This window comes from Electrophorus electricus, chromosome 23 (genome assembly GCF_041902795.1).
Source record: "Electrophorus electricus isolate QZ-2024a chromosome 23, ASM4190279v1, whole genome shotgun sequence".
NCBI lineage: Eukaryota > Metazoa > Chordata > Actinopteri > Gymnotiformes > Gymnotidae > Electrophorus > Electrophorus electricus.
In genome coordinates, this window is record NC_137519.1 from 1,718,412 (window position 1) to 1,839,336 (window position 120,925).

Here is a 120,925-nt window from a genome sequence, read left to right on the forward strand (position 1 = left end):
GCCTTAACATCAAAGGTATGATCATTTCAGCCCTTTGCAATGTTTTTGGCTATGGTGTGGTCCCACCAGAGCTAATTTTCCAACTTCACCACACATGGTACTAAAATATGTGTCTCAAATATTTACTAAAGCTCAAGCCATTTCTGGTCCCTTAGATTTTCCACCTTAGAAAGTTTAGTCACAAGGCTAAACTAATTTGATTGTTACAGTTAAGACAGCATATTTAAATAGCCTGTGAAAAAACACTCCTAAGTCTAGCGCACTAAAACTTTGACTCAGCAAAATGCACTTTTTAAAAATCACTCTCGAAGCCTGCATGCCAACCCTTTAACCTATCTCCAGCAAACTCACTGGCTATGAAATAAGCCTTAGTCTCATAGAGCCCACTGAGTTGCTTAGCCTGTGAAAACCACACTGGCAATGACATGGCAAAACACACTTTAAAAAACAAAACTCGCAATGCATGTGCATCGATGAGTTGACCTAGCCGTACAAAAATCAAGGACTTTAATCCAGGCATTGGACAGATGGATGACATTAAGTTTGAAAGCCCTAGCTTTAAAGTTGCTGGTTGGGTGACACTGTGCATTTCTCTATAAAAATAGATGTCTGATAGAGCCCACTGCTCGTTGTGACCTTCCACGTGTTAAGCTCACTTAGGCATTCTTGGGAGGCCTTAACATCAAAGGTATGATCATTTCAGCCCTTTGCAATGTTTTTGGCTATGGTGTGGTCCCGCCAGAGCTAATTTTCCAACTTCACCACACATGGTTCTAAAATATGTGTCTCTAATATTTACCAAAGCTCAAGCCAGGTCCGGTCCCTTAGATCTTCCACCATACAAAGGTTAGTCGCAAGGCTAATCTAATTTGATTGTTACAGTTAAGACAGCATATTTAAATAGCCTGTGAAAAAACACTCCTAAGTCTAGCGCACTAATACTTTGACTCAGCAAAATTCACTTTTTAAAAATCACTCTCGAAGCCTCAATGCCAACCCTTTAACCTATCTCCAGCAAACTCACTGGCTATGAAATAAGCCTTAGTCTCATAGAGCCCACTGAGTTGCTTAGCCTGTGAAAACCACACTGGCAATGACATGGCAAAACACACTTAAAAAAAACAACCCACATTGCATGTGCATCAATGACTTGACCTAGCCGTACAAAAATCAAGGACTTTAATCCAGGCATTGGACAGATGGATGACATTAAGTTTGAAAGCCCTAGCTTTAAAGTTGCTGGTTGGGTGACACTGTGCATTTCTCTATAAAAATAGATGTCTGATAGAGCCCACTGCTCGTTGTGACCTTCCACGTGTTAAGCTCACTTAGGCATTCTTGGGAGGCCTTAACATCAAAGGTATGATCATTTCAGCCCTTTGCAATGTTTTTGGGTATGGTGTGTTCCCGCCAGAGCTAATTTTCCAACTTCACCACACATGGTTCTAAAATATGTGTCTCTAATATTTACCAAAGCTCAAGCCAGGTCCGGTCCCTTAGATCTTCCACCATACAAAGGTTAGTCGCAAGGCTAATCTAATTTGATTGTTACAGTTAAGACAGCATATTTAAATAGCCTGTGAAAAAACACTCCTAAGTCTAGCGCACTAATACTTTGAATAAGCAAAATGCACATTTTAAAAATCACTCTCGAAGCCTCCGTGCCAACCCTTTAACCTATCTCCAGCAAACTCACTAGCTATAAACTAGGCCTTAGTCTCAAAGAGCCCAGTGAGTTGCTTAGCCTGTGAAAACCACACTGGCAATGACATGGCAAAACACACTTTAAAAAACAAAACTCGCAATGCATGTGCATCGATGAGTTGACCTAGCCGTACAAAAATCAAGGACTTTAATCCAGGCATTGGACAGATGGATGACATTAAGTTTGAAAGCCCTAGCTTTAAAGTTGCTGGTTGGGTGACACTGTGCATTTCTCTATAAAAATAGATGTCTGATAGAGCCCACTGCTCGTTGTCACCTTCCATGTGTTAAGCTCACTTAGGCATTCTTGGGAGGCCTTAACATCAAAGGTATGATCATTTCAGCCCTTTGCAATGTTTTTGGCTATGGTGTGGTCCCGCCAGAGCTAATTTTCCAACTTCACCACACATGGTTCTAAAATATGTGTCTCTAATATTTACCAAAGCTCAAGCCAGGTCCGGTCCCTTAGATCTTCCACCATACAAAGGTTAGTCGCAAGGCTAATCTAATTTGATTGTTACAGTTAAGACAGCATATTTAAATAGCCTGTGAAAAAACACTCCTAAGTCTAGCGCACTAATACTTTGACTCAGCAAAATTCACTTTTTAAAAATCACTCTCGAAGCCTCAATGCCAACCCTTTAACCTATCTCCAGCAAACTCACTGGCTATGAAATAAGCCTTAGTCTCATAGAGCCCACTGAGTTGCTTAGCCTGTGAAAACCACACTGGCAATGACATGGCAAAACACACTTAAAAAAAACAACCCACATTGCATGTGCATCAATGACTTGACCTAGCCGTACAAAAATCAAGGACTTTAATCCAGGCATTGGACAGATGGATGACATTAAGTTTGAAAGCCCTAGCTTTAAAGTTGCTGGTTGGGTGACACTGTGCATTTCTCTATAAAAATAGATGTCTGATAGAGCCCACTGCTCGTTGTGACCTTCCACGTGTTAAGCTCACTTAGGCATTCTTGGGAGGCCTTAACATCAAAGGTATGATCATTTCAGCCCTTTGCAATGTTTTTGGCTATGGTGTGGTCCCGCCAGAGCTAATTTTCCAACTTCACCACACATGGTTCTAAAATATGTGTCTCTAATATTTACCAAAGCTCAAGCCAGGTCCGGTCCCTTAGATCTTCCACCATACAAAGGTTAGTCGCAAGGCTAATCTAATTTGATTGTTACAGTTAAGACAGCATATTTAAATAGCCTGTGAAAAAACACTCCTAAGTCTAGCGCACTAATACTTTGACTCAGCAAAATTCACTTTTTAAAAATCACTCTCGAAGCCTCAATGCCAACCCTTTAACCTATCTCCAGCAAACTCACTGGCTGTAAACTAGGCCTTAGTCTCATAGATCCCACTGAGTTGCTTAGCCTGTGAAAACCACACTGGCAATGACATGGCAAAACACACTTTAAAAAAAAAACCCCACAATGCATGTGCATCAATGACTTGACCTAGCCGTACAAAACTCAAGGGCTTTAATCCAGGCATTGGACAGCTGGATGACATTCACTTTAAAAGCCCTAGCTTTAAAGTTGCCGGTTGGGTTACATTGTGCATTTCAATGTAAAAATAGACGTCTGATAGAGCCCACTGCTCGTTGTGACCTTCCACATGTTAAGCTCTCTTAGGCATTCTTGGGAGGCCTTAATATCAAAGGTATGATCATTTCAGCCCTTTGCAATGTTTTTGGCTATGCTGTGGTTCCGACAGAGCTGATTTTCCAACTTCACCACACATGGTACTAAAATATGTGTCTCTAATATTTACCGACGCTCAAGCCATTATCCGGTCCCTTAGATTTTCCACCATACAAAGTTTAGTCGCAAGCCTAATCTAATTTGATTGTTACAGTTAAGACAGCATATTTAAATAGCCTGTGAAAAAACACTCCTAAGTTTAGCGCACTAATACTTTGACTTAGAAAAATTCACTTTTCAAAAATCACTCTCGAAGCCTCCGTGCCAACCCTTTAACCTATCTCCAGCAAACTCATTGGCTACATACTAGTCCTTAGTCTCATAGAGCCCAGTGAGTTGCTTAGCCTGTGAAAACCACACTGGCAATGACATGGCAAAACACACTTTAAAAAAAAAAACTCGCAATGCATGTGCATCGATGAGTTGACCTAGCCGTACAAAAATCAAGGACTTTAATCCAGGCATTGGACAGATGGATGACATTAAGTTTGAAAGCCCTAGCTTTAAAGTTGCTGGTTGGGTGACACTGTGCATTTCTCTATAAAAATAGATGTCTGATAGAGCCCACTGCTCGTTGTGACCTTCCACGTGTTAAGCTCACTTAGGCATTCTTGGGAGGCCTTAACATCAAAGGTATGATCATTTCAGCCCTTTGCAATGTTTTTGGCTATGGTGTGGTCCCGCCAGAGCTAATTTTCCAACTTCACCACACATGGTTCTAAAATATGTGTCTCTAATATTTACCAAAGCTCAAGCCAGGTCCGGTCCCTTAGATCTTCCACCATACAAAGGTTAGTCGCAAGGCTAATCTAATTTGATTGTTACAGTTAAGACAGCATATTTAAATAGCCTGTGAAAAAACACTCCTAAGTCTAGCGCACTAATACTTTGAATCAGCAAAATTCACTTTTTAAAAATCGCTCTCGAAGCCTCCATGCCAACCCTTTAACCTATCTCCAGCAAACTCACTGGCTGTAAACTAGGCCTTAGTCTAATAGATCCCACTGAGTTGCTTAGCCTGTGAAAACCACAATGGCAATGACATTTCAAAACACACTTAAAAAAAAACAACCCACATTGCATGTGCATCAATGACTTGACCTAGCCGTACAAAACTCAAGGGCTTTAATCCAGGCATTGGACAGATGGATGACATGCAGTTTAAAAGCCCTAGCTTTAAAGTTGCTGGTTGGGTGACACTGTGCATTTCACTGTAAATATAGACGTCTGATAGAGCCCACTGCTTGTTGTGACCTTCCACATGCTAAGCTCTCTAAGGCATTCTTGGGAGGCCTTAACATCAAAGGTATGATCATTTCAGCCATTTGCAATGTTTTTGGCTATGCTGTGGTTCCGACAGAGCTGATTTTCCAACTTCACCACACATGGTGCTAAAATATGTGTCTCAAATATTTACCAAAGCTCAAGCCATTTCCGGTCCCTTAGATTTTCCACCTTACAAAGTTTAGTCACAAAGCTAATCTAATTTGATTGTTACAGTTAAGACAGCATATTTAAATAGCCTGTGAAAAAACACTCCTAAGTCTACTGCACTAATACTTTGAATAAGCAAAATGCACATTTTAAAAATCACTCTCGAAGCCTCCGTGCCAACCCTTTAACCTATCTCCAGCAAATTCACTAGCTATAAACTAGGCCTTAGTCTCATAGAGCCCAGTGAGTTGCTTAACCTGTGAAAACCACACTGGCAATGACATGGCAAAACACACTTTAAAAAAAAAACCCACAATGCATGTGCTTCAATGAGTTGACCTAGTCATAGAAAAATCAAGGACTTTAATCCAGGCATTGGACACATGGATGACATTCACTTTAAAAGCCCTAGCTTTAAAGTTGCCGGTTGGGTTACACTGTGCATTTCACTTCAAAAATAGACGTCTGATAGAGCCCACTGCTCGTTGTGACCTTCCACATTCTAAGCTCTCTTAGGCATTCTTGGGAGGCCTTAACATCAAAGGTATGATCATTTCAGCCCTTTGCAATGTTTTTGGCTATGCTGTGGTTCCGCCAGAGCTGATTTTCATACTTCAACACACATGGTACTAAAATATGTGTCTCTAATATTTACCGAAGCTCAAGCCATTTCCGGTCTAGTGCACTAATACTTTGACTCAGCAAAATTCACTTTTCAAAAATCACTCTCGAAGCCTACGTGCCAACCCTTTAACCTATCTCCAGCAAACTCACTGGCTGTAAACTAGGCCTTAGTCTCATAGATCCCACTGAGTTGCTTAGCCTGTGAAAACCACACTGGCAATGACATGGCAAAACACACTTTAAAAAAAAAAACCCACAATGCATGTGCATCAATGACTTGCCCTAGCCATACAAATCTCAATGGCTTTAATCCAGGCATTGGACAGATGGATGACATTCACTTTAAAAGCCCTAGCTTTAAAGTTGCCGGTTGGGTTACATTGTGCATTTCACTGTAAAAATAGACGTCTGATAGAGCCCACTGCTCGTTGTGACCTTCCACATGCTAAGCTCTCTTAGGCATTCTTGGGAGGCCTTAACATCAAAGGTATGATCATTTCAGCCCTTTGCAATGTTTTTGGCTATGCTGTGGTTCCGCCAGAGCTGATTTTCCAACTTCACCACACAGGGTACTAAAATTTGTGTCTCTAATATTTACCGACGTTCAAGCCATTTCCGGTCCCTTAGATTTTCCACCCTACAAAGTTTAGTCGCAAGCCTAATTTAATTTGATTGTTACAGTTAAGACAGCATATTTAAATAGCCTGTGAAAAAACACTCCTAAGTTTAGCGCACTAATACTTTGACTTAGCAAAATTCACTTTTCAAAAATCACTCTCGAAGCCTCCGTGCCAACCCTTTAACCTATCTCCAGCAAACTCACTGGCTACATACTAGTCCTTAGTCTCATAGAGCCCAGTGAGTTGCTTAGCCTGTGAAAACCACACTGGCAATGACATGGCAAAACACACTTTAAAAAAAAAACCCCGCAATGCATGTGCATCGATGAGTTGACCTAGCCATACAAAAATCAAGGACTTTAATCCAGGCATTGGACAGATGGATGACATTAAGTTTGAAAGCCCTAGCTTTAAAGTTGCCGGTTGGGTTACACTGTGCATTTCACTTCAAAAATAGACGTCTGATAGAGCCCACTGCTCGTTGTGACCTTCCACATTCTAAGCTCTCTTAGGCATTCTTGGGAGGCCTTAACATCAAAGGTATGATCATTTCAGCCCTTTGCAATGTTTTTGGCTATGCTGTGGTTCCGCCAGAGCTGATTTTCATACTTCAACACACATGGTACTAAAATATGTGTCTCTAATATTTACCGAAGCTCAAGCCATTTCCGGTCTAGTGCACTAATACTTTGACTCAGCAAAATTCACTTTTCAAAAATCACTCTCGAAGCCTACGTGCCAACCCTTTAACCTATCTCCAGCAAACTCACTGGCTGTAAACTAGGCCTTAGTCTCATAGATCCCACTGAGTTGCTTAGCCTGTGAAAACCACACTGGCAATGACATGGCAAAACACACTTTAAAAAAAAAAACCCACAATGCATGTGCATCAATGACTTGCCCTAGCCATACAAATCTCAATGGCTTTAATCCAGGCATTGGACAGATGGATGACATTCACTTTAAAAGCCCTAGCTTTAAAGTTGCCGGTTGGGTTACATTGTGCATTTCACTGTAAAAATAGACGTCTGATAGAGCCCACTGCTCGTTGTGACCTTCCACATGCGAAGCTCTCTTAGGCATTCTTGGGAGGCCTTAACATCAAAGGTATGATCATTTCAGCCCTTTGCAATGTTTTTGGCTATGCTGTGGTTCCGCCAGAGCTGATTTTCCAACTTCACCACACAGGGTACTAAAATTTGTGTCTCTAATATTTACCGACGTTCAAGCCATTTCCGGTCCCTTAGATTTTCCACCCTACAAAGTTTAGTCGCAAGCCTAATTTAATTTGATTGTTACAGTTAAGACAGCATATTTAAATAGCCTGTGAAAAAACACTCCTAAGTTTAGCGCACTAATACTTTGACTTAGCAAAATTCACTTTTCAAAAATCACTCTCGAAGCCTCCGTGCCAACCCTTTAACCTATCTCCAGCAAACTCACTGGCTACATACTAGTCCTTAGTCTCATAGAGCCCAGTGAGTTGCTTAGCCTGTGAAAACCACACTGGCAATGACATGGCAAAACACACTTTAAAAAAAAAACCCCGCAATGCATGTGCATCGATGAGTTGACCTAGCCATACAAAAATCAAGGACTTTAATCCAGGCATTGGACAGATGGATGACATTAAGTTTGAAAGCCCTAGCTTTAAAGTTGCTGGTTGGGTGACACTGTGCATTTCTCTATAAAAATAGATGTCTGATAGAGCCCACTGCTCGTTGTGACCTTCCACGTGTTAAGCTCACTTAGGCATTCTTGGGAGGCCTTAACATCAAAGGTATGATCATTTCAGCCCTTTGCAATGTTTTTGGCTATGGTGTGGTCCCACCAGAGCTAATTTTCCAACTTCACCACACATGGTACTAAAATATGTGTCTCAAATATTTACTAAAGCTCAAGCCATTTCTGGTCCCTTAGATTTTCCACCTTAGAAAGTTTAGTCACAAGGCTAAACTAATTTGATTGTTACAGTTAAGACAGCATATTTAAATAGCCTGTGAAAAAACACTCCTAAGTCTAGCGCACTAAAACTTTGACTCAGCAAAATGCACTTTTTAAAAATCACTCTCGAAGCCTGCATGCCAACCCTTTAACCTATCTCCAGCAAACTCACTGGCTATGAAATAAGCCTTAGTCTCATAGAGCCCACTGAGTTGCTTAGCCTGTGAAAACCACACTGGCAATGACATGGCAAAACACACTTTAAAAAACAAAACTCGCAATGCATGTGCATCGATGAGTTGACCTAGCCGTACAAAAATCAAGGACTTTAATCCAGGCATTGGACAGATGGATGACATTAAGTTTGAAAGCCCTAGCTTTAAAGTTGCTGGTTGGGTGACACTGTGCATTTCTCTATAAAAATAGATGTCTGATAGAGCCCACTGCTCGTTGTGACCTTCCACGTGTTAAGCTCACTTAGGCATTCTTGGGAGGCCTTAACATCAAAGGTATGATCATTTCAGCCCTTTGCAATGTTTTTGGCTATGGTGTGGTCCCGCCAGAGCTAATTTTCCAACTTCACCACACATGGTTCTAAAATATGTGTCTCTAATATTTACCAAAGCTCAAGCCAGGTCCGGTCCCTTAGATCTTCCACCATACAAAGGTTAGTCGCAAGGCTAATCTAATTTGATTGTTACAGTTAAGACAGCATATTTAAATAGCCTGTGAAAAAACACTCCTAAGTCTAGCGCACTAATACTTTGACTCAGCAAAATTCACTTTTTAAAAATCACTCTCGAAGCCTCAATGCCAACCCTTTAACCTATCTCCAGCAAACTCACTGGCTATGAAATAAGCCTTAGTCTCATAGAGCCCACTGAGTTGCTTAGCCTGTGAAAACCACACTGGCAATGACATGGCAAAACACACTTAAAAAAAACAACCCACATTGCATGTGCATCAATGACTTGACCTAGCCGTACAAAAATCAAGGACTTTAATCCAGGCATTGGACAGATGGATGACATTAAGTTTGAAAGCCCTAGCTTTAAAGTTGCTGGTTGGGTGACACTGTGCATTTCTCTATAAAAATAGATGTCTGATAGAGCCCACTGCTCGTTGTGACCTTCCACGTGTTAAGCTCACTTAGGCATTCTTGGGAGGCCTTAACATCAAAGGTATGATCATTTCAGCCCTTTGCAATGTTTTTGGGTATGGTGTGTTCCCGCCAGAGCTAATTTTCCAACTTCACCACACATGGTTCTAAAATATGTGTCTCTAATATTTACCAAAGCTCAAGCCAGGTCCGGTCCCTTAGATCTTCCACCATACAAAGGTTAGTCGCAAGGCTAATCTAATTTGATTGTTACAGTTAAGACAGCATATTTAAATAGCCTGTGAAAAAACACTCCTAAGTCTAGCGCACTAATACTTTGAATAAGCAAAATGCACATTTTAAAAATCACTCTCGAAGCCTCCGTGCCAACCCTTTAACCTATCTCCAGCAAACTCACTAGCTATAAACTAGGCCTTAGTCTCAAAGAGCCCAGTGAGTTGCTTAGCCTGTGAAAACCACACTGGCAATGACATGGCAAAACACACTTTAAAAAACAAAACTCGCAATGCATGTGCATCGATGAGTTGACCTAGCCGTACAAAAATCAAGGACTTTAATCCAGGCATTGGACAGATGGATGACATTAAGTTTGAAAGCCCTAGCTTTAAAGTTGCTGGTTGGGTGACACTGTGCATTTCTCTATAAAAATAGATGTCTGATAGAGCCCACTGCTCGTTGTCACCTTCCATGTGTTAAGCTCACTTAGGCATTCTTGGGAGGCCTTAACATCAAAGGTATGATCATTTCAGCCCTTTGCAATGTTTTTGGCTATGGTGTGGTCCCGCCAGAGCTAATTTTCCAACTTCACCACACATGGTTCTAAAATATGTGTCTCTAATATTTACCAAAGCTCAAGCCAGGTCCGGTCCCTTAGATCTTCCACCATACAAAGGTTAGTCGCAAGGCTAATCTAATTTGATTGTTACAGTTAAGACAGCATATTTAAATAGCCTGTGAAAAAACACTCCTAAGTCTAGCGCACTAATACTTTGACTCAGCAAAATTCACTTTTTAAAAATCACTCTCGAAGCCTCAATGCCAACCCTTTAACCTATCTCCAGCAAACTCACTGGCTATGAAATAAGCCTTAGTCTCATAGAGCCCACTGAGTTGCTTAGCCTGTGAAAACCACACTGGCAATGACATGGCAAAACACACTTAAAAAAAACAACCCACATTGCATGTGCATCAATGACTTGACCTAGCCGTACAAAAATCAAGGACTTTAATCCAGGCATTGGACAGATGGATGACATTAAGTTTGAAAGCCCTAGCTTTAAAGTTGCTGGTTGGGTGACACTGTGCATTTCTCTATAAAAATAGATGTCTGATAGAGCCCACTGCTCGTTGTGACCTTCCACGTGTTAAGCTCACTTAGGCATTCTTGGGAGGCCTTAACATCAAAGGTATGATCATTTCAGCCCTTTGCAATGTTTTTGGCTATGGTGTGGTCCCGCCAGAGCTAATTTTCCAACTTCACCACACATGGTTCTAAAATATGTGTCTCTAATATTTACCAAAGCTCAAGCCAGGTCCGGTCCCTTAGATCTTCCACCATACAAAGGTTAGTCGCAAGGCTAATCTAATTTGATTGTTACAGTTAAGACAGCATATTTAAATAGCCTGTGAAAAAACACTCCTAAGTCTAGCGCACTAATACTTTGACTCAGCAAAATTCACTTTTTAAAAATCACTCTCGAAGCCTCAATGCCAACCCTTTAACCTATCTCCAGCAAACTCACTGGCTGTAAACTAGGCCTTAGTCTCATAGATCCCACTGAGTTGCTTAGCCTGTGAAAACCACACTGGCAATGACATGGCAAAACACACTTTAAAAAAAAAACCCCACAATGCATGTGCATCAATGACTTGACCTAGCCGTACAAAACTCAAGGGCTTTAATCCAGGCATTGGACAGCTGGATGACATTCACTTTAAAAGCCCTAGCTTTAAAGTTGCCGGTTGGGTTACATTGTGCATTTCAATGTAAAAATAGACGTCTGATAGAGCCCACTGCTCGTTGTGACCTTCCACATGTTAAGCTCTCTTAGGCATTCTTGGGAGGCCTTAATATCAAAGGTATGATCATTTCAGCCCTTTGCAATGTTTTTGGCTATGCTGTGGTTCCGACAGAGCTGATTTTCCAACTTCACCACACATGGTACTAAAATATGTGTCTCTAATATTTACCGACGCTCAAGCCATTATCCGGTCCCTTAGATTTTCCACCATACAAAGTTTAGTCGCAAGCCTAATCTAATTTGATTGTTACAGTTAAGACAGCATATTTAAATAGCCTGTGAAAAAACACTCCTAAGTTTAGCGCACTAATACTTTGACTTAGAAAAATTCACTTTTCAAAAATCACTCTCGAAGCCTCCGTGCCAACCCTTTAACCTATCTCCAGCAAACTCATTGGCTACATACTAGTCCTTAGTCTCATAGAGCCCAGTGAGTTGCTTAGCCTGTGAAAACCACACTGGCAATGACATGGCAAAACACACTTTAAAAAAAAAAACTCGCAATGCATGTGCATCGATGAGTTGACCTAGCCGTACAAAAATCAAGGACTTTAATCCAGGCATTGGACAGATGGATGACATTAAGTTTGAAAGCCCTAGCTTTAAAGTTGCTGGTTGGGTGACACTGTGCATTTCTCTATAAAAATAGATGTCTGATAGAGCCCACTGCTCGTTGTGACCTTCCACGTGTTAAGCTCACTTAGGCATTCTTGGGAGGCCTTAACATCAAAGGTATGATCATTTCAGCCCTTTGCAATGTTTTTGGCTATGGTGTGGTCCCGCCAGAGCTAATTTTCCAACTTCACCACACATGGTTCTAAAATATGTGTCTCTAATATTTACCAAAGCTCAAGCCAGGTCCGGTCCCTTAGATCTTCCACCATACAAAGGTTAGTCGCAAGGCTAATCTAATTTGATTGTTACAGTTAAGACAGCATATTTAAATAGCCTGTGAAAAAACACTCCTAAGTCTAGCGCACTAATACTTTGAATCAGCAAAATTCACTTTTTAAAAATCGCTCTCGAAGCCTCCATGCCAACCCTTTAACCTATCTCCAGCAAACTCACTGGCTGTAAACTAGGCCTTAGTCTAATAGATCCCACTGAGTTGCTTAGCCTGTGAAAACCACAATGGCAATGACATTTCAAAACACACTTAAAAAAAAACAACCCACATTGCATGTGCATCAATGACTTGACCTAGCCGTACAAAACTCAAGGGCTTTAATCCAGGCATTGGACAGATGGATGACATGCAGTTTAAAAGCCCTAGCTTTAAAGTTGCTGGTTGGGTGACACTGTGCATTTCACTGTAAATATAGACGTCTGATAGAGCCCACTGCTTGTTGTGACCTTCCACATGCTAAGCTCTCTAAGGCATTCTTGGGAGGCCTTAACATCAAAGGTATGATCATTTCAGCCATTTGCAATGTTTTTGGCTATGCTGTGGTTCCGACAGAGCTGATTTTCCAACTTCACCACACATGGTGCTAAAATATGTGTCTCAAATATTTACCAAAGCTCAAGCCATTTCCGGTCCCTTAGATTTTCCACCTTACAAAGTTTAGTCACAAAGCTAATCTAATTTGATTGTTACAGTTAAGACAGCATATTTAAATAGCCTGTGAAAAAACACTCCTAAGTCTACTGCACTAATACTTTGAATAAGCAAAATGCACATTTTAAAAATCACTCTCGAAGCCTCCGTGCCAACCCTTTAACCTATCTCCAGCAAACTCACTAGCTATAAACTAGGCCTTAGTCTCATAGAGCCCAGTGAGTTGCTTAGCCTGTGAAAACCACACTGGCAATGACATGGCAAAACACACTTTAAAAAACAAAACTCGCAATGCATGTGCATCGATGAGTTGACCTAGCCGTACAAAAATCAAGGACTTTAATCCAGGCATTGGACAGATGGATGACATTAAGTTTGAAAGCCCTAGCTTTAAAGTTGCTGGTTGGGTGACACTGTGCATTTCTCTATAAAAATAGATGTCTGATAGAGCCCACTGCTCGTTGTGACCTTCCACGTGTTAAGCTCACTTAGGCATTCTTGGGAGGCCTTAACATCAAAGGTATGATCATTTCAGCCCTTTGCAATGTTTTTGGCTATGGTGTGGTCCCGCCAGAGCTAATTTTCCAACTTCACCACACATGGTTCTAAAATATGTGTCTCTAATATTTACCAAAGCTCAAGCCAGGTCCGGTCCCTTAGATCTTCCACCATACAAAGGTTAGTCGCAAGGCTAATCTAATTTGATTGTTACAGTTAAGACAGCATATTTAAATAGCCTGTGAAAAAACACTCCTAAGTCTAGCGCACTAATACTTTGACTCAGCAAAATTCACTTTTTAAAAATCACTCTCGAAGCCTCAATGCCAACCCTTTAACCTATCTCCAGCAAACTCACTGGCTGTAAACTAGGCCTTAGTCTCATAGATCCCACTGAGTTGCTTAGCCTGTGAAAACCACACTGGCAATGACATGGCAAAACACACTTTAAAAAAAAAACCCCACAATGCATGTGCATCAATGACTTGACCTAGCCGTACAAAACTCAAGGGCTTTAATCCAGGCATTGGACAGCTGGATGACATTCACTTTAAAAGCCCTAGCTTTAAAGTTGCCGGTTGGGTTACATTGTGCATTTCAATGTAAAAATAGACGTCTGATAGAGCCCACTGCTCGTTGTGACCTTCCACATGTTAAGCTCTCTTAGGCGTTCTTGGGAGGCCTTAATATCAAAGGTATGATCATTTCAGCCCTTTGCAATGTTTTTGGCTATGCTGTGGTTCCGACAGAGCTGATTTTCCAACTTCACCACACATGGTACTAAAATATGTGTCTCTAATATTTACCGACGCTCAAGCCATTATCCGGTCCCTTAGATTTTCCACCATACAAAGTTTAGTCGCAAGCCTAATCTAATTTGATTGTTACAGTTAAGACAGCATATTTAAATAGCCTGTGAAAAAACACTCCTAAGTTTAGCGCACTAATACTTTGACTTAGAAAAATTCACTTTTCAAAAATCACTCTCGAAGCCTCCGTGCCAACCCTTTAACCTATCTCCAGCAAACTCACTGGCTACATACTAGTCCTTAGTCTCATAGAGCCCAGTGAGTTGCTTAGCCTGTGAAAACCACACTGGCAATGACATGGCAAAAAACACTTTAAAAAAAAAAACTCGCAATGCATGTGCATCGATGAGTTGACCTAGCCGTACAAAAATCAAGGACTTTAATCCAGGCATTGGACAGATGGATGACATTAAGTTTGAAAGCCCTAGCTTTAAAGTTGCTGGTTGGGTGACACTGTGCATTTCTCTATAAAAATAGATGTCTGATAGAGCCCACTGCTCGTTGTGACCTTCCACGTGTTAAGCTCACTTAGGCATTCTTGGGAGGCCTTAACATCAAAGGTATGATCATTTCAGCCCTTTGCAATGTTTTTGGGTATGGTGTGTTCCCGCCAGAGCTAATTTTCCAACTTCACCACACATGGTTCTAAAATATGTGTCTCTAATATTTACCAAAGCTCAAGCCAGGTCCGGTCCCTTAGACCTTCCACCATACAAAGGTTAGTCGCAAGGCTAATCTAATTTGATTGTTACAGTTAAGACAGCATATTTAAATAGCCTGTGAAAAAACACTCCTAAGTCTAGCGCACTAATACTTTGAATAAGCAAAATGCACATTTTAAAAATCACTCTCGAAGCCTCCGTGCCAACCCTTTAACCTATCTCCAGCAAACTCACTAGCTATAAACTAGGCCTTAGTCTCAAAGAGCCCAGTGAGTTGCTTAGCCTGTGAAAACCACACTGGCAATGACATGGCAAAACACACTTTAAAAAACAAAACTCGCAATGCATGTGCATCGATGAGTTGACCTAGCCGTACAAAAATCAAGGACTTTAATCCAGGCATTGGACAGATGGATGACATTAAGTTTGAAAGCCCTAGCTTTAAAGTTGCTGGTTGGGTGACACTGTGCATTTCTCTATAAAAATAGATGTCTGATAGAGCCCACTGCTCGTTGTCACCTTCCATGTGTTAAGCTCACTTAGGCATTCTTGGGAGGCCTTAACATCAAAGGTATGATCATTTCAGCCCTTTGCAATGTTTTTGGCTATGGTGTGGTCCCGCCAGAGCTAATTTTCCAACTTCACCACACATGGTTCTAAAATATGTGTCTCTAATATTTACCAAAGCTCAAGCCAGGTCCGGTCCCTTAGATCTTCCACCATACAAAGGTTAGTCGCAAGGCTAATCTAATTTGATTGTTACAGTTAAGACAGCATATTTAAATAGCCTGTGAAAAAACACTCCTAAGTCTAGCGCACTAATACTTTGACTCAGCAAAATTCACTTTTTAAAAATCACTCTCGAAGCCTCAATGCCAACCCTTTAACCTATCTCCAGCAAACTCACTGGCTATGAAATAAGCCTTAGTCTCATAGAGCCCACTGAGTTGCTTAGCCTGTGAAAACCACACTGGCAATGACATGGCAAAACACACTTAAAAAAAACAACCCACATTGCATGTGCATCAATGACTTGACCTAGCCGTACAAAAATCAAGGACTTTAATCCAGGCATTGGACAGATGGATGACATTAAGTTTGAAAGCCCTAGCTTTAAAGTTGCTGGTTGGGTGACACTGTGCATTTCTCTATAAAAATAGATGTCTGATAGAGCCCACTGCTCGTTGTGACCTTCCACGTGTTAAGCTCACTTAGGCATTCTTGGGAGGCCTTAACATCAAAGGTATGATCATTTCAGCCCTTTGCAATGTTTTTGGCTATGGTGTGGTCCCGCCAGAGCTAATTTTCCAACTTCACCACACATGGTTCTAAAATATGTGTCTCTAATATTTACCAAAGCTCAAGCCAGGTCCGGTCCCTTAGATCTTCCACCATACAAAGGTTAGTCGCAAGGCTAATCTAATTTGATTGTTACAGTTAAGACAGCATATTTAAATAGCCTGTGAAAAAACACTCCTAAGTCTAGCGCACTAATACTTTGACTCAGCAAAATTCACTTTTTAAAAATCACTCTCGAAGCCTCAATGCCAACCCTTTAACCTATCTCCAGCAAACTCACTGGCTGTAAACTAGGCCTTAGTCTCATAGATCCCACTGAGTTGCTTAGCCTGTGAAAACCACACTGGCAATGACATGGCAAAACACACTTTAAAAAAAAAACCCCACAATGCATGTGCATCAATGACTTGACCTAGCCGTACAAAACTCAAGGGCTTTAATCCAGGCATTGGACAGCTGGATGACATTCACTTTAAAAGCCCTAGCTTTAAAGTTGCCGGTTGGGTTACATTGTGCATTTCAATGTAAAAATAGACGTCTGATAGAGCCCACTGCTCGTTGTGACCTTCCACATGTTAAGCTCTCTTAGGCGTTCTTGGGAGGCCTTAATATCAAAGGTATGATCATTTCAGCCCTTTGCAATGTTTTTGGCTATGCTGTGGTTCCGACAGAGCTGATTTTCCAACTTCACCACACATGGTACTAAAATATGTGTCTCTAATATTTACCGACGCTCAAGCCATTATCCGGTCCCTTAGATTTTCCACCATACAAAGTTTAGTCGCAAGCCTAATCTAATTTGATTGTTACAGTTAAGACAGCATATTTAAATAGCCTGTGAAAAAACACTCCTAAGTTTAGCGCACTAATACTTTGACTTAGAAAAATTCACTTTTCAAAAATCACTCTCGAAGCCTCCGTGCCAACCCTTTAACCTATCTCCAGCAAACTCACTGGCTACATACTAGTCCTTAGTCTCATAGAGCCCAGTGAGTTGCTTAGCCTGTGAAAACCACACTGGCAATGACATGGCAAAAAACACTTTAAAAAAAAAAACTCGCAATGCATGTGCATCGATGAGTTGACCTAGCCGTACAAAAATCAAGGACTTTAATCCAGGCATTGGACAGATGGATGACATTAAGTTTGAAAGCCCTAGCTTTAAAGTTGCTGGTTGGGTGACACTGTGCATTTCTCTATAAAAATAGATGTCTGATAGAGCCCACTGCTCGTTGTGACCTTCCACGTGTTAAGCTCACTTAGGCATTCTTGGGAGGCCTTAACATCAAAGGTATGATCATTTCAGCCCTTTGCAATGTTTTTGGGTATGGTGTGTTCCCGCCAGAGCTAATTTTCCAACTTCACCACACATGGTTCTAAAATATGTGTCTCTAATATTTACCAAAGCTCAAGCCAGGTCCGGTCCCTTAGATCTTCCACCATACAAAGGTTAGTCGCAAGGCTAATCTAATTTGATTGTTACAGTTAAGACAGCATATTTAAATAGCCTGTGAAAAAACACTCCTAAGTCTAGCGCACTAATACTTTGACTCAGCAAAATTCACTTTTTAAAAATCACTCTCGAAGCCTCAATGCCAACCCTTTAACCTATCTCCAGCAAACTCACTGGCTATGAAATAAGCCTTAGTCTCATAGAGCCCACTGAGTTGCTTAGCCTGTGAAAACCACACTGGCAATGACATGGCAAAACACACTTAAAAAAAACAACCCACATTGCATGTGCATCAATGACTTGACCTAGCCGTACAAAAATCAAGGACTTTAATCCAGGCATTGGACAGATGGATGACATTAAGTTTGAAAGCCCTAGCTTTAAAGTTGCTGGTTGGGTGACACTGTGCATTTCTCTATAAAAATAGATGTCTGATAGAGCCCACTGCTCGTTGTGACCTTCCACGTGTTAAGCTCACTTAGGCATTCTTGGGAGGCCTTAACATCAAAGGTATGATCATTTCAGCCCTTTGCAATGTTTTTGGCTATGGTGTGGTCCCGCCAGAGCTAATTTTCCAACTTCACCACACATGGTTCTAAAATATGTGTCTCTAATATTTACCAAAGCTCAAGCCAGGTCCGGTCCCTTAGATCTTCCACCATACAAAGGTTAGTCGCAAGGCTAATCTAATTTGATTGTTACAGTTAAGACAGCATATTTAAATAGCCTATGAAAAAACACTCCTAAGTCTAGCGCACTAATACTTTGACTCAGCAAAATTCACTTTTTAAAAATCACTCTCGAAGCCTCAATGCCAACCCTTTAACCTATCTCCAGCAAACTCACTGGCTGTAAACTAGGCCTTAGTCTCATAGATCCCACTGAGTTGCTTAGCCTGTGAAAACCACACTGGCAATGACATGGCAAAACACACTTTAAAAAAAAAACCCCACAATGCATGTGCATCAATGACTTGACCTAGCCGTACAAAACTCAAGGGCTTTAATCCAGGCATTGGACAGCTGGATGACATTCACTTTAAAAGCCCTAGCTTTAAAGTTGCCGGTTGGGTTACATTGTGCATTTCAATGTAAAAATAGACGTCTGATAGAGCCCACTGCTCGTTGTGACCTTCCACATGTTAAGCTCTCTTAGGCGTTCTTGGGAGGCCTTAATATCAAAGGTATGATCATTTCAGCCCTTTGCAATGTTTTTGGCTATGCTGTGGTTCCGACAGAGCTGATTTTCCAACTTCACCACACATGGTACTAAAATATGTGTCTCTAATATTTACCGACGCTCAAGCCATTGTCCGGTCCCTTAGATTTTCCACCATACAAAGTTTAGTCGCAAGCCTAATCTAATTTGATTGTTACAGTTAAGACAGCATATTTAAATAGCCTGTGAAAAAACACTCCTAAGTTTAGCGCACTAATACTTTGACTTAGAAAAATTCACTTTTCAAAAATCACTCTCGAAGCCTCCGTGCCAACCCTTTAACCTATCTCCAGCAAACTCATTGGCTACATACTAGTCCTTAGTCTCATAGAGCCCAGTGAGTTGCTTAGCCTGTGAAAACCACACTGGCAATGACATGGCAAAACACACTTTAAAAAAAAAAACTCGCAATGCATGTGCATCGATGAGTTGACCTAGCCGTACAAAAATCAAGGACTTTAATCCAGGCATTGGACAGATGGATGACATTAAGTTTGAAAGCCCTAGCTTTAAAGTTGCTGGTTGGGTGACACTGTGCATTTCTCTATAAAAATAGATGTCTGATAGAGCCCACTGCTCGTTGTGACCTTCCACGTGTTAAGCTCACTTAGGCATTCTTGGGAGGCCTTAACATCAAAGGTATGATCATTTCAGCCCTTTGCAATGTTTTTGGCTATGGTGTGGTCCCGCCAGAGCTAATTTTCCAACTTCACCACACATGGTTCTAAAATATGTGTCTCTAATATTTACCAAAGCTCAAGCCAGGTCCGGTCCCTTAGATCTTCCACCATACAAAGGTTAGTCGCAAGGCTAATCTAATTTGATTGTTACAGTTAAGACAGCATATTTAAATAGCCTGTGAAAAAACACTCCTAAGTCTAGCGCACTAATACTTTGAATCAGCAAAATTCACTTTTTAAAAATCGCTCTCGAAGCCTCCATGCCAACCCTTTAACCTATCTCCAGCAAACTCACTGGCTGTAAACTAGGCCTTAGTCTAATAGATCCCACTGAGTTGCTTAGCCTGTGAAAACCACAATGGCAATGACATTTCAAAACACACTTAAAAAAAAACAACCCACATTGCATGTGCATCAATGACTTGACCTAGCCGTACAAAACTCAAGGGCTTTAATCCAGGCATTGGACAGATGGATGACATGCAGTTTAAAAGCCCTAGCTTTAAAGTTGCTGGTTGGGTGACACTGTGCATTTCACTGTAAATATAGACGTCTGATAGAGCCCACTGCTTGTTGTGACCTTCCACATGCTAAGCTCTCTAAGGCATTCTTGGGAGGCCTTAACATCAAAGGTATGATCATTTCAGCCATTTGCAATGTTTTTGGCTATGCTGTGGTTCCGACAGAGCTGATTTTCCAACTTCACCACACATGGTGCTAAAATATGTGTCTCAAATATTTACCAAAGCTCAAGCCATTTCCGGTCCCTTAGATTTTCCACCTTACAAAGTTTAGTCACAAAGCTAATCTAATTTGATTGTTACAGTTAAGACAGCATATTTAAATAGCCTGTGAAAAAACACTCCTAAGTCTACTGCACTAATACTTTGAATAAGCAAAATGCACATTTTAAAAATCACTCTCGAAGCCTCCGTGCCAACCCTTTAACCTATCTCCAGCAAACTCACTAGCTATAAACTAGGCCTTAGTCTCATAGAGCCCAGTGAGTTGCTTAGCCTGTGAAAACCACACTGGCAATGACATGGCAAAACACACTTTAAAAAACAAAACTCGCAATGCATGTGCATCGATGAGTTGACCTAGCCGTACAAAAATCAAGGACTTTAATCCAGGCATTGGACAGATGGATGACATTAAGTTTGAAAGCCCTAGCTTTAAAGTTGCTGGTTGGGTGACACTGTGCATTTCTCTATAAAAATAGATGTCTGATAGAGCCCACTGCTCGTTGTGACCTTCCACGTGTTAAGCTCACTTAGGCATTCTTGGGAGGCCTTAACATCAAAGGTATGATCATTTCAGCCCTTTGCAATGTTTTTGGCTATGGTGTGGTCCCGCCAGAGCTAATTTTCCAACTTCACCACACATGGTTCTAAAATATGTGTCTCTAATATTTACCAAAGCTCAAGCCAGGTCCGGTCCCTTAGATCTTCCACCATACAAAGGTTAGTCGCAAGGCTAATCTAATTTGATTGTTACAGTTAAGACAGCATATTTAAATAGCCTGTGAAAAAACACTCCTAAGTCTAGCGCACTAATACTTTGACTCAGCAAAATTCACTTTTTAAAAATCACTCTCGAAGCCTCAATGCCAACCCTTTAACCTATCTCCAGCAAACTCACTGGCTGTAAACTAGGCCTTAGTCTCATAGATCCCACTGAGTTGCTTAGCCTGTGAAAACCACACTGGCAATGACATGGCAAAACACACTTTAAAAAAAAAACCCCACAATGCATGTGCATCAATGACTTGACCTAGCCGTACAAAACTCAAGGGCTTTAATCCAGGCATTGGACAGCTGGATGACATTCACTTTAAAAGCCCTAGCTTTAAAGTTGCCGGTTGGGTTACATTGTGCATTTCAATGTAAAAATAGACGTCTGATAGAGCCCACTGCTCGTTGTGACCTTCCACATGTTAAGCTCTCTTAGGCGTTCTTGGGAGGCCTTAATATCAAAGGTATGATCATTTCAGCCCTTTGCAATGTTTTTGGCTATGCTGTGGTTCCGACAGAGCTGATTTTCCAACTTCACCACACATGGTACTAAAATATGTGTCTCTAATATTTACCGACGCTCAAGCCATTATCCGGTCCCTTAGATTTTCCACCATACAAAGTTTAGTCGCAAGCCTAATCTAATTTGATTGTTACAGTTAAGACAGCATATTTAAATAGCCTGTGAAAAAACACTCCTAAGTTTAGCGCACTAATACTTTGACTTAGAAAAATTCACTTTTCAAAAATCACTCTCGAAGCCTCCGTGCCAACCCTTTAACCTATCTCCAGCAAACTCACTGGCTACATACTAGTCCTTAGTCTCATAGAGCCCAGTGAGTTGCTTAGCCTGTGAAAACCACACTGGCAATGACATGGCAAAAAACACTTTAAAAAAAAAAACTCGCAATGCATGTGCATCGATGAGTTGACCTAGCCGTACAAAAATCAAGGACTTTAATCCAGGCATTGGACAGATGGATGACATTAAGTTTGAAAGCCCTAGCTTTAAAGTTGCTGGTTGGGTGACACTGTGCATTTCTCTATAAAAATAGATGTCTGATAGAGCCCACTGCTCGTTGTGACCTTCCACGTGTTAAGCTCACTTAGGCATTCTTGGGAGGCCTTAACATCAAAGGTATGATCATTTCAGCCCTTTGCAATGATTTTCGCTATGGTGTGGTCCCGCCAGAGCTAATTTTCCAACTTCACCACACATGGTTCTAAAATATGTGTCTCTAATATTTACCAAAGCTCAAGCCAGGTCCGGTCCCTTAGATCTTCCACCATACAAAGGTTAGTCGCAAGGCTAATCTAATTTGATTGTTACAGTTAAGACAGCATATTTAAATAGCCTGTGAAAAAACACTCCTAAGTCTAGCGCACTAATACTTTGAATCAGCAAAATTCACTTTTTAAAAATCACTCTCGAAGCCTCCATGCCAACCCTTTAACCTATCTCCAGCAAACTCACTGGCTGTAAACTAGGCCTTAGTCTAATAGATCCCACTGAGTTGCTTAGCCTGTAAAAACCACAATGGCAATGACATTTCAAAACACACTTAAAAAAAAACAACCCACATTGCATGTGCATCAATGACTTGACCTAGCCGTACAAAACTCAAGGGCTTTAATCCAGGCATTGGACAGATGGATGACATGCAGTTTAAAAGCCCTAGCTTTAAAGTTGCTGGTTGGGTGACACTGTGCATTTCTCTTTAAAAATAGATGTCTGATAGAGCCCACTGCTCGTTGTGACCTTCTCCGTGTTAAGCTCACTTAGGCATTCTTGAGAGCCCTTAACATCAAAGGTATAAACATTTCAGCCCTTTGCAATGTTTTTGGCTATGCTGTGGTTCTGCCAGAGCTGATTTTCCAACTTCACCACACATGGCACTAAAATATGTGTCTCTACTATTTACCAAAGCTCAAGCCATTTCTGGTCCCTTAGATTTTCCACCATACAAAGTTTAGTCACAAGGCTAAACTAATTTGATTGTTACAGTTAAGACAGCATATTTAAATAGCCTGTGAAAAAACACTCCTAAGTCTACTGCACTAATACTTTGAATAAGCAAAATGCACATTTTAAAAATCACTGTCGAAGCCTCCGTGCCAACCCTTTAACCTATCTCCAGCAAACTCACTAGCTATAAACTAGGCCTTAGTCTCATAGAGCCCAGTGAGTTGCTTAGCCTGTGAAAACCACACTGGCAATGACCTGGCAAAACACACTTTAAAAAAAAACCCCACAATGCATGTGCATCGATGAGATGACCTAGCCGTACAAAAATGAAGGACTTTAATCCAGGCATTGGACAGATGGATGACATTAAGTTTGAAAGCCCTAGCTTTAAAGTTGCTGGTTGGGTGACACTGTGCATTTCTCTTTAAAAATAGATTTCTGATAGAGCCCACTGCTCGTTGTGACCTTCTACGTGTTAAGCTCACTTAGGCATTCTTGAGAGGCCTTAACATCAAAGGTATAAACATTTCAGCCCTTTGCAATGTTTTTGGCTATGCTGTGGTTCCGCCAGAGCTGATTTTCCAACTTCACCACACATGGCACTAAAATATGAGTCTCTGCTATTTACCGAAGCTCAAGCCAGTTCCGGTCCCTTAGATCTTCCACCCTACAAAGTTTAGTCGCAAGGCTAATCTAATTTGATTGTTACAGTTAAGAGAGCATATTTAACTAGCCTGTGAAAAAACACTCTTAAGTCTAGCGCACTAATCCTTTGACACAGCAAAATTCACTTTTTAAAAATCACTCTTGAAGCCTGCATGCTATCCCTTTAACCTCTCTCCAGCAAACTCACTGACTATAAACTAGGCCTTAGTCTCATAGATCCCACTGAGTTGCTTAGCCTGTGAAAACCACACTGGCAATGACATGGCAAAACACACTTTAAAAAAAAACCCCCACAATGCATGTGCATCAATGACTTGACCTAGCCGTACAAAACTCAAGGGCTTTAATCCAGGCATTGGACAGCTGGATGACATTCACTTTAAAAGCCCTAGCTTTAAAGTTGCCGGTTGGGTTACATTGTGCATTTCAATGTAAAAATAGACGTCTGATAGAGCCCACTGCTCGTTGTGACCTTCCACATGTTAAGCTCTCTTAGGCGTTCTTGGGAGGCCTTAATATCAAAGGTATGATCATTTCAGCCCTTTGCAATGTTTTTGGCTATGCTGTGGTTCCGACAGAGCTGATTTTCCAACTTCACCACACATGGTACTAAAATATGTGTCTCTAATATTTACCGACGCTCAAGCCATTATCCGGTCCCTTAGATTTTCCACCATACAAAGTTTAGTCGCAAGCCTAATCTAATTTGATTGTTACAGTTAAGACAGCATATTTAAATAGCCTGTGAAAAAACACTCCTAAGTTTAGCGCACTAATACTTTGACTTAGAAAAATTCACTTTTCAAAAATCACTCTCGAAGCCTCCGTGCCAACCCTTTAACCTATCTCCAGCAAACTCACTGGCTACATACTAGTCCTTAGTCTCATAGAGCCCAGTGAGTTGCTTAGCCTGTGAAAACCACACTGGCAATGACATGGCAAAAAACACTTTAAAAAAAAAAACTCGCAATGCATGTGCATCGATGAGTTGACCTAGCCGTACAAAAATCAAGGACTTTAATCCAGGCATTGGACAGATGGATGACATTAAGTTTGAAAGCCCTAGCTTTAAAGTTGCTGGTTGGGTGACACTGTGCATTTCTCTATAAAAATAGATGTCTGATAGAGCCCACTGCTCGTTGTGACCTTCCACGTGTTAAGCTCACTTAGGCATTCTTGGGAGGCCTTAACATCAAAGGTATGATCATTTCAGCCCTTTGCAATGTTTTTGGCTATGGTGTGGTCCCGCCAGAGCTAATTTTCCAACTTCACCACACATGGTTCTAAAATATGTGTCTCTAATATTTACCAAAGCTCAAGCCAGGTCCGGTCCCTTAGATCTTCCACCATACAAAGGTTAGTCGCAAGGCTAATCTAATTTGATTGTTACAGTTAAGACAGCATATTTAAATAGCCTGTGAAAAAACACTCCTAAGTCTAGCGCACTAATACTTTGAATCAGCAAAATTCACTTTTTAAAAATCACTCTCGAAGCCTCCATGCCAACCCTTTAACCTATCTCCAGCAAACTCACTGGCTGTAAACTAGGCCTTAGTCTAATAGATCCCACTGAGTTGCTTAGCCTGTAAAAACCACAATGGCAATGACATTTCAAAACACACTTAAAAAAAAACAACCCACATTGCATGTGCATCAATGACTTGACCTAGCCGTACAAAACTCAAGGGCTTTAATCCAGGCATTGGACAGATGGATGACATGCAGTTTAAAAGCCCTAGCTTTAAAGTTGCTGGTTGGGTGACACTGTGCATTTCTCTTTAAAAATAGATGTCTGATAGAGCCCACTGCTCGTTGTGACCTTCTCCGTGTTAAGCTCACTTAGGCATTCTTGAGAGCCCTTAACATCAAAGGTATAAACATTTCAGCCCTTTGCAATGTTTTTGGCTATGCTGTGGTTCTGCCAGAGCTGATTTTCCAACTTCACCACACATGGCACTAAAATATGTGTCTCTACTATTTACCAAAGCTCAAGCCATTTCTGGTCCCTTAGATTTTCCACCTTACAAAGTTTAGTCACAAGGCTAAACTAATTTGATTGTTACAGTTAAGACAGCATATTTAAATAGCCTGTGAAAAAACACTCCTAAGTCTACTGCACTAATACTTTGAATAAGCAAAATGCACATTTTAAAAATCACTGTCGAAGCCTCCGTGCCAACCCTTTAACCTATCTCCAGCAAACTCACTAGCTATAAACTAGGCCTTAGTCTCATAGAGCCCAGTGAGTTGCTTAGCCTGTGAAAACCACACTGGCAATGACCTGGCAAAACACACTTTAAAAAAAAACCCCACAATGCATGTGCATCGATGAGATGACCTAGCCGTACAAAAATGAAGGACTTTAATCCAGGCATTGGACAGATGGATGACATTAAGTTTGAAAGCCCTAGCTTTAAAGTTGCTGGTTGGGTGACACTGTGCATTTCTCTTTAAAAATAGATTTCTGATAGAGCCCACTGCTCGTTGTGACCTTCTACGTGTTAAGCTCACTTAGGCATTCTTGAGAGGCCTTAACATCAAAGGTATAAACATTTCAGCCCTTTGCAATGTTTTTGGCTATGCTGTGGTTCCGCCAGAGCTGATTTTCCAACTTCACCACACATGGCACTAAAATATGAGTCTCTGCTATTTACCGAAGCTCAAGCCAGTTCCGGTCCCTTAGATCTTCCACCCTACAAAGTTTAGTCGCAAGGCTAATCTAATTTGATTGTTACAGTTAAGAGAGCATATTTAACTAGCCTGTGAAAAAACACTCTTAAGTCTAGCGCACTAATCCTTTGACACAGCAAAATTCACTTTTTAAAAATCACTCTTGAAGCCTGCATGCTATCCCTTTAACCTCTCTCCAGCAAACTCACTGACTATAAACTAGGCCTTAGTCTCATAGAGCCCAGTGAGTTGCTTAGCCTGTGAAAAACACAATGGCAATGACATGGCAAAACACACTTCAAAAAAAAAAAAACACAATGCATGTGCATCAATGAGTTGACCTAGCCATACAAAAATCAAGGACTTTAATCCAGGCATTGGACAGATGGATGACATTAAGTTTGATAGCCCTACCTTTAAAGTTGCTGGTTGGGTGACACTATGCATTTCACTGTAAAAATAGACATCTGATAGAGCCGACTGTTCGTTGTGACCTTCCACATGCTCAGCTCTCTTAGGCATTCTTGGGAGGCCTTAATATCAAAGGTATGATCATTTCAGCCCTTTGCAATGTTTTTGGCTATGCTGTGGTTCCGACAGAGCTGATTTTCCAACTTCACCACACATGGTACTAAAATATGTGTCTCTAATATTTACCGACGCTCAAGCCATTATCCGGTCCCTTAGATTTTCCACCATACAAAGTTTAGTCGCAAGCCTAATCTAATTTGATTGTTACAGTTAAGACAGCATATTTAAATAGCCTGTTAAAAAACACTCCTAAGTCTAGCGCACTAATACTTTGACTCAGCAAAATTCACTTTTTAAAAATCACTCTCGAAGCCTGCATGCCAACCCTTTAACCTATCTCCAGCAAACTCACTGGCTATGAAATAAGCCTTAGTCTCATAGAGCCCACTGAGTTGCTTAGCCTGTGAAAACCACACTGGCAATGACATGGCAAAACACACTTAAAAAAAACAACCCACATTGCATGTGCATCAATGACTTGACCTAGCCGTACAAAAATCAAGGACTTTAATCCAGGCATTGGACAGATGGATGACATCAAGTTTGAAAGCCCTAGCTTTAAAGTTGCTGATTGGGTAACACTGTGCATTTCTCTTTAAAAATAGATGTCTGATAGAGCCCACTGCTCGTTGTGACCTTCTACGTGTTAAGCTCACTTAGGCATTCTTGAGAGGCCTTAACATCAAAGGTATAAACATTTCAGCCCTTTGCAATGTTTTTGGCTATGTTGTGGTCCCGCCAGAGCTGATTTTCCAACTTCACCACACATGGTACTAAAATATGTGTCTCTAATATTTAGCAAAGCTCAAGCCAGTTCCGGTACCTTAGAGCTTCCACAATACAAAGGTTAGTCGCAAGGCTAATCTAATATGATTGTTACAGTTAAGACAGCATATTTAAATAGCCTGTGAAAAAACACTCCTAAGTCTAGCGCACTAATCCTTTGACACAGCAAAATTCACTTTTTAAAAATCACTCTTGAAGCCTGCATGCTATCCCTTTAACCTCTCTCCAGCAAACTCACTGGCTATAAACTAGGCCTTAGTCTCATAGAGCCCAGTGAGTTGCTTAGCCTGTGAAAAACACAATGGCAATGACATGGCAAAACACACTTCAAAAAAAAAAAAACACAATGCATGTGCATCAATGAGTTGACCTAGCCATACAAAAATCAAGGACTTTAATCCAGGCATTGGACAGATGGATGACATTAAGTTTGAAAGCCCTACCTTTAAAGTTGCTGGTTGGGTGACACTGTGCATTTCACTGTAAAAATAGACATCTGATAGAGCCCACTGTTCGTTGTGACCTTCCACATGCTCAGCTCTCTTAGGCATTCTTGGGAGGCCTTAATATCAAAGGTATGATCATTTCAGCCCTTTGCAATGTTTTTGGCTATGCTGTGGTTCCGACAGAGCTGATTTTCCAACTTCACCACACATGGTACTAAAATATGTGTCTCTAATATTTACCGACTCTCAAGCCATTATCCGGTCCCTTAGATTTTCCACCATACAAAGTTTAGTCGCAAGCCTAATCTAATTTGATTGTTACAGTTAAGACAGCATATTTAAATAGCCTGTTAAAAAACACTCCTAAGTCTAGCGCACTAATACTTTGACTCAGCAAAATTCACTTTTTAAAAATCACTCTCGAAGCCTCCGTGCCAACCCTTTAACCTATCTCCAGCAAACTCACTGGCTGTAAACTAGGCCTTAGTCTCATAGATCCCACTGAGTTGCTTAGCCTGTGAAAACCACATTGGCAATGACATGGCAAAACACACTTAAAAAAAAAAACCCCACAAAGCATGTGCATCATTGACTTGACCTAGCCGTACAAAACTCAAGGGCTTTAATCCAGGCATTGGCCAGATGGATGACATGCAGTTTAAAAGCCCTAGCTTTAAAGTTGCTGGTTGGGTGACACTGTGCATTTCTCTATAAAAATAGATGTCTGATAGAGCCCACTGCTCGTTGTGACCTTCCACGTGTTAAGCTCACTTAGGCATTCTTGGGAGGCCTTAACATCAAAGGTATGATCATTTCAGCCCTTTGCAATGTTTTTGGCTATGCGGTGGTTCCGCCAAAGCTGAATCAAGGCCATGGCCAGATGGAGCATGCCGGGTTTTGTGATGCTGCATCAAATGGCTTAGATTTTATTCACCTTTGAAAAGAAGCATTTTCAATGATTCAGCAAAATGCACTTTTTAAAAATCTCTCTCGAAGCCTCCGTGCCAACCCTTTAACCTATCTCCAGCAAACTCACTGGCAATAAACTAGGTCTTAGTCTCATAGAGCCCTGTGAGTTGCTTAGCATGTGAAAACAACACTGGCAATGACATTTCAAAACACACTTTAAAAAAAAAAACCACAATGCATGTGCGTCAAAGAGTTGACCTCGCTGTACAAAAATCAAGGACTTTAATCCAGGCATTGGACAGATGGATGACATTAAGTTTGAAAGCCCTAGCTTTAAAGTTGCTGGTTGGGTGACACTGTGCATTTCTCTATAAAAATAGATGTCTGATAGAGCCCACTGCTCGTTGTGACCTTCCACGTGTTAAGCTCACTTAGGCATTCTTGGGAGGCCTTAACATCAAAGGTATGATCATTTCAGCCCTTTGCAATGTTTTTGGCTATGCTGTGGTTCCGCCAGAGCTGATTTTCCAACTTCACCACACATGGTACTAAAATATGTGTCTCTAATATTTACCGAAGCTCAAGAATTATCCGGTCCCTTAGATTTTCCACACTACAAAGTTTAGTCACAAGGCTAATCTAATTTGATAGTTATAGTTTAGACAGCATATTTTAATAGCCTGTGAAAAAACACTCCTAAGTCTAGCAGACTAATACTTTGACTCAGCAAAATTCACTTTTTAAATATCACTCTCGAAGCCTCCGTGCCAACCCTTTAACCTATCTCCAGCAACCTGACTGGTTATAAACTAGGCCTTAGTCTCATAGAGCCCGCTGAGTTGCTTAGCCTGTGAAAACCACACTGGCAATGACATGGGAAAGCACACTTAAAAAAAAACCCAGGAATGCATGTGCATCAATGAGTTGAGCTAGCCGTAGAAAACTCAAGGACTTTAATCCAGGTATTGGACAGATGGTTGACATTAAGTTTGAAAGCCCTAGCTTTAAAGTTGCTTGTTGGCTGACACTGTGCATTTCTCTGTAAAAACAGACGTCTGATAGAGCCCACTGCTCATTGTGACCTTCCACATGCTAAGCTCTCTTAGGCATTCTTGAGAGGCCTTAACATCAAAGGTATGATAATTTCAGCGCTTTGCAATGTTTTTGGCTAAGCTGTGGTTCCGCCAGAGCTGATTTTCCAACTTCACCACACATGGTACTAAAATATGTGTCTCTAATATTTACCAAAGCTCTTGCCAGTTCTGGTCCCTTAAATCTTCCACCCTACAAAGTTTAGTCGCAAGGCTAATCTAATTTGATTGTTACAGTTAAGAAAGCATATTTAAATAGCCTTTGAAAAAACACTCCTAAGTCTAGCGCACTAATACTTTCACTCAGCAAAATGCACTTTTTAAAAATTACTCTCGAAGCCTCCGTGCCAACCCTTTAACCTATCTCCAGCAAACTCACTGGCTATAAACTAGGCCTTAGTCTCATAGAGCCGAGTGAGTTGCTTAGCCTGTGAAAACCACACTGGCAATGACATGGCAAAACACACTTTAAAAAAAAAAAACCCACAATGCAGTGCATCAATGAGTTGACCTAGTCATACAAAAATCAAGGATTTTAATCCAGGCCTTGGACAGATTGATGACATTCAGTTTGAAAGCCCTAGCTTTAAAGTTGCTGGTTGGGTGAAACTGTGCATTTCTCTGTAAAAACAGACGTCAGGTGTAGGTGAGTGTTACCTAAGTAAATTCCTTAAAACCTAACAAGCAAATTCTGGCTTAGATCACCAGGACAGGAAGTGGGCACTCTAGTATTTTCTGAAGTTGGACACTACTTAGCAAAATTTTAAAGGAGTTAACTCGCTCTAACATCAGTCAGAGATTTGAGACGAAAGGGGGCTTGTCCGGGACCTTTCACACCCAAAGCGAGAACCATACCTCTAGACCAACAAGCCTTTTCACACCTCCCTATAGTCCCCTTTTTACTGGACAGTTGAAAGAAACAGAAGTCTGGGGCCCAGAACTCTTCAGAAAGGGCCAGTCATGAATGGTGCCAGACGCCTGTGGATCTAAAGTAAGGAAATGGGGCTCGTCGGGGATTTGAACCCGGGACCTCTCGCACCCTAAGCGAGAATCATACTCCTAGACCAACGAGCCCATTTCGGCGGTTTCCATTGATCGACTTTTCGATTTCTGGCTGAAGTCCACATTTGGACACCTTCTGCAGGCCGGCACGCCATTGAAGGCAGAAAGAATGCAAGCCATCTGCTCGTTGTGACCTTCCACATGCTGATATCCCTTAGGCATTCTTGAGAGGCCTTAACATCAAAGGTTTGATCATTTCAGCCCTTTGCAATGTTTTTGGCTGTGCTGTGGTTCCGCCAAAGATGAATCAAGGCCATGGCCAGATGGAGCATGCCGACTTTTGTGATGCTGCCTCAAATGGCTTAGATTTTATTCACCTTTGAAAAGAAGCATTGGCAATGACTCAGCAAAATGCACTTTTTAAAAATCACTGTCGAAAGTTGCTGGTTGGGTGACACTGTGCATTCTCTTTAGAAAGAGACGTCTCATAGAGCCCACTGCTCGTTGTGACCTTCCACATGCTAAGCTCTTTTAGGCATTCTTGAGAGGCCTTACCATCAAAGGTATGATCATTTCAGCCCTTTGCAATATTTTTGGCTATGCTGTGGTTCCGCCAGAGCTGATTTTCCAACTTCACCATACATGGTACTACAATATGTGTCTCTAATATTTACCGAAGCTCAAGCCAGTTCTGGTCCCTTAGATCTTCCACCCTACAAAGTTTAGTCGCAAGGCTAATCTAATTTGATTGTTACAGTTAAAACAGCATATTTAAATAGCCTGAGAAAAAACCCTCCTAAGTCTAGCGCGCTAATACTTTGACTCAGCAAAATGCACTTTTTAAAAATCACTGTCGAAGCTGGAGCGCGCCAGCCCTTTAACCTATCTCCAGCAAATTCACTGGCTATAAACTAGGCCTTGGTTGATAGAGCCCACTGAGTTGCTTAGCCTGTGAAAACCACACTGGCAATGACATGCCAAAACAAACTTTAAAAAAAAACCATAATGCATGTGCATCAATGAGTTGACCTAGCCGTACAAAACTCAAGGACTTTATTCCAGGCATTGGACAGATGGATGACATTAAGTTTGAAAGCCCTAGCTTTAAAGTTGCTGGTTGGGCGAAACTGTGCATTTCTCTGTAAAAACAGACGTCAGGTTTAGGTGAGTGTTACCTAAGTAAATTCCTTAAAACCTAACAAGCAAATTCTGGCTTAGATCACCAGGACAGGAAGTGGGCACTCTAGTATTTTCTGAAGTTGGACACTACTTAGCAAAATTTTAAAGGAGTTAACTCGCTCTAACATCAGTCAGAGATTTGAGACGAAAGGGGGCTTGTCCGGGACCTTTCACACCCGAAGCGAGAACCATACCTCTAAACCAACAAGCCTTTTCACACCTCCCTATAGTCCCCTTTTTACTGGACAGTTGAAAGAAACAGAAGTCTGGGGCCCAGCACTCTTCAGAAAGGGCCACTCATGAATGGTGCCAGACGCCTGTGGATCTAAAGTAAGGAAACGGGGCTCGTCCGGGATTTGAACCCGGGACCTCTCGCACCCTAAGCGAGAATCATACTCCTAGACCAACGAGCCCGTTTCGGCGGTTTCCGTTGATCGACTTTTCGATTTCTGGCTGAAGTCCACATTTGGACACCTTCTGCAGGCCGGCACGCCATTGAAGGCAGAAAGAATGCAAGCCATCTGCTCGTTGTGACCTTCCACATGCTGATATCCCTTAGGCATTCTTGAGAGACCTTAACATCAAAGTTTTGATCATTTCAGACCTTTGCAATATTTTTGGCTAGGCTGTGGTTCCGCCAAAGCTGAATCAAGGCCATGGCCAGATGGAGCATGCCGAGTTTTGTGATGCTGCCTCAAATGGCTTAGATTTTATTCACCTTTGAAAAGAAGCATTGGCAATGACTCAGCAAAATGCACTTTTTAAAAATCACTGTCGAAGCCGGGCGCGCCAGCCCTTTAACCTATCTCCAGCAAATTCACTGGCTATCAACTAGGCCTTGGTCTGATAGAGCCCACTGATTTGCTTAACCTGTGAAAACCACACTGGCAATGACATTGCAAAACACACTTAAAAAAACTCCAACATGCATGTGCATCAAAGAGTTGACCTAGCCGTACAAAACTCAAGGACTTTAATCCAGGCATTGGACAGATGGATGACATTAAGTTTGAAAGCCCTAGCTTTAATGTTGCTGGGTGGATGACACTGTGCATTTCTCTGTAAAAAGAGACGTCTGATAGAGCCCACTGCTCGTTGTGACCTTCCACATGCTAAGCTCTCTTAGACATTCTTGAGAGGCCTTACCATCAAAGGTATGATCATTTCAGCCCTTTGCAATATTTTTGGCTATGCTGTGGTTCCGCCAGAGCTGATTTTCCAACTTCACCATACATGGTACTACAATATGTGTCTCTAATATTTACCGAAGCTCAAGCCAGTTCTGGTCCCTTAGATCTTCCACCCTACAAAGTTTAGTCGCAAGGCTAATCTAATTTGATTGTTACAGTTAAGACAGCATATTTAAATAGCCTGAGAAAAAACCCTCCTAAGTCTAGCGCGCTAATACTTTGACTCAGCAAAATGCACTTTTTAAAAATCACTGTCGAAGCTGGAGCGCGCCAGCCCTTTAATCTATCTCCAGCAAATTCACTGGCTATAAACTAGGCCTTGGTTGATAGAGCCCACTGAGTTGCTTAGCCTGTGAAAACCACACTGGCAATGACATGGCAAAACAAACTTTAAAAAAAACCCACAATGCATGTGCATCAATGAGTTGACCTAGCCGTACAAAACTCAAGGACTTTATTCCAGGCATTGGACAGATGGATGACATTAAGTTTGAAAGCCCTAGCTTTAAAGTTGCTGGTTGGGCGAAACTGTGCATTTCTCTGTAAAAACAGACGTCAGGTTTAGGTGAGTGTTACCTAAGTAAATTCCTTAAAACCTAACAAGCAAATTCTGGCTTAGATCACCAGGACAGGAAGTGGGCACTCTAGTATTTTCTGAAGTTGGACACTACTTAGCAAAATTTTAAAGGAGTTAACTCGCTCTAACATCAGTCAGAGATTTGAGACAAAAGGGGGCTTGTCCGGGACCTTTCACACCCGAAGCGAGAACCATACCTCTAAACCAACAAGCCTTTTCACACCTCCCTATAGTCCCCTTTTTACTGGACAGTTGAAAGAAACAGAAGTCTGGGGCCCAGCACTCTTCAGAAAGGGCCACTCATAAATGGTGCCAGACGCCTGTGGATCTAAAGTAAGGAAACGGGGCTCGTCCGGGATTTGAACCCGGGACCTCTCGCACCCTAAGCGAGAATCATACTCCTAGACCAACGAGCCCGTTTCGGCGGTTTCCGTTGATCGACTTTTCGATTTCTGGCTGAAGTCCACATTTGGACACCTTCTGCAGGCCGGCACGCCATTGAAGGCAGAAAGAATGCAAGCCATCTGCTCGTTGTGACCTTCCACATGCTGATATCCCTTAGGCATTCTTGAGAGACCTTAACATCAAAGTTTTGATCATTTCAGACCTTTGCAATATTTTTGGCTAGGCTGTGGTTCCGCCAAAGCTGAATCAAGGCCATGGCCAGATGGAGCATGCCGACTTTTGTGATGCTGCCTCAAATGGCTTAGATTTTATTCACCTTTGAAAAAGAAGCATTGGCAATGACTCAGCAAAATGCACTTTTTAAAAATCACTGTCGAAGCCGGGCGCACCACCCCTTTAACCTATCTCCAGCAAATTCACTGGCTATCAACTAGGCCTTGGTCTGATAGAGCCCACTGATTTGCTTAACCTGTGAAAACCACACTGGCAATGACATTGCAAAACACACTTAAAAAAACTCCAACATGCATGTGCATCAAAGAGTTGACCTAGCCGTACAAAACTCAAGGACTTTAATCCAGGCATTGGACAGATGGATGACATTAAGTTTGAAAGCCCTAGCTTTAAAGTTGCTGGGTGGCTGACACTGTGCATTTCTCTGTAAAAAGAGACGTCTGATAGAGCCCACTGCTTGTTGTGACCTTCCACATGCTAAGCTCTTTTAGGCATTCTTGAGAGGCCTTAACATCAAAGGTATGATCAATTCAGAAATTTGCGATGTTTTTGGATATGCTGTGGTTCCGCCAGAGCTGATTTTCCAACTTCACCACACATGGTAATAAAATATGTGTCTCTAATATTTACCGAAGTTCAAGCCAATTCTGGTCCCTTAGATCTTCCACCCTACAAAGTTTAGTCGCAAGGCTAATCTAATTTGATTGTTACAGTTAAGACAGCATATTTAAATAGCCTGAGAAAAAACCCTCCTAAGTCTAGCGCGCTAATACTTTGACTCAGCAAAATGCACTTTTTAAAAATCACTGTCGAAGCTGGAGCACGCCAGCCCTTTAACCTATCTCCAGCAAATTCACTGGCTATAAACTAGGCCTTGGTTGATAGAGCCCACTGAGTTGCTTAGCCTGTGAAAACCACACTGGCAATGACATGGCAAAACAAACTTTAAAAAAAAACCACAATGCATGTGCATCAATGAGTTGACCTAGCCGTACAAAACTCAAGGACTTTATTCCAGGCATTGGACAGATGGATGACATTAAGTTTGAAAGCCCTAGCTTTAAAGTTGCTGGTTGGGTGAAACTGTGCATTTCTCTGTAAAAACAGACGTCAGGTTTAGGTGAGTGTTACCTAAGTAAATTCCTTAAAACCTAACAAGCAAATTCTGGCTTAGATCACCAGGACAGGAAGTGGGCACTCTAGTATTTTCTGAAGTTGGACACTACTTAGCAAAATTTTAAAGGAGTTAACTCGCTCTAACATCAGTCAGAGATTTGAGACGAAAGGGGGCTTGTCCGGGACCTTTCACACCCGAAGCGAGAACCATACCTCTAGACCAACAAGCCTTTTCACACCTCCCTATAGTCCCCTTTTTACTGGACAGTTGAAAGAAACAGAAGTCTGGGGCCCAGCACTCTTCAGAAAGGACCACTCATAAAATGGTGCCAGACGCCTGTGGATCTAAAGTAAGGAAATGGGGCTCGTCCGGGATTTGAACCCGGGACCTCTCGCACCCTAAGCAAGAATCATACTCCTAGACCAACGAGCCCGTTTCGGCGGTTTCCATTGATCGACTTTTCGATTTCTGGCTGAAGTCCACATTTGGACACCTTCTGCAGGCCGGCACGCCATTGAAGGCAGAAAGAATGCAAGCCATCTGCTCGTTGTGACCTTCCACATGCTGATATCCCTTAGGCATTCTTGAGAGACCTTAACATCAAAGTTTTGATCACTTCAGACCTTTGCAATGTTTTTGGCTAGGCTGTGGTTCCGCCAAAGCTGAATCAAGGCCATGGCCAGATGGAGCATGCCGACTTTTGTGATGCTGCCTCAAATGGCTTAGATTTTATTCACCTTTGAAAAGAAGCATTGGCAATGACTCAGCAAAATGCACTTTTTAAAAATCACTGTCGAAGCCGGGCGCGCCACCCCTTTAACCTATCTCCAGCAAATTCACTGGCTATAAACTAGGCCTTGGTTGATAGAGCCCACTGAGTTGCTTAGCCTGTGAAAACCACACTGGCAATGACATGGCAAAACAAACTTTAAAAAAAACCCACAATGCATGTGCATCAATGAGTTGACCTAGCCGTACAAAACTCAAGGACTTTATTCCAGGCATTGGACAGATGGATGACATTAAGTTTGTAAGCCCTAGCTTTAAAGTTGCTGGTTGGGTGACACTGTGCATTTCTCTTTAGAAAGAGACGTCTGATAGAGCCCACTGCTCGTTGTGACCTTCCACATGCTAAGCTCTCTTAGACATTCTTGAGAGGCCTTACCATCAAAGGTATGATCATTTCAGCCCTTTGCAATATTTTTGGCTATGCTGTGGTTCCGCCAGAGCTGATTTTCCAACTTCACCATACATGGTACTACAATATGTGTCTCTAATATTTACCGAAGCTCAAGCCAGTTCTCGTCCCTTAGATCTTCCACCCTACAAAGTTTAGTCGCAAGGCTAATCTAATTTGATTGTTACAGTTAAGACAGCATATTTAAATAGCCTGAGAAAAAACCCTCCTAAGTCTAGCGCGCTAATACTTTGACTCAGCAAAATGCACTTTTTAAAAATCACTGTCGAAGCTGGAGCGCGCCAGCCCTTTAACCTATCTCCAGCAAATTCACTGGCTATAAACTAGGCCTTGGTTGATAGAGCCCACTGAGTTGCTTAGCCTGTGAAAACCACACTGGCAATGACATGGCAAAACAAACTTTAAAAAACCCCCACAATGCATGTGCATCAATGAGTTGACCTAGCCGTACAAAACTCAAGGACTTTATTCCAGGCATTGGACAGATGGATGACATTAAGTTTGAAAGCCCTAGCTTTAAAGTTGCTGGTTGGGCGAAACTGTGCATTTCTCTGTAAAAACAGACGTCAGGTTTAGGTGAGTGTTACCTAAGTAAATTCCTTAAAACCTAACAAGCAAATTCTGGCTTAGATCACCAGGACAGGAAGTGGGCACTCTAGTATTTTCTGAAGTTGGACACTACTTAGCAAAATTTTAAAGGAGTTAACTCGCTCTAACATCAGTCAGAGATTTGAGACGAAAGGGGGCTTGTCCGGGACCTTTCACACCCGAAGCGAGAACCATACCTCTAGACCAACAAGCCTTTTCACACCTCCCTATAGTCCCCTTTTTACTGGACAGTTGAAAGAAACAGAAGTCTGGGGCCCAGCACTCTTCAGAAAGGGCCACTCATAAAATGGTGCCAGACGCCTGTGGATCTAAAGTAAGGAAATGGGGCTCGTCCGGGATTTGAACCCGGGACCTCTCGCACCCTAAGCGAGAATCATACTCCTAGACCAACGAGCCCGTTTCGGCGGTTTCCATTGATCGACTTTTCGATTTCTGGCTGAAGTCCACATTTGGACACCTTCTGCAGGCCGGCACGCCATTGAAGGCAGGAAGAATGCAAGCCATCTGCTCGTTGTGACCTTCCACATGCTGATATCCCTTAGGCATTCTTGAGAGACCTTAACATCAAAGTTTTGATCATTTCAGACCTTTGCAATGTTTTTGGCTAGGCTGTGGTTCCGCCAAAGCTGAATCAAGGCCATGGCCAGATGGAGCATGCCGAGTTTTGTGATGCTGCCTCAAATGGCTTAGATTTTATTCACCTTTGAAAAGAAGCATTGGCAATGACTCAGCAAAATGCACTTTTTAAAAATCACTGTCGAAGCCGGGCGCGCCACCCCTTTAACCTATCTCCAGCAAATTCACTGGCTATCAACTAGGCCTTGGTCTGATAGAGCCCACTGATTTGCTTAACCTGTGAAAACCACACTGGCAATGACATTGCAAAACACACTTAAAAAAACTCCAACATGCATGTGCATCAAAGAGTTGACCTAGCCGTACAAAACTCAAGGACTCTAATCCAGGCATTGGACAGATGGATGACATTAAGTTTGTAAGCCCTAGCTTTAAAGTTGCTGGTTGGGTGACACTGTGCATTTCTCTTTAGAAAGAGACGTCTGATAGAGCCCACTGCTCGTTGTGACCTTCCACATGCTAAGCTCTCTTAGACATTCTTGAGAGGCCTTACCATCAAAGGTATGATCATTTCAGCCCTTTGCAATATTTTTGGCTATGCTGTGGTTCCGCCAGAGCTGATTTTCCAACTTCACCATACATGGTACTACAATATGTGTTTCTAATATTTACCGAAGCTCAAGCCAGTTCTGGTCCCTTAGATCTTCCACCCTACAAAGTTTAGTCGCAAGGCTAATCTAATTTGATTGTTACAGTTAAGACAGCATATTTAAATAGCCTGAGAAAAAACCCTCCTAAGTCTAGCGCGCTAATACTTTGACTCAGCAAAATGCACTTTTTAAAAATCACTGTCGAAGCTGGAGCGCGCCAGCCCTTTAACCTATCTCCAGCAAATTCACTGGCTATAAACTAGGCCTTGGTTGATAGAGCCCACTGAGTTGCTTAGCCTGTGAAAACCACACTGGCAATGACATGGCAAAACAAACTTTAAAAAAAACCCACAATGCATGTGCATCAATGAGTTGACCTAGCCGTACAAAACTCAAGGACTTTATTCCAGGCATTGGACAGATGGATGACATTAAGTTTGAAAGCCCTAGCTTTAAAGTTGCTGGTTGGGCGAAACTGTGCATTTCTCTGTAAAAACAGACGTCAGGTTTAGGTGAGTGTTACCTAAGTAAATTCCTTAAAACCTAACAAGCAAATTCTGGCTTAGATCACCAGGACAGGAAGTGGGCACTCTAGTATTTTCTGAAGTTGGACACTACTTAGCAAAATTTTAAAGGAGTTAACTCGCTCTAACATCAGTCAGAGATTTGAGACGAAAGGGGGCTTGTCCGGGACCTTTCACACCCGAAGCGAGAACCATACCTCTAGACCAACAAGCCTTTTCACATCTCCCTATAGTCCCCTTTTTACTGGACAGTTGAAAGAAACAGAAGTCTGGGGCCCAGCACTATTCAGAAAGGGCCACTCATAAAATGGTGCCAGACGCCTGTGGATCTAAAGTAAGGAAATGGGGCTCGTCCGGGATTTGAACCCGGGACCTCTCGCACCCTAAGCGAGAATCATACTCCTAGACCAACGAGCCCGTTTCGGCGGTTTCCATTGATCGACTTTTCGATTTCTGGCTGAAGTCCACATTTGGACACCTTCTGCAGGCCGGCACGCCATTGAAGGCAGAAAGAATGCAAGCCATCTGCTCGTTGTGACCTTCCACATGCTGATATCCCTTAGGCATTCTTGAGAGACCTTAACATCAAAGTTTTGATCATTTCAGACCTTTGCAATGTTTTTGGCTAGGCTGTGGTTCCGCCAAAGCTGAATCAAGGCCATGGCCAGATGGAGCATGCCGAGTTTTGTGATGCTGCCTCAAATGGCTTAGATTTTATTCACCTTTGAAAAGAAGCATTGGCAATGACTCAGCAAAATGCACTTTTTAAAAATCACTGTCGAAGCCGGGCGCGCCACCCCTTTAACCTATCTCCAGCAAATTCACTGGCTATCAACTAGGCCTTGGTCTGATAGAGCCCACTGATTTGCTTAACCTGTGAAAACCACACTGGCAATGACATTGCAAAACACACTTAAAAAAACTCCAACATGCATGTGCATCAAAGAGTTGACCTAGCCGTACAAAACTCAAGGACTCTAATCCAGGCATTGGACAGATGGATGACATTAAGTTTGTAAGCCCTAGCTTTAAAGTTGCTGGTTGGGTGACACTGTGCATTTCTCTTTAGAAAGAGACGTCTGATAGAGCCCACTGCTCGTTGTGACCTTCCACATGCTAAGCTCTCTTAGACATTCTTGAGAGGCCTTACCATCAAAGGTATGATCATTTCAGCCCTTTGCAATATTTTTGGCTATGCTGTGGTTCCGCCAGAGCTGATTTTCCAACTTCACCATACATGGTACTACAATATGTGTCTCTAATATTTACCGAAGCTCAAGCCAGTTCTGGTCCCTTAGATCTTCCACCCTACAAAGTTTAGTCGCAAGGCTAATCTAATTTGATTGTTACAGTTAAGACAGCATATTTAAATAGCCTGAGAAAAAACCCTCCTAAGTCTAGCGCGCTAATACTTTGACTCAGCAAAATGCACTTTTTAAAAATCACTGTCGAAGCTGGAGCGCGCCAGCCCTTTAACCTATCTCCAGCAAATTCACTGGCTATCAACTAGGCCTTGGTTGATAGAGCCCACTGAGTTGCTTAGCCTGTGAAAACCACACTGGCAATGACATGGCAAAACAAACTTTAAAAAAAACCCACAATGCATGTGCATCAATGAGTTGACCTAGCCGTACAAAACTCAAGGACTTTATTCCAGGCATTGGACAGATGGATGACATTAAGTTTGAAAGCCCTAGCTTTAAAGTTGCTGGTTGGGCGAAACTGTGCATTTCTCTGTAAAAACAGACGTCAGGTTTAGGTGAGTGTTACCTAAGTAAATTCCTTAAAACCTAACAAGCAAATTCTGGCTTAGATCACCAGGACAGGAAGTGGGCACTCTAGTATTTTCTGAAGTTGGACACTACTTAGCAAAATTTTAAAGGAGTTAACTCGCTCTAACATCAGTCAGAGATTTGAGACGAAAGGGGGCTTGTCCGGGACCTTTCACACCCGAAGCGAGAACCATACCTCTAGACCAACAAGCCTTTTCACACCTCCCTATAGTCCCCTTTTTACTGGACAGTTGAAAGAAACAGAAGTCTGGGTCCCAGCACTCTTCAGAAAGGGCCACTCATAAAATGGTGCCAGACGCCTGTGGATCTAAAGTAAGGAAATGGGGCTCGTCCGGGATTTGAACCCGGGACCTCTCGCACCCTAAGCGAGAATCATACTCCTAGACCAACGAGCCCGTTTCGGCGGTTTCCATTGATCGACTTTTCGATTTCTGGCTGAAGTCCACATTTGGACACCTTCTGCAGGCCGGCACGCCATTGAAGGCAGAAAGAATGCAAGCCATCTGCTCGTTGTGACCTTCCACATGCTGATATCCCTTAGGCATTCTTGAGAGACCTTAACATCAAAGTTTTTGATCATTTCAGACCTTTGCAATGTTTTTGGCTAGGCTGTGGTTCCGCCAAAGCTGAATCAAGGCCATGGCCAGATGGAGCATGCCGAGTTTTGTGATGCTGCCTCAAATGGCTTAGATTTTATTCACCTTTGAAAAGGAGCATTGGCAATGACTCAGCAAAATGCACTTTTTAAAAATCACTGTCGAAGCCGGGCGCGCCACCCCTTTAACCTATCTCCAGCAAATTCACTGGCTATCAACTAGGCCTTGGTCTGATAGAGCCCACTGATTTGCTTAACCTGTGAAAACCACACTGGCAATGACATTGCAAAACACACTTAAAAAAACTCCAACATGCATGTGCATCAAAGAGTTGACCTAGCCGTACAAAACTCAAGGACTCTAATCCAGGCATTGGACAGATGGATGACATTAAGTTTGTAAGCCCTAGCTTTAAAGTTGCTGGTTGGGTGACACTGTGCATTTCTCTTTAGAAAGAGACGTCTGATAGAGCCCACTGCTCGTTGTGACCTTCCACATGCTAAGCTCTCTTAGACATTCTTGAGAGGCCTTACCATCAAAGGTATGATCATTTCAGCCCTTTGCAATATTTTTGGCTATGCTGTGGTTCCGCCAGAGCTGATTTTCCAACTTCACCATACATGGTACTACAATATGTGTCTCTAATATTTACCGAAGCTCAAGCCAGTTCTGGTCCCTTAGATCTTACACCCTACAAAGTTTAGTCGCAAGGCTAATCTAATTTGATTGTTACAGTTAAGAGAGCATATTTAAATAGCCTGAGAAAAAACCCTCCTAAGTCTAGCGCGCTAATACTTTGACTCAGCAAAATGCACTTTTTAAAAATCACTGTCGAAGCTGGAGCGCACCAGCCCTTTAACCTATCTCCAGCAAATTCACTGGCTATAAACTAGGCCTTGGTTGATAGAGCCCACTGAGTTGCTTAGCCTGTGAAAACCACACTGGCAATGACATGGCAAAACAAACTTTAAAAAAAACCCACAATGCATGTGCATCAATGAGTTGACCTAGCCGTACAAAACTCAAGGACTTTATTCCAGGCATTGGACAGATGGATGACATTAAGTTTGAAAGCCCTAGCTTTAAAGTTGCTGGTTGGGCGAAACTGTGCATTTCTCTGTAAAAACAGACGTCAGGTTTAGGTGAGTGTTACCTAAGTAAATTCCTTAAAACCTAACAAGCAAATTCTGGCTTAGATCACCAGGACAGGAAGTGGGCACTCTAGTATTTTCTGAAGTTGGACACTACTTAGCAAAATTTTAAAGGAGTTAACTCGCTCTAACATCAGTCAGAGATTTGAGACGAAAGGGGGCTTGTCCGGGACCTTTCACACCCGAAGCGAGAACCATACCTCTAGACCAACAAGCCTTTTCACACCTCCCTATAGTCCCCTTTTTACTGGACAGTTGAAAGAAACAGAAGTCTGGGTCCCAGCACTCTTCAGAAAGGGCCACTCATAAAATGGTGCCAGACGCCTGTGGATCTAAAGTAAGGAAATGGGGCTCGTCCGGGATTTGAACCCGGGACCTCTCGCACCCTAAGCGAGAATCATACTCCTAGACCAACGAGCCCATTTCGGCGGTTTCCATTGATCGACTTTTCGATTTCTGGCTGAAGTCCACATTTGGACACCTTCTGCAGGCCGGCACGCCATTGAAGGCAGAAAGAATGCAAGCCATCTGCTCGTTGTGACCTTCCACATGCTGATATCCCTTAGGCATTCTTGAGAGACCTTAACATCAAAGTTTTTGATCATTTCAGACCTTTGCAATGTTTTTGGCTAGGCTGTGGTTCCGCCAAAGCTGAATCAAGGCCATGGCCAGATGGAGCATGCCGAGTTTTGTGATGCTGCCTCAAATGGCTTAGATTTTATTCACCTTTGAAAAGGAGCATTGGCAATGACTCAGCAAAATGCACTTTTTAAAAATCACTGTCGAAGCCGGGCGCGCCACCCCTTTAACCTATCTCCAGCAAATTCACTGGCTATCAACTAGGCCTTGGTCTGATAGAGCCCACTGATTTGCTTAACCTGTGAAAACCACACTGGCAATGACATTGCAAAACACACTTAAAAAAACTCCAACATGCATGTGCATCAAAGAGTTGACCTAGCCGTACAAAACTCAAGGACTCTAATCCAGGCATTGGACAGATGGATGACATTAAGTTTGTAAGCCCTAGCTTTAAAGTTGCTGGTTGGGTGACACTGTGCATTTCTCTTTAGAAAGAGACGTCTGATAGAGCCCACTGCTCGTTGTGGCCTTCCACATGCTAAGCTCTCTTAGACATTCTTGAGAGGCCTTACCATCAAAGGTATGATCATTTCAGCCCTTTGCAATATTTTTGGCTATGCTGTGGTTCCGCCAGAGCTGATTTTCCAACTTCACCATACATGGTACTACAATATGTGTCTCTAATATTTACCGAAGCTCAAGCCAGTTCTGGTCCCTTAGATCTTCCACCCTACAAAGTTTAGTCGCAAGGCTAATCTAATTTGATTGTTACAGTTAAGACAGCATATTTAAATAGCCTGAGAAAAAACGCTCCTAAGTCTAGCGCGCTAATACTTTGACTCAGCAAAATGCACTTTTTAAAAATCACTGTCGAAGCTGGAGCGCGCCAGCCCTTTAACCTATCTCCAGCAAATTCACTGGCTATAAACTAGGCCTTGGTTGATAGAGCCCACTGAGTTGCTTAGCCTGTGAAAACCACACTGGCAATGACATGGCAAAACAAACTTTAAAAAAAACCCACAATGCATGTGCATCAATGAGTTGACCTAGCCGTACAAAACTCAAGGACTTTATTCCAGGCATTGGACAGATGGATGACATTAAGTTTGAAAGCCCTAGCTTTAAAGTTGCTGGTTGGGCGAAACTGTGCATTTCTCTGTAAAAACAGACGTCAGGTTTAGGTGAGTGTTACCTAAGTAAATTCCTTAAAACCTAACAAGCAAATTCTGGCTTAGATCACCAGGACAGGAAGTGGGCACTCTAGTATTTTCTGAAGTTGGACACTACTTAGCAAAATTTTAAAGGAGTTAACTCGCTCTAACATCAGTCAGAGATTTGAGACGAAAGGGGGCTTGTCCGGGACCTTTCACACCCGAAGCGAGAACCATACCTCTAGACCAACAAGCCTTTTCACACCTCCCTATAGTCCCCTTTTTACTGGACAGTTGAAAGAAACAGAAGTCTGGGGCCCAGCACTCTTCAGAAAGGGCCACTCATAAAATGGTGCCAGACGCCTGTGGATCTAAAGTAAGGAAATGGGGCTCGTCCGGGATTTGAACCCGGGACCTCTCGCACCCTAAGCGAGAATCATACTCCTAGACCAACGAGCCCGTTTCGGCGGTTTCCATTGATCGACTTTTCGATTTCTGGCTGAAGTCCACATTTGGACACCTTCTGCAGGCCGGCACGCCATTGAAGGCAGAAAGAATGCAAGCCATCTGCTCGTTGTGACCTTCCACATGCTGATATCCCTTAGGCATTCTTGAGAGACCTTAACATCAAAGTTTTTGATCATTTCAGACCTTTGCAATGTTTTTGGCTAGGCTGTGGTTCCGCCAAAGCTGAATCAAGGCCATGGCCAGATGGAGCATGCCGAGTTTTGTGATGCTGCCTCAAATGGCTTAGATTTTATTCACCTTTGAAAAGGAGCATTGGCAATGACTCAGCAAAATGCACTTTTTAAAAATCACTGTCGAAGCCGGGCGCGCCACCCCTTTAACCTATCTCCAGCAAATTCACTGGCTATCAACTAGGCCTTGGTCTGATAGAGCCCACTGATTTGCTTAACCTGTGAAAACCACACTGGCAATGACATTGCAAAACACACTTAAAAAAACTCCAACATGCATGTGCATCAAAGAGTTGACCTAGCCGTACAAAACTCAAGGACTCTAATCCAGGCATTGGACAGATGGATGACATTAAGTTTGTAAGCCCTAGCTTTAAAGTTGCTGGTTGGGTGACACTGTGCATTTCTCTTTAGAAAGAGACGTCTGATAGAGCCCACTGCTCGTTGTGGCCTTCCACATGCTAAGCTCTCTTAGACATTCTTGAGAGGCCTTACCATCAAAGGTATGATCATTTCAGCCCTTTGCAATATTTTTGGCTATGCTGTGGTTCCGCCAGAGCTGATTTTCCAACTTCACCATACATGGTACTACAATATGTGTCTCTAATATTTACCGAAGCTCAAGCCAGTTCTGGTCCCTTAGATCTTCCACCCGACAAAGTTTAGTCGCAAGGCTAATCTAATTTGATTGTTACAGTTAAGACAGCATATTTAAATAGCCTGAGAAAAAACCCTCCTAAGTCTAGCGCGCTAATACTTTGACTCAGCAAAATGCACTTTTTAAAAATCACTGTCGAAGCTGGAGCGCGCCAGCCCTTTAACCTATCTCCAGCAAATTCACTGGCTATAAACTAGGCCTTGGTTGATAGAGCCCACTGAGTTGCTTAGCCTGTGAAAACCACACTGGCAATGACATGGCAAAACAAACTTTAAAAAAAACCCACAATGCATGTGCATCAATGAGTTGACCTAGCCGTACAAAACTCAAGGACTTTATTCCAGGCATTGGACAGATGGATGACATTAAGTTTGAAAGCCCTAGCTTTAAAGTTGCTGGTTGGGCGAAACTGTGCATTTCTCTGTAAAAACAGACGTCAGGTTTAGGTGAGTGTTACCTAAGTAAATTCCTTAAAACCTAACAAGCAAATTCTGGCTTAGATCACCAGGACAGGAAGTGGGCACTCTAGTATTTTCTGAAGTTGGACACTACTTAGCAAAATTTTAAAGGAGTTAACTCGCTCTAACATCAGTCAGAGATTTGAGACGAAAGGGGGCTTGTCCGGGACCTTTCACACCCGAAGCGAGAACCATACCTCTAGACCAACAAGCCTTTTCACACCTCCCTATAGTCCCCTTTTTACTGGACAGTTGAAAGAAACAGAAGTCTGGGTCCCAGCACTCTTCAGAAAGGGCCACTCATAAAATGGTGCCAGACGCCTGTGGATCTAAAGTAAGGAAACGGGGCTCGTCCGGGATTTGAACCCGGGACCTCTCGCACCCTAAGCGAGAATCATACTCCTAGACCAACGAGCCCGTTTCGGCGGTTTCCATTGATCGACTTTTCGATTTCTGGCTGAAGTCCACATTTGGACACCTTCTGCAGGCCGGCACGCCATTGAAGGCAGAAAGAATGCAAGCCATCTGCTCGTTGTGACCTTCCACATGCTGATATCCCTTAGGCATTCTTGAGAGACCTTAACATCAAAGTTTTTGATCATTTCAGACCTTTGCAATGTTTTTGGCTAGGCTGTGGTTCCGCCAAAGCTGAATCAAGGCCATGGCCAGATGGAGCATGCCGAGTTTTGTGATGCTGCCTCAAATGGCTTAGATTTTATTCACCTTTGAAAAGGAGCATTGGCAATGACTCAGCAAAATGCACTTTTTAAAAATCACTGTCGAAGCCGGGCGCGCCACCCCTTTAACCTATCTCCAGCAAATTCACTGGCTATCAACTAGGCCTTGGTCTGATAGAGCCCACTGATTTGCTTAACCTGTGAAAACCACACTGGCAATGACATTGCAAAACACACTTAAAAAAACTCCAACATGCATGTGCATCAAAGAGTTGACCTAGCCGTACAAAACTCAAGGACTCTAATCCAGGCATTGGACAGATGGATGACATTAAGTTTGTAAGCCCTAGCTTTAAAGTTGCTGGTTGGGTGACACTGTGCATTTCTCTTTAGAAAGAGACGTCTGATAGAGCCCACTGCTCGTTGTGGCCTTCCACATGCTAAGCTCTCTTAGACATTCTTGAGAGGCCTTACCATCAAAGGTATGATCATTTCAGCCCTTTGCAATATTTTTGGCTATGCTGTGGTTCCGCCAGAGCTGATTTTCCAACTTCACCATACATGGTACTACAATATGTGTCTCTAATATTTACCGAAGCTCAAGCCAGTTCTGGTCCCTTAGATCTTCCACCCTACAAAGTTTAGTCGCAAGGCTAATCTAATTTGATTGTTACAGTTAAGACAGCATATTTAAATAGCCTGAGAAAAAACCCTCCTAAGTCTAGCGCGCTAATACTTTGACTCAGCAAAATGCACTTTTTAAAAATCACTGTCGAAGCTGGAGCGCGCCAGCCCTTTAACCTATCTCCAGCAAATTCACTGGCTATAAACTAGGCCTTGGTTGATAGAGCCCACTGAGTTGCTTAGCCTGTGAAAACCACACTGGCAATGACATGGCAAAACAAACTTTAAAAAAAACCCACAATGCATGTGCATCAATGAGTTGACCTAGCCGTACAAAACTCAAGGACTTTATTCCAGGCATTGGACAGATGGATGACATTAAGTTTGAAAGCCCTAGCTTTAAAGTTGCTGGTTGGGCGAAACTGTGCATTTCTCTGTAAAAACAGACGTCAGGTTTAGGTGAGTGTTACCTAAGTAAATTCCTTAAAACCTAACAAGCAAATTCTGGCTTAGATCACCAGGACAGGAAGTGGGCACTCTAGTATTTTCTGAAGTTGGACACTACTTAGCAAAATTTTAAAGGAGTTAACTCGCTCTAACATCAGTCAGAGATTTGAGACGAAAGGGGGCTTGTCCGGGACCTTTCACACCCGAAGCGAGAACCATACCTCTAGACCAACAAGCCTTTTCACACCTCCCTATAGTCCCCTTTTTACTGGACAGTTGAAAGAAACAGAAGTCTGGGGCCCAGCACTCTTCAGAAAGGGCCACTCATAAAATGGTGCCAGACGCCTGTGGATCTAAAGTAAGGAAATGGGGCTCGTCCGGGATTTGAACCCGGGACCTCTCGCACCCTAAGCGAGAATCATACTCCTAGACCAACGAGCCCGTTTCGGCGGTTTCCATTGATCGACTTTTCGATTTCTGGCTGAAGTCCACATTTGGACACCTTCTGCAGGCCGGCACGCCATTGAAGGCAGAAAGAATGCAAGCCATCTGCTCGTTGTGACCTTCCACATGCTGATATCCCTTAGGCATTCTTGAGAGACCTTAACATCAAAGTTTTTGATCATTTCAGACCTTTGCAATGTTTTTGGCTAGGCTGTGGTTCCGCCAAAGCTGAATCAAGGCCATGGCCAGATGGAGCATGCCGAGTTTTGTGATGCTGCCTCAAATGGCTTAGATTTTATTCACCTTTGAAAAGGAGCATTGGCAATGACTCAGCAAAATGCACTTTTTAAAAATCACTGTCGAAGCCGGGCGCGCCACCCCTTTAACCTATCTCCAGCAAATTCACTGGCTATCAACTAGGCCTTGGTCTGATAGAGCCCACTGATTTGCTTAACCTGTGAAAACCACACTGGCAATGACATTGCAAAACACACTTAAAAAAACTCCAACATGCATGTGCATCAAAGAGTTGACCTAGCCGTACAAAACTCAAGGACTCTAATCCAGGCATTGGACAGATGGATGACATTAAGTTTGTAAGCCCTAGCTTTAAAGTTGCTGGTTGGGTGACACTGTGCATTTCTCTTTAGAAAGAGACGTCTGATAGAGCCCACTGCTCGTTGTGGCCTTCCACATGCTAAGCTCTCTTAGACATTCTTGAGAGGCCTTACCATCAAAGGTATGATCATTTCAGCCCTTTGCAATATTTTTGGCTATGCTGTGGTTCCGCCAGAGCTGATTTTCCAACTTCACCATACATGGTACTACAATATGTGTCTCTAATATTTACCGAAGCTCAAGCCAGTTCTGGTCCCTTAGATCTTCCACCCGACAAAGTTTAGTCGCAAGGCTAATCTAATTTGATTGTTACAGTTAAGACAGCATATTTAAATAGCCTGAGAAAAAACCCTCCTAAGTCTAGCGCGCTAATACTTTGACTCAGCAAAATGCACTTTTTAAAAATCACTGTCGAAGCTGGAGCGCGCCAGCCCTTTAACCTATCTCCAGCAAATTCACTGGCTATAAACTAGGCCTTGGTTGATAGAGCCCACTGAGTTGCTTAGCCTGTGAAAACCACACTGGCAATGACATGGCAAAACAAACTTTAAAAAAAACCCACAATGCATGTGCATCAATGAGTTGACCTAGCCGTACAAAACTCAAGGACTTTATTCCAGGCATTGGACAGATGGATGACATTAAGTTTGAAAGCCCTAGCTTTAAAGTTGCTGGTTGGGCGAAACTGTGCATTTCTCTGTAAAAACAGACGTCAGGTTTAGGTGAGTGTTACCTAAGTAAATTCCTTAAAACCTAACAAGCAAATTCTGGCTTAGATCACCAGGACAGGAAGTGGGCACTCTAGTATTTTCTGAAGTTGGACACTACTTAGCAAAATTTTAAAGGAGTTAACTCGCTCTAACATCAGTCAGAGATTTGAGACGAAAGGGGGCTTGTCCGGGACCTTTCACACCCGAAGCGAGAACCATACCTCTAGACCAACAAGCCTTTTCACACCTCCCTATAGTCCCCTTTTTACTGGACAGTTGAAAGAAACAGAAGTCTGGGTCCCAGCACTCTTCAGAAAGGGCCACTCATAAAATGGTGCCAGACGCCTGTGGATCTAAAGTAAGGAAACGGGGCTCGTCCGGGATTTGAACCCGGGACCTCTCGCACCCTAAGCGAGAATCATACTCCTAGACCAACGAGCCCGTTTCGGCGGTTTCCATTGATCGACTTTTCGATTTCTGGCTGAAGTCCACATTTGGACACCTTCTGCAGGCCGGCACGCCATTGAAGGCAGAAAGAATGCAAGCCATCTGCTCGTTGTGACCTTCCACATGCTGATATCCCTTAGGCATTCTTGAGAGACCTTAACATCAAAGTTTTTGATCATTTCAGACCTTTGCAATGTTTTTGGCTAGGCTGTGGTTCCGCCAAAGCTGAATCAAGGCCATGGCCAGATGGAGCATGCCGAGTTTTGTGATGCTGCCTCAAATGGCTTAGATTTTATTCACCTTTGAAAAGGAGCATTGGCAATGACTCAGCAAAATGCACTTTTTAAAAATCACTGTCGAAGCCGGGCGCGCCACCCCTTTAACCTATCTCCAGCAAATTCACTGGCTATCAACTAGGCCTTGGTCTGATAGAGCCCACTGATTTGCTTAACCTGTGAAAACCACACTGGCAATGACATTGCAAAACACACTTAAAAAAACTCCAACATGCATGTGCATCAAAGAGTTGACCTAGCCGTACAAAACTCAAGGACTCTAATCCAGGCATTGGACAGATGGATGACATTAAGTTTGTAAGCCCTAGCTTTAAAGTTGCTGGTTGGGTGACACTGTGCATTTCTCTTTAGAAAGAGACGTCTGATAGAGCCCACTGCTCGTTGTGGCCTTCCACATGCTAAGCTCTCTTAGACATTCTTGAGAGGCCTTACCATCAAAGGTATGATCATTTCAGCCCTTTGCAATATTTTTGGCTATGCTGTGGTTCCGCCAGAGCTGATTTTCCAACTTCACCATACATGGTACTACAATATGTGTCTCTAATATTTACCGAAGCTCAAGCCAGTTCTGGTCCCTTAGATCTTCCACCCTACAAAGTTTAGTCGCAAGGCTAATCTAATTTGATTGTTACAGTTAAGACAGCATATTTAAATAGCCTGAGAAAAAACCCTCCTAAGTCTAGCGCGCTAATACTTTGACTCAGCAAAATGCACTTTTTAAAAATCACTGTCGAAGCTGGAGCGCGCCAGCCCTTTAACCTATCTCCAGCAAATTCACTGGCTATAAACTAGGCCTTGGTTGATAGAGCCCACTGAGTTGCTTAGCCTGTGAAAACCACACTGGCAATGACATGGCAAAACAAACTTTAAAAAAAACCCACAATGCATGTGCATCAATGAGTTGACCTAGCCGTACAAAACTCAAGGACTTTATTCCAGGCATTGGACAGATGGATGACATTAAGTTTGAAAGCCCTAGCTTTAAAGTTGCTGGTTGGGCGAAACTGTGCATTTCTCTGTAAAAACAGACGTCAGGTTTAGGTGAGTGTTACCTAAGTAAATTCCTTAAAACCTAACAAGCAAATTCTGGCTTAGATCACCAGGACAGGAAGTGGGCACTCTAGTATTTTCTGAAGTTGGACACTACTTAGCAAAATTTTAAAGGAGTTAACTCGCTCTAACATCAGTCAGAGATTTGAGACGAAAGGGGGCTTGTCCGGGACCTTTCACACCCGAAGCGAGAACCATACCTCTAGACCAACAAGCCTTTTCACACCTCCCTATAGTCCCCTTTTTACTGAACAGTTGAAAGAAACAGAAGTCTGGGGCCCAGCACTCTTCAGAAAGGGCCACTCATAAAATGGTGCCAGACGCCTGTGGATCTAAAGTAAGGAAACGGGGCTCGTCCGGGATTTGAACCCGGGACCTCTCGCACCCTAAGCGAGAATCATACTCCTAGACCAACGAGCCCGTTTCGGCGGTTTCCATTGATCGACTTTTCGATTTCTGGCTGAAGTCCACATTTGGACACCTTCTGCAGGCCGGCACGCCATTGAAGGCAGAAAGAATGCAAGCCATCTGCTCGTTGTGACCTTCCACATGCTGATATCCCTTAGGCATTCTTGAGAGACCTTAACATCAAAGTTTTTGATCATTTCAGACCTTTGCAATGTTTTTGGCTAGGCTGTGGTTCCGCCAAAGCTGAATCAAGGCCATGGCCAGATGGAGCATGCCGAGTTTTGTGATGCTGCCTCAAATGGCTTAGATTTTATTCACCTTTGAAAAGGAGCATTGGCAATGACTCAGCAAAATGCACTTTTTAAAAATCACTGTCGAAGCCGGGCGCGCCACCCCTTTAACCTATCTCCAGCAAATTCACTGGCTATCAACTAGGCCTTGGTCTGATAGAGCCCACTGATTTGCTTAACCTGTGAAAACCACACTGGCAATGACATTGCAAAACACACTTAAAAAAACTCCAACATGCATGTGCATCAAAGAGTTGACCTAGCCGTACAAAACTCAAGGACTCTAATCCAGGCATTGGACAGATGGATGACATTAAGTTTGTAAGCCCTAGCTTTAAAGTTGCTGGTTGGGTGACACTGTGCATTTCTCTTTAGAAAGAGACGTCTGATAGAGCCCACTGCTCGTTGTGGCCTTCCACATGCTAAGCTCTCTTAGACATTCTTGAGAGGCCTTACCATCAAAGGTATGATCATTTCAGCCCTTTGCAATATTTTTGGCTATGCTGTGGTTCCGCCAGAGCTGATTTTCCAACTTCACCATACATGGTACTACAATATGTGTCTCTAATATTTACCGAAGCTCAAGCCAGTTCTGGTCCCTTAGATCTTCCACCCTACAAAGTTTAGTCGCAAGGCTAATCTAATTTGATTGTTACAGTTAAGACAGCATATTTAAATAGCCTGAGAAAAAACCCTCCTAAGTCTAGCGCGCTAATACTTTGACTCAGCAAAATGCACTTTTTAAAAATCACTGTCGAAGCTGGAGCGCGCCAGCCCTTTAACCTATCTCCAGCAAATTCACTGGCTATAAACTAGGCCTTGGTTGATAGAGCCCACTGAGTTGCTTAGCCTGTGAAAACCACACTGGCAATGACATGGCAAAACAAACTTTAAAAAAAACCCACAATGCATGTGCATCAATGAGTTGACCTAGCCGTACAAAACTCAAGGACTTTATTCCAGGCATTGGACAGATGGATGACATTAAGTTTGAAAGCCCTAGCTTTAAAGTTGCTGGTTGGGCGAAACTGTGCATTTCTCTGTAAAAACAGACGTCAGGTTTAGGTGAGTGTTACCTAAGTAAATTCCTTAAAACCTAACAAGCAAATTCTGGCTTAGATCACCAGGACAGGAAGTGGGCACTCTAGTATTTTCTGAAGTTGGACACTACTTAGCAAAATTTTAAAGGAGTTAACTCGCTCTAACATCAGTCAGAGATTTGAGACGAAAGGGGGCTTGTCCGGGACCTTTCACACCCGAAGCGAGAACCATACCTCTAGACCAACAAGCCTTTTCACACCTCCCTATAGTCCCCTTTTTACTGGACAGTTGAAAGAAACAGAAGTCTGGGGCCCAGCACTCTTCAGAAAGGGCCACTCATAAAATGGTGCCAGACGCCTGTGGATCTAAAGTAAGGAAACGGGGCTCGTCCGGGATTTGAACCCGGGACCTCTCGCACCCTAAGCGAGAATCATACTCCTAGACCAACGAGCCCGTTTCGGCGGTTTCCATTGATCGACTTTTCGATTTCTGGCTGAAGTCCACATTTGGACACCTTCTGCAGGCCGGCACGCCATTGAAGGCAGAAAGAATGCAAGCCATCTGCTCGTTGTGACCTTCCACATGCTGATATCCCTTAGGCATTCTTGAGAGACCTTAACATCAAAGTTTTTGATCATTTCAGACCTTTGCAATGTTTTTGGCTAGGCTGTGGTTCCGCCAAAGCTGAATCAAGGCCATGGCCAGATGGAGCATGCCGAGTTTTGTGATGCTGCCTCAAGTGGCTTAGATTTTATTCACCTTTGAAAAGGAGCATTGGCAATGACTCAGCAAAATGCACTTTTTAAAAATCACTGTCGAAGCCGGGCGCGCCACCCCTTTAACCTATCTCCAGCAAATTCACTGGCTATCAACTAGGCCTTGGTCTGATAGAGCCCACTGATTTGCTTAACCTGTGAAAACCACACTGGCAATGACATTGCAAAACACACTTAAAAAAACTCCAACATGCATGTGCATCAAAGAGTTGACCTAGCCGTACAAAACTCAAGGACTCTAATCCAGGCATTGGACAGATGGATGACATTAAGTTTGTAAACCCTAGCTTTAAAGTTGCTGGTTGGGTGACACTGTGCATTTCTCTTTAGAAAGAGACGTCTGATAGAGCCCACTGCTCGTTGTGGCCTTCCACATGCTAAGCTCTCTTAGACATTCTTGAGAGGCCTTACCATCAAAGGTATGATCATTTCAGCCCTTTGCAATATTTTTGGCTATGCTGTGGTTCCGCCAGAGCTGATTTTCCAACTTCACCATACATGGTACTACAATATGTGTCTCTAATATTTACCGAAGCTCAAGCCAGTTCTGGTCCCTTAGATCTTCCACCCTACAAAGTTTAGTCGCAAGGCTAATCTAATTTGATTGTTACAGTTAAGACAGCATATTTAAATAGCCTGAGAAAAAACCCTCCTAAGTCTAGCGCGCTAATACTTTGACTCAGCAAAATGCACTTTTTAAAAATCACTGTCGAAGCTGGAGCGCGCCAGCCCTTTAACCTATCTCCAGCAAATTCACTGGCTATAAACTAGGCCTTGGTTGATAGAGCCCACTGAGTTGCTTAGCCTTTGAAAACCACACTGGCAATGACATGGCAAAACAAACTTTAAAAAAACCCCACAATGCATGTGCATCAATGAGTTGACCTAGCCGTACAAAACTCAAGGACTTTATTCCAGGCATTGGACAGATGGATGACATTAAGTTTGAAAGCCCTAGCTTTAAAGTTGCTGGTTGGGCGAAACTGTGCATTTCTCTGTAAAAACAGACGTCAGGTTTAGGTGAGTGTTACCTAAGTAAATTCCTTAAAACCTAACAAGCAAATTCTGGCTTAGATCACCAGGACAGGAAGTGGGCACTCTAGTATTTTCTGAAGTTGGACACTACTTAGCAAAATTTTAAAGGAGTTAACTCGCTCTAACATCAGTCAGAGATTTGAGACGAAAGGGGGCTTGTCCGGGACCTTTCACACCCGAAGCGAGAACCATACCTCTAGACCAACAAGCCTTTTCACACCTCCCTATAGTCCCCTTTTTACTGGACAGTTGAAAGAAACAGAAGTCTGGGTCCCAGCACTCTTCAGAAAGGGCCACTCATAAAATGGTGCCAGACGCCTGTGGATCTAAAGTAAGGAAACGGGGCTCGTCCGGGATTTGAACCCGGGACCTCTCGCACCCTAAGCGAGAATCATACTCCTAGACCAACGAGCCCGTTTCGGCGGTTTCCATTGATCGACTTTTCGATTTCTGGCTGAAGTCCACATTTGGACACCTTCTGCAGGCCGGCACGCCATTGAAGGCAGAAAGAATGCAAGCCATCTGCTCGTTGTGACCTTCCACATGCTGATATCCCTTAGGCATTCTTGAGAGACCTTAACATCAAAGTTTTTGATCATTTCAGACCTTTGCAATGTTTTTGGCTAGGCTGTGGTTCCGCCAAAGCTGAATCAAGGCCATGGCCAGATGGAGCATGCCGAGTTTTGTGATGCTGCCTCAAATGGCTTAGATTTTATTCACCTTTGAAAAGGAGCATTGGCAATGACTCAGCAAAATGCACTTTTTAAAAATCACTGTCGAAGCCGGGCGCGCCACCCCTTTAACCTATCTCCAGCAAATTCACTGGCTATCAACTAGGCCTTGGTCTGATAGAGCCCACTGATTTGCTTAACCTGTGAAAACCACACTGGCAATGACATTGCAAAACACACTTAAAAAAACTCCAACATGCATGTGCATCAAAGAGTTGACCTAGCCGTACAAAACTCAAGGACTCTAATCCAGGCATTGGACAGATGGATGACATTAAGTTTGTAAGCCCTAGCTTTAAAGTTGCTGGTTGGGTGACACTGTGCATTTCTCTTTAGAAAGAGACGTCTGATAGAGCCCACTGCTCGTTGTGGCCTTCCACATGCTAAGCTCTCTTAGACATTCTTGAGAGGCCTTACCATCAAAGGTATGATCATTTCAGCCCTTTGCAATATTTTTGGCTATGCTGTGGTTCCGCCAGAGCTGATTTTCCAACTTCACCATACATGGTACTACAATATGTGTCTCTAATATTTACCGAAGCTCAAGCCAGTTCTGGTCCCTTAGATCTTCCACCCTACAAAGTTTAGTCGCAAGGCTAATCTAATTTGATTGTTACAGTTAAGACAGCATATTTAAATAGCCTGAGAAAAAACCCTCCTAAGTCTAGCGCGCTAATACTTTGACTCAGCAAAATGCACTTTTTAAAAATCACTGTCGAAGCTGGAGCGCGCCAGCCCTTTAACCTATCTCCAGCAAATTCACTGGCTATAAACTAGGCCTTGGTTGATAGAGCCCACTGAGTTGCTTAGCCTGTGAAAACCACACTGGCAATGACATGGCAAAACAAACTTTAAAAAAAACCCACAATGCATGTGCATCAATGAGTTGACCTAGCCGTACAAAACTCAAGGACTTTATTCCAGGCATTGGACAGATGGATGACATTAAGTTTGAAAGCCCTAGCTTTAAAGTTGTTGGTTGGGCGAAACTGTGCATTTCTCTGTAAAAACAGACGTCAGGTTTAGGTGAGTGTTACCTAAGTAAATTCCTTAAAACCTAACAAGCAAATTCTGGCTTAGATCACCAGGACAGGAAGTGGGCACTCTAGTATTTTCTGAAGTTGGACACTACTTAGCAAAATTTTAAAGGAGTTAACTCGCTCTAACATCAGTCAGAGATTTGAGACGAAAGGGGGCTTGTCCGGGACCTTTCACACCCGAAGCGAGAACCATACCTCTAGACCAACAAGCCTTTTCACACCTCCCTATAGTCCCCTTTTTACTGGACAGTTGAAAGAAACAGAAGTCTGGGTCCCAGCACTCTTCAGAAAGGGCCACTCATAAAATGGTGCCAGACGCCTGTGGATCTAAAGTAAGGAAACGGGGCTCGTCCGGGATTTGAACCCGGGACCTCTCGCACCCTAAGCGAGAATCATACTCCTAGACCAACGAGCCCGTTTCGGCGGTTTCCATTGATCGACTTTTCGATTTCTGGCTGAAGTCCACATTTGGACACCTTCTGCAGGCCGGCACGCCATTGAAGGCAGAAAGAATGCAAGCCATCTGCTCGTTGTGACCTTCCACATGCTGATATCCCTTAGGCATTCTTGAGAGACCTTAACATCAAAGTTTTTGATCATTTCAGACCTTTGCAATGTTTTTGGCTAGGCTGTGGTTCCGCCAAAGCTGAATCAAGGCCATGGCCAGATGGAGCATGCCGAGTTTTGTGATGCTGCCTCAAATGGCTTAGATTTTATTCACCTTTGAAAAGGAGCATTGGCAATGACTCAGCAAAATGCACTTTTTAAAAATCACTGTCGAAGCCGGGCGCGCCACCCCTTTAACCTATCTCCAGCAAATTCACTGGCTATCAACTAGGCCTTGGTCTGATAGAGCCCACTGATTTGCTTAACCTGTGAAAACCACACTGGCAATGACATTGCAAAACACACTTAAAAAAACTCCAACATGCATGTGCATCAAAGAGTTGACCTAGCCGTACAAAACTCAAGGACTCTAATCCAGGCATTGGACAGATGGATGACATTAAGTTTGTAAGCCCTAGCTTTAAAGTTGCTGGTTGGGTGACACTGTGCATTTCTCTTTAGAAAGAGACGTCTGATAGAGCCCACTGCTCGTTGTGGCCTTCCACATGCTAAGCTCTCTTAGACATTCTTGAGAGGCCTTACCATCAAAGGTATGATCATTTCAGCCCTTTGCAATATTTTTGGCTATGCTGTGGTTCCGCCAGAGCTGATTTTCCAACTTCACCATACATGGTACTACAATATGTGTCTCTAATATTTACCGAAGCTCAAGCCAGTTCTGGTCCCTTAGATCTTCCACCCTACAAAGTTTAGTCGCAAGGCTAATCTAATTTGATTGTTACAGTTAAGACAGCATATTTAAATAGCCTGAGAAAAAACCCTCCTAAGTCTAGCTCGCTAATACTTTGACTCAGCAAAATGCACTTTTTAAAAATCACTGTCGAAGCTGGAGCGCGCCAGCCCTTTAACCTATCTCCAGCAAATTCACTGGCTATAAACTAGGCCTTGGTTGATAGAGCCCACTGAGTTGCTTAGCCTGTGAAAACCACACTGGCAATGACATGGCAAAACAAACTTTAAAAAAAACCCACAATGCATGTGCATCAATGAGTTGACCTAGCCGTACAAAACTCAAGGACTTTATTCCAGGCATTGGACAGATGGATGACATTAAGTTTGAAAGCCCTAGCTTTAAAGTTGCTGGTTGGGCGAAACTGTGCATTTCTCTGTAAAAACAGACGTCAGGTTTAGGTGAGTGTTACCTAAGTAAATTCCTTAAAACCTAACAAGCAAATTCTGGCTTAGATCACCAGGACAGGAAGTGGGCACTCTAGTATTTTCTGAAGTTGGACACTACTTAGCAAAATTTTAAAGGAGTTAACTCGCTCTAACATCAGTCAGAGATTTGAGACGAAAGGGGGCTTGTCCGGGACCTTTCACACCCGAAGCGAGAACCATACCTCTAGACCAACAAGCCTTTTCACACCTCCCTATAGTCCCCTTTTTACTGGACAGTTGAAAGAAACAGAAGTCTGGGTCCCAGCACTCTTCAGAAAGGGCCACTCATAAAATGGTGCCAGACGCCTGTGGATCTAAAGTAAGGAAACGGGGCTCGTCCGGGATTTGAACCCGGGACCTCTCGCACCCTAAGCGAGAATCATACTCCTAGACCAACGAGCCCGTTTCGGCGGTTTCCATTGATCGACTTTTCGATTTCTGGCTGAAGTCCACATTTGGACACCTTCTGCAGGCCGGCACGCCATTGAAGGCAGAAAGAATGCAAGCCATCTGCTCGTTGTGACCTTCCACATGCTGATATCCCTTAGGCATTCTTGAGAGACCTTAACATCAAAGTTTTTGATCATTTCAGACCTTTGCAATGTTTTTGGCTAGGCTGTGGTTCCGCCAAAGCTGAATCAAGGCCATGGCCAGATGGAGCATGCCGAGTTTTGTGATGCTGCCTCAAATGGCTTAGATTTTATTCACCTTTGAAAAGGAGCATTGGCAATGACTCAGCAAAATGCACTTTTTAAAAATCACTGTCGAAGCCGGGCGCGCCACCCCTTTAACCTATCTCCAGCAAATTCACTGGCTATCAACTAGGCCTTGGTCTGATAGAGCCCACTGATTTGCTTAACCTGTGAAAACCACACTGGCAATGACATTGCAAAACACACTTAAAAAAACTCCAACATGCATGTGCATCAAAGAGTTGACCTAGCCGTACAAAACTCAAGGACTCTAATCCAGGCATTGGACAGATGGATGACATTAAGTTTGTAAGCCCTAGCTTTAAAGTTGCTGGTTGGGTGACACTGTGCATTTCTCTTTAGAAAGTGACGTCTGATAGAGCCCACTGCTCGTTGTGACCTTCCACATGCTAAGCTCTCTTAGACATTCTTGAGAGGCCTTACCATCAAAGGTATGATCATTTCAGCCCTTTGCAATATTTTTGGCTATGCTGTGGTTCCGCCAGAGCTGATTTTCCAACTTCACCATACATGGTACTACAATATGTGTCTCTAATATTTACCGAAGCTCAAGCCAGTTCTGGTCCCTTAGATCTTCCACCCTACAAAGTTTAGTCGCAAGGCTAATCTAATTTGATTGTTACAGTTAAGACAGCATATTTAAATAGCCTGAGAAAAAACCCTCCTAAGTCTAGCGCGCTAATACTTTGACTCAGCAAAATGCACTTTTTAAAAATCACTGTCGAAGCTGGAGCGCGCCAGCCCTTTAACCTATCTCCAGCAAATTCACTGGCTATAAACTAGGCCTTGGTTGATAGAGCCCACTGAGTTGCTTAGCCTGTGAAAACCACACTGGCAATGACATGGCAAAACAAACTTTAAAAAAAACCCACAATGCATGTGCATCAATGAGTTGACCTAGCCGTACAAAACTCAAGGACTTTATTCCAGGCATTGGACAGATGGATGACATTAAGTTTGAAAGCCCTAGCTTTAAAGTTGCTGGTTGGGCGAAACTGTGCATTTCTCTGTAAAAACAGACGTCAGGTTTAGGTGAGTGTTACCTAAGTAAATTCCTTAAAACCTAACAAGCAAATTCTGGCTTAGATCACCAGGACAGGAAGTGGGCACTCTAGTATTTTCTGAAGTTGGACACTACTTAGCAAAATTTTAAAGGAGTTAACTCGCTCTAACATCAGTCAGAGATTTGAGACGAAAGGGGGCTTGTCCGGGACCTTTCACACCCGAAGCGAGAACCATACCTCTAGACCAACAAGCCTTTTCACACCTCCCTATAGTCCCCTTTTTACTGGACAGTTGAAAGAAACAGAAGTCTGGGTCCCAGCACTCTTCAGAAAGGGCCACTCATAAAATGGTGCCAGACGCCTGTGGATCTAAAGTAAGGAAACGGGGCTCGTCCGGGATTTGAACCCGGGACCTCTCGCACCCTAAGCGAGAATCATACTCCTAGACCAACGAGCCCGTTTCGGCGGTTTCCATTGATCGACTTTTCGATTTCTGGCTGAAGTCCACATTTGGACACCTTCTGCAGGCCGGCACGCCATTGAAGGCAGAAAGAATGCAAGCCATCTGCTCGTTGTGACCTTCCACATGCTGATATCCCTTAGGCATTCTTGAGAGACCTTAACATCAAAGTTTTTGATCATTTCAGACCTTTGCAATGTTTTTGGCTAGGCTGTGGTTCCGCCAAAGCTGAATCAAGGCCATGGCCAGATGGAGCATGCCGAGTTTTGTGATGCTGCCTCAAATGGCTTAGATTTTATTCACCTTTGAAAAGGAGCATTGGCAATGACTCAGCAAAATGCACTTTTTAAAAATCACTGTCGAAGCCGGGCGCGCCACCCCTTTAACCTATCTCCAGCAAATTCACTGGCTATCAACTAGGCCTTGGTCTGATAGAGCCCACTGATTTGCTTAACCTGTGAAAACCACACTGGCAATGACATTGCAAAACACACTTAAAAAAACTCCAACATGCATGTGCATCAAAGAGTTGACCTAGCCGTACAAAACTCAAGGACTCTAATCCAGGCATTGGACAGATGGATGACATTAAGTTTGTAAGCCCTAGCTTTAAAGTTGCTGGTTGGGTGACACTGTGCATTTCTCTTTAGAAAGAGACGTCTGATAGAGCCCACTGCTCGTTGTGACCTTCCACATGCTAAGCTCTCTTAGACATTCTTGAGAGGCCTTACCATCAAAGGTATGATCATTTCAGCCCTTTGCAATATTTTTGGCTATGCTGTGGTTCCGCCAGAGCTGATTTTCCAACTTCACCATACATGGTACTACAATATGTGTCTCTAATATTTACCGAAGCTCAAGCCAGTTCTGGTCCCTTAGATCTTCCACCCTACAAAGTTTAGTCGCAAGGCTAATCTAATTTGATTGTTACAGTTAAGACAGCATATTTAAATAGCCTGAGAAAAAACCCTCCTAAGTCTAGCGCGCTAATACTTTGACTCAGCAAAATGCACTTTTTAAAAATCACTGTCGAAGCTGGAGCGCGCCAGCCCTTTAACCTATCTCCAGCAAATTCACTGGCTATAAACTAGGCCTTGGTTGATAGAGCCCACTGAGTTGCTTAGCCTGTGAAAACCACACTGGCAATGACATGGCAAAACAAACTTTAAAAAAAACCCACAATGCATGTGCATCAATGAGTTGACCTAGCCGTACAAAACTCAAGGACTTTATTCCAGGCATTGGACAGATGGATGACATTAAGTTTGAAAGCCCTAGCTTTAAAGTTGCTGGTTGGGCGAAACTGTGCATTTCTCTGTAAAAACAGACGTCAGGTTTAGGTGAGTGTTACCTAAGTAAATTCCTTAAAACCTAACAAGCAAATTCTGGCTTAGATCACCAGGACAGGAAGTGGGCACTCTAGTATTTTCTGAAGTTGGACACTACTTAGCAAAATTTTAAAGGAGTTAACTCGCTCTAACATCAGTCAGAGATTTGAGACGAAAGGGGGCTTGTCCGGGACCTTTCACACCCGAAGCGAGAACCATACCTCTAGACCAACAAGCCTTTTCACACCTCCCTATAGTCCCCTTTTTACTGGACAGTTGAAAGAAACAGAAGTCTGGGTCCCAGCACTCTTCAGAAAGGGCCACTCATAAAATGGTGCCAGACGCCTGTGGATCTAAAGTAAGGAAACGGGGCTCGTCCGGGATTTGAACCCGGGACCTCTCGCACCCTAAGCGAGAATCATACTCCTAGACCAACGAGCCCGTTTCGGCGGTTTCCATTGATCGACTTTTCGATTTCTGGCTGAAGTCCACATTTGGACACCTTCTGCAGGCCGGCACGCCATTGAAGGCAGAAAGAATGCAAGCCATCTGCTCGTTGTGACCTTCCACATGCTGATATCCCTTAGGCATTCTTGAGAGACCTTAACATCAAAGTTTTTGATCATTTCAGACCTTTGCAATGTTTTTGGCTAGGCTGTGGTTCCGCCAAAGCTGAATCAAGGCCATGGCCAGATGGAGCATGCCGAGTTTTGTGATGCTGCCTCAAATGGCTTAGATTTTATTCACCTTTGAAAAGGAGCATTGGCAATGACTCAGCAAAATGCACTTTTTAAAAATCACTGTCGAAGCCGGGCGCGCCACCCCTTTAACCTATCTCCAGCAAATTCACTGGCTATCAACTAGGCCTTGGTCTGATAGAGCCCACTGATTTGCTTAACCTGTGAAAACCACACTGGCAATGACATTGCAAAACACACTTAAAAAAACTCCAACATGCATGTGCATCAAAGAGTTGACCTAGCCGTACAAAACTCAAGGACTCTAATCCAGGCATTGGACAGATGGATGACATTAAGTTTGTAAGCCCTAGCTTTAAAGTTGCTGGTTGGGTGACACTGTGCATTTCTCTTTAGAAAGAGACGTCTGATAGAGCCCACTGCTCGTTGTGACCTTCCACATGCTAAGCTCTCTTAGACATTCTTGAGAGGCCTTACCATCAAAGGTATGATCATTTCAGCCCTTTGCAATATTTTTGGCTATGCTGTGGTTCCGCCAGAGCTGATTTTCCAACTTCACCATACATGGTACTACAATATGTGTCTCTAATATTTACCGAAGCTCAAGCCAGTTCTGGTCCCTTAGATCTTCCACCCTACAAAGTTTAGTCGCAAGGCTAATCTAATTTGATTGTTACAGTTAAGACAGCATATTTAAATAGCCTGAGAAAAAACCCTCCTAAGTCTAGCGCGCTAATACTTTGACTCAGCAAAATGCACTTTTTAAAAATCACTGTCGAAGCTGGAGCGCGCCAGCCCTTTAACCTATCTCCAGCAAATTCACTGGCTATAAACTAGGCCTTGGTTGATAGAGCCCACTGAGTTGCTTAGCCTGTGAAAACCACACTGGCAATGACATGGCAAAACAAACTTTAAAAAAAACCCACAATGCATGTGCATCAATGAGTTGACCTAGCCGTACAAAACTCAAGGACTTTATTCCAGGAATTGGACAGATGGATGACATTAAGTTTGAAAGCCCTAGCTTTAAAGTTGCTGGTTGGGCGAAACTGTGCATTTCTCTGTAAAAACAGACGTCAGGTTTAGGTGAGTGTTACCTAAGTAAATTCCTTAAAACCTAACAAGCAAATTCTGGCTTAGATCACCAGGACAGGAAGTGGGCACTCTAGTATTTTCTGAAGTTGGACACTACTTAGCAAAATTTTAAAGGAGTTAACTCGCTCTAACATCAGTCAGAGATTTGAGACGAAAGGGGGCTTGTCCGGGACCTTTCACACCCGAAGCGAGAACCATACCTCTAGACCAACAAGCCTTTTCACACCTCCCTATAGTCCCCTTTTTACTGGACAGTTGAAAGAAACAGAAGTCTGGGTCCCAGCACTCTTCAGAAAGGGCCACTCATAAAATGGTGCCAGACGCCTGTGGATCTAAAGTAAGGAAACGGGGCTCGTCCGGGATTTGAACCCGGGACCTCTCGCACCCTAAGCTAGAATCATACTCCTAGACCAACGAGCCCGTTTCGGCGGTTTCCATTGATCGACTTTTCGATTTCTGGCTGAAGTCCACATTTGGACACCTTCTGCAGGCCGGCACGCCATTGAAGGCAGAAAGAATGCAAGCCATCTGCTCGTTGTGACCTTCCACATGCTGATATCCCTTAGGCATTCTTGAGAGACCTTAACATCAAAGTTTTTGATCATTTCAGACCTTTGCAATGTTTTTGGCTAGGCTGTGGTTAGGCCAAAGCTGAATCAAGGCCATGGCCAGATGGAGCATGCCGAGTTTTGTGATGCTGCCTCAAATGGCTTAGATTTTATTCACCTTTGAAAAGGAGCATTGGCAATGACTCAGCAAAATGCACTTTTTAAAAATCACTGTCGAAGCCGGGCGCGCCACCCCTTTAACCTATCTCCAGCAAATTCACTGGCTATCAACTAGGCCTTGGTCTGATAGAGCCCACTGATTTGCTTAACCTGTGAAAACCACACTGGCAATGACATTGCAAAACACACTTAAAAAAACTCCAACATGCATGTGCATCAAAGAGTTGACCTAGCCGTACAAAACTCAAGGACTCTAATCCAGGCATTGGACAGATGGATGACATTAAGTTTGTAAGCCCTAGCTTTAAAGTTGCTGGTTGGGTGACACTGTGCATTTCTCTTTAGAAAGAGACGTCTGATAGAGCCCACTGCTCGTTGTGACCTTCCACATGCTAAGCTCTCTTAGACATTCTTGAGAGGCCTTACCATCAAAGGTATGATCATTTCAGCCCTTTGCAATATTTTTGGCTATGCTGTGGTTCCGCCAGAGCTGATTTTCCAACTTCACCATACATGGTACTACAATATGTGTCTCTAATATTTACCGAAGCTCAAGCCAGTTCTGGTCCCTTAGATCTTCCACCCTACAAAGTTTAGTCGCAAGGCTAATCTAATTTGATTGTTACAGTTAAGACAGCATATTTAAATAGCCTGAGAAAAAACCCTCCTAAGTCTAGCGCGCTAATACTTTGACTCAGCAAAATGCACTTTTTAAAAATCACTGTCGAAGCTGGAGCGCGCCAGCCCTTTAACCTATCTCCAGCAAATTCACTGGCTATAAACTAGGCCTTGGTTGATAGAGCCCACTGAGTTGCTTAGCCTGTGAAAACCACACTGGCAATGACATGGCAAAACAAACTTTAAAAAAAACCCACAATGCATGTGCATCAATGAGTTGACCTAGCCGTACAAAACTCAAGGACTTTATTCCAGGCATTGGACAGATGGATGACATTAAGTTTGAAAGCCCTAGCTTTAAAGTTGCTGGTTGGGCGAAACTGTGCATTTCTCTGTAAAAACAGACGTCAGGTTTAGGTGAGTGTTACCTAAGTAAATTCCTTAAAACCTAACAAGCAAATTCTGGCTTAGATCACCAGGACAGGAAGTGGGCACTCTAGTATTTTCTGAAGTTGGACACTACTTAGCAAAATTTTAAAGGAGTTAACTCGCTCTAACATCAGTCAGAGATTTGAGACGAAAGGGGGCTTGTCCGGGACCTTTCACACCCGAAGCGAGAACCATACCTCTAGACCAACAAGCCTTTTCACACCTCCCTATAGTCCCCTTTTTACTGGACAGTTGAAAGAAACAGAAGTCTGGGTCCCAGCACTCTTCAGAAAGGGCCACTCATAAAATGGTGCCAGACGCCTGTGGATCTAAAGTAAGGAAACGGGGCTCGTCCGGGATTTGAACCCGGGACCTCTCGCACCCTAAGCGAGAATCATACTCCTAGACCAACGAGCCCGTTTCGGCGGTTTCCATTGATCGACTTTTCGATTTCTGGCTGAAGTCCACATTTGGACACCTTCTGCAGGCCGGCACGCCATTGAAGGCAGAAAGAATGCAAGCCATCTGCTCGTTGTGACCTTCCACATGCTGATATCCCTTAGGCATTCTTGAGAGACCTTAACATCAAAGTTTTTGATCATTTCAGACCTTTGCAATGTTTTTGGCTAGGCTGTGGTTCCGCCAAAGCTGAATCAAGGCCATGGCCAGATGGAGCATGCCGAGTTTTGTGATGCTGCCTCAAATGGCTTAGATTTTATTCACCTTTGAAAAGAAGCATTGGCAATGACTCAGCAAAATGCACTTTTTAAAAATCACTGTCGAAGCCGGGCGCGCCACCCCTTTAACCTATCTCCAGCAAATTCACTGGCTATCAACTAGGCCTTGGTCTGATAGAGCCCACTGATTTGCTTAACCTGTGAAAACCACACTGGCAATGACATTGCAAAACACACTTAAAAAAACTCCAACATGCATGTGCATCAAAGAGTTGACCTAGCCGTACAAAACTCAAGGACTCTAATCCAGGCATTGGACAGATGGATGACATTAAGTTTGTAAGCCCTAGCTTTAAAGTTGCTGGTTGGGTGACACTGTGCATTTCTCTTTAGAAAGAGACGTCTGATAGAGCCCACTGCTCGTTGTGACCTTCCACATGCTAAGCTCTCTTAGACATTCTTGAGAGGCCTTACCATCAAAGGTATGATCATTTCAGCCCTTTGCAATATTTTTGGCTATGCTGTGGTTCCGCCAGAGCTGATTTTCCAACTTCACCATACATGGTACTACAATATGTGTCTCTAATATTTACCGAAGCTCAAGCCAGTTCTGGTCCCTTAGATCTTCCACCCTACAAAGTTTAGTCGCAAGGCTAATCTAATTTGATTGTTACAGTTAAGACAGCATATTTAAATAGCCTGAGAAAAAACCCTCCTAAGTCTAGCGCGCTAATACTTTGACTCAGCAAAATGCACTTTTTAAAAATCACTGTCGAAGCTGGAGCGCGCCAGCCCTTTAACCTATCTCCAGCAAATTCACTGGCTATAAACTAGGCCTTGGTTGATAGAGCCCACTGAGTTGCTTAGCCTGTGAAAACCACACTGGCAATGACATGGCAAAACAAACTTTAAAAAAAACCCACAATGCATGTGCATCAATGAGTTGACCTAGCCGTACAAAACTCAAGGACTTTATTCCAGGCATTGGACAGATGGATGACATTAAGTTTGAAAGCCCTAGCTTTAAAGTTGCTGGTTGGGCGAAACTGTGCATTTCTCTGTAAAAACAGACGTCAGGTTTAGGTGAGTGTTACCTAAGTAAATTCCTTAAAACCTAACAAGCAAATTCTGGCTTAGATCACCAGGACAGGAAGTGGGCACTCTAGTATTTTCTGAAGTTGGACACTACTTAGCAAAATTTTAAAGGAGTTAACTCGCTCTAACATCAGTCAGAGATTTGAGACGAAAGGGGGCTTGTCCGGGACCTTTCACACCTGAAGCGAGAACCATACCTCTAGACCAACAAGCCTTTTCACACCTCCCTATAGTCCCCTTTTTACTGGACAGTTGAAAGAAACAGAAGTCTGGGTCCCAGCACTCTTCAGAAAGGGCCACTCATAAAATGGTGCCAGACGCCTGTGGATCTAAAGTAAGGAAACGGGGCTCGTCCGGGATTTGAACCCGGGACCTCTCGCACCCTAAGCGAGAATCATACTCCTAGACCAACGAGCCCGTTTCGGCGGTTTCCATTGATCGACTTTTCGATTTCTGGCTGAAGTCCACATTTGGACACCTTCTGCAGGCCGGCACGCCATTGAAGGCAGAAAGAATGCAAGCCATCTGCTCGTTGTGACCTTCCACATGCTGATATCCCTTAGGCATTCTTGAGAGACCTTAACATCAAAGTTTTTGATCATTTCAGACCTTTGCAATGTTTTTGGCTAGGCTGTGGTTCCGCCAAAGCTGAATCAAGGCCATGGCCAGATGGAGCATGCCGAGTTTTGTGATGCTGCCTCAAATGGCTTAGATTTTATTCACCTTTGAAAAGGAGCATTGGCAATGACTCAGCAAAATGCACTTTTTAAAAATCACTGTCGAAGCCGGGCGCGCCACCCCTTTAACCTATCTCCAGCAAATTCACTGGCTATCAACTAGGCCTTGGTCTGATAGAGCCCACTGATTTGCTTAACCTGTGAAAACCACACTGGCAATGACATTGCAAAACACACTTAAAAAAACTCCAACATGCATGTGCATCAAAGAGTTGACCTAGCCGTACAAAACTCAAGGACTCTAATCCAGGCATTGGACAGATGGATGACATTAAGTTTGTAAGCCCTAGCTTTAAAGTTGCTGGTTGGGTGACACTGTGCATTTCTCTTTAGAAAGAGACGTCTGATAGAGCCCACTGCTCGTTGTGACCTTCCACATGCTAAGCTCTCTTAGACATTCTTGAGAGGCCTTACCATCAAAGGTATGATCATTTCAGCCCTTTGCAATATTTTTGGCTATGCTGTGGTTCCGCCAGAGCTGATTTTCCAACTTCACCATACATGGTACTACAATATGTGTCTCTAATATTTACCGAAGCTCAAGCCAGTTCTGGTCCCTTAGATCTTCCACCCTACAAAGTTTAGTCGCAAGGCTAATCTAATTTGATTGTTACAGTTAAGACAGCATATTTAAATAGCCTGAGAAAAAACCCTCCTAAGTCTAGCGCGCTAATACTTTGACTCAGCAAAATGCACTTTTTAAAAATCACTGTCGAAGCTGGAGCGCGCCAGCCCTTTAACCTATCTCCAGCAAATTCACTGGCTATAAACTAGGCCTTGGTTGATAGAGCCCACTGAGTTGCTTAGCCTGTGAAAACCACACTGGCAATGACATGGCAAAACAAACTTTAAAAAAAACCCACAATGCATGTGCATCAATGAGTTGACCTAGCCGTACAAAACTCAAGGACTTTATTCCAGGCATTGGACAGATGGATGACATTAAGTTTGAAAGCCCTAGCTTTAAAGTTGCTGGTTGGGCGAAACTGTGCATTTCTCTGTAAAAACAGACGTCAGGTTTAGGTGAGTGTTACCTAAGTAAATTCCTTAAAACCTAACAAGCAAATTCTGGCTTAGATCACCAGGACAGGAAGTGGGCACTCTAGTATTTTCTGAAGTTGGACACTACTTAGCAAAATTTTAAAGGAGTTAACTCGCTCTAACATCAGTCAGAGATTTGAGACGAAAGGGGGCTTGTCCGGGACCTTTCACACCCGAAGCGAGAACCATACCTCTAGACCAACAAGCCTTTTCACACCTCCCTATAGTCCCCTTTTTACTGGACAGTTGAAAGAAACAGAAGTCTGGGTCCCAGCACTCTTCAGAAAGGGCCACTCATAAAATGGTGCCAGACGCCTGTGGATCTAAAGTAAGGAAACGGGGCTCGTCCGGGATTTGAACCCGGGACCTCTCGCACCCTAAGCGAGAATCATACTCCTAGACCAACGAGCCCGTTTCGGCGGTTTCCATTGATCGACTTTTCGATTTCTGGCTGAAGTCCACATTTGGACACCTTCTGCAGGCCGGCACGCCATTGAAGGCAGAAAGAATGCAAGCCATCTGCTCGTTGTGACCTACCACATGCTGATATCCCTTAGGCATTCTTGAGAGACCTTAACATCAAAGTTTTTGATCATTTCAGACCTTTGCAATGTTTTTGGCTAGGCTGTGGTTCCGCCAAAGCTGAATCAAGGCCATGGCCAGATGGAGCATGCCGAGTTTTGTGATGCTGCCTCAAATGGCTTAGATTTTATTCACCTTTGAAAAGGAGCATTGGCAATGACTCAGCAAAATGCACTTTTTAAAAATCACTGTCGAAGCCAGGCGCGCCACCCCTTTAACCTATCTCCAGCAAATTCACTGGCTATCAACTAGGCCTTGGTCTGATAGAGCCCACTGATTTGCTTAACCTGTGAAAACCACACTGGCAATGACATTGCAAAACACACTTAAAAAAACTCCAACATGCATGTGCATCAAAGAGTTGACCTAGCCGTACAAAACTCAAGGACTCTAATCCAGGCATTGGACAGATGGATGACATTAAGTTTGTAAGCCCTAGCTTTAAAGTTGCTGGTTGGGTGACACTGTGCATTTCTCTTTAGAAAGAGACGTCTGATAGAGCCCACTGCTCGTTGTGACCTTCCACATGCTAAGCTCTCTTAGACATTCTTGAGAGGCCTTACCATCAAAGGTATGATCATTTCAGCCCTTTGCAATATTTTTGGCTATGCTGTGGTTCCGCCAGAGCTGATTTTCCAACTTCACCATACATGGTACTACAATATGTGTCTCTAATATTTACCGAAGCTCAAGCCAGTTCTGGTCCCTTAGATCTTCCACCCTACAAAGTTTAGTCGCAAGGCTAATCTAATTTGATTGTTACAGTTAAGACAGCATATTTAAATAGCCTGAGAAAAAACCCTCCTAAGTCTAGCGCGCTAATACTTTGACTCAGCAAAATGCACTTTTTAAAAATCACTGTCGAAGCTGGAGCGCGCCAGCCCTTTAACCTATCTCCAGCAAATTCACTGGCTATAAACTAGGCCTTGGTTGATAGAGCCCACTGAGTTGCTTAGCCTGTGAAAACCACACTGGCAATGACATGGCAAAACAAACTTTAAAAAAAACCCACAATGCATGTGCATCAATGAGTTGACCTAGCCGTACAAAACTCAAGGACTTTATTCCAGGCATTGGACAGATGGATGACATTAAGTTTGAAAGCCCTAGCTTTAAAGTTGCTGGTTGGGCGAAACTGTGCATTTCTCTGTAAAAACAGACGTCAGGTTTAGGTGAGTGTTACCTAAGTAAATTCCTTAAAACCTAACAAGCAAATTCTGGCTTAGATCACCAGGACAGGAAGTGGGCACTCTAGTATTTTCTGAAGTTGGACACTACTTAGCAAAATTTTAAAGGAGTTAACTCGCTCTAACATCAGTCAGAGATTTGAGACGAAAGGGGGCTTGTCCGGGACCTTTCACACCCGAAGCGAGAACCATACCTCTAGACCAACAAGCCTTTTCACACCTCCCTATAGTCCCCTTTTTACTGGACAGTTGAAAGAAACAGAAGTCTGGGTCCCAGCACTCTTCAGAAAGGGCCACTCATAAAATGGTGCCAGACGCCTGTGGATCTAAAGTAAGGAAACGGGGCTCGTCCGGGATTTGAACCCGGGACCTCTCGCACCCTAAGCGAGAATCATACTCCTAGACCAACGAGCCCGTTTCGGCGGTTTCCATTGATCGACTTTTCGATTTCTGGCTGAAGTCCACATTTGGACACCTTCTGCAGGCCGGCACGCCATTGAAGGCAGAAAGAATGCAAGCCATCTGCTCGTTGTGACCTTCCACATGCTGATATCCCTTAGGCATTCTTGAGAGACCTTAACATCAAAGTTTTTGATCATTTCAGACCTTTGCAATGTTTTTGGCTAGGCTGTGGTTCCGCCAAAGCTGAATCAAGGCCATGGCCAGATGGAGCATGCCGAGTTTTGTGATGCTGCCTCAAATGGCTTAGATTTTATTCACCTTTGAAAAGAAGCATTGGCAATGACTCAGCAAAATGCACTTTTTAAAAATCACTGTCGAAGCCGGGCGCGCCACCCCTTTAACCTATCTCCAGCAAATTCACTGGCTATCAACTAGGCCTTGGTCTGATAGAGCCCACTGATTTGCTTAACCTGTGAAAACCACACTGGCAATGACATTGCAAAACACACTTAAAAAAACTCCAACATGCATGTGCATCAAAGAGTTGACCTAGCCGTGCAAAACTCAAGGACTCTAATCCAGGCATTGGACAGATGGATGACATTAAGTTTGTAAGCCCTAGCTTTAAAGTTGCTGGTTGGGTGACACTGTGCATTTCTCTTTAGAAAGAGACGTCTGATAGAGCCCACTGCTCGTTGTGACCTTCCACATGCTAAGCTCTCAGACATTCTTGAGAGGCCTTACCATCAAAGGTATGATCATTTCAGCCCTTTGCAATATTTTTGGCTATGCTGTGGTTCCACCAGAGCTGATTTTCCAACTTCACCATACATGGTACTACAATATGTGTCTCTAATATTTACCGAAGCTCAAGCCAGTTCTGGTCCCTTAGATCTTCCACCCTACAAAGTTTAGTCGCAAGGCTAATCTAATTTGATTGTTACAGTTAAGACAGCATATTTAAATAGCCTGAGAAAAAACCCTCCTAAGTCTAGCGCGCTAATACTTTGACTCAGCAAAATGCACTTTTTAAAAATCACTGTCGAAGCTGGAGCGCGCCAGCCCTTTAACCTATCTCCAGCAAATTCACTGGCTATAAACTAGGCCTTGGTTGATAGAGCCCACTGAGTTGCTTAGCCTGTGAAAACCACACTGGCAATGACATGGCAAAACAAACTTTAAAAAAAACCCACAATGCATGTGCATCAATGAGTTGACCTAGCCGTACAAAACTCAAGGACTTTATTCCAGGCATTGGACAGATGGATGACATTAAGTTTGAAAGCCCTAGCTTTAAAGTTGCTGGTTGGGCGAAACTGTGCATTTCTCTGTAAAAACAGACGTCAGGTTTAGGTGAGTGTTACCTAAGTAAATTCCTTAAAACCTAACAAGCAAATTCTGGCTTAGATCACCAGGACAGGAAGTGGGCACTCTAGTATTTTCTGAAGTTGGACACTACTTAGCAAAATTTTAAAGGAGTTAACTCGCTCTAACATCAGTCAGAGATTTGAGACGAAAGGGGGCTTGTCCGGGACCTTTCACACCCGAAGCGAGAACCATACCTCTAGACCAACAAGCCTTTTCACACCTCCCTATAGTCCCCTTTTTACTGGACAGTTGAAAGAAACAGAAGTCTGGGTCCCAGCACTCTTCAGAAAGGGCCACTCATAAAATGGTGCCAGACGCCTGTGGATCTAAAGTAAGGAAACGGGGCTCGTCCGGGATTTGAACCCGGGACCTCTCGCACCCTAAGCGAGAATCATACTCCTAGACCAACGAGCCCGTTTCGGCGGTTTCCATTGATCGACTTTTCGATTTCTGGCTGAAGTCCACATTTGGACACCTTCTGCAGGCCGGCACGCCATTGAAGGCAGAAAGAATGCAAGCCATCTGCTCGTTGTGACCTTCCACATGCTGATATCCCTTAGGCATTCTTGAGAGACCTTAACATCAAAGTTTTTGATCATTTCAGACCTTTGCAATGTTTTTGGCTAGGCTGTGGTTCCGCCAAAGCTGAATCAAGGCCATGGCCAGATGGAGCATGCCGAGTTTTGTGATGCTGCCTCAAATGGCTTAGATTTTATTCACCTTTGAAAAGGAGCATTGGCAATGACTCAGCAAAATGCACTTTTTAAAAATCACTGTCGAAGCCGGGCGCGCCACCCCTTTAACCTATCTCCAGCAAATTCACTGGCTATCAACTAGGCCTTGGTCTGATAGAGCCCACTGATTTGCTTAACCTGTGAAAACCACACTGGCAATGACATTGCAAAACACACTTAAAAAAACTCCAACATGCATGTGCATCAAAGAGTTGACCTAGCCGTACAAAACTCAAGGACTCTAATCCAGGCATTGGACAGATGGATGACATTAAGTTTGTAAGCCCTAGCTTTAAAGTTGCTGGTTGGGTGACACTGTGCATTTCTCTTTAGAAAGAGACGTCTGATAGAGCCCACTGCTCGTTGTGACCTTCCACATGCTAAGCTCTCTTAGACATTCTTGAGAGGCCTTACCATCAAAGGTATGATCATTTCAGCCCTTTGCAATATTTTTGGCTATGCTGTGGTTCCGCCAGAGCTGATTTTCCAACTTCACCATACATGGTACTACAATATGTGTCTCTAATATTTACCGAAGCTCAAGCCAGTTCTGGTCCCTTAGATCTTCCACCCTACAAAGTTTAGTCGCAAGGCTAATCTAATTTGATTGTTACAGTTAAGACAGCATATTTAAATAGCCTGAGAAAAAACCCTCCTAAGTCTAGCGCGCTAATACTTTGACTCAGCAAAATGCACTTTTTAAAAATCACTGTCGAAGCTGGAGCGCGCCAGCCCTTTAACCTATCTCCAGCAAATTCACTGGCTATAAACTAGGCCTTGGTTGATAGAGCCCACTGAGTTGCTTAGCCTGTGAAAACCACACTGGCAATGACATGGCAAAACAAACTTTAAAAAAAACCCACAATGCATGTGCATCAATGAGTTGACCTAGCCGTACAAAACTCAAGGACTTTATTCCAGGCATTGGACAGATGGATGACATTAAGTTTGAAAGCCCTAGCTTTAAAGTTGCTGGTTGGGCGAAACTGTGCATTTCTCTGTAAAAACAGACGTCAGGTTTAGGTGAGTGTTACCTAAGTAAATTCCTTAAAACCTAACAAGCAAATTCTGGCTTAGATCACCAGGACAGGAAGTGGGCACTCTAGTATTTTCTGAAGTTGGACACTACTTAGCAAAATTTTAAAGGAGTTAACTCGCTCTAACATCAGTCAGAGATTTGAGACGAAAGGGGGCTTGTCCGGGACCTTTCACACCCGAAGCGAGAACCATACCTCTAGACCAACAAGCCTTTTCACACCTCCCTATAGTCCCCTTTTTACTGGACAGTTGAAAGAAACAGAAGTCTGGGTCCCAGCACTCTTCAGAAAGGGCCACTCATAAAATGGTGCCAGACGCCTGTGGATCTAAAGTAAGGAAACGGGGCTCGTCCGGGATTTGAACCCGGGACCTCTCGCACCCTAAGCGAGAATCATACTCCTAGACCAACGAGCCCGTTTCGGCGGTTTCCATTGATCGACTTTTCGATTTCTGGCTGAAGTCCACATTTGGACACCTTCTGCAGGCCGGCACGCCATTGAAGGCAGAAAGAATGCAAGCCATCTGCTCGTTGTGACCTTCCACATGCTGATATCCCTTAGGCATTCTTGAGAGACCTTAACATCAAAGTTTTTGATCATTTCAGACCTTTGCAATGTTTTTGGCTAGGCTGTGGTTCCGCCAAAGCTGAATCAAGGCCATGGCCAGATGGAGCATGCCGAGTTTTGTGATGCTGCCTCAAATGGCTTAGATTTTATTCACCTTTGAAAAGAAGCATTGGCAATGACTCAGCAAAATGCACTTTTTAAAAATCACTGTCGAAGCCGGGCGCGCCACCCCTTTAACCTATCTCCAGCAAATTCACTGGCTATCAACTAGGCCTTGGTCTGATAGAGCCCACTGATTTGCTTAACCTGTGAAAACCACACTGGCAATGACATTGCAAAACACACTTAAAAAAACTCCAACATGCATGTGCATCAAAGAGTTGACCTAGCCGTGCAAAACTCAAGGACTCTAATCCAGGCATTGGACAGATGGATGACATTAAGTTTGTAAGCCCTAGCTTTAAAGTTGCTGGTTGGGTGACACTGTGCATTTCTCTTTAGAAAGAGACGTCTGATAGAGCCCACTGCTCGTTGTGACCTTCCACATGCTAAGCTCTCTTAGACATTCTTGAGAGGCCTTACCATCAAAGGTATGATCATTTCAGCCCTTTGCAATATTTTTGGCTATGCTGTGGTTCCACCAGAGCTGATTTTCCAACTTCACCATACATGGTACTACAATATTTGTCTCTAATATTTACCGAAGCTCAAGCCAGTTCTGGTCCCTTAGATCTTCCACCCTACAAAGTTTAGTCGCAAGGCTAATCTAATTTGATTGTTACAGTTAAGACAGCATATTTAAATAGCCTGAGAAAAAACCCTCCTAAGTCTAGCGCGCTAATACTTTGACTCAGCAAAATGCACTTTTTAAAAATCACTGTCGAAGCTGGAGCGCGCCAGCCCTTTAACCTATCTCCAGCAAATTCACTGGCTATAAACTAGGCCTTGGTTGATAGAGCCCACTGAGTTGCTTAGCCTGTGAAAACCACACTGGCAATGACATGGCAAAACAAACTTTAAAAAAAACCCACAATGCATGTGCATCAATGAGTTGACCTAGCCGTACAAAACTCAAGGACTTTATTCCAGGCATTGGACAGATGGATGACATTAAGTTTGAAAGCCCTAGCTTTAAAGTTGCTGGTTGGGCGAAACTGTGCATTTCTCTGTAAAAACAGACGTCAGGTTTAGGTGAGTGTTACCTAAGTAAATTCCTTAAAACCTAACAAGCAAATTCTGGCTTAGATCACCAGGACAGGAAGTGGGCACTCTAGTATTTTCTGAAGTTGGACACTACTTAGCAAAATTTTAAAGGAGTTAACTCGCTCTAACATCAGTCAGAGATTTGAGACGAAAGGGGGCTTGTCCGGGACCTTTCACACCCGAAGCGAGAACCATACCTCTAGACCAACAAGCCTTTTCACACCTCCCTATAGTCCCCTTTTTACTGGACAGTTGAAAGAAACAGAAGTCTGGGTCCCAGCACTCTTCAGAAAGGGCCACTCATAAAATGGTGCCAGACGCCTGTGGATCTAAAGTAAGGAAACGGGGCTCGTCCGGGATTTGAACCCGGGACCTCTCGCACCCTAAGCGAGAATCATACTCCTAGACCAACGAGCCCGTTTCGGCGGTTTCCATTGATCGACTTTTCGATTTCTGGCTGAAGTCCACATTTGGACACCTTCTGCAGGCCGGCACGCCATTGAAGGCAGAAAGAATGCAAGCCATCTGCTCGTTGTGACCTTCCACATGCTGATATCCCTTAGGCATTCTTGAGAGACCTTAACATCAAAGTTTTTGATCATTTCAGACCTTTGCAATGTTTTTGGCTAGGCTGTGGTTCCGCCAAAGCTGAATCAAGGCCATGGCCAGATGGAGCATGCCGAGTTTTGTGATGCTGCCTCAAATGGCTCAGATTTTATTCACCTTTGAAAAGGAGCATTGGCAATGACTCAGCAAAATGCACTTTTTAAAAATCACTGTCGAAGCCGGGCGCGCCACCCCTTTAACCTATCTCCAGCAAATTCACTGGCTATTAACTAGGCCTTGGTCTGATAGAGCCCACTGATTTGCTTAACCTGTGAAAACCACACTGGCAATGACATTGCAAAACACACTTAAAAAAACTCCAACATGCATGTGCATCAAAGAGTTGACCTAGCCGTACAAAACTCAAGGACTCTAATCCAGGCATTGGACAGATGGATGACATTAAGTTTGTAAGCCCTAGCTTTAAAGTTGCTGGTTGGGTGACACTGTGCATTTCTCTTTAGAAAGAGACGTCTGATAGAGCCCACTGCTCGTTGTGACCTTCCACATGCTAAGCTCTCTTAGACATTCTTGAGAGGCCTTACCATCAAAGGTATGATCATTTCAGCCCTTTGCAATATTTTTGGCTATGCTGTGGTTCCGCCAGAGCTGATTTTCCAACTTCACCATACATGGTACTACAATATGTGTCTCTAATATTTACCGAAGCTCAAGCCAGTTCTGGTCCCTTAGATCTTCCACCCTACAAAGTTTAGTCGCAAGGCTAATCTAATTTGATTGTTACAGTTAAGACAGCATATTTAAATAGCCTGAGAAAAAACCCTCCTAAGTCTAGCGCGCTAATACTTTGACTCAGCAAAATGCACTTTTTAAAAATCACTGTCGAAGCTGGAGCGCGCCAGCCCTTTAACCTATCTCCAGCAAATTCACTGGCTATAAACTAGGCCTTGGTTGATAGAGCCCACTGAGTTGCTTAGCCTGTGAAAACCACACTGGCAATGACATGGCAAAACAAACTTTAAAAAAAACCCACAATGCATGTGCATCAATGAGTTGACCTAGCCGTACAAAACTCAAGGACTTTATTCCAGGCATTGGACAGATGGATGACATTAAGTTTGAAAGCCCTAGCTTTAAAGTTGTTGGTTGGGCGAAACTGTGCATTTCTCTGTAAAAACAGACGTCAGGTTTAGGTGAGTGTTACCTAAGTAAATTCCTTAAAACCTAACAAGCAAATTCTGGCTTAGATCACCAGGACAGGAAGTGGGCACTCTAGTATTTTCTGAAGTTGGACACTACTTAGCAAAATTTTAAAGGAGTTAACTCGCTCTAACATCAGTCAGAGATTTGAGACGAAAGGGGGCTTGTCCGGGACCTTTCACACCCGAAGCGAGAACCATACCTCTAGACCAACAAGCCTTTTCACACCTCCCTATAGTCCCCTTTTTACTGGACAGTTGAAAGAAACAGAAGTCTGGGTCCCAGCACTCTTCAGAAAGGGCCACTCATAAAATGGTGCCAGACGCCTGTGGATCTAAAGTAAGGAAACGGGGCTCGTCCGGGATTTGAACCCGGGACCTCTCGCACCCTAAGCGAGAATCATACTCCTAGACCAACGAGCCCGTTTCGGCGGTTTCCATTGATCGACTTTTCGATTTCTGGCTGAAGTCCACATTTGGACACCTTCTGCAGGCCGGCACGCCATTGAAGGCAGAAAGAATGCAAGCCATCTGCTCGTTGTGACCTTCCACATGCTGATATCCCTTAGGCATTCTTGAGAGACCTTAACATCAAAGTTTTTGATCATTTCAGACCTTTGCAATGTTTTTGGCTAGGCTGTGGTTCCGCCAAAGCTGAATCAAGGCCATGGCCAGATGGAGCATGCCGAGTTTTGTGATGCTGCCTCAAATGGCTTAGATTTTATTCACCTTTGAAAAGGAGCATTGGCAATGACTCAGCAAAATGCACTTTTTAAAAATCACTGTCGAAGCCGGGCGCGCCACCCCTTTAACCTATCTCCAGCAAATTCACTGGCTATTAACTAGGCCTTGGTCTGATAGAGCCCACTGATTTGCTTAACCTGTGAAAACCACACTGGCAATGACATTGCAAAACACACTTAAAAAAACTCCAACATGCATGTGCATCAAAGAGTTGACCTAGCCGTACAAAACTCAAGGACTCTAATCCAGGCATTGGACAGATGGATGACATTAAGTTTGTAAGCCCTAGCTTTAAAGTTGCTGGTTGGGTGACACTGTGCATTTCTCTTTAGAAAGAGACGTCTGATAGAGCCCACTGCTCGTTGTGACCTTCCACATGCTAAGCTCTCTTAGACATTCTTGAGAGGCCTTACCATCAAAGGTATGATCATTTCAGCCCTTTGCAATATTTTTGGCTATGCTGTGGTTCCGCCAGAGCTGATTTTCCAACTTCACCATACATGGTACTACAATATGTGTCTCTAATATTTACCGAAGCTCAAGCCAGTTCTGGTCCCTTAGATCTTCCACCCTACAAAGTTTAGTCGCAAGGCTAATCTAATTTGATTGTTACAGTTAAGACAGCATATTTAAATAGCCTGAGAAAAAACCCTCCTAAGTCTAGCGCGCTAATACTTTGACTCAGCAAAATGCACTTTTTAAAAATCACTGTCGAAGCTGGAGCGCGCCAGCCCTTTAACCTATCTCCAGCAAATTCACTGGCTATAAACTAGGCCTTGGTTGATAGAGCCCACTGAGTTGCTTAGCCTGTGAAAACCACACTGGCAATGACATGGCAAAACAAACTTTAAAAAAAACCCACAATGCATGTGCATCAATGAGTTGACCTAGCCGTACAAAACTCAAGGACTTTATTCCAGGCATTGGACAGATGGATGACATTAAGTTTGAAAGCCCTAGCTTTAAAGTTGCTGGTTGGGCGAAACTGTGCATTTCTCTGTAAAAACAGACGTCAGGTTTAGGTGAGTGTTACCTAAGTAAATTCCTTAAAACCTAACAAGCAAATTCTGGCTTAGATCACCAGGACAGGAAGTGGGCACTCTAGTATTTTCTGAAGTTGGACACTACTTAGCAAAATTTTAAAGGAGTTAACTCGCTCTAACATCAGTCAGAGATTTGAGACGAAAGGGGGCTTGTCCGGGACCTTTCACACCCGAAGCGAGAACCATACCTCTAGACCAACAAGCCTTTTCACACCTCCCTATAGTCCCCTTTTTACTGGACAGTTGAAAGAAACAGAAGTCTGGGTCCCAGCACTCTTCAGAAAGGGCCACTCATAAAATGGTGCCAGACGCCTGTGGATCTAAAGTAAGGAAACAGGGCTCGTCCGGGATTTGAACCCGGGACCTCTCGCACCCTAAGCGAGAATCATACTCCTAGACCAACGAGCCCGTTTCGGCGGTTTCCATTGATCGACTTTTCGATTTCTGGCTGAAGTCCACATTTGGACACCTTCTGCAGGCCGGCACGCCATTGAAGGCAGAAAGAATGCAAGCCATCTGCTCGTTGTGACCTTCCACATGCTGATATCCCTTAGGCATTCTTGAGAGACCTTAACATCAAAGTTTTTGATCATTTCAGACCTTTGCAATGTTTTTGGCTAGGCTGTGGTTCCGCCAAAGCTGAATCAAGGCCATGGCCAGATGGAGCATGCCGAGTTTTGTGATGCTGCCTCAAATGGCTTAGATTTTATTCACCTTTGAAAAGGAGCATTGGCAATGACTCAGCAAAATGCACTTTTTAAAAATCACTGTCGAAGCCGGGCGCGCCACCCCTTTAACCTATCTCCAGCAAATTCACTGGCTATTAACTAGGCCTTGGTCTGATAGAGCCCACTGATTTGCTTAACCTGTGAAAACCACACTGGCAATGACATTGCAAAACACACTTAAAAAAACTCCAACATGCATGTGCATCAAAGAGTTGACCTAGCCGTACAAAACTCAAGGACTCTAATCCAGGCATTGGACAGATGGATGACATTAAGTTTGTAAGCCCTAGCTTTAAAGTTGCTGGTTGGGTGACACTGTGCATTTCTCTTTAGAAAGAGACGTCTGATAGAGCCCACTGCTCGTTGTGACCTTCCACATGCTAAGCTCTCTTAGACATTCTTGAGAGGCCTTACCATCAAAGGTATGATCATTTCAGCCCTTTGCAATATTTTTGGCTATGCTGTGGTTCCGCCAGAGCTGATTTTCCAACTTCACCATACATGGTACTACAATATGTGTCTCTAATATTTACCGAAGCTCAAGCCAGTTCTGGTCCCTTAGATCTTCCACCCTACAAAGTTTAGTCGCAAGGCTAATCTAATTTGATTGTTACAGTTAAGACAGCATATTTAAATAGCCTGAGAAAAAACCCTCCTAAGTCTAGCGCGCTAATACTTTGACTCAGCAAAATGCACTTTTTAAAAATCACTGTCGAAGCTGGAGCGCGCCAGCCCTTTAACCTATCTCCAGCAAATTCACTGGCTATAAACTAGGCCTTGGTTGATAGAGCCCACTGAGTTGCTTAGCCTGTGAAAACCACACTGGCAATGACATGGCAAAACAAACTTTAAAAAAAACCCACAATGCATGTGCATCAATGAGTTGACCTAGCCGTACAAAACTCAAGGACTTTATTCCAGGCATTGGACAGATGGATGACATTAAGTTTGAAAGCCCTAGCTTTAAAGTTGCTGGTTGGGCGAAACTGTGCATTTCTCTGTAAAAACAGACGTCAGGTTTAGGTGAGTGTTACCTAAGTAAATTCCTTAAAACCTAACAAGCAAATTCTGGCTTAGATCACCAGGACAGGAAGTGGGCACTCTAGTATTTTCTGAAGTTGGACACTACTTAGCAAAATTTTAAAGGAGTTAACTCGCTCTAACATCAGTCAGAGATTTGAGACGAAAGGGGGCTTGTCCGGGACCTTTCACACCCGAAGCGAGAACCATACCTCTAGACCAACAAGCCTTTTCACACCTCCCTATAGTCCCCTTTTTACTGGACAGTTGAAAGAAACAGAAGTCTGGGTCCCAGCACTCTTCAGAAAGGGCCACTCATAAAATGGTGCCAGACGCCTGTGGATCTAAAGTAAGGAAACGGGGCTCGTCCGGGATTTGAACCCGGGACCTCTCGCACCCTAAGCGAGAATCATACTCCTAGACCAACGAGCCCGTTTCGGCGGTTTCCATTGATCGACTTTTCGATTTCTGGCTGAAGTCCACATTTGGACACCTTCTGCAGGCCGGCACGCCATTGAAGGCAGAAAGAATGCAAGCCATCTGCTCGTTGTGACCTTCCACATGCTGATATCCCTTAGGCATTCTTGAGAGACCTTAACATCAAAGTTTTTGATCATTTCAGACCTTTGCAATGTTTTTGGCTAGGCTGTGGTTCCGCCAAAGCTGAATCAAGGCCATGGCCAGATGGAGCATGCCGAGTTTTGTGATGCTGCCTCAAATGGCTTAGATTTTATTCACCTTTGAAAAGGAGCATTGGCAATGACTCAGCAAAATGCACTTTTTAAAAATCACTGTCGAAGCCGGGCGCGCCACCCCTTTAACCTATCTCCAGCAAATTCACTGGCTATCAACTAGGCCTTGGTCTGATAGAGCCCACTGATTTGCTTAACCTGTGAAAACCACACTGGCAATGACATTGCAAAACACACTTAAAAAAACTCCAACATGCATGTGCATCAAAGAGTTGACCTAGCCGTACAAAACTCAAGGACTCTAATCCAGGCATTGGACAGATGGATGACATTAAGTTTGTAAGCCCTAGCTTTAAAGTTGCTGGTTGGGTGACACTGTGCATTTCTCTTTAGAAAGAGACGTCTGATAGAGCCCACTGCTCGTTGTGACCTTCCACATGCTAAGCTCTCTTAGACATTCTTGAGAGGCCTTACCATCAAAGGTATGATCATTTCAGCCCTTTGCAATATTTTTGGCTATGCTGTGGTTCCGCCAGAGCTGATTTTCCAACTTCACCATACATGGTACTACAATATGTGTCTCTAATATTTACCGAAGCTCAAGCCAGTTCTGGTCCCTTAGATCTTCCACCCTACAAAGTTTAGTCGCAAGGCTAATCTAATTTGATTGTTACAGTTAAGACAGCATATTTAAATAGCCTGAGAAAAAACCCTCCTAAGTCTAGCGCGCTAATACTTTGACTCAGCAAAATGCACTTTTTAAAAATCACTGTCGAAGCTGGAGCGCGCCAGCCCTTTAACCTATCTCCAGCAAATTCACTGGCTATAAACTAGGCCTTGGTTGATAGAGCCCACTGAGTTGCTTAGCCTGTGAAAACCACACTGGCAATGACATGGCAAAACAAACTTTAAAAAAAACCCACAATGCATGTGCATCAATGAGTTGACCTAGCCGTACAAAACTCAAGGACTTTATTCCAGGCATTGGACAGATGGATGACATTAAGTTTGAAAGCCCTAGCTTTAAAGTTGCTGGTTGGGCGAAACTGTGCATTTCTCTGTAAAAACAGACGTCAGGTTTAGGTGAGTGTTACCTAAGTAAATTCCTTAAAACCTAACAAGCAAATTCTGGCTTAGATCACCAGGACAGGAAGTGGGCACTCTAGTATTTTCTGAAGTTGGACACTACTTAGCAAAATTTTAAAGGAGTTAACTCGCTCTAACATCAGTCAGAGATTTGAGACGAAAGGGGGCTTGTCCGGGACCTTTCACACCCGAAGCGAGAACCATACCTCTAGACCAACAAGCCTTTTCACACCTCCCTATAGTCCCCTTTTTACTGGACAGTTGAAAGAAACAGAAGTCTGGGTCCCAGCACTCTTCAGAAAGGGCCACTCATAAAATGGTGCCAGACGCCTGTGGATCTAAAGTAAGGAAACGGGGCTCGTCCGGGATTTGAACCCGGGACCTCTCGCACCCTAAGCGAGAATCATACTCCTAGACCAACGAGCCCGTTTCGGCGGTTTCCATTGATCGACTTTTCGATTTCTGGCTGAAGTCCACATTTGGACACCTTCTGCAGGCCGGCACGCCATTGAAGGCAGAAAGAATGCAAGCCATCTGCTCGTTGTGACCTTCCACATGCTGATATCCCTTAGGCATTCTTGAGAGACCTTAACATCAAAGTTTTTGATCATTTCAGACCTTTGCAATGTTTTTGGCTAGGCTGTGGTTCCGCCAAAGCTGAATCAAGGCCATGGCCAGATGGAGCATGCCGAGTTTTGTGATGCTGCCTCAAATGGCTTAGATTTTATTCACCTTTGAAAAGGAGCATTGGCAATGACTCAGCAAAATGCACTTTTTAAAAATCACTGTCGAAGCCGGGCGCGCCACCCCTTTAACCTATCTCCAGCAAATTCACTGGCTATCAACTAGGCCTTGGTCTGATAGAGCCCACTGATTTGCTTAACCTGTGAAAACCACACTGGCAATGACATTGCAAAACACACTTAAAAAAACTCCAACATGCATGTGCATCAAAGAGTTGACCTAGCCGTACAAAACTCAAGGACTCTAATCCAGGCATTGGACAGATGGATGACATTAAGTTTGTAAGCCCTAGCTTTAAAGTTGCTGGTTGGGTGACACTGTGCATTTCTCTTTAGAAAGAGACGTCTGATAGAGCCCACTGCTCGTTGTGACCTTCCACATGCTAAGCTCTCTTAGACATTCTTGAGAGGCCTTACCATCAAAGGTATGATCATTTCAGCCCTTTGCAATATTTTTGGCTATGCTGTGGTTCCGCCAGAGCTGATTTTCCAACTTCACCATACATGGTACTACAATATGTGTCTCTAATATTTACCGAAGCTCAAGCCAGTTCTGGTCCCTTAGATCTTCCACCCTACAAAGTTTAGTCGCAAGGCTAATCTAATTTGATTGTTACAGTTAAGACAGCATATTTAAATAGCCTGAGAAAAAACCCTCCTAAGTCTAGCGCGCTAATACTTTGACTCAGCAAAATGCACTTTTTAAAAATCACTGTCGAAGCTGGAGCGCGCCAGCCCTTTAACCTATCTCCAGCAAATTCACTGGCTATAAACTAGGCCTTGGTTGATAGAGCCCACTGAGTTGCTTAGCCTGTGAAAACCACACTGGCAATGACATGGCAAAACAAACTTTAAAAAAAACCCACAATGCATGTGCATCAATGAGTTGACCTAGCCGTACAAAACTCAAGGACTTTATTCCAGGCATTGGACAGATGGATGACATTAAGTTTGAAAGCCCTAGCTTTAAAGTTGCTGGTTGGGCGAAACTGTGCATTTCTCTGTAAAAACAGACGTCAGGTTTAGGTGAGTGTTACCTAAGTAAATTCCTTAAAACCTAACAAGCAAATTCTGGCTTAGATCACCAGGACAGGAAGTGGGCACTCTAGTATTTTCTGAAGTTGGACACTACTTAGCAAAATTTTAAAGGAGTTAACTCGCTCTAACATCAGTCAGAGATTTGAGACGAAAGGGGGCTTGTCCGGGACCTTTCACACCCGAAGCGAGAACCATACCTCTAGACCAACAAGCCTTTTCACACCTCCCTATAGTCCCCTTTTTACTGGACAGTTGAAAGAAACAGAAGTCTGGGTCCCAGCACTCTTCAGAAAGGGCCACTCATAAAATGGTGCCAGACGCCTGTGGATCTAAAGTAAGGAAACGGGGCTCGTCCGGGATTTGAACCCGGGACCTCTCGCACCCTAAGCGAGAATCATACTCCTAGACCAACGAGCCCGTTTCGGCGGTTTCCATTGATCGACTTTTCGATTTCTGGCTGAAGTCCACATTTGGACACCTTCTGCAGGCCGGCACGCCATTGAAGGCAGAAAGAATGCAAGCCATCTGCTCGTTGTGACCTTCCACATGCTGATATCCCTTAGGCATTCTTGAGAGACCTTAACATCAAAGTTTTTGATCATTTCAGACCTTTGCAATGTTTTTGGCTAGGCTGTGGTTCCGCCAAAGCTGAATCAAGGCCATGGCCAGATGGAGCATGCCGAGTTTTGTGATGCTGCCTCAAATGGCTTAGATTTTATTCACCTTTGAAAAGGAGCATTGGCAATGACTCAGCAAAATGCACTTTTTAAAAATCACTGTCGAAGCCGGGCGCGCCACCCCTTTAACCTATCTCCAGCAAATTCACTGGCTATCAACTAGGCCTTGGTCTGATAGAGCCCACTGATTTGCTTAACCTGTGAAAACCACACTGGCAATGACATTGCAAAACACACTTAAAAAAACTCCAACATGCATGTGCATCAAAGAGTTGACCTAGCCGTACAAAACTCAAGGACTCTAATCCAGGCATTGGACAGATGGATGACATTAAGTTTGTAAGCCCTAGCTTTAAAGTTGCTGGTTGGGTGACACTGTGCATTTCTCTTTAGAAAGAGACGTCTGATAGAGCCCACTGCTCGTTGTGACCTTCCACATGCTAAGCTCTCTTAGACATTCTTGAGAGGCCTTACCATCAAAGGTATGATCATTTCAGCCCTTTGCAATATTTTTGGCTATGCTGTGGTTCCGCCAGAGCTGATTTTCCAACTTCACCATACATGGTACTACAATATGTGTCTCTAATATTTACCGAAGCTCAAGCCAGTTCTGGTCCCTTAGATCTTCCACCCTACAAAGTTTAGTCGCAAGGCTAATCTAATTTGATTGTTACAGTTAAGACAGCATATTTAAATAGCCTGAGAAAAAACCCTCCTAAGTCTAGCGCGCTAATACTTTGACTCAGCAAAATGCACTTTTTAAAAATCACTGTCGAAGCTGGAGCGCGCCAGCCCTTTAACCTATCTCCAGCAAATTCACTGGCTATAAACTAGGCCTTGGTTGATAGAGCCCACTGAGTTGCTTAGCCTGTGAAAACCACACTGGCAATGACATGGCAAAACAAACTTTAAAAAAAACCCACAATGCATGTGCATCAATGAGTTGACCTAGCCGTACAAAACTCAAGGACTTTATTCCAGGCATTGGACAGATGGATGACATTAAGTTTGAAAGCCCTAGCTTTAAAGTTGCTGGTTGGGCGAAACTGTGCATTTCTCTGTAAAAACAGACGTCAGGTTTAGGTGAGTGTTACCTAAGTAAATTCCTTAAAACCTAACAAGCAAATTCTGGCTTAGATCACCAGGACAGGAAGTGGGCACTCTAGTATTTTCTGAAGTTGGACACTACTTAGCAAAATTTTAAAGGAGTTAACTCGCTCTAACATCAGTCAGAGATTTGAGACGAAAGGGGGCTTGTCCGGGACCTTTCACACCCGAAGCGAGAACCATACCTCTAGACCAACAAGCCTTTTCACACCTCCCTATAGTCCCCTTTTTACTGGACAGTTGAAAGAAACAGAAGTCTGGGTCCCAGCACTCTTCAGAAAGGGCCACTCATAAAATGGTGCCAGACGCCTGTGGATCTAAAGTAAGGAAACGGGGCTCGTCCGGGATTTGAACCCGGGACCTCTCGCACCCTAAGCGAGAATCATACTCCTAGACCAACGAGCCCGTTTCGGCGGTTTCCATTGATCGACTTTTCGATTTCTGGCTGAAGTCCACATTTGGACACCTTCTGCAGGCCGGCACGCCATTGAAGGCAGAAAGAATGCAAGCCATCTGCTCGTTGTGACCTTCCACATGCTGATATCCCTTAGGCATTCTTGAGAGACCTTAACATCAAAGTTTTTGATCATTTCAGACCTTTGCAATGTTTTTGGCTAGGCTGTGGTTCCGCCAAAGCTGAATCAAGGCCATGGCCAGATGGAGCATGCCGAGTTTTGTGATGCTGCCTCAAATGGCTTAGATTTTATTCACCTTTGAAAAGGAGCATTGGCAATGACTCAGCAAAATGCACTTTTTAAAAATCACTGTCGAAGCCGGGCGCGCCACCCCTTTAACCTATCTCCAGCAAATTCACTGGCTATCAACTAGGCCTTGGTCTGATAGAGCCCACTGATTTGCTTAACCTGTGAAAACCACACTGGCAATGACATTGCAAAACACACTTAAAAAAACTCCAACATGCATGTGCATCAAAGAGTTGACCTAGCCGTACAAAACTCAAGGACTCTAATCCAGGCATTGGACAGATGGATGACATTAAGTTTGTAAGCCCTAGCTTTAAAGTTGCTGGTTGGGTGACACTGTGCATTTCTCTTTAGAAAGAGACGTCTGATAGAGCCCACTGCTCGTTGTGACCTTCCACATGCTAAGCTCTCTTAGACATTCTTGAGAGGCCTTACCATCAAAGGTATGATCATTTCAGCCCTTTGCAATATTTTTGGCTATGCTGTGGTTCCGCCAGAGCTGATTTTCCAACTTCACCATACATGGTACTACAATATGTGTCTCTAATATTTACCGAAGCTCAAGCCAGTTCTGGTCCCTTAGATCTTCCACCCTACAAAGTTTAGTCGCAAGGCTAATCTAATTTGATTGTTACAGTTAAGACAGCATATTTAAATAGCCTGAGAAAAAACCCTCCTAAGTCTAGCGCGCTAATACTTTGACTCAGCAAAATGCACTTTTTAAAAATCACTGTCGAAGCTGGAGCGCGCCAGCCCTTTAACCTATCTCCAGCAAATTCACTGGCTATAAACTAGGCCTTGGTTGATAGAGCCCACTGAGTTGCTTAGCCTGTGAAAACCACACTGGCAATGACATGGCAAAACAAACTTTAAAAAAAACCCACAATGCATGTGCATCAATGAGTTGACCTAGCCGTACAAAACTCAAGGACTTTATTCCAGGCATTGGACAGATGGATGACATTAAGTTTGAAAGCCCTAGCTTTAAAGTTGCTGGTTGGGCGAAACTGTGCATTTCTCTGTAAAAACAGACGTCAGGTTTAGGTGAGTGTTACCTAAGTAAATTCCTTAAAACCTAACAAGCAAATTCTGGCTTAGATCACCAGGACAGGAAGTGGGCACTCTAGTATTTTCTGAAGTTGGACACTACTTAGCAAAATTTTAAAGGAGTTAACTCGCTCTAACATCAGTCAGAGATTTGAGACGAAAGGGGGCTTGTCCGGGACCTTTCACACCCGAAGCGAGAACCATACCTCTAGACCAACAAGCCTTTTCACACCTCCCTATAGTCCCCTTTTTACTGGACAGTTGAAAGAAACAGAAGTCTGGGTCCCAGCACTCTTCAGAAAGGGCCACTCATAAAATGGTGCCAGACGCCTGTGGATCTAAAGTAAGGAAACGGGGCTCGTCCGGGATTTGAACCCGGGACCTCTCGCACCCTAAGCGAGAATCATACTCTTAGACCAACGAGCCCGTTTCGGCGGTTTCCATTGATCGACTTTTCGATTTCTGGCTGAAGTCCACATTTGGACACCTTCTGCAGGCCGGCACGCCATTGAAGGCAGAAAGAATGCAAGCCATCTGCTCGTTGTGACCTTCCACATGCTGATATCCCTTAGGCATTCTTGAGAGACCTTAACATCAAAGTTTTTGATCATTTCAGACCTTTGCAATGTTTTTGGCTAGGCTGTGGTTCCGCCAAAGCTGAATCAAGGCCATGGCCAGATGGAGCATGCCGAGTTTTGTGATGCTGCCTCAAATGGCTTAGATTTTATTCACCTTTGAAAAGAAGCATTGGCAATGACTCAGCAAAATGCACTTTTTAAAAATCACTGTCGAAGCCGGGCGCGCCACCCCTTTAACCTATCTCCAGCAAATTCACTGGCTATCAACTAGGCCTTGGTCTGATAGAGCCCACTGATTTGCTTAACCTGTGAAAACCACACTGGCAATGACATTGCAAAACACACTTAAAAAAACTCCAACATGCATGTGCATCAAAGAGTTGACCTAGCCGTACAAAACTCAAGGACTCTAATCCAGGCATTGGACAGATGGATGACATTAAGTTTGTAAGCCCTAGCTTTAAAGTTGCTGGTTGGGTGACACTGTGCATTTCTCTTTAGAAAGAGACGTCTGATAGAGCCCACTGCTCGTTGTGACCTTCCACATGCTAAGCTCTCTTAGACATTCTTGAGAGGCCTTACCATCAAAGGTATGATCATTTCAGCCCTTTGCAATATTTTTGGCTATGCTGTGGTTCCGCCAGAGCTGATTTTCCAACTTCACCATACATGGTACTACAATATGTGTCTCTAATATTTACCGAAGCTCAAGCCAGTTCTGGTCCCTTAGATCTTCCACCCTACAAAGTTTAGTCGCAAGGCTAATCTAATTTGATTGTTACAGTTAAGACAGCATATTTAAATAGCCTGAGAAAAAACCCTCCTAAGTCTAGCGCGCTAATACTTTGACTCAGCAAAATGCACTTTTTAAAAATCACTGTCGAAGCTGGAGCGCGCCAGCCCTTTAACCTATCTCCAGCAAATTCACTGGCTATAAACTAGGCCTTGGTTGATAGAGCCCACTGAGTTGCTTAGCCTGTGAAAACCACACTGGCAATGACATGGCAAAACAAACTTTAAAAAAAACCCACAATGCATGTGCATCAATGAGTTGACCTAGCCGTACAAAACTCAAGGACTTTATTCCAGGCATTGGACAGATGGATGACATTAAGTTTGAAAGCCCTAGCTTTAAAGTTGCTGGTTGGGCGAAACTGTGCATTTCTCTGTAAAAACAGACGTCAGGTTTAGGTGAGTGTTACCTAAGTAAATTCCTTAAAACCTAACAAGCAAATTCTGGCTTAGATCACCAGGACAGGAAGTGGGCACTCTAGTATTTTCTGAAGTTGGACACTACTTAGCAAAATTTTAAAGGAGTTAACTCGCTCTAACATCAGTCAGAGATTTGAGACGAAAGGGGGCTTGTCCGGGACCTTTCACACCCGAAGCGAGAACCATACCTCTAGACCAACAAGCCTTTTCACACCTCCCTATAGTCCCCTTTTTACTGGACAGTTGAAAGAAACAGAAGTCTGGGTCCCAGCACTTTTCAGAAAGGGCCACTCATAAAATGGTGCCAGACGCCTGTGGATCTAAAGTAAGGAAACGGGGCTCGTCCGGGATTTGAACCCGGGACCTCTCGCACCCTAAGCGAGAATCATACTCCTAGACCAACGAGCCCGTTTCGGCGGTTTCCATTGATCGACTTTTCGATTTCTGGCTGAAGTCCACATTTGGACACCTTCTGCAGGCCGGCACGCCATTGAAGGCAGAAAGAATGCAAGCCATCTGCTCGTTGTGACCTTCCACATGCTGATATCCCTTAGGCATTCTTGAGAGACCTTAACATCAAAGTTTTTGATCATTTCAGACCTTTGCAATGTTTTTGGCTAGGCTGTGGTTCCGCCAAAGCTGAATCAAGGCCATGGCCAGATGGAGCATGCCGAGTTTTGTGATGCTGCCTCAAATGGCTTAGATTTTATTCACCTTTGAAAAGGAGCATTGGCAATGACTCAGCAAAATGCACTTTTTAAAAATCACTGTCGAAGCCGGGCGCGCCACCCCTTTAACCTATCTCCAGCAAATTCACTGGCTATCAACTAGGCCTTGGTCTGATAGAGCCCACTGATTTGCTTAACCTGTGAAAACCACACTGGCAATGACATTGCAAAACACACTTAAAAAAACTCCAACATGCATGTGCATCAAAGAGTTGACCTAGCCGTACAAAACTCAAGGACTCTAATCCAGGCATTGGACAGATGGATGACATTAAGTTTGTAAGCCCTAGCTTTAAAGTTGCTGGTTGGGTGACACTGTGCATTTCTCTTTAGAAAGAGACGTCTGATAGAGCCCACTGCTCGTTGTGACCTTCCACATGCTAAGCTCTCTTAGACATTCTTGAGAGGCCTTACCATCAAAGGTATGATCATTTCAGCCCTTTGCAATATTTTTGGCTATGCTGTGGTTCCGCCAGAGCTGATTTTCCAACTTCACCATACATGGTACTACAATATGTGTCTCTAATATTTACCGAAGCTCAAGCCAGTTCTGGTCCCTTAGATCTTCCACCCTACAAAGTTTAGTCGCAAGGCTAATCTAATTTGATTGTTACAGTTAAGACAGCATATTTAAATAGCCTGAGAAAAAACCCTCCTAAGTCTAGCGCGCTAATACTTTGACTCAGCAAAATGCACTTTTTAAAAATCACTGTCGAAGCTGGAGCGCGCCAGCCCTTTAACCTATCTCCAGCAAATTCACTGGCTATAAACTAGGCCTTGGTTGATAGAGCCCACTGAGTTGCTTAACCTGTGAAAACCACACTGGCAATGACATGGCAAAACAAACTTTAAAAAAAACCCACAATGCATGTGCATCAATGAGTTGACCTAGCCGTACAAAACTCAAGGACTTTATTCCAGGCATTGGACAGATGGATGACATTAAGTTTGAAAGCCCTAGCTTTAAAGTTGCTGGTTGGGCGAAACTGTGCATTTCTCTGTAAAAACAGACGTCAGGTTTAGGTGAGTGTTACCTAAGTAAATTCCTTAAAACCTAACAAGCAAATTCTGGCTTAGATCACCAGGACAGGAAGTGGGTACTCTAGTATTTTCTGAAGTTGGACACTACTTAGCAAAATTTTAAAGGAGTTAACTCGCTCTAACATCAGTCAGAGATTTGAGACGAAAGGGGGCTTGTCCGGGACCTTTCACACCCGAAGCGAGAACCATACCTCTAGACCAACAAGCCTTTTCACACCTCCCTATAGTCCCCTTTTTACTGGACAGTTGAAAGAAACAGAAGTCTGGGTCCCAGCACTTTTCAGAAAGGGCCACTCATAAAATGGTGCCAGACGCCTGTGGATCTAAAGTAAGGAAACGGGGCTCGTCCGGGATTTGAACCCGGGACCTCTCGCACCCTAAGCGAGAATCATACTCCTAGACCAACGAGCCCGTTTCGGCGGTTTCCATTGATCGACTTTTCGATTTCTGGCTGAAGTCCACATTTGGACACCTTCTGCAGGCCGGCACGCCATTGAAGGCAGAAAGAATGCAAGCCATCTGCTCGTTGTGACCTTCCACATGCTGATATCCCTTAGGCATTCTTGAGAGACCTTAACATCAAAGTTTTTGATCATTTCAGACCTTTGCAATGTTTTTGGCTAGGCTGTGGTTCCGCCAAAGCTGAATCAAGGCCATGGCCAGATGGAGCATGCCGAGTTTTGTGATGCTGCCTCAAATGGCTTAGATTTTATTCACCTTTGAAAAGGAGCATTGGCAATGACTCAGCAAAATGCACTTTTTAAAAATCACTGTCGAAGCCGGGCGCGCCACCCCTTTAACCTATCTCCAGCAAATTCACTGGCTATCAACTAGGCCTTGGTCTGATAGAGCCCACTGATTTGCTTAACCTGTGAAAACCACACTGGCAATGACATTGCAAAACACACTTAAAAAAACTCCAACATGCATGTGCATCAAAGAGTTGACCTAGCCGTACAAAACTCAAGGACTCTAATCCAGGCATTGGACAGATGGATGACATTAAGTTTGTAAGCCCTAGCTTTAAAGTTGCTGGTTGGGTGACACTGTGCATTTCTCTTTAGAAAGAGACGTCTGATAGAGCCCACTGCTCGTTGTGACCTTCCACATGCTAAGCTCTCTTAGACATTCTTGAGAGGCCTTACCATCAAAGGTATGATCATTTCAGCCCTTTGCAATATTTTTGGCTATGCTGTGGTTCCGCCAGAGCTGATTTTCCAACTTCACCATACATGGTACTACAATATGTGTCTCTAATATTTACCGAAGCTCAAGCCAGTTCTGGTCCCTTAGATCTTCCACCCTACAAAGTTTAGTCGCAAGGCTAATCTAATTTGATTGTTACAGTTAAGACAGCATATTTAAATAGCCTGAGAAAAAACCCTCCTAAGTCTAGCGCGCTAATACTTTGACTCAGCAAAATGCACTTTTTAAAAATCACTGTCGAAGCTGGAGCGCGCCAGCCCTTTAACCTATCTCCAGCAAATTCACTGGCTATAAACTAGGCCTTGGTTGATAGAGCCCACTGAGTTGCTTAGCCTGTGAAAACCACACTGGCAATGACATGGCAAAACAAACTTTAAAAAAAACCCACAATGCATGTGCATCAATGAGTTGACCTAGCCGTACAAAACTCAAGGACTTTATTCCAGGCATTGGACAGATGGATGACATTAAGTTTGAAAGCCCTAGCTTTAAAGTTGCTGGTTGGGCGAAACTGTGCATTTCTCTGTAAAAACAGACGTCAGGTTTAGGTGAGTGTTACCTAAGTAAATTCCTTAAAACCTAACAAGCAAATTCTGGCTTAGATCACCAGGACAGGAAGTGGGCACTCTAGTATTTTCTGAAGTTGGACACTACTTAGCAAAATTTTAAAGGAGTTAACTCGCTCTAACATCAGTCAGAGATTTGAGACGAAAGGGGGCTTGTCCGGGACCTTTCACACCCGAAGCGAGAACCATACCTCTAGACCAACAAGCCTTTTCACACCTCCCTATAGTCCCCTTTTTACTGGACAGTTGAAAGAAACAGAAGTCTGGGTCCCAGCACTCTTCAGAAAGGGCCACTCATAAAATGGTGCCAGACGCCTGTGGATCTAAAGTAAGGAAACGGGGCTCGTCCGGGATTTGAACCCGGGACCTCTCGCACCCTAAGCGAGAATCATACTCCTAGACCAACGAGCCCGTTTCGGCGGTTTCCATTGATCGACTTTTCGATTTCTGGCTGAAGTCCACATTTGGACACCTTCTGCAGGCCGGCACGCCATTGAAGGCAGAAAGAATGCAAGCCATCTGCTCGTTGTGACCTTCCACATGCTGATATCCCTTAGGCATTCTTGAGAGACCTTAACATCAAAGTTTTTGATCATTTCAGACCTTTGCAATGTTTTTGGCTAGGCTGTGGTTCCGCCAAAGCTGAATCAAGGCCATGGCCAGATGGAGCATGCCGAGTTTTGTGATGCTGCCTCAAATGGCTTAGATTTTATTCACCTTTGAAAAGAAGCATTGGCAATGACTCAGCAAAATGCACTTTTTAAAAATCACTGTCGAAGCCGGGCGCGCCACCCCTTTAACCTATCTCCAGCAAATTCACTGGCTATCAACTAGGCCTTGGTCTGATAGAGCCCACTGATTTGCTTAACCTGTGAAAACCACACTGGCAATGACATTGCAAAACACACTTAAAAAAACTCCAACATGCATGTGCATCAAAGAGTTGACCTAGCCGTGCAAAACTCAAGGACTCTAATCCAGGCATTGGACAGATGGATGACATTAAGTTTGTAAGCCCTAGCTTTAAAGTTGCTGGTTGGGTGACACTGTGCATTTCTCTTTAGAAAGAGACGTCTGATAGAGCCCACTGCTCGTTGTGACCTTCCACATGCTAAGCTCTCTTAGACATTCTTGAGAGGCCTTACCATCAAAGGTATGATCATTTCAGCCCTTTGCAATATTTTTGGCTATGCTGTGGTTCCGCCAGAGCTGATTTTCCAACTTCACCATACATGGTACTACAATATGTGTCTCTAATATTTACCGAAGCTCAAGCCAGTTCTGGTCCCTTAGATCTTCCACCCTACAAAGTTTAGTCGCAAGGCTAATCTAATTTGATTGTTACAGTTAAGACAGCATATTTAAATAGCCTGAGAAAAAACCCTCCTAAGTCTAGCGCGCTAATACTTTGACTCAGCAAAATGCACTTTTTAAAAATCACTGTCGAAGCTGGAGCGCGCCAGCCCTTTAACCTATCTCCAGCAAATTCACTGGCTATAAACTAGGCCTTGGTTGATAGAGCCCACTGAGTTGCTTAGCCTGTGAAAACCACACTGGCAATGACATGGCAAAACAAACTTTAAAAAAAACCCACAATGCATGTGCATCAATGAGTTGACCTAGCCGTACAAAACTCAAGGACTTTATTCCAGGCATTGGACAGATGGATGACATTAAGTTTGAAAGCCCTAGCTTTAAAGTTGCTGGTTGGGCGAAACTGTGCATTTCTCTGTAAAAACAGACGTCAGGTTTAGGTGAGTGTTACCTAAGTAAATTCCTTAAAACCTAACAAGCAAATTCTGGCTTAGATCACCAGGACAGGAAGTGGGCACTCTAGTATTTTCTGAAGTTGGACACTACTTAGCAAAATTTTAAAGGAGTTAACTCGCTCTAACATCAGTCAGAGATTTGAGACGAAAGGGGGCTTGTCCGGGACCTTTCACACCCGAAGCGAGAACCATACCTCTAGACCAACAAGCCTTTTCACACCTCCCTATAGTCCCCTTTTTACTGGACAGTTGAAAGAAACAGAAGTCTGGGTCCCAGCACTCTTCAGAAAGGGCCACTCATAAAATGGTGCCAGACGCCTGTGGATCTAAAGTAAGGAAACGGGGCTCGTCCAGGATTTGAAACCGGGACCTCTCGCACCCTAAGCGAGAATCATACTCCTAGACCAACGAGCCCGTTTCGGCGGTTTCCATTGATCGACTTTTCGATTTCTGGCTGAAGTCCACATTTGGACACCTTCTGCAGGCCGGCACGCCATTGAAGGCAGAAAGAATGCAAGCCATCTGCTCGTTGTGACCTTCCACATGCTGATATCCCTTAGGCATTCTTGAGAGACCTTAACATCAAAGTTTTTGATCATTTCAGACCTTTGCAATGTTTTTGGCTAGGCTGTGGTTCCGCCAAAGCTGAATCAAGGCCATGGCCAGATGGAGCATGCCGAGTTTTGTGATGCTGCCTCAAATGGCTTAGATTTTATTCACCTTTGAAAAGAAGCATTGGCAATGACTCAGCAAAATGCACTTTTTAAAAATCACTGTCGAAGCCGGGCGCGCCACCCCTTTAACCTATCTCCAGCAAATTCACTGGCTATCAACTAGGCCTTGGTCTGATAGAGCCCACTGATTTGCTTAACCTGTGAAAACCACACTGGCAATGACATTGCAAAACACACTTAAAAAAACTCCAACATGCATGTGCATCAAAGAGTTGACCTAGCCGTACAAAACTCAAGGACTCTAATCCAGGCATTGGACAGATGGATGACATTAAGTTTGTAAGCCCTAGCTTTAAAGTTGCTGGTTGGGTGACACTGTGCATTTCTCTTTAGAAAGAGACGTCTGATAGAGCCCACTGCTCGTTGTGACCTTCCACATGCTAAGCTCTCTTAGACATTCTTGAGAGGCCTTACCATCAAAGGTATGATCATTTCAGCCCTTTGCAATATTTTTGGCTATGCTGTGGTTCCGCCAGAGCTGATTTTCCAACTTCACCATACATGGTACTACAATATGTGTCTCTAATATTTACCGAAGCTCAAGCCAGTTCTGGTCCCTTAGATTTTCCACCCTACAAAGTTTAGTCGCAAGGCTAATCTAATTTGATTGTTACAGTTAAGACAGCATATTTAAATAGCCTGAGAAAAAACCCTCCTAAGTCTAGCGCGCTAATACTTTGACTCAGCAAAATGCACTTTTTAAAAATCACTGTCGAAGCTGGAGCGCGCCAGCCCTTTAACCTATCTCCAGCAAATTCACTGGCTATAAACTAGGCCTTGGTTGATAGAGCCCACTGAGTTGCTTAGCCTGTGAAAACCACACTGGCAATGACATGGCAAAACAAACTTTAAAAAAAACCCACAATGCATGTGCATCAATGAGTTGACCTAGCCGTACAAAACTCAAGGACTTTATTCCAGGCATTGGACAGATGGATGACATTAAGTTTGAAAGCCCTAGCTTTAAAGTTGTTGGTTGGGCGAAACTGTGCATTTCTCTGTAAAAACAGACGTCAGGTTTAGGTGAGTGTTACCTAAGTAAATTCCTTAAAACCTAACAAGCAAATTCTGGCTTAGATCACCAGGACAGGAAGTGGGCACTCTAGTATTTTCTGAAGTTGGACACTACTTAGCAAAATTTTAAAGGAGTTAACTCGCTCTAACATCAGTCAGAGATTTGAGACGAAAGGGGGCTTGTCCGGGACCTTTCACACCCGAAGCGAGAACCATACCTCTAGACCAACAAGCCTTTTCACACCTCCCTATAGTCCCCTTTTTACTGGACAGTTGAAAGAAACAGAAGTCTGGGTCCCAGCACTCTTCAGAAAGGGCCACTCATAAAATGGTGCCAGACGCCTGTGGATCTAAAGTAAGGAAACGGGGCTCGTCCGGGATTTGAACCCGGGACCTCTCGCACCCTAAGCGAGAATCATACTCCTAGACCAACGAGCCCGTTTCGGCGGTTTCCATTGATCGACTTTTCGATTTCTGGCTGAAGTCCACATTTGGACACCTTCTGCAGGCCGGCACGCCATTGAAGGCAGAAAGAATGCAAGCCATCTGCTCGTTGTGACCTTCCACATGCTGATATCCCTTAGGCATTCTTGAGAGACCTTAACATCAAAGTTTTTGATCATTTCAGACCTTTGCAATGTTTTTGGCTAGGCTGTGGTTCCGCCAAAGCTGAATCAAGGCCATGGCCAGATGGAGCATGCCGAGTTTTGTGATGCTGCCTCAAATGGCTTAGATTTTATTCACCTTTGAAAAGGAGCATTGGCAATGACTCAGCAAAATGCACTTTTTAAAAATCACTGTCGAAGCCGGGCGCGCCACCCCTTTAACCTATCTCCAGCAAATTCCCTGGCTATTAACTAGGCCTTGGTCTGATAGAGCCCACTGATTTGCTTAACCTGTGAAAACCACACTGGCAATGACATTGCAAAACACACTTAAAAAAACTCCAACATGCATGTGCATCAAAGAGTTGACCTAGCCGTACAAAACTCAAGGACTCTAATCCAGGCATTGGACAGATGGATGACATTAAGTTTGTAAGCCCTAGCTTTAAAGTTGCTGGTTGGGTGACACTGTGCATTTCTCTTTAGAAAGAGACGTCTGATAGAGCCCACTGCTCGTTGTGACCTTCCACATGCTAAGCTCTCTTAGACATTCTTGAGAGGCCTTACCATCAAAGGTATGATCATTTCAGCCCTTTGCAATATTTTTGGCTATGCTGTGGTTCCGCCAGAGCTGATTTTCCAACTTCACCATACATGGTACTACAATATGTGTCTCTAATATTTACCGAAGCTCAAGCCAGTTCTGGTCCCTTAGATCTTCCACCCTACAAAGTTTAGTCGCAAGGCTAATCTAATTTGATTGTTACAGTTAAGACAGCATATTTAAATAGCCTGAGAAAAAACCCTCCTAAGTCTAGCGCGCTAATACTTTGACTCAGCAAAATGCACTTTTTAAAAATCACTGTCGAAGCTGGAGCGCGCCAGCCCTTTAACCTATCTCCAGCAAATTCACTGGCTATAAACTAGGCCTTGGTTGATAGAGCCCACTGAGTTGCTTAGCCTGTGAAAACCACACTGGCAATGACATGGCAAAACAAACTTTAAAAAAAACCCACAATGCATGTGCATCAATGAGTTGACCTAGCCGTACAAAACTCAAGGACTTTATTCCAGGCATTGGACAGATGGATGACATTAAGTTTGAAAGCCCTAGCTTTAAAGTTGCTGGTTGGGCGAAACTGTGCATTTCTCTGTAAAAACAGACGTCAGGTTTAGGTGAGTGTTACCTAAGTAAATTCCTTAAAACCTAACAAGCAAATTCTGGCTTAGATCACCAGGACAGGAAGTGGGCACTCTAGTATTTTCTGAAGTTGGACACTACTTAGCAAAATTTTAAAGGAGTTAACTCGCTCTAACATCAGTCAGAGATTTGAGACGAAAGGGGGCTTGTCCGGGACCTTTCACACCCGAAGCGAGAACCATACCTCTAGACCAACAAGCCTTTTCACACCTCCCTATAGTCCCCTTTTTACTGGACAGTTGAAAGAAACAGAAGTCTGGGTCCCAGCACTCTTCAGAAAGGGCCACTCATAAAATGGTGCCAGACGCCTGTGGATCTAAAGTAAGGAAACGGGGCTCGTCCGGGATTTGAAACCGGGACCTCTCGCACCCTAAGCGAGAATCATACTCCTAGACCAACGAGCCCGTTTCGGCGGTTTCCATTGATCGACTTTTCGATTTCTGGCTGAAGTCCACATTTGGACACCTTCTGCAGGCCGGCACGCCATTGAAGGCAGAAAGAATGCAAGCCATCTGCTCGTTGTGACCTTCCACATGCTGATATCCCTTAGGCATTCTTGAGAGACCTTAACATCAAAGTTTTTGATCATTTCAGACCTTTGCAATGTTTTTGGCTAGGCTGTGGTTCCGCCAAAGCTGAATCAAGGCCATGGCCAGATGGAGCATGCCGAGTTTTGTGATGCTGCCTCAAATGGCTTAGATTTTATTCACCTTTGAAAAGGAGCATTGGCAATGACTCAGCAAAATGCACTTTTTAAAAATCACTGTCGAAGCCGGGCGCGCCACCCCTTTAACCTATCTCCAGCAAATTCACTGGCTATTAACTAGGCCTTGGTCTGATAGAGCCCACTGATTTGCTTAACCTGTGAAAACCACACTGGCAATGACATTGCAAAACACACTTAAAAAAACTCCAACATGCATGTGCATCAAAGAGTTGACCTAGCCGTACAAAACTCAAGGACTCTAATCCAGGCATTGGACAGATGGATGACATTAAGTTTGTAAGCCCTAGCTTTAAAGTTGCTGGTTGGGTGACACTGTGCATTTCTCTTTAGAAAGAGACGTCTGATAGAGCCCACTGCTCGTTGTGACCTTCCACATGCTAAGCTCTCTTAGACATTCTTGAGAGGCCTTACCATCAAAGGTATGATCATTTCAGCCCTTTGCAATATTTTTGGCTATGCTGTGGTTCCGCCAGAGCTGATTTTCCAACTTCACCATACATGGTACTACAATATGTGTCTCTAATATTTACCGAAGCTCAAGCCAGTTCTGGTCCCTTAGATCTTCCACCCTACAAAGTTTAGTCGCAAGGCTAATCTAATTTGATTGTTACAGTTAAGACAGCATATTTAAATAGCCTGAGAAAAAACCCTCCTAAGTCTAGCGCGCTAATACTTTGACTCAGCAAAATGCACTTTTTAAAAATCACTGTCGAAGCTGGAGCGCGCCAGCCCTTTAACCTATCTCCAGCAAATTCACTGGCTATAAACTAGGCCTTGGTTGATAGAGCCCACTGAGTTGCTTAGCCTGTGAAAACCACACTGGCAATGACATGGCAAAACAAACTTTAAAAAAAACCCACAATGCATGTGCATCAATGAGTTGACCTAGCCGTACAAAACTCAAGGACTTTATTCCAGGCATTGGACAGATGGATGACATTAAGTTTGAAAGCCCTAGCTTTAAAGTTGCTGGTTGGGCGAAACTGTGCATTTCTCTGTAAAAACAGACGTCAGGTTTAGGTGAGTGTTACCTAAGTAAATTCCTTAAAACCTAACAAGCAAATTCTGGCTTAGATCACCAGGACAGGAAGTGGGCACTCTAGTATTTTCTGAAGTTGGACACTACTTAGCAAAATTTTAAAGGAGTTAACTCGCTCTAACATCAGTCAGAGATTTGAGACGAAAGGGGGCTTGTCCGGGACCTTTCACACCCGAAGCGAGAACCATACCTCTAGACCAACAAGCCTTTTCACACCTCCCTATAGTCCCCTTTTTACTGGACAGTTGAAAGAAACAGAAGTCTGGGTCCCAGCACTCTTCAGAAAGGGCCACTCATAAAATGGTGCCAGACGCCTGTGGATCTAAAGTAAGGAAACGGGGCTCGTCCGGGATTTGAACCCGGGACCTCTCGCACCCTAAGCGAGAATCATACTCCTAGACCAACGAGCCCGTTTCGGCGGTTTCCATTGATCGACTTTTCGATTTCTGGCTGAAGTCCACATTTGGACACCTTCTGCAGGCCGGCACGCCATTGAAGGCAGAAAGAATGCAAGCCATCTGCTCGTTGTGACCTTCCACATGCTGATATCCCTTAGGCATTCTTGAGAGACCTTAACATCAAAGTTTTTGATCATTTCAGACCTTTGCAATGTTTTTGGCTAGGCTGTGGTTCCGCCAAAGCTGAATCAAGGCCATGGCCAGATGGAGCATGCCGAGTTTTGTGATGCTGCCTCAAATGGCTTAGATTTTATTCACCTTTGAAAAGGAGCATTGGCAATGACTCAGCAAAATGCACTTTTTAAAAATCACTGTCGAAGCCGGGCGCGCCACCCCTTTAACCTATCTCCAGCAAATTCACTGGCTATCAACTAGGCCTTGGTCTGATAGAGCCCACTGATTTGCTTAACCTGTGAAAACCACACTGGCAATGACATTGCAAAACACACTTAAAAAAACTCCAACATGCATGTGCATCAAAGAGTTGACCTAGCCGTACAAAACTCAAGGACTCTAATCCAGGCATTGGACAGATGGATGACATTAAGTTTGTAAGCCCTAGCTTTAAAGTTGCTGGTTGGGTGACACTGTGCATTTCTCTTTAGAAAGAGACGTCTGATAGAGCCCACTGCTCGTTGTGACCTTCCACATGCTAAGCTCTCTTAGACATTCTTGAGAGGCCTTACCATCAAAGGTATGATCATTTCAGCCCTTTGCAATATTTTTGGCTATGCTGTGGTTCCGCCAGAGCTGATTTTCCAACTTCACCATACATGGTACTACAATATGTGTCTCTAATATTTACCGAAGCTCAAGCCAGTTCTGGTCCCTTAGATCTTCCACCCTACAAAGTTTAGTCGCAAGGCTAATCTAATTTGATTGTTACAGTTAAGACAGCATATTTAAATAGCCTGAGAAAAAACCCTCCTAAGTCTAGCGCGCTAATACTTTGACTCAGCAAAATGCACTTTTTAAAAATCACTGTCGAAGATGGAGCGCGCCAGCCCTTTAACCTATCTCCAGCAAATTCACTGGCTATAAACTAGGCCTTGGTTGATAGAGCCCACTGAGTTGCTTAGCCTGTGAAAACCACACTGGCAATGACATGGCAAAACAAACTTTAAAAAAACCCACAATGCATGTGCATCAATGAGTTGACCTAGCCGTACAAAACTCAAGGACTTTATTCCAGGCATTGGACAGATGGATGACATTAAGTTTGAAAGCCCTAGCTTTAAAGTTGCTGGTTGGGCGAAACTGTGCATTTCTCTGTAAAAACAGACGTCAGGTTTAGGTGAGTGTTACCTAAGTAAATTCCTTAAAACCTAACAACCAAATTCTGGCATAGATCACTAGCACAGGAAGTGCGCACTCTTGTATTGTCTGAAGTTGGACACTACTTAGCAAAATTATTCACTTATTCACTTTGGTTAAAAACAAAGTGTTCTCCACTGCATGAACTCTTTTCACTTGAAATACGTTTTACATTTTAGTCAAAAACAGTTTGCTTTGCTCTGAAACAGTGTATAAGTCAGTTATAATGATTTGAAACGCTTATTCGTAGTGTGCAGAAGAAAAAGAGCAGATTTTCAAATACTCGCTCATTGCAAACAGGTTGTAAGCTGTTGGATAAACTCTTTTCACTTGAAATATGTGTTTTCTTAGGATATTGTAAGTTATTCAGTTTGGTTAAAAACAGTATTTCTTGCTCTGAAACTATGTATAAGCCGAATACAATGCATGGAAACGTTGCCTCCTTGTGGTTAGAGGTGTAGAAACAGAGTTACAATTACTTTAAATGGTCAAATTACAAACAGGTTAAAACACCTTGTTTCTCCCCTGTATAAAATCTTTTCACTTGAAATATGTGTTTTCTTAGGATATTGTAAGTTATTCAGTTTGCTTAAAAACAAGATGTCTTGCTCTGAAACAGTGTATAAGCTGATTACAATGCATAGAAGCCCTGTTTCTTTCTGGTTAGAGGTGTAGAAACAGAGTTGCAATTACTTTAAATGGTCAAATTACAAACATGTTAAAACAACTTGTTTCTACACCCGGTATAAAATCTTTTCACTTGAAATATGTGTTTTCTTAGGATATTGTAAGTTATTCAGTTCGCTTAAAAACAAGATGTCTTGCTCTGAAACAGTGTATAAGCTGATTACAATGCATAGAAGCCCTGTTTCTTTCTGGTTAGAGGTGTAGAAACAGAGTTGCAATTACTTTAAATGGTCAAATTACAAACAGGTTAAAACACCTTGTTTCTCCCCTGTATAAAATCTTTTCACTTGAAATATGTGTTTTCTTAGGATATTGTAAATTATTCAGTTTGCTTAAAAACAAGATGTCTTGCTCTGAAACAGTGTATAAGCTGATTACAATGCATAGAAGCCCTGTTTCTTTCTGGTTAGAGGTGTAGAAACAGAGTTGCAATTACTTTAAATGGTCAAATTACAAACATGTTAAAACAACTTTTTTCTACACCCGGTATAAAATCTTTTCACTTGAAATATGTGTTTTCTCAGGAAATTGTAAGTTATTCACTTTGGTTAAAAACAGTATTTCTTGCTCTGAAACTATGTATAAGCCGAATACAATGCATGGAAACGTTGCCTCCTTGTAGTTAGAGGTGTAGAAACAGAGTTACAATTACTTTAAATGGTCAAATTACAAACAGGTTAAAACACCTTGTTTCTCCCCTGTATAAAATCTTTTCACTTGAAATATGTGTTTTCTTAGGATATTGTAAGTTATTCAGTTCGCTTAAAAACAAGATGTCTTGCTCTGAAACAGTGTATAAGCTGATTACAATGCATAGAAGCCCTGTTTCTTTCTGGTTAGAGGTGTAGAAACAGAGTTGCAATTACTTTAAATGGTCAAATTACAAACATGATAAAACACCTTGTTTCTACCCTGGATAAAATCTGTTTATATGAAATATGTGTTTTCTTAGGATATTGTAAGTTATTCAGTTTGCTTAAAAATAAGATGTCTTGCTCTGAAACAGTGTATAAGCTGATTACAATGCATAGAAGCCCTGTTTCTTCCTGGTTAGAGGTGTAGAAACAGAGTTGCAATTACTTTAAATGGTCAAATTACAAACATGTTAAAACAACTTGTTTCTCCACCCGGTATAAAATCTTTTCACTTGAAATATGTGTTTTCTTAGGAAATTGTAAGTTATTCACTTTGGTTAAAAACAGTATTTCTTGCTCTGAAACTATGTATAAGCCGAATACAATGCATGGAAACGTTGCCTCCTTGTAGTTAGAGGTGTAGAAACAGAGTTACAATTACTTTAAATGGTCAAATTACAAACAGGTTAAAACACCTTGTTTCTCCCCTGTATAAAATCTTTTCACTTGAAATATGTGTTTTCTTAGGATATTGTAAGTTATTCAGTTTGCTTAAAAACAAGATGTCTTGCTCTGAAACAGTGTATAAGCTGATTACAATGCATAGAAGCCCTGTTTCTTTCTGGTTAGAGGTGTAGAAACAGAGTTGCAATTACTTTAAATGGTCAAATTACAAACATGTTAAAACAACTTTTTTCTACACCCGGTATAAAATCTTTTCACTTGAAATATGTGTTTTCTTAGGAAATTGTAAGTTATTCACTTTGGTTAAAAACAGTATTTCTTGCTCTGAAACTATGTATAAGCCGAATACAATGCATGGAAACGTTGCCTCCTTGTGGTTAGAGGTGTAGAAACAGAGTTACAATTACTTTAAATGGTCAAATTACAAACAGGTTAAAACACCTTGTTTCTCCCCTGTATAAAATCTTTTCACTTGAAATATGTGTTTTCTTAGGATATTGTAAGTTATTCAGTTTGCTTAAAAATAAGATGTCTTGCTCTGAAACAGTGTATAAGCTGATTACAATGCATAGAAGCCCTGTTTCTTTCTGGTTAGAGGTGTAGAAACAGAGTTGCAATTACTTTAAATGGTCAAATTACAAACATGTTAAAACAACTTGTTTCTCCACCCGGTATAAAATCTTTTCACTTGAACTATGTGTTTTCTTAGGAAATTGTGTGTTATTCACTTTGGTTAAAAACAGTATTTCTTGCTCTGAAACTATGTATAAGCCGAATACAATGCATGGAAACGTTGCCTCCTTGTAGTTAGAGGTGTAGAAACAGAGTTACAATTACTTTAAATGGTCAAATTACAAACAGGTTAAAACACCTTGTTTCTCCCCTGTATAAAATCTTTTCACTTGAAATATGTGTTTTCTTAGGATATTGTAAGTTATTCAGTTCGCTTAAAAATAAGATGTCTTGCTCTGAAACAGTGTATAAGCTGATTACAATGCATAGAAGCCCTGTTTCTTTCTGGTTAGAGGTGTAGAAACAGAGTTGCAATTACTTTAAATGGTCAAATTACAAACATGATAAAACACCTTGTTTCTACCCTGGATAAAATCTGTTTATATGAAATATGTGTTTTCTTAGGATATTGTAAGTTATTCAGTTTGCTTAAAAATAAGATGTCTTGCTCTGAAACAGTGTATAAGCTGATTACAATGCATAGAAGCCCTGTTTCTTTCTGGTTAGAGGTGTAGAAACAGAGTTGCAATTACTTTAAATGGTCAAATTACAAACAGGTTAACACACCTTGTTTCTCCCCTGTATAAAATCTTTTCACTTGAAATATGTGTTTTCTTAGGATATTGTAAGTTATTCAGTTTGCTTAAAAATAAGATGTCTTGCTCTGGAACAGTGTATAAGCTGATTACAATGCATAGAAGCCCTGTTTCTTTCTGGTTAGAGGTGTAGAAACAGAGTTGCAATTACTTTAAATGGTCAAATTACAAACATGATAAAACACCTTGTTTCTACCCTAGATAAAATCTGTTTATATGAAATATGTGTTTTCTTAGGATATTGTAAGTTATTCAGTTTGCTTAAAAACAAGATGTCTTGCTCTGAAACAGTGTATAAGCTGATTACAATGCATAGAAGCCCTGTTTCTTTCTGGTTAGAGGTGTAGAAACAGAGTTGCAATTACTTTAAATGGTCAAATTACAAACATGTTAAAACAACTTTTTTCTACACCCGGTATAAAATCTTTTCACTTGAAATATGTGTTTTCTTAGGAAATTGTAAGTTATTCACTTTGGTTAAAAACAGTATTTCTTGCTCTGAAACTATGTATAAGCCGAATACAATGCATGGAAACGTTGCCTGCTTGTGGTTAGAGGTGTAGAAACAGAGTTACAATTACTTTAAATGGTCAAATTACAAACAGGTTAAAACACCTTGTTTCTCCCCTGTATAAAATCTTTTCACTTGAAATATGTGTTTTCTTAGGATATTGTAAGTTATTCAGTTTGCTTAAAAACAAGATGTCTTGCTCTGAAACAGTGTATAAGCTGATTACAATGCATAGAAGCCCTGTTTCTTTCTGGTTAGAGGTGTAGAAACAGAGTTGCAATTACTTTAAATGGTCAAATTACAAACATGATAAAACACCTTGTTTCTACCCTGGATAAAATCTGTTTATATGAAATATGTGTTTTCTTAGGATATTGTAAGTTATTCAGTTTGCTTAAAAATAAGATGTCTTGCTCTGAAACAGTGTATAAGCTGATTACAATGCATAGAAGCCCTGTTTCTTTCTGGTTAGAGGTGTAGAAACAGAGTTGCAATTACTTTAAATGGTCAAATTACAAACAGGTTAAAACAACTTGTTTCTCCACCCGGTATAAAATCTTTTCACTTGAAATATGTGTTTTCTTAGGAAATTGTAAGTTATTCACTTTGGTTAAAAACAGTATTTCTTGCTCTGAAACTATGTATAAGCCGAATACAATGCATGGAAACGTTGCCTCCTTGTAGTTAGAGGTGTAGAAACAGAGTTACAATTACTTTAAATGGTCAAATTACAAACAGGTTAAAACACCTTGTTTCTCCCCTGTATAAAATCTTTTCACTTGAAATATGTGTTTTCTTAGGATATTGTAAGTTATTCAGTTTGCTTAAAAACAAGATGTCTTGCTCTGAAACAGTGTATAAGCTGATTACAATGCATAGAAGCCCTGTTTCTTTCTGGTTAGAGGTGTAGAAACAGAGTTGCAATTACTTTAAATGGTCAAATTACAAACATGTTAAAACAACTTTTTTCTACACCCGGTATAAAATCTTTTCACTTGAAATATGTGTTTTCTTAGGAAATTGTAAGTTATTCACTTTGGTTAAAAACAGTATTTCTTGCTCTGAAACTATGTATAAGCCGAATACAATGCATGGAAACGTTGCCTGCTTGTGGTTAGAGGTGTAGAAACAGAGTTACAATTACTTTAAATGGTCAAATTACAAACAGGTTAAAACACCTTGTTTCTCCCCTGTATAAAATCTTTTCACTTGAAATATGTGTTTTCTTAGGATATTGTAAGTTATTCAGTTTGCTTAAAAACAAGATGTCTTGCTCTGAAACAGTGTATAAGCTGATTACAATGCATAGAAGCCCTGTTTCTTTCTGGTTAGAGGTGTAGAAACAGAGTTGCAATTACTTTAAATGGTCAAATTACAAACATGTTAAAACAACTTTTTTCTACACCCGGTATAAAATCTTTTCACTTGAAATATGTGTTTTCTTAGGAAATTGTAAGTTATTCACTTTGGTTAAAAACAGTATTTCTTGCTCTGAAACTATGTATAAGCCGAATACAATGCATGGAAACGTTGCCTCCTTGTGGTTAGAGGTGTAGAAACAGAGTTACAATTACTTTAAATGGTCAAATTACAAACAGGTTAAAACACCTTGTTTCTCCCCTGTATAAAATCTTTTCACTTGAAATATGTGTTTTCTTAGGATATTGTAAGTTATTCAGTTTGCTTAAAAACAAGATGTCTTGCTCTGAAACAGTGTAAAAGCTGATTACAATGCATAGAAGCCCTGTTTCTTTCTGGTTAGAGGTGTAGAAACAGAGTTGCAATTACTTTAAATGGTCAAATTACAAACATGTTAAAACAACTTTTTTCTACACCCGGTATAAAATCTTTTCACTTGAAATATGTGTTTTCTTAGGAAATTGTAAGTTATTCACTTTGGTTAAAAACAGTATTTCTTGCTCTGAAACTATGTATAAGCCGAATACAATGCATGGAAACGTTGCCTCCTTGTGGTTAGAGGTGTAGAAACAGAGTTACAATTACTTTAAATGGTCAAATTACAAACAGGTTAAAACACCTTGTTTCTCCCCTGTATAAAATCTTTTCACTTGAAATATGTGTTTTCTTAGGATATTGTAAGTTATTCAGTTTGCTTAAAAATAAGATGTCTTGCTCTGAAACAGTGTATAAGCTGATTACAATGCATAGAAGCCCTGTTTCTTTCTGGTTAGAGGTGTAGAAACAGAGTTGCAATTACTTTAAATGGTCAAATTACAAACATGATAAAACACCTTGTTTCTACCCTGGATAAAATCTGTTTATATGAAATATGTGTTTTCTTAGGATATTGTAAGTTATTCAGTTTGCTTAAAAATAAGATGTCTTGCTCTGAAACAGTGTATAAGCTGATTACAATGCATAGAAGCCCTGTTTCTTTCTGGTTAGAGGTGTAGAAACAGAGTTGCAATTACTTTAAATGGTCAAATTACAAACAGGTTAAAACAACTTGTTTCTCCACCCGGTATAAAATCTTTTCACTTGAAATATGTGTTTTCTTAGGAAATTGTAAGTTATTCACTTTGGTTAAAAACAGTATTTCTTGCTCTGAAACTATGTATAAGCCGAATACAATGCATGGAAACGTTGCCTCCTTGTAGTTAGAGGTGTAGAAACAGAGTTACAATTACTTTAAATGGTCAAATTACAAACAGGTTAAAACACCTTGTTTCTCCCCTGTATAAAATCTTTTCACTTGAAATATGTGTTTTCTTAGGATATTGTAAGTTATTCAGTTTGCTTAAAAACAAGATGTCTTGCTCTGAAACAGTGTATAAGCTGATTACAATGCATAGAAGCCCTGTTTCTTTCTGGTTAGAGGTGTAGAAACAGAGTTGCAATTACTTTAAATGGTCAAATTACAAACATGTTAAAACAACTTTTTTCTACACCCGGTATAAAATCTTTTCACTTGAAATATGTGTTTTCTTAGGAAATTGTAAGTTATTCACTTTGGTTAAAAACAGTATTTCTTGCTCTGAAACTATGTATAAGCCGAATACAATGCATGGAAACGTTGCCTGCTTGTGGTTAGAGGTGTAGAAACAGAGTTACAATTACTTTAAATGGTCAAATTACAAACAGGTTAAAACACCTTGTTTCTCCCCTGTATAAAATCTTTTCACTTGAAATATGTGTTTTCTTAGGATATTGTAAGTTATTCAGTTTGCTTAAAAACAAGATGTCTTGCTCTGAAACAGTGTATAAGCTGATTACAATGCATAGAAGCCCTGTTTCTTTCTGGTTAGAGGTGTAGAAACAGAGTTGCAATTACTTTAAATGGTCAAATTACAAACATGTTAAAACAACTTTTTTCTACACCCGGTATAAAATCTTTTCACTTGAAATATGTGTTTTCTTAGGAAATTGTAAGTTATTCACTTTGGTTAAAAACAGTATTTCTTGCTCTGAAACTATGTATAAGCCGAATACAATGCATGGAAACGTTGCCTCCTTGTGGTTAGAGGTGTAGAAACAGAGTTACAATTACTTTAAATGGTCAAATTACAAACAGGTTAAAACACCTTGTTTCTCCCCTGTATAAAATCTTTTCACTTGAAATATGTGTTTTCTTAGGATATTGTAAGTTATTCAGTTTGCTTAAAAACAAGATGTCTTGCTCTGAAACAGTGTAAAAGCTGATTACAATGCATAGAAGCCCTGTTTCTTTCTGGTTAGAGGTGTAGAAACAGAGTTGCAATTACTTTAAATGGTCAAATTACAAACATGTTAAAACAACTTTTTTCTACACCCGGTATAAAATCTTTTCACTTGAAATATGTGTTTTCTTAGGAAATTGTAAGTTATTCACTTTGGTTAAAAACAGTATTTCTTGCTCTGAAACTATGTATAAGCCGAATACAATGCATGGAAACGTTGCCTCCTTGTGGTTAGAGGTGTAGAAACAGAGTTACAATTACTTTAAATGGTCAAATTACAAACAGGTTAAAACACCTTGTTTCTCCCCTGTATAAAATCTTTTCACTTGAAATATGTGTTTTCTTAGGATATTGTAAGTTATTCAGTTTGCTTAAAAATAAGATGTCTTGCTCTGAAACAGTGTATAAGCTGATTACAATGCATAGAAGCCCTGTTTCTTTCTGGTTAGAGGTGTAGAAACAGAGTTGCAATTACTTTAAATGGTCAAATTACAAACATGATAAAACACCTTGTTTCTACCCTGGATAAAATCTGTTTATATGAAATATGTGTTTTCTTAGGATATTGTAAGTTATTCAGTTTGCTTAAAAATAAGATGTCTTGCTCTGAAACAGTGTATAAGCTGATTACAATGCATAGAAGCCCTGTTTCTTTCTGGTTAGAGGTGTAGAAACAGAGTTGCAATTACTTTAAATGGTCAAATTACAAACATGTTAAAACACCTTGTTTCTCCCTTGTATAAAATCTTTTCACTTGATATATGTGTTTTCTTAGGATATTGTAAGTTATTCAGTTTGCTTAAAAACAAGATGTCTTGCTCTGAAACAGTGTATAAACTGATTACAATGCATAGAAGCCCTGTTTCTTTCTGGTTAGAGGTGTAGAAACAGAGTTGCAATTACTTTAAATGGTCAAATTACAAACAGGTTAAAACAACTTGTTTCTCCACCCGGTATAAAATCTTTTCACTTGAAATATGTGTTTTCTTAGGAAATTGTGTGTTATTCACTTTGGTTAAAAACAGTATTTCTTGCTCTGAAACTATGTATAAGCCGAATACAATGCATGGAAACGTTGCCTCCTTGTGGTTAGAGGTGTAGAAACAGAGTTACAATTACTTTAAATGGTCAAATTACAAACAGGTTAAAACACCTTGTTTCTCCCCTGTATAAAATCTTTTCACTTGAAATATGTGTTTTCTTAGGATATTGTAAGTTATTCAGTTCGCTTAAAAATAAGATGTCTTGCTCTGAAACAGTGTATAAGCTGATTACAATGCATAGAAGCCCTGTTTCTTTCTGGTTAGAGGTGTAGAAACAGAGTTGCAATTACTTTAAATGGTCAAATTACAAACATGATAAAACACCTTGTTTCTACCCTGGATAAAATCTGTTTATATGAAATATGTGTTTTCTTAGGATATTGTAAGTTATTCAGTTTGCTTAAAAATAAGATGTCTTGCTCTGAAACAGTGTATAAGCTGATTACAATGCATAGAAGCCCTGTTTCTTTCTGGTTAGAGGTGTAGAAACAGAGTTGCAATTACTTTAAATGGTCAAATTACAAACAGGTTAACACACCTTGTTTCTCCCCTGTATAAAATCTTTTCACTTGAAATATGTGTTTTCTTAGGATATTGTAAGTTATTCAGTTTGCTTAAAAATAAGATGTCTTGCTCTGAAACAGTGTATAAGCTGATTACAATGCATAGAAGCCCTGTTTCTTTCTGGTTAGAGGTGTAGAAACAGAGTTGCAATTACTTTAAATGGTCAAATTACAAACATGATAAAACACCTTGTTTCTACCCTAGATAAAATCTGTTTATATGAAATATGTGTTTTCTTAGGATATTGTAAGTTATTCAGTTTGCTTAAAAACAAGATGTCTTGCTCTGAAACAGTGTATAAGCTGATTACAATGCATAGAAGCCCTGTTTCTTTCTGGTTAGAGGTGTAGAAACAGAGTTGCAATTACTTTAAATGGTCAAATTACAAACATGTTAAAACAACTTTTTTCTACACCCGGTATAAAATCTTTTCACTTGAAATATGTGTTTTCTTAGGAAATTGTAAGTTATTCACTTTGGTTAAAAACAGTATTTCTTGCTCTGAAACTATGTATAAGCCGAATACAATGCATGGAAACGTTGCCTGCTTGTGGTTAGAGGTGTAGAAACAGAGTTACAATTACTTTAAATGGTCAAATTACAAACAGGTTAAAACACCTTGTTTCTCCCCTGTATAAAATCTTTTCACTTGAAATATGTGTTTTCTTAGGATATTGTAAGTTATTCAGTTTGCTTAAAAACAAGATGTCTTGCTCTGAAACAGTGTATAAGCTGATTACAATGCATAGAAGCCCTGTTTCTTTCTGGTTAGAGGTGTAGAAACAGAGTTGCAATTACTTTAAATGGTCAAATTACAAACATGATAAAACACCTTGTTTCTACCCTGGATAAAATCTGTTTATATGAAATATGTGTTTTCTTAGGATATTGTAAGTTATTCAGTTTGCTTAAAAATAAGATGTCTTGCTCTGAAACAGTGTATAAGCTGATTACAATGCATAGAAGCCCTGTTTCTTTCTGGTTAGAGGTGTAGAAACAGAGTTGCAATTACTTTAAATGGTCAAATTACAAACAGGTTAACACACCTTGTTTCTCCCCTGTATAAAATCTTTTCACTTGAAATATGTGTTTTCTTAGGATATTGTAAGTTATTCAGTTTGCTTAAAAATAAGATGTCTTGCTCTGAAACAGTGTATAAGCTGATTACAATGCATAGAAGCCCTGTTTCTTTCTGGTTAGAGGTGTAGAAACAGAGTTGCAATTACTTTAAATGGTCAAATTACAAACATGATAAAACACCTTGTTTCTACCCTAGATAAAATCTGTTTATATGAAATATGTGTTTTCTTAGGATATTGTAAGTTATTCAGTTTGCTTAAAAACAAGATGTCTTGCTCTGAAACAGTGTATAAGCTGATTACAATGCATAGAAGCCCTGTTTCTTTCTGGTTAGAGGTGTAGAAACAGAGTTGCAATTACTTTAAATGGTCAAATTACAAACATGTTAAAACAACTTTTTTCTACACCCGGTATAAAATCTTTTCACTTGAAATATGTGTTTTCTTAGGAAATTGTAAGTTATTCACTTTGGTTAAAAACAGTATTTCTTGCTCTGAAACTATGTATAAGCCGAATACAATGCATGGAAACGTTGCCTGCTTGTGGTTAGAGGTGTAGAAACAGAGTTACAATTACTTTAAATGGTCAAATTACAAACAGGTTAAAACACCTTGTTTCTCCCCTGTATAAAATCTTTTCACTTGAAATATGTGTTTTCTTAGGATATTGTAAGTTATTCAGTTTGCTTAAAAACAAGATGTCTTGCTCTGAAACAGTGTATAAGCTGATTACAATGCATAGAAGCCCTGTTTCTTTCTGGTTAGAGGTGTAGAAACAGAGTTGCAATTACTTTAAATGGTCAAATTACAAACATGATAAAACACCTTGTTTCTACCCTGGATAAAATCTGTTTATATGAAATATGTGTTTTCTTAGGATATTGTAAGTTATTCAGTTTGCTTAAAAATAAGATGTCTTGCTCTGAAACAGTGTATAAGCTGATTACAATGCATAGAAGCCCTGTTTCTTTCTGGTTAGAGGTGTAGAAACAGAGTTGCAATTACTTTAAATGGTCAAATTACAAACAGGTTAAAACAACTTGTTTCTCCACCCGGTATAAAATCTTTTCACTTGAAATATGTGTTTTCTTAGGAAATTGTAAGTTATTCACTTTGGTTAAAAACAGTATTTCTTGCTCTGAAACTATGTATAAGCCGAATACAATGCATGGAAACGTTGCCTCCTTGTAGTTAGAGGTGTAGAAACAGAGTTACAATTACTTTAAATGGTCAAATTACAAACAGGTTAAAACACCTTGTTTCTCCCCTGTATAAAATCTTTTCACTTGAAATATGTGTTTTCTTAGGATATTGTAAGTTATTCAGTTTGCTTAAAAACAAGATGTCTTGCTCTGAAACAGTGTATAAGCTGATTACAATGCATAGAAGCCCTGTTTCTTTCTGGTTAGAGGTGTAGAAACAGAGTTGCAATTACTTTAAATGGTCAAATTACAAACATGTTAAAACAACTTTTTTCTACACCCGGTATAAAATCTTTTCACTTGAAATATGTGTTTTCTTAGGAAATTGTAAGTTATTCACTTTGGTTAAAAACAGTATTTCTTGCTCTGAAACTATGTATAAGCCGAATACAATGCATGGAAACGTTGCCTGCTTGTGGTTAGAGGTGTAGAAACAGAGTTACAATTACTTTAAATGGTCAAATTACAAACAGGTTAAAACACCTTGTTTCTCCCCTGTATAAAATCTTTTCACTTGAAATATGTGTTTTCTTAGGATATTGTAAGTTATTCAGTTTGCTTAAAAACAAGATGTCTTGCTCTGAAACAGTGTATAAGCTGATTACAATGCATAGAAGCCCTGTTTCTTTCTGGTTAGAGGTGTAGAAACAGAGTTGCAATTACTTTAAATGGTCAAATTACAAACATGTTAAAACAACTTTTTTCTACACCCGGTATAAAATCTTTTCACTTGAAATATGTGTTTTCTTAGGAAATTGTAAGTTATTCACTTTGGTTAAAAACAGTATTTCTTGCTCTGAAACTATGTATAAGCCGAATACAATGCATGGAAACGTTGCCTCCTTGTGGTTAGAGGTGTAGAAACAGAGTTACAATTACTTTAAATGGTCAAATTACAAACAGGTTAAAACACCTTGTTTCTCCCCTGTATAAAATCTTTTCACTTGAAATATGTGTTTTCTTAGGATATTGTAAGTTATTCAGTTTGCTTAAAAACAAGATGTCTTGCTCTGAAACAGTGTAAAAGCTGATTACAATGCATAGAAGCCCTGTTTCTTTCTGGTTAGAGGTGTAGAAACAGAGTTGCAATTACTTTAAATGGTCAAATTACAAACATGTTAAAACAACTTTTTTCTACACCCGGTATAAAATCTTTTCACTTGAAATATGTGTTTTCTTAGGAAATTGTAAGTTATTCACTTTGGTTAAAAACAGTATTTCTTGCTCTGAAACTATGTATAAGCCGAATACAATGCATGGAAACGTTGCCTCCTTGTGGTTAGAGGTGTAGAAACAGAGTTACAATTACTTTAAATGGTCAAATTACAAACAGGTTAAAACACCTTGTTTCTCCCCTGTATAAAATCTTTTCACTTGAAATATGTGTTTTCTTAGGATATTGTAAGTTATTCAGTTTGCTTAAAAATAAGATGTCTTGCTCTGAAACAGTGTATAAGCTGATTACAATGCATAGAAGCCCTGTTTCTTTCTGGTTAGAGGTGTAGAAACAGAGTTGCAATTACTTTAAATGGTCAAATTACAAACATGATAAAACACCTTGTTTCTACCCTGGATAAAATCTGTTTATATGAAATATGTGTTTTCTTAGGATATTGTAAGTTATTCAGTTTGCTTAAAAATAAGATGTCTTGCTCTGAAACAGTGTATAAGCTGATTACAATGCATAGAAGCCCTGTTTCTTTCTGGTTAGAGGTGTAGAAACAGAGTTGCAATTACTTTAAATGGTCAAATTACAAACATGTTAAAACACCTTGTTTCTCCCTTGTATAAAATCTTTTCACTTGATATATGTGTTTTCTTAGGATATTGTAAGTTATTCAGTTTGCTTAAAAACAAGATGTCTTGCTCTGAAACAGTGTATAAACTGATTACAATGCATAGAAGCCCTGTTTCTTTCTGGTTAGAGGTGTAGAAACAGAGTTGCAATTACTTTAAATGGTCAAATTACAAACAGGTTAAAACAACTTGTTTCTCCACCCGGTATAAAATCTTTTCACTTGAAATATGTGTTTTCTTAGGAAATTGTGTATTATTCACTTTGGTTAAAAACAGTATTTCTTGCTCTGAAACTATGTATAAGCCGAATACAATGCATGGAAACGTTGCCTCCTTGTGGTTAGAGGTGTAGAAACAGAGTTACAATTACTTTAAATGGTCAAATTACAAACAGGTTAAAACACCTTGTTTCTCCCCTGTATAAAATCTTTTCACTTGAAATATGTGTTTTCTTAGGATATTGTAAGTTATTCAGTTCGCTTAAAAATAAGATGTCTTGCTCTGAAACAGTGTATAAGCTGATTACAATGCATAGAAGCCCTGTTTCTTTCTGGTTAGAGGTGTAGAAACAGAGTTGCAATTACTTTAAATGGTCAAATTACAAACATGATAAAACACCTTGTTTCTACCCTGGATAAAATCTGTTTATATGAAATATGTGTTTTCTTAGGATATTGTAAGTTATTCAGTTTGCTTAAAAATAAGATGTCTTGCTCTGAAACAGTGTATAAGCTGATTACAATGCATAGAAGCCCTGTTTCTTTCTGGTTAGAGGTGTAGAAACAGAGTTGCAATTACTTTAAATGGTCAAATTACAAACAGGTTAACACACCTTGTTTCTCCCCTGTATAAAATCTTTTCACTTGAAATATGTGTTTTCTTAGGATATTGTAAGTTATTCAGTTTGCTTAAAAATAAGATGTCTTGCTCTGAAACAGTGTATAAGCTGATTACAATGCATAGAAGCCCTGTTTCTTTCTGGTTAGAGGTGTAGAAACAGAGTTGCAATTACTTTAAATGGTCAAATTACAAACATGATAAAACACCTTGTTTCTACCCTAGATAAAATCTGTTTATATGAAATATGTGTTTTCTTAGGATATTGTAAGTTATTCAGTTTGCTTAAAAACAAGATGTCTTGCTCTGAAACAGTGTATAAGCTGATTACAATGCATAGAAGCCCTGTTTCTTTCTGGTTAGAGGTGTAGAAACAGAGTTGCAATTACTTTAAATGGTCAAATTACAAACATGTTAAAACAACTTTTTTCTACACCCGGTATAAAATCTTTTCACTTGAAATATGTGTTTTCTTAGGAAATTGTAAGTTATTCACTTTGGTTAAAAACAGTATTTCTTGCTCTGAAACTATGTATAAGCCGAATACAATGCATGGAAACGTTGCCTGCTTGTGGTTAGAGGTGTAGAAACAGAGTTACAATTACTTTAAATGGTCAAATTACAAACAGGTTAAAACACCTTGTTTCTCCCCTGTATAAAATCTTTTCACTTGAAATATGTGTTTTCTTAGGATATTGTAAGTTATTCAGTTTGCTTAAAAACAAGATGTCTTGCTCTGAAACAGTGTATAAGCTGATTACAATGCATAGAAGCCCTGTTTCTTTCTGGTTAGAGGTGTAGAAACAGAGTTGCAATTACTTTAAATGGTCAAATTACAAACATGATAAAACACCTTGTTTCTACCCTGGATAAAATCTGTTTATATGAAATATGTGTTTTCTTAGGATATTGTAAGTTATTCAGTTTGCTTAAAAATAAGATGTCTTGCTCTGAAACAGTGTATAAGCTGATTACAATGCATAGAAGCCCTGTTTCTTTCTGGTTAGAGGTGTAGAAACAGAGTTGCAATTACTTTAAATGGTCAAATTACAAACATGTTAAAACAACTTTTTTCTACACCCGGTATAAAATCTTTTCACTTGAAATATGTGTTTTCTTAGGAAATTGTAAGTTATTCACTTTGGTTAAAAACAGTATTTCTTGCTCTGAAACTATGTATAAGCCGAATACAATGCATGGAAACGTTGCCTGCTTGTGGTTAGAGGTGTAGAAACAGAGTTACAATTACTTTAAATGGTCAAATTACAAACAGGTTAAAACACCTTGTTTCTCCCCTGTATAAAATCTTTTCACTTGAAATATGTGTTTTCTTAGGATATTGTAAGTTATTCAGTTTGCTTAAAAACAAGATGTCTTGCTCTGAAACAGTGTATAAGCTGATTACAATGCATAGAAGCCCTGTTTCTTTCTGGTTAGAGGTGTAGAAACAGAGTTGCAATTACTTTAAATGGTCAAATTACAAACATGATAAAACACCTTGTTTCTACCCTGGATAAAATCTGTTTATATGAAATATGTGTTTTCTTAGGATATTGTAAGTTATTCAGTTTGCTTAAAAATAAGATGTCTTGCTCTGAAACAGTGTATAAGCTGATTACAATGCATAGAAGCCCTGTTTCTTTCTGGTTAGAGGTGTAGAAACAGAGTTGCAATTACTTTAAATGGTCAAATTACAAACAGGTTAAAACAACTTGTTTCTCCACCCGGGATAAAATCTTTTCACTTGAAATATGTGTTTTCTTAGGAAATTGTAAGTTATTCACTTTGGTTAAAAACAGTATTTCTTGCTCTGAAACTATGTATAAGCCGAATACAATGCATGGAAACGTTGCCTCCTTGTAGTTAGAGGTGTAGAAACAGAGTTACAATTACTTTAAATGGTCAAATTACAAACAGGTTAAAACACCTTGTTTCTCCCCTGTATAAAATCTTTTCACTTGAAATATGTGTTTTCTTAGGATATTGTAAGTTATTCAGTTTGCTTAAAAACAAGATGTCTTGCTCTGAAACAGTGTATAAGCTGATTACAATGCATAGAAGCCCTGTTTCTTTCTGGTTAGAGGTGTAGAAACAGAGTTGCAATTACTTTAAATGGTCAAATTACAAACATGTTAAAACAACTTTTTTCTACACCCGGTATAAAATCTTTTCACTTGAAATATGTGTTTTCTTAGGAAATTGTAAGTTATTCACTTTGGTTAAAAACAGTATTTCTTGCTCTGAAACTATGTATAAGCCGAATACAATGCATGGAAACGTTGCCTGCTTGTGGTTAGAGGTGTAGAAACAGAGTTACAATTACTTTAAATGGTCAAATTACAAACAGGTTAAAACACCTTGTTTCTCCCCTGTATAAAATCTTTTCACTTGAAATATGTGTTTTCTTAGGATATTGTAAGTTATTCAGTTTGCTTAAAAACAAGATGTCTTGCTCTGAAACAGTGTATAAGCTGATTACAATGCATAGAAGCCCTGTTTCTTTCTGGTTAGAGGTGTAGAAACAGAGTTGCAATTACTTTAAATGGTCAAATTACAAACATGTTAAAACAACTTTTTTCTACACCCGGTATAAAATCTTTTCACTTGAAATATGTGTTTTCTTAGGAAATTGTAAGTTATTCACTTTGGTTAAAAACAGTATTTCTTGCTCTGAAACTATGTATAAGCCGAATACAATGCATGGAAACGTTGCCTCCTTGTGGTTAGAGGTGTAGAAACAGAGTTACAATTACTTTAAATGGTCAAATTACAAACAGGTTAAAACACCTTGTTTCTCCCCTGTATAAAATCTTTTCACTTGAAATATGTGTTTTCTTAGGATATTGTAAGTTATTCAGTTTGCTTAAAAACAAGATGTCTTGCTCTGAAACAGTGTAAAAGCTGATTACAATGCATAGAAGCCCTGTTTCTTTCTGGTTAGAGGTGTAGAAACAGAGTTGCAATTATTTTAAATGGTCAAATTACAAACATGTTAAAACAACTTTTTTCTACACCCGGTATAAAATCTTTTCACTTGAAATATGTGTTTTCTTAGGAAATTGTAAGTTATTCACTTTGGTTAAAAACAGTATTTCTTGCTCTGAAACTATGTATAAGCCGAATACAATGCATGGAAACGTTGCCTCCTTGTGGTTAGAGGTGTAGAAACAGAGTTACAATTACTTTAAATGGTCAAATTACAAACAGGTTAAAACACCTTGTTTCTCCCCTGTATAAAATCTTTTCACTTGAAATATGTGTTTTCTTAGGATATTGTAAGTTATTCAGTTTGCTTAAAAATAAGATGTCTTGCTCTGAAACAGTGTATAAGCTGATTACAATGCATAGAAGCCCTGTTTCTTTCTGGTTAGAGGTGTAGAAACAGAGTTGCAATTACTTTAAATGGTCAAATTACAAACATGATAAAACACCTTGTTTCTACCCTGGATAAAATCTGTTTATATGAAATATGTGTTTTCTTAGGATATTGTAAGTTATTCAGTTTGCTTAAAAATAAGATGTCTTGCTCTGAAACAGTGTATAAGCTGATTACAATGCATAGAAGCCCTGTTTCTTTCTGGTTAGAGGTGTAGAAACAGAGTTGCAATTACTTTAAATGGTCAAATTACAAACATGTTAAAACACCTTGTTTCTCCCTTGTATAAAATCTTTTCACTTGATATATGTGTTTTCTTAGGATATTGTAAGTTATTCAGTTTGCTTAAAAACAAGATGTCTTGCTCTGAAACAGTGTATAAACTGATTACAATGCATAGAAGCCCTGTTTCTTTCTGGTTAGAGGTGTAGAAACAGAGTTGCAATTACTTTAAATGGTCAAATTACAAACAGGTTAAAACAACTTGTTTCTCCACCCGGTATAAAATCT

The 120,925-nt window shown here is 41.8% G+C and overlaps 37 non-coding genes across 37 annotated transcripts; all 37 read right to left on the reverse strand.

Annotated features, from left to right (window-relative positions):
* Positions 1-32,460: 32,460 nt before the first annotated feature.
* trnap-agg (transfer RNA proline (anticodon AGG)) lies at positions 32,461-32,532 on the reverse strand. The gene has a single exon. It is a non-coding gene; the product is annotated as a tRNA-Pro (tRNA).
* A 1,698-nt stretch (positions 32,533-34,230) lies between these two features.
* trnap-agg (transfer RNA proline (anticodon AGG)) lies at positions 34,231-34,302 on the reverse strand. The gene has a single exon. It is a non-coding gene; the product is annotated as a tRNA-Pro (tRNA).
* Positions 34,303-36,002: 1,700 nt separating this feature from the next.
* trnap-agg (transfer RNA proline (anticodon AGG)) lies at positions 36,003-36,074 on the reverse strand. Its single transcript has one exon. It is a non-coding gene; the product is annotated as a tRNA-Pro (tRNA).
* Positions 36,075-37,773: 1,699 nt separating this feature from the next.
* On the reverse strand, positions 37,774-37,845 carry trnap-agg (transfer RNA proline (anticodon AGG)). The gene has a single exon. It is a non-coding gene; the product is annotated as a tRNA-Pro (tRNA).
* A 1,699-nt stretch (positions 37,846-39,544) lies between these two features.
* Positions 39,545-39,616, reverse strand: trnap-agg (transfer RNA proline (anticodon AGG)). The gene has a single exon. It is a non-coding gene; the product is annotated as a tRNA-Pro (tRNA).
* Positions 39,617-41,315: 1,699 nt separating this feature from the next.
* Positions 41,316-41,387, reverse strand: trnap-agg (transfer RNA proline (anticodon AGG)). The gene has a single exon. It is a non-coding gene; the product is annotated as a tRNA-Pro (tRNA).
* Positions 41,388-43,087: 1,700 nt separating this feature from the next.
* On the reverse strand, positions 43,088-43,159 carry trnap-agg (transfer RNA proline (anticodon AGG)). The gene has a single exon. It is a non-coding gene; the product is annotated as a tRNA-Pro (tRNA).
* Positions 43,160-44,859: 1,700 nt separating this feature from the next.
* trnap-agg (transfer RNA proline (anticodon AGG)) lies at positions 44,860-44,931 on the reverse strand. Its single transcript has one exon. It is a non-coding gene; the product is annotated as a tRNA-Pro (tRNA).
* A 1,700-nt stretch (positions 44,932-46,631) lies between these two features.
* trnap-agg (transfer RNA proline (anticodon AGG)) lies at positions 46,632-46,703 on the reverse strand. Its single transcript has one exon. It is a non-coding gene; the product is annotated as a tRNA-Pro (tRNA).
* A 1,700-nt stretch (positions 46,704-48,403) lies between these two features.
* Positions 48,404-48,475, reverse strand: trnap-agg (transfer RNA proline (anticodon AGG)). Its single transcript has one exon. It is a non-coding gene; the product is annotated as a tRNA-Pro (tRNA).
* A 1,700-nt stretch (positions 48,476-50,175) lies between these two features.
* trnap-agg (transfer RNA proline (anticodon AGG)) lies at positions 50,176-50,247 on the reverse strand. The gene has a single exon. It is a non-coding gene; the product is annotated as a tRNA-Pro (tRNA).
* Positions 50,248-51,947: 1,700 nt separating this feature from the next.
* trnap-agg (transfer RNA proline (anticodon AGG)) lies at positions 51,948-52,019 on the reverse strand. The gene has a single exon. It is a non-coding gene; the product is annotated as a tRNA-Pro (tRNA).
* Positions 52,020-53,719: 1,700 nt separating this feature from the next.
* trnap-agg (transfer RNA proline (anticodon AGG)) lies at positions 53,720-53,791 on the reverse strand. Its single transcript has one exon. It is a non-coding gene; the product is annotated as a tRNA-Pro (tRNA).
* A 1,700-nt stretch (positions 53,792-55,491) lies between these two features.
* On the reverse strand, positions 55,492-55,563 carry trnap-agg (transfer RNA proline (anticodon AGG)). Its single transcript has one exon. It is a non-coding gene; the product is annotated as a tRNA-Pro (tRNA).
* A 1,700-nt stretch (positions 55,564-57,263) lies between these two features.
* trnap-agg (transfer RNA proline (anticodon AGG)) lies at positions 57,264-57,335 on the reverse strand. Its single transcript has one exon. It is a non-coding gene; the product is annotated as a tRNA-Pro (tRNA).
* Positions 57,336-59,035: 1,700 nt separating this feature from the next.
* trnap-agg (transfer RNA proline (anticodon AGG)) lies at positions 59,036-59,107 on the reverse strand. The gene has a single exon. It is a non-coding gene; the product is annotated as a tRNA-Pro (tRNA).
* A 1,700-nt stretch (positions 59,108-60,807) lies between these two features.
* trnap-agg (transfer RNA proline (anticodon AGG)) lies at positions 60,808-60,879 on the reverse strand. The gene has a single exon. It is a non-coding gene; the product is annotated as a tRNA-Pro (tRNA).
* A 1,700-nt stretch (positions 60,880-62,579) lies between these two features.
* Positions 62,580-62,651, reverse strand: trnap-agg (transfer RNA proline (anticodon AGG)). Its single transcript has one exon. It is a non-coding gene; the product is annotated as a tRNA-Pro (tRNA).
* A 3,472-nt stretch (positions 62,652-66,123) lies between these two features.
* trnap-agg (transfer RNA proline (anticodon AGG)) lies at positions 66,124-66,195 on the reverse strand. The gene has a single exon. It is a non-coding gene; the product is annotated as a tRNA-Pro (tRNA).
* Positions 66,196-67,895: 1,700 nt separating this feature from the next.
* Positions 67,896-67,967, reverse strand: trnap-agg (transfer RNA proline (anticodon AGG)). The gene has a single exon. It is a non-coding gene; the product is annotated as a tRNA-Pro (tRNA).
* A 1,700-nt stretch (positions 67,968-69,667) lies between these two features.
* On the reverse strand, positions 69,668-69,739 carry trnap-agg (transfer RNA proline (anticodon AGG)). The gene has a single exon. It is a non-coding gene; the product is annotated as a tRNA-Pro (tRNA).
* Positions 69,740-71,439: 1,700 nt separating this feature from the next.
* Positions 71,440-71,511, reverse strand: trnap-agg (transfer RNA proline (anticodon AGG)). Its single transcript has one exon. It is a non-coding gene; the product is annotated as a tRNA-Pro (tRNA).
* A 1,698-nt stretch (positions 71,512-73,209) lies between these two features.
* On the reverse strand, positions 73,210-73,281 carry trnap-agg (transfer RNA proline (anticodon AGG)). The gene has a single exon. It is a non-coding gene; the product is annotated as a tRNA-Pro (tRNA).
* A 1,700-nt stretch (positions 73,282-74,981) lies between these two features.
* On the reverse strand, positions 74,982-75,053 carry trnap-agg (transfer RNA proline (anticodon AGG)). The gene has a single exon. It is a non-coding gene; the product is annotated as a tRNA-Pro (tRNA).
* A 1,700-nt stretch (positions 75,054-76,753) lies between these two features.
* On the reverse strand, positions 76,754-76,825 carry trnap-agg (transfer RNA proline (anticodon AGG)). Its single transcript has one exon. It is a non-coding gene; the product is annotated as a tRNA-Pro (tRNA).
* Positions 76,826-78,525: 1,700 nt separating this feature from the next.
* Positions 78,526-78,597, reverse strand: trnap-agg (transfer RNA proline (anticodon AGG)). The gene has a single exon. It is a non-coding gene; the product is annotated as a tRNA-Pro (tRNA).
* A 1,700-nt stretch (positions 78,598-80,297) lies between these two features.
* On the reverse strand, positions 80,298-80,369 carry trnap-agg (transfer RNA proline (anticodon AGG)). Its single transcript has one exon. It is a non-coding gene; the product is annotated as a tRNA-Pro (tRNA).
* Positions 80,370-82,069: 1,700 nt separating this feature from the next.
* Positions 82,070-82,141, reverse strand: trnap-agg (transfer RNA proline (anticodon AGG)). Its single transcript has one exon. It is a non-coding gene; the product is annotated as a tRNA-Pro (tRNA).
* A 1,700-nt stretch (positions 82,142-83,841) lies between these two features.
* trnap-agg (transfer RNA proline (anticodon AGG)) lies at positions 83,842-83,913 on the reverse strand. Its single transcript has one exon. It is a non-coding gene; the product is annotated as a tRNA-Pro (tRNA).
* A 1,700-nt stretch (positions 83,914-85,613) lies between these two features.
* Positions 85,614-85,685, reverse strand: trnap-agg (transfer RNA proline (anticodon AGG)). The gene has a single exon. It is a non-coding gene; the product is annotated as a tRNA-Pro (tRNA).
* A 1,700-nt stretch (positions 85,686-87,385) lies between these two features.
* Positions 87,386-87,457, reverse strand: trnap-agg (transfer RNA proline (anticodon AGG)). Its single transcript has one exon. It is a non-coding gene; the product is annotated as a tRNA-Pro (tRNA).
* A 1,700-nt stretch (positions 87,458-89,157) lies between these two features.
* Positions 89,158-89,229, reverse strand: trnap-agg (transfer RNA proline (anticodon AGG)). The gene has a single exon. It is a non-coding gene; the product is annotated as a tRNA-Pro (tRNA).
* A 1,700-nt stretch (positions 89,230-90,929) lies between these two features.
* trnap-agg (transfer RNA proline (anticodon AGG)) lies at positions 90,930-91,001 on the reverse strand. The gene has a single exon. It is a non-coding gene; the product is annotated as a tRNA-Pro (tRNA).
* A 1,700-nt stretch (positions 91,002-92,701) lies between these two features.
* On the reverse strand, positions 92,702-92,773 carry trnap-agg (transfer RNA proline (anticodon AGG)). The gene has a single exon. It is a non-coding gene; the product is annotated as a tRNA-Pro (tRNA).
* Positions 92,774-94,473: 1,700 nt separating this feature from the next.
* Positions 94,474-94,545, reverse strand: trnap-agg (transfer RNA proline (anticodon AGG)). The gene has a single exon. It is a non-coding gene; the product is annotated as a tRNA-Pro (tRNA).
* A 3,472-nt stretch (positions 94,546-98,017) lies between these two features.
* On the reverse strand, positions 98,018-98,089 carry trnap-agg (transfer RNA proline (anticodon AGG)). Its single transcript has one exon. It is a non-coding gene; the product is annotated as a tRNA-Pro (tRNA).
* A 3,472-nt stretch (positions 98,090-101,561) lies between these two features.
* Positions 101,562-101,633, reverse strand: trnap-agg (transfer RNA proline (anticodon AGG)). The gene has a single exon. It is a non-coding gene; the product is annotated as a tRNA-Pro (tRNA).
* Positions 101,634-120,925: the final 19,292 nt, after the last annotated feature.